At 42.7% G+C, this 144,179-nt stretch overlaps 2 protein-coding genes across 3 annotated transcripts; both read right to left on the minus strand.

Annotated features, from left to right (window-relative positions):
• Window positions 1-5,485: 5,485 nt before the first annotated feature.
• On the minus strand, window positions 5,486-110,295 carry Ttc17 (tetratricopeptide repeat domain 17). The gene is made up of 25 exons (XM_051144204.1): window positions 110,110-110,295; window positions 91,482-91,571; window positions 83,189-83,358; window positions 82,462-82,573; window positions 82,122-82,253; window positions 80,508-80,617; window positions 79,753-79,897; window positions 79,189-79,328; window positions 76,639-76,799; window positions 74,248-74,360; window positions 71,767-71,913; window positions 69,641-69,756; window positions 69,320-69,485; window positions 67,659-67,736; window positions 67,310-67,534; window positions 64,588-64,774; window positions 50,636-50,806; window positions 39,405-39,664; window positions 37,057-37,210; window positions 33,286-33,406; window positions 31,208-31,367; window positions 29,927-30,010; window positions 8,843-8,962; window positions 7,409-7,552; window positions 5,486-6,033 (listed from the first exon to the last, which is right to left on the minus strand). The coding sequence occupies exons 1-25, from the start codon at window positions 110,266-110,268 to the stop codon at window positions 5,902-5,904; spliced, it is 3,597 nt and encodes a 1,198-aa protein (XP_051000161.1). The 5' UTR covers window positions 110,269-110,295; the 3' UTR covers window positions 5,486-5,901.
• A 6,679-nt stretch (window positions 110,296-116,974) lies between these two features.
• Window positions 116,975-139,502, minus strand: Api5 (apoptosis inhibitor 5). Of its 2 annotated transcripts, none has more exons than XM_051144209.1 (14): window positions 139,287-139,502; window positions 132,653-132,814; window positions 131,087-131,180; window positions 130,579-130,644; window positions 129,974-130,125; window positions 128,468-128,674; window positions 127,879-127,983; window positions 126,586-126,675; window positions 125,445-125,629; window positions 124,561-124,654; window positions 124,086-124,142; window positions 122,284-122,360; window positions 121,699-121,835; window positions 116,975-117,130 (listed from the first exon to the last, which is right to left on the minus strand). In XM_051144209.1, exons 1-14 carry the CDS (start codon window positions 139,353-139,355, stop codon window positions 117,108-117,110), a joined length of 1,518 nt encoding a protein of 505 aa, XP_051000166.1. In that variant the 5' UTR covers window positions 139,356-139,502; the 3' UTR covers window positions 116,975-117,107. The 2 variants fall into 2 exon arrangements, with proteins under 2 accessions (XP_051000166.1, XP_051000165.1); XM_051144208.1 differs by having other exon boundaries at window positions 116,975-117,135.
• Between the last annotated feature and the right edge of the window lie 4,677 nt (window positions 139,503-144,179).

Consider the following 144,179-nt stretch of genomic DNA (forward strand, 5'->3'; position numbering starts at 1 on the left):
AAGCTCACTATATAGCTGAGGCTGGCCTTGATTCCTACATGCTGGGATTACAGGAATGTACCACCTTACCTGGTTTGTGCTGTACTGAAAACAGAGTGCTATGCTTCATGCATGTTAGATAAGCAGTTTACCTGCTGACCTACATCTAGGACCTGACTCCTCTCCTTAAAACACACACACACACACACACACACACACCTGCCCCCTCCCCCCCAAAAACACCCCAAAACAACTCTTCTCAAACTCTGAAGTTACTCCCATGTCTGGCATGCATAAGACTTTGAGGTGGGCTTAGGCTGTTCCAGGAGAAGACTAAGAACTCATGCAAGCCCTTTATGATGCAAGGTGGACGTAAAATTAAACTGACACCTAATGTCCTATCATTCTACACACAGCTCAGTGTAGCCCTCAGCCTCATCAGAGAAGCTTCTGCTTGTATTAGATGATGTTCAATACGGAGACACAGAACTGGCAAAGATACAGAGTAAGAGACTAAAGAATGGACACAGATCCTGCACCTCCCACCCCAAGACTCAGAGATTGTTGTGGAAGAGTGGGAAGAAAGAGTGTAAGAGCCAGAGGCTATGGGTGACAACAAGGAGACAGTGTCTTCTGGTCACCACTGGGCAGCTGCACATAGGGACTCACAGTGGTCATGGCAGCAGTCAGAAGACCTGTACAAGGCCAAGCCAGATGAAATCCCAGCATGGAGAGGGGTGGTAGGCATGATATCCCACCCTTATCTGTGGACCCATTTGTTAGCTGCTGGGGAGGAAGAGTCATTTCTCAAATGTCCTCCATGTATGAAAACTCCCAAAGAAGAAACGATGATGATGATGACGACGACGATGATGGTGGTGGTGGTGATGCTGGGCTAGAAGGACACAGAGATGGCTCAGTGGTTAAGAGTATTTGCTGCTCTTGCAGAGACCCATATGGGGGTCTCACATCTGTAATTCCAGTTCTAGAGGATATGATATCTTCTGCCTCCATGGGCACCAAGCACAGATATGGTTCCCAGACATACATGCAGGTAAACCCAACCTCACCCCAACAGAGATAGGATGAACTATCAGTCCAGTGGTCTCCAAAGCTGAACCCCATGAGGGGGCACGTTTTGAGAGAAAGATACCCATCTCAGTGATCTCACTCAAAGGTGTTATGGCAAAGGGCTGCTTTTGGCCACTGGTTACTTGTGCTGATGTGCTTTGGTAGTGCCTCCCCTGGGGCTTGGGGTAGGGTCTTTATCCTTGGACATGTGGCAGGCATATTTGGCTGGTGAGTAGACATGAAAGGTGGGCACACTACTCTCATCACAGCCTCCCCATGTTCCCTTAGCCAGAAGAAGCAGAATCTGCTCCATTTCTCAGTCAGAGCTTTCTGGAATTCCTAAGTTTTTTCTCAGGCTAGAGAGAGGAGCAGCGGTCATTTCCCAATGAGTTGAGAGAGGCTGGCATCAGGGGCTCCGCCCTGGCCTTTTAAGTGGGCATCTGCCAGCATGGCTCTGCTGGTGTTGGATGGTGTGCTTTTGGAGATAGGGTGAAGGTGTGCTAGCCTGTGGGACTTTGATATAGATATCATGTCTTACATGGCATCCACTGTAAGTCCTTGCAATGTGTCCAGTACAGAGAAGAGAATTGGAGGTGCAATTTAATGAATTTATGTGCAAATGTCAACAGGCAGACGTGGCAAGCTGGACAGCACTGTCCTCTCCTTTCGAACTGATTCCTCCTGTGCAGCCAGCAGCTGTGAACACTTCAGTGCCTAAGCCTGCCTAAGGCCCCCTGACTGTGAACACCACTGTGCCTAAATGTACAGTCGCCAAGGACTGAGAGCTTGGCTCTCAGATCCCCAGCACTGTGCCCAGCTGGCCCTGCAGGATTTGGAGAATGAGTAGAGACGCATTAATCCCTTAGCCTACTCCACTGGCTTGCTCCATGGAAGGCACTGTGTGTACCTGGCTGTAGTGGGGATGGCTGCTGAGACAAACTCTAGACTCAAGATTCCAAGGTCTCGGAGAGAATTTAGCTAACAAGACCAGCTCTTCTCAAGCCATTTTTATGAGACTAGCATGTACTAAGTGTCTCACTGGAACTTAATTTCAACAGGGTTTTGGGTTGATGATACATAATTTCACAGGTCACCTTGACAAGGGCTGTCTTAGTTTTGTTTCCTGCTCCTGTGATAAACACTCTACCAAACAAAGTAGCTTAAAGGGGAATTTCTTTTGTTCACAATTCCAAGTTACAGGATATCATTATGGGGAAGACAAGGCGGCAGGGATGTCAAGCATCTCAGCACATCACATCCACAGACAAGAGCAGAGAGCAATGCATGCATGCTAGGGCATGTCTCACTCTCTCTTTATTTATGCAGCCCAGAGCCCAGACCATGAAACGGTGCTGCCCATGTTTATGGTGGGTCATCTTACCTAAATAAATCAAATTAAGAAAATCCCTCACAGTTGTGCCAGCTGGTCAACCTAATGTAGACAATTCTTCATTGAGACTGTCTTCTCAGGAGATTTTTAGATTGTGTCCAGTTGACAGTTAAAACTAACCATCATAAGAACCAAGGCTGTTCAGATTCGTGACATACATTTTCTGTGTGTTTCTGAGCATGTTGCATATGAATCAAATAACAATAAAACAGTGGCCTCTCCAATGAAGTGTGCCCCACCTAATCTGTAGATGGCCTAAGCAGACAGACAGTAAAGGAAGGTAGAATCTTCTTTGTCCCACTGAGCTGAAATGGCAGTCTATCTGCCCTCATTGCTCCTTATTCTTGGCTTTCAGGCTTGCACTTGAGTCACCCTATTGGGACTCTATGGCACATAGCTCTTTCCAGCTTGCAGAGAATAGATTATGGGACTTGTAAATGCCCACAATAACATGTACTAATTCCTTATCCTAAATTATATATATGCCCTAGAAGGATCACAGACAAAGAAAAAGGTGAGGTGAGCCAAGTAATTACTTAGATGAGTATTTCAGGCAAAGGAAACAGTGAATGTAGGTGCCTGAGGCAGAGGCATGAGTGGGAGTTTTATTACTGTCAGGAGGTTAGTGTGTCTGGGGAGGAGTAAGAGGGAGAGTAATGGGTCAAGGGAAGCAAGCCAGTTTGGATATGTTTTTTTCTTTTCTTTTTTTGGGTTTTCTATCTTATAAAATATATATTCAACAAAAAGTACTCATGTCTAATGGACAAGAAACAGACCAATTTGAAACGTAAGGATGCTGAAACTATTCAAGTGGCTAAAAGATCTTGTCCCCCTAAATGGACGCAGTACAGAGAACTAGCTGCGAATAAATGACATGAAATGAAAATCAGGTTAAAATGGTAGACTTGATACAGCTGAAGAGAGAGTCAGTAAGTTGGAAAACAGAATGGAAGACATTCATCAAGTTGAAAACTGTAAACCCTTCCTCAGGAGTTTCTACTGAGGCTTTTTTGGAGAATGTCCCACCTCCCAAGTTAGAGTCACTGTGTTAAACAGACATGCTTCTGAATCAGGATTAGCAGGAAGGCAAAGGTTATTTATTTTTAGAACTCAGGAAAAGCCTAATAGCAGAATGAAGGCCTGTGCTAATAAGAACTGACACTTACTGATAGCTTAATGTGTGGCTATCTTTATTTCAAGGGCTTACCTGGGTCAAGAGCTGTGCATAGTCAGAAGTGTCCAGCAGCCTCTGTTGCTCTGGTTGACTCAGCCTCCCCTATCCTTTCTAGCAGTTTTTCCCTGTCTCTCTTCTCCTTGGTGTCATCATAGTTTTCTGCAGCATTTATTGTTTGGTCTGTTCGAGACAAGTTCAATAGTTTTGAACAACTAGTTTGTTTTGGCCATGTCTGGCACCTGGAAGGAGAAAAGAGGATGTGCTCATTTCAGTGCAGTGTGACAGTGTCATCACATGATGGCATGGCATCCAGTGTAGAGCAGAATTCACTGGGCACAAAGGAGAAGATGGTGAGGAGCTGGAAACCTGGGTAGTGAAAAAAAAAAAATGGCTAGCCTCAAAGGAGGATGTATGAGACTATCACCATAGTGCAACCATAGAGACAGAGAGAAGGCCAGTAGTGGCCAAGGGTTAAAGGCAGAAATGGTTTGGCTACAAAGAGCATCAATGGGAGTCTTTTGTGGGTGGTATAAAATTTAATGTTACTAATTTGTGGTGTGAGGGATAAAACCCGGGGTCTCATACATGTGAGGCAAGCACTCTGCCACTGAACCATAATTCCCTACCCCCCACCGCCAAGCTCACAATGGAAGTTTTATATTTTGACTGCTATGCTGGCTACAGGACTCCACACCCCATGGAAACTCATAGAGTTAGTTATAAATCAGGCCAAATTTATTGTAATCTTCAAAAGCAACAAGCAGTTCTTGAAAGGTCCTGGAGAACTGTCAAACTGTAGTGAGGTGGAGAGACAGGACCTCACTTAGACACATACCGGAGGTTCTTTCTGAGCGGAGCCTTACTATATCCAGTTACACATGAGCTTGCTGGTCTCCAAATACCTCTGATCAAATATGTAACTCGCTGGACTCTGCCTGCAGTGAGCAGTTCTAGGGGTGGCCTGAAGATGATCTGGAAAACTCTAGAATGCTGCCTCTATGGGTGGGGCCCCATAGAGTCCCCTTGCCTGGTCTTGCGGGATGCTTCCTGGGTGGATGCGAGGCTCAGTGCTCATCTGAGGAGATGGGAAGCCATGGCTCTGGCTTTGATGATGGTTTCTCCAGGAAGCCAGTCACACAGTGAGCTCTGTTGCTGCTGAGGCTTTCTGGTCAAATGTTTCAACCTCTAAGTTCGTCCATTAGTGGCAGATGGTGTCATTCCTCACCTTGCTGCTGTGTGATGACCCAGAAATTAGGCAACCAGAGGCAGAGTCACCAGAGAGTCCAAATTAGCCCATATCTGAAGAAAAACTACACCACCGAGCGATTTTGCTCATAAACAATTTTTATTTTTGTTCTCAGGATGTGCCCTTAAGTATTCCAAAATGTTGGAGTTTCTGATTCTCCAGGGCCCAAAGGTAAGTGCACTGAGTGGGACCCCCAGCCCTGGCTCCTGGCTTTCCTCCGAGGAGCTGGGGTGCCAGCCTCAGAGGGAGGGCTGACAGTCACGCTTAGTCCAAGACGGGGAACACAGCGAACAAAGAATTAGTAACACAGACTCGGTCTGTAGAGGGCTTCAAATACACATATTCTATATATATAAACCTGTTATATAGGATTTCAACGTATTGGTTTCCTTGTGATCTGCAATTAAAATACAAATGACAAAGATGTTGCACACAGCTGACTCCCCTGCTCGGCCCCCCTCCCACCCCAACATAAATAACTTACACAGGTCAGGTGACCCTAAGAGTTGCTGCTGTAAATATTTTGTTTGTAAAACTGTTTCCCCTTCCTCCCCTGCAAACTACCTCTGGGAGCTTGTAACATAGCAGCATGGAATGGACGAGACTGGGGCAGGAAGGAGAGCTGGTGGGGGACACGGAGGATCCAGGCTTCTCACTGACTGGCCCCAGGTGGCATTGCGATTCCAGGGACAACAGAGGCTACACAGGAAGCAGAGAATGGGCAGTGTGGCCCTGGCCTCCCCAGGGAAGAGGTCAGACCACAGAGGAGCCTTGAAGGCATGGAGGTTTTGAAGACAGAGTGGAGCTCTGAGTTTTTCCCGGCTCAGTATTTACAGTGTCTGGGAAACTGTGTTTCTAAAGATGCCTCTTCTGAGGGTGGCTGGGGAGGAGGAACATAAAAACCAGGTAGACCCAGCCCCGCACAGCCAAGTCCTGCTATGTCTTACTTGGCAATTCACACACATCATTCACGTGGGTACCGATATGATGGGGTTCTGCTCTGACTGTGGCTGGGAGAGCTGAGGGAAGGCAAGGGGTGGTCTAGGGGGAACGCCGGCCCTTCTTCAGCATTAGGTGGCACTGGATAGTCTGGATTCGGTTCTTGGCAGGCACGAACTCTGGTTGCAGTTTCAGCGTTGACTCGTACCAAACCAGGGCCTTCTCAAATTCTTCCTGTGCGGGGATGAAAACAGTCTTCAGTTTTAAGAAACAGAGGAGGGCTGGGCGTAGGGATGTATGCTTTTAGTCCCAGCACTCGCAAGGCAGATCTACAAAACTAGTCCAGGACAGCCAAGCTAAACAGAAAAACCCTGTCTTGAAAAAGAAAAAGAAAAAGAAAAAAAAAAAAAAAAAAAAAAAAAAGAAAGAAAGAAAGAAAGAAAGAAACAGAGGAGGCTACACATTCAGCAATGCCAGCCTGGCCAGAGCCCACACCTCAAAAGTCAGAGATGACACACATACAGCTTACAGCCCAGGGCTGCTCATTCTATTACCTGTTAGGAGAGCAGCTTGGGACCTGTACACCGTACACCACCCCCGCCCCAATGGCAGCAGATGGCCTGGTTCACATGTTATATATGGTTATGAAGGTTTGACAGGGACCTCTGGGGTTTCAAATTCTGGAATCAATGCAGAGCTCAGTGGTAAGCCAAAACCATTTGCTTATCAAGGGCTAGGACTCTGGGTTCAATCCCCAATACCACTCACATGAGAGTGCAAGTGCACACGCACACACACATTTACATACATGCAATCAGACTGTATTTCTGACTAGAAGGGAAGCTGGAGGGTGAGGTTATTGTTCTCCCTCATGAACAGTAGCTATGAAGCCGCTGAACTTCATCACCCAGTGTCTGCTGGGAGGCTAGTCTGCTCCTGCGCACGAACGAGGAAGAGCAGCTTTGTCCTGAGGGGCTGAGTCTAGAGGCAAAGATAGACACCTGAGCCAGGTCTGGTGTTTTAGACCAGTGTGTTAACACACTCTGCTAAACCCCTCATGGCGAAGAACTGTGGAGTTGTGGATGCTGGGATGACACCATGTGCTACTGGAGGAAGTGCAACCTGCGAGGCCGAAGAGATAGATGTGCAATTAGCAGCACTGCTTCTCTTCCAAAGGACCTGGGTTCATTTCTTAGCACCGACTTGGTAGACCACAACTATCTATAACTCTGGTTCCCCGGTATCTGAAGCTCTTTCATCTTCAACTGCACTAGGCAACCATATGATGCACATACATACACACAGACCAAATAGTCAATACACATAAAATAATCTTACATTAAAGTTGCAAAAAACCTCAAACCCAAATAACAACAACAATACCACCACCACTACCCGCCCCCCGCTCACATCCCCCCAACAAAACCAATCTCTCAAACCCCCATGGGTAAACATTATGTTGGTGTAGCCACTAATTTTGGAGATAAAACTTCTGGGAAACTGGAGGACAGTGGCATATTTAAAAAACAAAAGCAAAACCAAAACAAAACAACGTTGAAGTCAAGATGTGCCTCTATCAGAACTGAGTCTGCTCGCTCCCCAGTCTCACCATTGCCACATAGACGTTGCCCAGAGTGAAATGGTTCACAGCAAAGTGTGGCGCGATCTCCACGGCCATGGTGGCCACTATGACGGCATCGTTCCAGAGTTTGGCATTATGTAGGATGTTGGCCAGGCTGATGAGGGGCACATCCTGGAGGAAGAGGAAGGGAGAGGCGAACTGAGCTGCATTCCTAATTCTGACAGACATGAATCATAGCTCCTGGGAGATGGCAGTCCTACACAGAAGCACACAGGGCCAGGCTGCTGTTTGCTAGTGGTCTCTTGAGTAGTGAGCAAAAACCAGAAGAAAAACCAACAAAACCCCTTCCATTGGAAAAGCCTTGCGATGGAAAGCGCACGCGTGCATTTGTGTGTGTGTGTGTGTGTGTGTGTGTGTGTGTGTGTGTGTGTGTGTGTGTGTGCAACTGGATTCAACCTAAGGCTTCATATGTGTTAGACAAAGTCTCTTTTACTGAGCTACCGCCCTGGCTTCTGAGCAAAGACTGGAGTGTCACCTGCAGCAGCTGGAAGATCTGTGCTCACAGGTCAGGTCTAGCCAGCCACCTGTTTCTGGTGACTAGAGGGACCCTTCCCCTACCTGTTGTGACAGTCTTCACGTCACATTCAAGAGCAGCAGGTGTGCAGATGCTCTGCGGCCTACACAGCTGAAATGCCTTCTTGTGTGCCTGGCCTGCTCTCTCAGCGTGATGCACAGGTCAGACTGAACATCTGGCAATGTTAACTCCCACAGATCTTTCCCCTTTAAACATGATATCTGAGACCGGCTGTCATACACTGTGCTGGGTTCTATGGGAGACACGGACAAACAATAAGAAGGGACCCACTTCCGTCCTACTCGGCAACCACAGAGGGCATGTTCTTAGATGAGAATAGTGTTCAATATCTTGCCCAAGCTCAGAACACCAGTACGAAGCAGAACTGTGCTTAGACCCCAGAGCTGCCCTTGGTGAAGTGGCTCCTGCCACCAGCCTGCGCACTTCCACAAGCAGATACAGCTGGTTCTGAACAATGTACAGCGCCCAGATTAATGCAGAACTCAGTATCTATTATAATACACTGGTCACTCTCAGCCACCGTAACATGGAACGATCCAAGGTTAGCAGGCTGTGGGTGGAGGAGGAAGACCAGGAATTTACTGATATATACAAAGGGGTAGGAAATGAAGCACGTGGGTAGGAGCTTCCCAACCCCACAGGGGAGGAGCTAACTCTAGAAAGACTGCCAAGCAGGTGGCCTGCTTGGATGAGGAGTGGCTCTCAGTACAGTAGGAGAGGTGTGAGGTGGGGACAGTCACAGGCCACCACCTCTCCCTCCCTGTCCTCGGTGTGCCACTTGCACACTGGCTGAGCATGAGGAAGCCTAACCAGAACAGCATCAGCCCCTGGGCAACGGAAGACCGCGCGGAAGCTCACCCACTTACCTTCATCTGGTGGGGAGCATAGTGGAGGGCCTGGCGCAGGCAGTCAATGGCCTTTTTCCCCTGCCCTTTCACTCTCCAGTAGAGGGCTGCCATGCTGGAAAGGACCCATGATGTCTGATTCTGCAAATCAATGACAGGCTAAGGCTGGTGTCTCCTCAACCACACACCCAATCATTACCACCATTAAGAGGCGCTGCACACACTTGTTCTCGAGGATCCTTACAACAATTCACAAGCCGGGTTCCACTAACATGCGGCTTTTCTATAGACGAGGATGCTTCAGTTCAGACAGGCTGTGTGCCTCATCCAAGGCCACTGAAGAAGTACACAGCAGAATGGCACTCATGCCCTTGCTTTGCTTTATTTAACTTTTTTGAACCAAGTAAACACACTTAAAAGAGAAAACTCTGTGCTTCAGAATGTTATACTTCAGTTTGAAGAAGTAGCAGAACACTTTGCTAATGTTCTACTACTGTCTTTATTTCTTGGACAATTCACACATTGGTCAATATAAATCTGAAAAATGCATCGTTGGATCTACTCTTTCAATAGTTTTTTTCTTATAATATTGTTATGCTCATAAAATTAAGTTTGTAATTCAAAATTTATATATAATACATTATATACATCTCCAAGGTTCTAGTTTTGTTTTCAAGGTTACTTAAAAAAAAAAAAAGATTTATTAAGCTGGGCATGGTGGCGCACTTGGGAGGCAGAGGCAGGCTGATCGCTGTGAATTCAAGGCCAGCCTGATCTGCAAAGTGAGTCCAGGACAGTCAAGGCTACACAGAGAAACCCTGTCTCGAAAAACCAAGAAAAAAAAAAAAAAAGAAAAAAAAGAAAAGAAAAAGATTTATTCATGTATTTTATGTGTATGAGTGCTTGGTCTTCATACACACCTGAAGGAAGCAGATCCTCTTGTAGATGGTGATGAGCCACCACATGGGTGCTGGGAATTGAACTCAGGACCTCTGAAAGAGCAGTCAAGTTGTTTTCACCACTAAGCCATCTCTCTAACCCTTCAAGTTTACTGTTGACCTAAGGAAGTAACTAGAAAATTGTTCCTTTTTCTCTTCACTCCAAAGTCTGTTTGCTGGGATTGAAGTATTTACTAAAACTTGGGTAGAATTCCCCTACCTAACTGGTGTTATATTTCTTGGTCAAAATATATTCTTTAACCTACTGCTCAATTTATTTGGGTGTATTAAGATGTTTTCATGTCTAGATAGATGTTTTAAGTTGATAATGACAAGATGTGATGGAGATTGATTTACATTCAGAATTTTAGGTGCACCAAGATAGGAAAGACGTTTTCATCAAGGCTGTCAAATACAAATAGCCAAAACACTAAGATTGTAACATTTATATAATTCTTGATTGTGTCACTGTTCTTCTTGCTATATGTTGTTTATTGTATGTATGTGTAATAATATAAATGCATATGTAAAAAATAAAAAAAAATAAGAAAAAGAACCCTCCCACTCCCCCCCAAAAAGAGAAGAAAAAAGACTTTTCAGATTTTCTTTTCTTTTCTTTTTTAAATATTTTATTTAACTTTAATTTATGTGCATTGGTGTCAGGGTGTCAGATCTTGGAGTTAAAAACAGTTGTGAGCTGCCATGTGGGTGCTAGGAATTGAACCTGGGTCCTTTGGAAGAGCAGGCAGTGCTCTTAACCACTGAGCCATCTCTCCAGCCTGACTTTTCAGATTTTCTTTTCCCTTTTTGTTCTTGAGTTAGATTAAGTAAATATTTTAAAGGAATTTATTTAAGTAATGTGCTTTCAAATTTATTCATATAAAGTTGTAAGTACACTTTTATTTATTTTACCTGTGTGCCTGTGTGTGTGTGTGCACGTGCGCACGCACAGTGGAAATGTGGCACAAATGTTTATGTAAGTATATGCATACATACTTGTGCACTGAGGCCAGAGGCCTTATTTTCAACCTTATTCTCTTGAGATGAATTCTCTCACAGAATCTGAAGTGAGGCTAGCAGGTAAGAAGCCTCAGTAATCCTGTCTCTGTCCCCATAGCACGTGGCTTGTAGACTGCAAGGCTACATCTGGCTTTTTATGTAGGTGCTGGGGATTTGAACCGGCGTCCTCACGCCTATGCCATAAACTCTTAGCCATTGAGCCTCCTCCCCAGCCCCAGTAGAATCATTAAAAAATAAACTTTTTAACCAACGTAGCTACAGTTTTATTTTCTCTTTCTACCTGGTATTAGTTATTTGTAATTTTTAAAAATTAATTTTGTTATGCATTTTTCTAATTGTTTAAAAAACTCAAGTTCTACAGTGCTGATTGTACTACTTTCTTTGTTTTCAATTTCATTGATTTCTGCACCTAATAACAGAATGTACGCAACAGATATAAACAAATTCACAATTATAGCTGGATGTTTAATATCCCTCTCAGTAATTCATGAAAATGGGCAAAAATTAGCAAACATAGAGAAAACATAAACAATGCTATCAATCAATGTATGTTAACATTTCTATATTATTCTATAAACAGCAGATGCTGTTTCTTTTTAGTGTGTGAAATATTTACCAAGGTTACCTTCTAGACCATAAAACAATCTAAGTAAGTTTAAAATGTTTGTTTTAAACAACAGAATAAACAACATATGCATAGAAGCTGGAAAATACCCAACTCTTTGGAAACTCTAAATGAGTCCTGAGTCAAAGACAAAACCAAAGGAAGCTGTAAATCACTTTAAACAGTTACATGAAAGTGTGATAAGTGGAATTTGCCATACATTTATAGAGAATATTTAGCTTTGGAAAAAAAAAGGACCAAACCCACACTACAAACTTCTGGTTTAATTTTAATTAAGTAGGAGAACTCATAAAAAACAGATGGTTGTGGTGCTTTGAAAGGAAAATAGCCCCCACAGGCCCAAAGAGAGTGGCACCATTAAGAGCTGTGGCCTTGCTGAGGGAAGTGTGTCACTGTGGCGCTTGGTTTGGAGGTCTCCTATGCTCAAGCTGAGCCACTGTGGGACACAGGCTCCTGCTGCCGCCCAAGGATCCAGCTGCAGAACTCTCAGCTCCTTCTCCAGCACCCTGTCTGCCTGAATGCTGCCATGTTTCCTGCCATGACAATAAAGGACTAAACCTCCAAACTGTAAGCCTGCCCCAATTAAATGTTTTTCTCATAAGAGCTGCTGTGGTCATGGTGTCTCTTTATAGTAATAAAACCCAAACTGAGACAAAGGCCATGGAAGCAGGGGGCTGAAGAGATTGCTCAGCAGTTAAAGGTTCTGGTTGCACAATGATGAGGACTGGAGTTTGGATCCCAGCACCTTTCCACATCTGTAACTTTAGCTCTGAGGCAGGTGGACATAGGAGGGTCAGGTGGACACAGGAGGGACAGGTGGACACAGGAGGGTCAGGTGGACACAGGGAGGCTATGTGGAGACAAGAGGGTCAGTTGGTGGACACAGGAGGGTCTGGTGGAGACATGGGTGTCAGGTGGAGACAGGAGGGCCAATGGAGCTTGTTCAGCTTCAGACTAGGCAAGAAAATGTGAGTGTCAGGCTCAGGGAGGGACCGAAGAGTATACCTGATGCCCTCTTTGGACTCTGTATGCATGCACAGAATTGTGCGCCTGTGCATATATGTGAAAACATATCCACACAAGTATTAATAAAGGATTAAAGGTGGGTAGACATCACTCCAGATCCTAGATATTTAAAAGGTGGTAAATCAATCAATCCACCCATTTATATGAAAATGATGAACACTTTCACAGACACAACTGCCAAAGACCACCAAAGAAGAGATCACTTGAATAGCCCCATGTCTATTAAAAACACTGAATTATAGTTTACTTCCTCTTAGAAAGAAAACTCCTGTCTTGCATGAACTGTAACAAACATCCAAGGAAGAAGTATTATCCAATTCTAGGAGAACTGTCAGGCATAGTGGCACTCGCCTTTACTTCCAGCACTCAGGAGGCAGAGGCAGGCGGATCGGATTGCTGTGAGTTTAAGGCCAGCCTGGTCTACAAAGTGAGTCCAGAGTACACAGCCAAGACTACATGAGAAACCCTATCTTGAAAAAACAAAAAAACCAAAACAAGAACAACAACCTTCTAGAACTGTATCAGAAAACTAAAGTGGGAGGACTACTACTCAACCCAATATACATGGTCATAACTATGCCGACTCCAAACACATAATAAAAGAAGTGCTGTGAGCCAAACGGAATCAAACTAGACTCCCTTCTCTCCCTCCTCCTCCTGGCTAAGATGGTGTCTTCCTATATATCTCAAGCTGGCTTCAAGCTCAGCCTCCAGAGTGTCCAGCCTTTCCTTCTTTAAACTGTTTGCCTCAGGTATTTTATCACAATGCCAAACAGTCTAACTCAACAGGACTTCAATTTTATCATTTCTTTGAAAATCTACAACCAGTACTCGTAGGCTACGCTCGCATTTGTAACTTTATCATCTTACTTCTTGGCAGACCTTTTGTCTTGGGATAATGCACTGGTGGTTATTACACAGAAGCTCCTCTCGGGGCAGAACTCATGGATGTGAACTTTTCTTAGCTTTTTATCTTTAAATGTCTTTATCCTTCCCTCACAGAAGGTCATACAATTCTAGGGGGTCTGTGTCCTTTCAAAATTGTCATCTGGCTCTGACGGTGCTATCAAACAGGCTGTCATTTCAGTCGCCATCTCTCTGTAGGTGATCTGTCCTTTCCCCATCTCCATGATGTCAGAAATCCTTTAATTTTTCTTCACCGATTTATCTTAAGCGCTAAAAAGTGGCACACGGTAACTAAGCCCTCCACAAATATCTGCTGAATGAGTAAATGAATGAATGGCTTCTTTGATATTTATTAAGCTGTTCTGTCTCAAGTCCAAAGCCTAAATCTCTAATCTGCACTGTGGTCCTACCGCTATAAGTCAGCAAATCGCCTTTCTCTGTTGTGAGCAGGCTTCCTGTTATGTTCCGCAAGCACCTGCCCTAGGGGACTGGTGGGGCAAGGGATGCCATTTGTTCTTCCTGTTCGAGTGTAATGCCACCCAGACTCATTCCGGCAACAGCACACAAAGCACTCAGCTGCCCCAGAACCAGCCTCACTGCACCTCATCAGCAGCCAGGCTGTTAGAAATAGGGGTTCAGCCCTGCAGAATGCCTCCTAAGGATCTGTAAGCTAGAGAGGCCTCAGGGTTTGTCTTCTCCCACCCCTAGGCTGGAAGGATGCCCTACTGCTGTTACCCACGGTTTACCTCAGTGTTCTGCCCCCCCTCCCCCTTTATCCTTCTCCAACAATGTAATCTGTTTTCTAAATTAAGTCTGCTCTTCTGAAACACCTAGTGTCTTCTCTGTCTTCCTGACAGTACCCTGGCTGAACAAACGCTTTTAAGGTTATCTTTGCCATTGTTGTTAGGCAGCTTTATTATACTGTGTCCAGGTGTGGATCTCTTTGTACTTATCTCGTTTGGGACACTTTACATTTCCTGTCTACTGACGGCCTTATCTCTTCGCCTCTTTATTTAATGCTCTTGCTTTTAAGTCCAGTGTTTTACCTGGCGGTGCAGTGTCAACAGTGTGATGGTGAGGAGCTAGCGGAGTGGATAGAGAAGGTGGTCAGAGCATCACCAGGCAGGCCTGCGGCTCGTCAAGAGGGCCAGCAGGTGTTCCAGTACCCAGGAACTCTCTGGGTAGAGAATCCACATAATTTCTTACACGAAGCTTCTAAGTTACTAATTAGGTTCATTGAACCCACTCACCATTGTGTGACTAAAATTCTCTCTCAATAATTACATTTTTAGCTTAAGATGTTCCACTGACAGCTGGTGCACACATGTGACGCCAGCACTGGAGAAGTGAAGGCAGGAGTTCTGGAATCTGCAGTCATATTTGGCTACACAATGAGTTTAAGGCCAGCCTGGGTTACACTAACCCTCTTTAAAAGTACACCTTCCCCCCAAAAGCCCCTTTCTGTCAATTAGGTTTTATTCAGTCCTTTCTGATTTCATTAGAATTTTCATTGTTCCTATTAAACTGTTTTTTTTGTTACTTTATCATGTTTAAATTTGCTTAAAATATATTATAATGGATGTTTAGAAAATACAAACATGGGTCAGCTAGATGGCTCAGCAGGTAAAGGTGCTTGTTGCCAAGTTTGACCACTTGAGTTTGGCTCCTGGAATCCACATGATAAAAGAAGAAAATCAACCAGCAAGTTGCCAACTGATCCCTGCACATGCACACAGATGAATGTAATAGGTAATTAAAATAGTTTAAAGTGTACACACAATAAGAAAGCAGCGCAATATCCGCATGTGTGCATCACTGGCATCTGTACTAGCCCACTCACTGTAGCTCATCTGCACCCCCCATTATATTAAACGGAAGCAAATGGCAGACTTTATAGAATCTCACCAATAAAAATTTCAGGGTATTGCTGAGGTAAAAACTCATATTAAAGCCCATGATAAATAGATCATGTAAAAGATATTGCAACTTATTCTTTAATACCATCAATTATTCAGTTGGTATATTTCCCCCAATTAGATTATGAAAGTTCTGCTTTGCTTCTACAGTGTGAATAATGATTTAAGTGAGGTCCAAACATTGCAATTGGCTGACACAGCGCTTATGCCTCATTTGATCTCTGGAGTCTGTCTAGTTTTTTCCTCTCCCATTATTTCTATGAAGAAGTGGGGCTCTGTAACAGGTAGCCATCCCTGCACTCATGCACGCTGCTCAATGATTCCATCTAACACACGTCCCTTTCCCAACACTGTCTGCCATTAGCTACTAGGGACCAGATGGGGCTCTAATTTGACTTCTTGGGGAAGAGTAGGGAAGGACTATTTTCATCACTATTGTGATGTGAACTGTCAACACTCCACACACTCTGTCCCTATCTGTCTGTGTGACCAGACACTCCCATTGACCCATGAGCATGCCAACACCCATAACACATTAGGGCTATCGTTCCTAGTGTTTTACTTGGCACAACTTATATAGTTTCCACATCAATTATTTGTTTATATCAAAGTACAGCTAATTTAGAGGGAAAGTACATGCGTGCAATTTTCCTAATTACTTACATTTTCATAAATAGGCTGTTCTCATGCACCCTATACAAAAATTATCATAGCAACTTTATTAGTTTAAATACCTCTGATAAGTTCCTTTCATTGTATTTACTAACCTGTGTTTAGCCAATGGGAGCTTATTTAAGTTGTCTCTGAGTTCCTGTGACCTGACCTAATTGTTGTCTTTGGGTGATTCCTTGTTAAACTTGGTGGGAGCTGCTTCTTGGGGCTGGAGTGGTCAGCAGCATGTACTGCACTTGCAGAGGACCCAGGTTCTGTTCCCAGCACCCATGGGGCAGCCCCCAGCCCCCAGAAATTCCAGCTTCACGGGGTCCTTTGTTCTCTGTGGCCTCTATGGATACCTGTATGCACATGGTACACACAGATTCACTCAGGAATCCACACATACACATAAATAAATAAATCCCTTTATTTTAGTTCATTTTATTTTTGTTTTTCAAGACAGGGTGCCTTGACTGTCCTAGACTCACTAAGTAGACCAGGCTGGCCTCGAACTCACAGTGATCTGCCTGCCTCTGCCTCCCAAATGCTGGAATTAAAGGCCTGTGCCACCACACCTGGCAAATCTTTTTAAAAACATGATCTCTACAAGGAATCATGGTTCTTTTCAGTGTAACTCGGAGCTCAGACACCACAGTTGAGACACTGAAGTGTGTCTCAGCTGTCTCAGCAGATGAAGTCAGGAATGTTTATTTTAAAATGATATAATGTATCAAACACCCTTAATTATAGTTCTGGTTCAGGAGGATAGGTGTTCACTCAGCAGCAAGGTTCAAACAAAACCTATGTTATTACCAAATGCAAGACCAGAAGAAGTAGAGGAAAACTTCTTCATAGAGTGAGAACTCAAAAGCACAGGTGACAAGGGGAAACCAGGTGACTGAGACTATGCCAAACCAAACAAAGGAGACAATCCACACTGTGAAAGAGACACACATCACCAGGTTGGGCCGTTGGCTGATCCAGACAGCATAGACTCATCCGTATGACTTTGCACCTGGGAAATGGGACACATGGAGAGAGAACTCTGTACCAGCTCACAAAGTCAAACAGGACCATGTGACAACCAAGCACATGCTGCAGTGTGAAGGCAGCAGCTTGGTGCAAATCTGGCGGCATAGAGGGGCCTCTGCAGACACATCTGAGCATCATGTATGGAACGCTCAGCTGAGTCTGGAGGATCTGATGATGCTTATTGATCTGAATTCAAAGAAGAGTCTAATTAATGTCATCTGCTGACAGTTGGTGATAATTAATGGCAATGCAAACTCAATAATTCCCCAAGGAGATAATTACAGATGGGCACTTGAAGAATACTAAAGGGTAATGACTATTTTAAAAGTTGAAGGCAAGAGAACACAGTGATCTTTGTTATGCTGCTCGTGGTCAACAGGAAGGAAGCACATGGCTGCTCTCACAGCCCTGTGCTAAGGCACTGGTTTCCCAGTGTGGTCCTCAAATCAGCAGTATCACCCAGGGTCACCGGAGAACACAGCGGCAATACAAACCCCAAGCTTGACCCCAGGCATGTTGGATATAGGAGAGGGCCACATGGGCCATCACTATGTCTTAACAAGATTATGAGTCTGGTGTATACTGAAGCATACCGAGTACTATAGAAAGCCTCTCACTCACAGCAAAGGACTTCAGCCTGTGGACCTACCATGGGAACAGTTCTGGATTAACTTGTGGGTCTTCTGATAAAGGGTGTTTAGAGTTAACGGAGCTTATGGTGGAAATGACCCTGATTGGTGTCTGAATTGGGTAACAGTAACAAAACATGAATATAGTTCACGAAGACCCGCAGCCTCCACATGACTCTAGGTCCACAAGACTGTTATTGAAGGATGGGAAGCTTAAATGGAACTTGAGCGACCTAAGGTACAATGGATCACGTGATTTGTTCCTTAGGCAGAGGAGAATCGGCTGTGCAGCTCACTCGGAAGCACACAAGCACTGCTGTGTGGTAGCTCACTAATTTACTGTCCCACGCCCATCTGAATGAGGCCATGTGTGAATGAGAAATGTCCAACTGGACCAACTGCCTAAACTTGTCAATATAACTGCCTCTTGCCTATGCACTCCTGTACCATGGGCTTTAACTTCAGAGGGGGTTGTCTATTCATTTGTCTAGACTTATTTCTATTTATACCCAGCACTGATTTTTGTCACGTGCTCTTTGTAGTTTCTTGCATTTCTGAGCCTCCATCTACGATCATTTTCCTTTGGCCTGAAAAGACCCTGCTAGAAATTTTTCATTTAAATCTGTTGGTAACATACATCTTTCTGTCTTTGGTAGCCTAGACATCTTTTTGTGGTTTATTTAGATTTTTTTTTTTTTTAAAGAATTAAGGCATAATTCACTAAGAGAGAAATACTGAGATCCTAAGTGTAACATTACTCAAAACCTAACAATGCAGACAGTCTCTTCACACTGGTTCTGTCCACGCCTTTCCCAGGAGGCAGCATGACTTCTATCAGCACAGGTATTACAAACCTAGTTCTAGTTTGTGTCTAGAATCCCATAGATAGAGCTGATCACACATTATGAACTCTCTGTCAATGTGTGGGTGTTGAGAGTTAGTTCATGTGGTGGTAAATGTGTACAAGTGTGCATAGAGACGAGATGCTACCTGGGTGTCATTTCTCAGGTACCTGCCTTGTCTAAGGGCCAAGACTGTTTCTCTCTGATATGGAGCTAATGAGACAGGCTATTGGATTGGCCTGTGAGCCCAATGGATCCTGTCTTTGCCACCCTAGTAATGGGATTATGAGTATGTGTTAAGTTACCATGCCTGGCCTTTGAAATACGGGTTCTGGGGATCGAACTCTTTCTCCTTTCCTGGTGTCTTCACAGTGTGATGGGTGATTGTGGTTGTCAACTTGGCTGGCTCTGGAATCAACTAAATGCAAGCTTCTATCCACTCCTGGGAAGAACTTTCTTGATTAGATTATTTGAAGTAGGAAGAGCCATGGCAAACAAGGGCAGCACCTTCTGGAAGCACCTACATAGAGGGACACGGTAGGAGAGAACTTTGCTTTTTGCCTGTTAGTCGTCAGTCTTGCTGGCAAGTTCATCTATCCTACTGCTGCAGAATTTCTTCACTGACATTAGAACTGTCTTCTGGGTTCTAATGTAGGGTAAAGACTACCAACTCTCCAGAAACTCTGCAGGCCTTAGTGCCAGATGGGAACTTCTGAGACATCCAGGCTAGTGACCTGAGAAACGCTCAGCTTCGCTAATGAGCATAGTTGGAGTACCTCGGCCATAGCCTATAAGCAATCTAATAGATAGATTCCCATTTAATCCCGCCCCATACACACACACACACACACACACACACACACACACACACACACACACACAATTTATCAGTTCTGTTCCTAATACATAGGGCAAACAGTTTATCAAATGAGCTTTCTCCCCACTCTCAACTTCTTTTATTAGCATATTTTTGAATTTTGTGGATGTTGGATCTTTTGGGCTAAACAATATCCAGTTATGAGTATACCAGTGCTTACCCATTCTTCTGATGCAATCCCCACTGTTCCAATTTCACTGGCAAGTATGAATAAAGCTGCTGTGCACATTTTAAAATGAGTACTTATGTGGACATATGTTTTCATATCACTTTGATAAATGTGTGGCAGTAATATTACTGGGTCATGTGATTTAAACTAGAGTAAGCTGCCACCACTTACGTAGCAATCGTTCTGCTTTATTTCCCACTGGCAGTTGTCTGCATCCTCTCCAACAATTGTCATTAGTCTTATTCCTTTCAGACCTACAGTTGTAAATGTGATTTCTTTGGGTGTGGTTTGCATTTCCAAGTGTTCTTTCTAATTGCTGGGTTCAAGTCCAGTGCCAGATACATGAGCGTGAACATCTGCCTCCACTCTGTGGCTTGCCTCTTTTCTATAGCCTCTGTTGAAGAGTCTGCATTTTAGTGAAGTCTAGTTTTCCATTTCTGTTTATGCAGTTCATGCTTTTTGTGTTCTCAACATCTTCATTCTAAGGACCTGAGATCTCCACTGTTATCCCAGCACCTGTAGTGCTTCTGCATATATATATATCTCCCACAGGAACAGTAAGATTTTATTTTTTACTTTTTAAAGACTTATTTATTTATTTATTTATTTATTTATTTATACAATGCTCTGTCTGCATGCACACCTGCAGGCCAGAAGAGGGCATCAAATTACATTATAGATGGTTGTGAGCCACCATGTGGTTGCTGGGAATTGAACTCAGGATGTCTGGAAGAGCAGTCAGTGCTCTTAACCTCTGAGTCATCTCTCCAGCCCCCAACAGTAAGATTTTATGTTCATTTCAACAGCATGCAAGGGTTACAATTCTTTTTTTAAGAATATATTTTATTAATTTATTCATATTACATCTAAATTGTTATTCTATCCCTTGTATCCTCCCATTCCTCCCTCCCTCCCGCTTTCCCCCTACTCCCCTCCCCTATGACTGTGACTGAGGGGGACTTCCTTCCCCTGTATATGCTACAGGGTATCAAGTCTCTTCTTGGTAGCCTGCTATCCTTCCTCTGAGTGCCACCAGGCCTCCCCATCAAGGGGACGTGGTTTAATATGGGGCACCAGAGTTCGTGTGAAAGTCAGTCCCCACTCTCCACTCAACTGTGGAGAATGTCCTGTCCATTGGCTAGATCTGAGTAGGGGTTCAAAGTTTACTGCACGTATTGTCCTTGGCTGGTGCCATAGTTTGAGCAGGACCCCTGGGCCCAGATCTACCTGTCATAGTGTTCTTTTTGTAGGTTTCTAGGACCCTCTGGATCCTTCTATTTTCCCATTCTCCCATGCTTCTTTTACCTAGAGTCCCAATAGGATGTCCTCCCCTCTGTCCCACTTTCCTGCTAAGTGAAGACTTCCATGGGATGTGCCCCTTGGGCTAATGTCCAGATATAAGTGAGTATATACCATTTGACCCTTTCTGTTTCTGGGTTAACTCATTATGATCATTTCTAGTTCAATCCATTTGTCCACAAATTTCAGGAATTCCTTGTTTTTAATAGCTGAGTAGTATTCCACAGTGTAAATGTACCACAGTTTCTTTATCCATTCTTCTACTGAGGGACACTTAGGCTGTTTCCAGGTTCTGGCTATTATGAATAAGGCTGCTATGAACATGGTTGAGCAAATTTTCTTGTTGTGTGCTGGAGCATCTTCTGGGTATATTCCAAGGAGTGGAATAGCTGGGTCTTATGGAAGCCTTATTCCCAGTTTTCTGAGATATTGCCAGATAGATTTCCAAAGTGGCTGTACTAGTTTACATTCCCACCAGCAATGAAGGAGTGTTCCTCTTTCTCCATATCCTCGCCAGCATGTGGTGTCACTTGAATTTTTGATCTTAGCTATTCTGATGGGTATAGGATGGAATCTCAGAGTTGTTTTAATTTGTATTTCCCTGATGACTAAGGAGGTTGAGAATTCTCTGTTTAGTTCTGAGCCCCATTTCTCAATTGGGTTATTTGGTTTGGTGGTGTTTAAGTTCTTGAGTTCTTTATGTATTTTGGATATTAGACCTTTGTCAGATGTAGGGTTGGTGAAGATCTTTTCCCAGTCTGTAGGCTGTCGCTTTGTTCTGTTGATAGTGTTTCCTGCCTTACAGAAGCTTCTCAGCCTCATGAGGTCCCATTTATTAATTGTTGACCTTAAGGCCTGGGCTGTTGGTGTTCTGTTCAGGAAGTTGTCTCCTGTGCCAATGTGTTCCAGGCTCTTCCCCACTTTTTCTTCTAACCAATTTAGGGTCTCTGGTTTTATGTTGAGGTCTTTGATCCACTTGGACTTGAGTTTTGTGCAAGGTGACAAATATGGGTAGAATTGCATTTTTTTTTTTTTTTTTATACACAGAGACATCCAGTGAGACCAACACCATTTGGTGAAGATGCTATCCTTTTTCCACAAAATTTGAAAATCTAAGGGAAATGAACGATTTTCTTGATCAATTCCACTTGCCAAAATTGAGTGAAGAACAGATAAATAAGGGTTATAATTCTTCATCCTTACCAAAGCCTCTTTGTTTTATGCAACTGTGCTAAAGGCCACTTTGGTTAGAGTTTGTGGAACTCTTTCTTCACAGCTCCGGCCAGTGTGTGCCATCATTGGAGGGATGGCTGTTTAAACCCTGTGGACATTTTCAGGTTGAATTTTCAGTTTTTATTACTGGATGGTAGCATTTTTTGATGTGCTTTGGACATTAACTTAGCAGAGAGATGATCTGCCAGTCCTGCTGCCCATTTCCCAGCATGCCTCCTGTGCTGGAGACATGTGGAGATCCTTCGTCATGATGGAGTCAATCTTTCTTTTTATTGTTTTGACTCCTGTGCTCCTGGTGTCACAGCCAAGAACCCAGGGATCCCATGGACTCTTGCTAGACTCATGCAGCGTTTTAGCCTTTTAGTCATTCTGAGCTCAGCTGTATTTGTGGTGGAGAGTCGAGCTTCGGTTTCTCCCAGCTGGCTATATCATCTCCTTAACACCATTTGTCACAGAGAACATTCTCAGTGTTAGTCAAACATCACTTGCCCATCTATGTCAGGACTTATTTCTGGGCATCCCATTCATTTCTCTGATTTTAAGACCATGTATTAAGTCCCTAATTTCAGTTCTTATCATTCTCAGCCACCAAAAGTTCATTAATTTTTTTTCTCACAAATATCAATTCTCTAGAGAATTTTCCCCTCAATCTTGTTTCTACTTTCCTTCTGTCTTCTTGAAATATTGGTATTTTTTAAAGTCCTTGTCTTAACTCCAGAGCCTAGATCACCTGCAAGTCTACGTCTATGGTCTCTTCTCTCTTGGGTTTCAACTCCAACCGGTGGACATTTAGAATCATTTAGTGGAGGCTTTGATGTTTTTATCTTCTTTCTTCAAATGCCAAATTTTATTATAAAATGTAATATTCATATTCATTGAAAATATCACTAGATGCCAGGATTTTTTTTGCCTGCCTGCCCTCCTTCTTTCCTTCCTTCCTTCTCTCTCTCTTTTTTCCATGTGTGTGTATGCATGTACATGCTGTAACAGTCATACAGAGGTCAAAGGATAGTTTGAAGGACTTGGCTCCCTCCTCTACCATATGGGTCCCAGATGTCAAACTCAAGTCATCAGGTTTGGTGGCAGGTGCTGACCTTCGGTTATCTTCTTACAGAGAGCATCTGTCCTCTCCTCACATGGCAGAGCAACAATTTCATTTTGAGAGCTAAGTTTTGGCTGCTATACTTTGGTGCAAAGTCTCCTCCCTGACTGAGCCCGACTTAAAGGCTCACATCTCCAGACCTTCCAAAGGGAATCATGGGATATCTATTAGGAGCCCTTGTCTTCAATGGTGGATTGAGAACTCGAATACTTGCCTCCATAGTAGGGCAAGATTGTGCCAAATGTTTCCATGGCCTTTGTCTCAGCTTCCTGTCTTTGTGCTTTGTTACCAAGTTTGCCATTGTACTGTGCAGATTAGTGGGCTCAGCAACCTGCTCTTCTCACTGAGACCACCAGTTTATCTCTCTAGCCCAAGGGCTCTGAGTCTCTTGGTTTATTATCACCCCCTGTCCCACACAGCCCGTTAAAATTAAACACTTTATAGTTCTTGTTCTCTTTTTGTCTTATGATTCGATCTGAACATTTTCATCATTTCCTGTGCTCCTTCATGAAGCTTCACTTAGCTGACGGTAAGAGATGTTGACATTTCTTCCTTTCAGGAGCTTCTGGGTTGCACTTGCCCATGCACCTTGTTTGTAGTCTTTATGCGAATGCTAGTTTTTAATACTTAGGTTACTCGTGAAGCTCTTCCCATACTGCATGTGGGAAGTGTTTACCACATTCAGGCCACAGAGGAACCCCACATTCTATCTGTGGTTACATGAGACCCTTCTTTATATTAGTTTAAGTCTCCAATTCACTTAGTATTTATCTTGGCACAAGCTTAAGGAATGGATTTAATCTTACCTGTTTCCTCTCCAGCACAGAACATGTATTTTTCTGTGCTGGGGAGCTGCTACACACAATTAGCTTTCTGTCCTTTCTCATTGGTTTGTGTGTTCATGCTCCACTATTAAACAGTTTTAATTAAGGACTTCACATATGTTTAATATGTGGTTAAGCTCTCCTCTTCTCTAGCTGGTCTTTTTCACGGTCTGCCTGTAATTCTCCATTGTTCACTCTTGTGGATAAACTTACAATTAGCTTGTCTGGTGCTGGAGAAAACACAGCACTTTTACTATTATTGCTAAAATTCACAAGTTAATTTAGGAAGAACTAATGTTCCTACACTGTGGGGACTTTATACTCAGGAAAACACATGGCTGCATTTTCCATTTGTTATATCTCTCAGCATTGTTTTATATTTTTCCTCAGTTTTAGAGATTTTTCTTAAGTTTACAATTTTTCTTTTTCTTTCTTTCCTTCTTTCTTTCTTTTTGTTTTTGTTTTTGTTTTTTGAGACAGAGTTTCTCTGTGTAGCCTTGGCTGTCCTAGACTTGCTTTGTAGACCATGCTGGCCTCGAACTCACAGAGATCCACCTGCCTCTGCCTCCCAAGTGCTGGGATTAAAGGCGTGCACCACCATGCCTGGCCTTACACTTTCTTTATATCTATATGAAAAATTCACTTTGAATTTTTCAGCTTTACTTATTTTCTAGCCTAATTTATTTGGTCAGATAAACTGAAATGATTTCAAGTTTTGGAATGGTGTTAAAACATTTTAAAAAAGCTAATCAGATATATGACCCTCTTTCCTCCCTTCCTTCCTTCCTTCCTTCCTTCTTCCTTTCCTCCTGACTCTGCCTCCCTGAGTGTTGAGATTAAAGGTGTGTGCCACTGAGCAGCCACTTTTCCTCTTTCTTAGGCATTTGTAAAGAATATGACCCTGTCACTTTCAGACATGATGTTCTGTACATGTCACCTGGGTCACATGTATAACTGTTCATGTTTCCTGCCCATTTTACAGCTATTACACGATGTATATTAAAACCAACCTACATTGGAAACATGTCTACCTTTTCTTTCAGGAAGTCCATGTTTACACTGTTTGCATTTCAGGGCAGTGTTATGGAATACATATAATTAATAGGGTTCATCCACATTATATTGGTTAATTAGCTTCCTATGGCTGTGCCACACTGACTCAAACTTGGTTACTTAATGAAGTAAAAGTTTGTTATTTCTGCAGTCTGGAGACAAGCGACCCAGATCAGCATAACTGTACATACCAATGCTCTGCAGGGCTGAACTTCCTGCATAGAACTGAGAGGAGAGTCATTTCTCACCCCCTTTGGCCTTTGGTAGTGACCAGCATTCTTTATCATGTCCCTGCGGTCATAGTACCATGGGCTCTTGTACCCGAGTTACATCTCCTTTCTCCTCCCTCCTTGAAGACTACCTGTGAGTGCACACAGTGCCTTCCATAGAAACAAGCACAGCCTTTCCATCTCTCAATTCTGAAAATCGTAATTGCGAAATTCTCCCTTTAATCTAAGGTAACTTTCATAGACTCCAGGGATTCAGATAAGGACACCTTTTGGGGTCACTACCTAGCTTACCACAGACCCCTTTATCCTTATGAAATACCACGTTAGCTCTGCTAATGCTTTTTATCTCAATGCTTTCTTGAGATAAAAATGCAGTGATATGCAACTCTTTTTTGTCACTGTTTCCTTGATGTCATTTTTCATCTGTACTTTCAACTTTTTCATATTCAGATATTTAAAGTGTTCCTTCTAAGCAGCAAGTGGCTGGATTTAAAAAGCCAATGCTATGTGGCTTAGATTTTTGCCTTGGCACCAGTCTCCTGATGCATCTGTGTCTGTGTTACTAGTTTGATGTTTCTATGTTTGATGTTTCCTGACTTCCTTCAATTTAATCAAATACTTCATGCTATTGCATTTTCCTCCTACTAAACTGCATCTTGGAATTATTTTGGTAGTTAGCTGATGGCTCAAAACATACATGTAAATTATCACTCTTCCAATCTGACTGACACCAGTTAAACCTTTAAACTCCACATCCTGCTCTTGCCTCCCTATGTCACGTCTACACTTCTACCGCACACTTCAGATGGTCCCAAGAGCGAGGTGCTGAGGTGCCGAGGGGCTGCAACTGACCATTCCTTTGAGCAGCCAGTGAGCATTTACGGTTCACTTTTTGGTGTTCATTTCTCACATATGCATCCTTCTACCTGAGATCATTTTCCTACAGATCTTCCTTTACATTTTATTTCAGTTTATATCTACTAGTGGAAAATTCTCTCAGCTTTTGATCAACTGAACACAGCTACATTTCTCCTCGGCTTCTGAAGGATACTCTGGCTGGCTCAGAATTAGGGGTCTGCTGTTTTCTTTATGCCGCACTGTAAGATGGATTTCCCTAAGGCACTGCTGGTCTCACTCCCACTTCCCTCAGGCGGAAGCGGAGGACTAGGTGGGCAGCATGTTCTCCGGCCAGAGCCTTGAGTCACGCACTCTGCTAAGGTAGAGACAGCTGCAGCTGGAGCTTGGCCAGCTCTTGCTCTCACAGCCTTCCAGGAGGCATCAAATACATGCACGAAGTAGTCTTGGCTGTCAGCAGTGTGAGTGACTTCAGGTGAATGCAGCAGCAGCAGGACAGAACTGCGAACAGATGGACAGCTGCTCCCTGTACTAAGTCTGGAGTGCTGTACCACCAACCACCAACCTGACAAAGAAACTGGTGCTTTTCCTATGTCCTTAAACTTGTGGTTTTCAATGGGTTTGGTATTTGTATTATTAAGTCTTTCCATTTAAAATCTTATATTTAAAATCTTCTGTAGCATAACCTGTGGGTGTGCTTTTAAAATAAAAAAGTGTGTAGTTATTTTTCCTGTATAATATGTGCACCATGTGTATACTTGGAGCCCACAGAGGCCAGAAGAAGGCACTAGAGTCCCTACAACTGGAAATGGTTATGAGCGGCCATGTAGGTGTAGGAAATCAAACCCAGGGCTGTGGAAGTGCAGCCCGTGCTCTTAACCACTGAGTCATCTCTCTAGCCCCTAGTTATGTGTTTGACCACTCTGAAAGTTCTTTTAATAGGTGAGGTTGCATTTGTGTCATAGCCCATCTCCATTATGGCTATGACTAAGCAGCTTGCCCCAGTCCCTGAATGCATCTCTAAGTACCCGTGTGTATGTATTTGTTTCCTGTACGCCTGCTTTGCTTGACCCTTCACAATCTATCTTTTGGTAATTAGGAAAGCTCATATTGAACCTATATTGTAATGCCTTAATCCCAGTGACAATGTGCGATTTTACCTCATATTTGGGTTACATTCTTTTGATTCTTATTTTTCCTCACATTCTTCCCAACCTCTGTATCAGGATATGATCTTAAATTCCCATCCAGCACCTAGTAATCAATCAGTACACGGCTCTGATCTTTTATATATGCTCCCACTCAGTCAGTCTACCATTAGCTGCCGCAGCACACCTGTATTTCAGAGGATAGGTCCTTACATATGGCAGTGGCTTCTGGAGAGCATTTTAGCTGTGCAGTGGTCCCTTCTACCAATGCCGTTCTGGTCAACTAGGTTGTGCAGCATACCATAGGTAGCCTTTCAGAAGGGGCATATGGGAGCAAATTCATCACCACTTGCCTGTGGTTAACTCAGTAGCTCAAGGCTCACCATTTTTTTCCTTGAGTATCCTAAATATATTAATTACTCCATTGACTATTGGAATTGTGTCTTTGTTAAAAACCTAGTAATGTTAGTCTATTCAGGAACATTCAAATAAAAAAAAAAAACACTTTCAGAGACAGGTGAGATGGCTCAGCAGGTAGAGGCACTTGTGGACAGGACTGAAGATTTAAGTTTGACCACAGAACACACAAAGGGGTAGGATAAAAGCTGTCTTTGACATTCACATAAGTCTGGTGTGTATATGTGCATGTGTGCGCACATACACACACAGAGAGAGAACTTAAATATGTAAATTTACAGTAACTTTTCCTTCATTCTCTGTTTGTTTTCCTGGGTGGGGGGTGGGGGGCGGCTCTGGTTTGTGTTTTTTCAGACAAGTCTCACTGTCTAGTCCATGCTGGCCTTGAACTTACTCTGTAGCCCAAGATGCTCCCCAATCTGTGAGTGTCCACCCACAGCTCTGCCTCCTGTTGATGGAAAAGATGATCCTTTTTGTGTTCTGTTTTGGTATCTATCCAGTGTGCTTGCTTGTGCTGCTACTTCTTTTGTCTTCATCTAGAAACAATTTCTTTCATTTGTCATTCTTTTGAATATGCCATTGTTTCTCTTTTAAATCCCTCTTCTGCCGGCATCTTACTCGCTAGCTCTTCCAAGCCTAGCTAAGTGGATCTTGCAGACTTGCTGGTTCAGAGCGGGAGTGGATGCTTCCCATTGTCCTCCAGACCCAGCATACTCTAAGTGCCAGCCCTGCTTTTATTGAGCTCACACTCACAGTTGTGGTTGTCTGTGTTTGTAGCCGGATACAGAGGTCTGCATCACGTAAGACCAACAGTACCCAGGAAGCACTTCACCCAGTGAAGGATGCAGTTGTTCTGATGTGGGGAGATCTTCCTGGAGACTAAACTGCTGTGTCAGGAGAGAAGTGTCAAGGACTACCTCTTGCTTTATTAAATAGAGCAATTTGCTTGGATAAGCATCGCTGCTAACTCTTTTGGATTAGTTTCTTTGTCACGCAAGATGCCCTTTTAGTCAGACATTATTTTACAAAAATAAAAGAACTTGACAAGTCTTATTTAGTTTTAGCTTGGGTTACATTTTTTTCCTATTATGCTTTCTTCCATTCTTTTTTATTATCTCTTCCGTTTTCTCCTTTCCATCCATACCTTTCTTCCTGTGTTCATCTGAACTCTCCTGCTGCTACTTGCAATCTGCCACCTCTCCTATGACTACCTCTCCTGTTTGCTAGCATTCAGCATGAGAAGCCTTGCATTTTTTTAGTTTTGCTCTGCGATCTTGATTCATAAAGTCAGTTGTTTCATGTTACTTTTAAAGTTGACGTCTGGACTAACTTGTGGTTTTGGCCCCTACAGGACCTTTCTGCTATGTGCTCTCTAGCGAGGCTTGCTGTTCCTCTGTAAGGTGGTCCTGGATCTGGAGCACCACTGCATTACCCAGGATCTTCCTTTCCAGTAGTGGACTCTATGGACACATTCAGAAACTGCTATCCTAGCCTATCTTCTGTCTCCACTTCCAGATAAGCCTTCTATGTCGATCTTAGGCACTTTTGGCAAACCTTACTTCTTACTGTTTATTTATTTGGATCTGTAGATCACATCTGTGCCCTACTTTCATTACAAATGGACAATTCCTGTGTGTAACACCCAAAGGCAGACAGCTGTTATCGCATCTTGCCGTATTTACACTGAAGCAAATTGCTTTTCTTTTCTTTCTTTTTTTTTTTTTGCGAGTTGCTTTTCTTAATCACTGTTATAAATAACCTCTTCAACATCAGACAGTACTAGATTGATCCTTAGCTACAGAGTAATCAAATTAAAAATGTAACCTTCTTAACTTTCCTTCTTTCTAAAACATCCCACAGAGGCAGGAAAGTCACCTTAGATGTTTCAGGTACCTTCTCTGAGCTGTAGGAGCTGCAGTGTTGTACGTATGCGTCAGGACTAGAGTAGAAAAGCTACTTCACAAGGTATTTCCTGCCCACCCTATTCTATTCTTCCATGCCACACACTGCGTCACTTCCTATACATAGGTTCCAGGTTCCCAGCAGCGCCACCTCTCAATACCCAGACAGAGGAAAGATGGTGTCACTGACTGGGCACGCCGCATCCCAGAAGGCAAAGGAGTGGAAAGAGTGACAAGTGGCAATAGAGGAGTCATGAGAGTGACCGAGATACCCTGAGTGGGGTCACTTCACCTTGGGCCTCTGGTCATGCTAGTCACAGGCAGACATGCTGAGAGCCACATGGGGACCAATAGTCTAGGAAGAAGCTAGAGGGTGGGCAATACTTTCTAGTCACTTTGGGGAACTTACTTTTTCCAAAACTTTGGCGATTCGGGTGCCGATCTGTTCAAGTGACTGTTGTGGATACTGGTCCTTGCCAAGATTCTGCAGTACCTGGAACAGAAGGAGACAGGCTGAAAATGAGACCGGATTTGGATGCTGCCATTGCTGCTGAGCTGGAGGGTGGAGCATGATGACAAAGAGCTTTTCTGGGATACTGCTGAGCAGCCAGTCTGTGGAGGATACACTTAAGGTGACTCTGACAGCCCATGGTCCTCTCCCACTCGGTAAAAGTTACAGACAAAGAAAACACAGGCATCACGGTAACACTAAGAAATAAGGGCAGCAGAAGTACTCAGAGTTCTGTTACCTGCACAGGCATTGTTAATGCCCTTACATATATTTTTCAGATATTTGCTGTGTGTATGTGTGTGTGCACACGCACATGTGTGTGCATTCTGTAACCCATATTTTCATACAATATATTCTTAACTTTTCTTCATGCCAGTACATATATCTGTCTTAGTTATGACTTCTGTTGCTGTGATAAAATACCATGAGCACAGCAACTTGCAGGTCACACTCCATCACAATAGGAAGCCAGAGCAGGAACTCAAGCAGGGCAGGAACCTGGAGGCAGGAACTGAGGCACAGGTCTCAGAGGAGGGCTGCTTACTGCTTACGTGCTCCTAATGGCTTGCTCAGCCTGCTTTCTTATAGCACCTAGGACTGCCAGCCTAGTGGTGGCACTGCCCACAGTAAGCAAGAAAATGTACCATAGGCCAATCTGGTGGGGCCATTTCTCAACTGAGGTTTCCTCTTCTAAAATGTCTCTAGCCTGTGTCAAGTTGACATAAAACTAGCCAGTGTGACATCTCTACCACATCCTTCCTAATTATGCCACGGTATATTACCAGCTATCTTATTTAACTTATCCTTTAACATGGGCATCTGTGACATGTTTTCAAATTCTCTCCTGAGGTACAGTCTTCACTAGGTATATGCTGCATTAGTCCTCCAGCCTTTCTTAAGAATGTCATCAGGAAAATAACTGCCCCAAAGGTCTCTCTCCCGAGCCTCTCTGTGGAAGGCAGAAGCTGGCTCACTCTGAAGGGAGTGCTGGTTACCATCATAAGAAGTACAAGCTCTGTCCTTGGGCCTGCATTGAATTGGGCTTGGATGAAAGCTACAGAGGTCAGGGCCAACTAAAGGAAAATAAAGGAAAGAGTCCTGGCCACTCACTCTTGCTTTCTGCTGTCAGCTACACCCCAGCTATGAGGCTAACCTCACTGAACAAGGCTGAAAACTCACCTCTGTTAGCTGGCTTTCACCCGTGTAGTGCAGGCTGGCTCTGTTGGACACTCCATGTAGGTGGTCCAGGGTGTGCATGCTCGTAGGGAGATTACCATTGCACAGCGGTTCCATTGCTGGCTGCTGTATGGGTGTGGCAAAGTCTATGTGTTCTGTGATGCTGGAAAAGGGAGATGACCACATCAGCCATGGAAATCCAAGTAAGGAGAGACAGCTCTAACAATCAGCGCATCTAACTTCCATACGGTGTTTCCTCACCTGGGAGGGTTTGAAATGAGTGGTTTTCTTCTAGGATTTCTGCTTTCAGGGAACAGATAACAGCAAGACAAACAACTGGTTTCTACAGTCTACTGTTCCCTTATAAACAGAAGCATACTTGTTGCTCAAAGAAAGTCCTCTAAAAGTTAGACAGTAAATTTTATGGAGACCCAACTGGACATTCATTGTACTGGGTGTTAAATACAAGTACATTACTTCATGACCTCAGGAAGTTTTTTTTTTAAAGATTTTGACAATTTAAAATTATGTATATATTGTGTGTCTCTCTGTGGGTATGTGCACGTGTGGCCCAGAGGCCACAGATGTCCTTGGTGCTGGAGTTACAGGTGGTTGTGAGCCATCGATATGGGTTTTCATCTTGCCTGCTTGGCCATCTCTACAGCCTGAGAGGCCACGTCTCACAGGACAGCCACACAAATAATCATATGAATGACATACTGTAATTTGGCACTACCAAGTTTTACTTAAAATTTTTAAATTTATATTTGTGTAACATTTATTGCTCCATTGATTATTTATCCCAAATTTCATATCAGATACCAAGGCTATCATAAATAAGTAAACACATGTGGTCCTACTTATGTTGCTCATGTCTTGGAAGGAGTGGGATTACAGATGTGATAAGTTATAAAACATGAAATAATGAAAATGTGTTCATGAGGGAATACATCTCTTCTGTACCATAAGGAAGGTGGTTATGACAGCTTTCCTGAGACAGGAGAGCTCAAAGGCCTGAGGGTGGAAATTGTGACTGAGGGTGGGGCAGAGCAAGAAGGCCTGACTTCCATGCAAGCTTTCATAGTAGGGAGCAAATAGACAAAGCAGAGGCAAAGCATGAACAGTGCAGGAGGCCCCGTTAGGAGGCTACGCATGTGCCTGGGTGGCAGCAGAGGCTCTGGAGCATTGGTGTGGACGCAGAAAAGCAGAGAGCTTTGCAATGCTCTCGGGGAGTAAAGCAGTCAGGATTGGTAACAGATGAGGTTTGAGAGATATGGAAAAGAATCATAAAGGATAATATCCAGGTTTCTAGCCTGAACACAGAGGAACATATTTCCTAGAGAGATGGCTCATGAGTTAGGAGCACACACTTAACTTGTAGCTTCAGCTCCCAGTACCCATATCAGGTGGCTCACAACTGCCTGCAACTCCAGCTCCAATGGACTCTATGTCCTTGTCTGGACTCCATGGATACCAGCATTCACACACACATCATTAAGAAATAAGTTATGTGTCTTCTTGAGCTTGTGGGTATATGTGAGTCTGGGGCTTTGAGGATAGTCTGGTCTGGAGACAGAAACATGGGAGGGGTCACTGCATTCTAGGAGCAGTCACTCCCACTACACATGGTTGTGAAAGACAAGGTTAGCAGGTTGGGGGAAGTGCCGACATTCCCAAGGCAGGAAGTTAGCAAATGTCCCCTTGTTTATTGTATCTTCACAAGCGTTCAGTAAATCCAGATGTTTCCCTACCTCCCCCGAAAATGTGTAATGTCTATGTAATGACCTCTGTAGTTCCAAAGAAAAGGACCTGGTCCTGAACACAAACTATGCCACACATGACTTCTGATAGCTGGCAAGATGCAGGTGAAAGCATCTAGAATGGGGGCTCGTTTACCACTCTTTGCATGGACTGAGTCCATCTAGGCTGTGGGTAGCAATGGTCATGCTTTATTGATCACAGTGCTGGAAAGATGATGCTTCTGACCACTCATGGCACAAGACATTGCTGGAGTTGGCTGGGGCCCCTGTGGTTCACCGGTAAGGAAACTCCATGAGGAAGGTCATGCCAAAGAGACTTACTCAATGTTTTTCGAAGAAACTGCCAACCAGGTGCTTACAATGGCAGTTAGCTCTACCCAGCGGAGTTTGAGGCACTCATCTGGACTGGGCCACCCCAGACGCTGGTAGTCACGTTTTTTTCCTGGAAGGAAAGTATGGGATGAATGGGCACAGTACAAAAGAATGGAAGCCAAGCCGCTGCCTTCCTTAGTGAGGACATCACCCAAACTGGGGTGTTTGGTGGTGTCCGTTTTTCTTCTTGTCTTTAGAATGTGTGCCATGGAAAAATAGATTCAATCAAAATCTTATCATTTGTGGCAATGAGAATAAATATCCTCTCTGAATAAGGTCTTATTCTCAAAGGTGATGAAATAAAAATGCAAGCCCGTGCTCTGTTTCAAGCTGGTCAACTGAAATAAGGATGAAGACACTCTTAGATAGTAAGACTCTTAGACAGCTCAGTTTACCCTTCTGGGTTTTGATTTTATGCGGCTAACTCGGAGTTAGTGGGAAGCAGGCATCCAGCCCTGGCACTGTGACATCCTGGGGTAGACAATGCTTTGTTGTAGACACTGTAGTGCACTCCAGGACATTTTAGCAGCACCTAAGCCTCAACCCATCAGATTTCGGCAGCACAACTTCCTCAAGAAATGTTGCCATACACTGCCAAATATTCCATGGGTGCAAGCTGCCCCTGACAGAGTCACTGCTGCCGTGACAGGATGGGATCTGTGACAATGTAAGGTCACGTGTATGAGTATTTCCCATGTTTCAGAAGCTGTGCTCCGTGTTTGCTCAGAGGAGGAAGCAGGTGATGAGTGCCTCGCCCAAAGTTCTCTGACCAGAGGGGCAGAGGGGGAACACAGAGATAGGCTATGTGACGCTAACATGTATTCTCACTGCCTGTGCTAGCAAAGGCACCTCCTGTTCAGTCTGAGCCCTTTACTTCAGACCAAGTCCCCAAGAAAGAGAAAGAGCAAAGCCAAGTCTTATCTGATGGGCTTCTGATGGGTTTGCACAGGAAGGAGAACCTTAATTTTGTGTGGCACTTTTTATACCCTCGGAATTTACCAGCAATAGAAAAACATTTGAGGTACAGGCAGGGATTTAGATGCAGATTTTAATAAAGCAAAAAAGAACAGTTTGGAAGAATTTCCAATTAACTTTAAATAAAGCATACATTTCACAATAAAGCTCACTTTCTCTTTATATTTTAAAAATTCACGTGAAAAATATTAAACACCTATTATAAAGGGTCTGAGGACTGTGTAACGCACTGGGGCACACATAGGAAGAGGCAGCCTGCTCTGCAGCTCGCAGGCTAGTAGGAAGGGACACAAAAGGAGCCTGTTACAACATGACAGCACAAAGGAGGGAGCAACTAATTCTGTCTGAAGGTTACAAGGGAGAAATGGCACTTGAGTTTCAAGTTTAAGGGTGAGTGATATTAGCACCGCAGAGATGGGTAAGGGCATTCCAGGCAGAGGGAACAGCATGTGCAAAGGCATGGTAAAAACAAGAACATGGCTGCTCCACAGGTGGTGTTGGAGGGTGGGGAGGGGCTGGCTTATAAAGGGTCCTGAATGCCACACTAGGAAGTCTGCACTTTATCCTGTAGGCAGTGGGAAACTTCGAGCCCACATCTCTCCATCTTGGTCACAAGGACATCATAAGAGGATGTTAAATGCCTTGCTGAAATCCAGTTGCATTATGTCTATGGCTTCCCTAGCCTCCCAGTCTAGAAGCCCTAGCCAAAAAAGGAAATGTTATGATTAGTACTCAGTAGATCTATTATGGCTCTCAAAGGTCTCCAATTCTCCCCATAGGTTCACAGACATCTTCTCAATAACTTGCTTTAGAACTTGGACATGATTTGCCAGAAGTTTATTAGTGGACAGTGGACAAAATTCATACTTATTTAACTGGGCTACTAACCCTCTGGAGTACTTTCGCACCGTCTGCATGCTGAGAGCACTCACCTTCAGGACAGTAATCGACTTCATGATATCATTTGCAAGTATTTTCAGTGTCCAACTCAGGCCTGCCAAGCAGAAACCACTTGGAACTGCTTAAATGGGGCTTTGGGGGTAGCTCAGAGGCAGAGGACTTGTCTAGTGCCAGCAAGGCCCCACTTTAATACCCCAGCATCACAGGCAAGCAAGCAAACAAAGGCACACCCGCCTAGATGCTCTCACAGAATCTCAGCCATGTAGGCTTTAGTTGTCCCTTTGTAAGAAGCTTTTGGTTTCTTTAATGCAACACGAGATTATCAGAAAATACCTGTATAATAGAAAGGCCACAAAGGAGACACAAATGACCTCCACTTTTCTTAGTACCCAGAGAGAGCATCTGTACTGCTGTGCCTCCCTCTCCACATGTCTCATGTGCTGCTTGCTAGGCCAAGTGCAGCTGATTCAAGAGGCCATCAACTCCATGGGATAGAGTACATCAGACAATTGACAACAGAAAAAATGCTGCCAGCTATTACATACATCAGCTGTGACATGTAGCTCATGTATCAGAGATATTGAAATGTGAGAAAAATAGAGTTGATAAGACACAGTGTGTTTCCTATCAGGATGGAAACAGCCTTATGCCATTCATAAGCTGTCTTCATTCACTTGCTGTGGTGTGTGTTTCTTTGTTGTACAGCATATGCCACAGACATGCTGAAGCTTAGTCAGGAAAGTGCAGTATTGAGGCTGCTTATTGGTTGTTACTTTGATAAGGAACTCAGTGTAATGGCATCTTTGTGCACATATCTCTGTTGTCTACAAGGCAACTCTCCTAGAGTGCATTAATAGAAGAAGAATTATTGGTATGGCATAAATTCCTCTGACTCATCTTGTCAAACTAATCTCAAGGTTGCTCTGTTGATTTTTGCTGTGCACTACACAGAGACAATTTGGTAGGCAAAAACCTTAACTGTTTATGTTTGCTCTTCCATAGCTGCTACTGACTGGACATATTGTTACACTGGTAGAGCTATGTGTATGTTTTTTTTTTTAATCTTACTATTGCATTTTGCATTTTTTATGTTCTTTAAATGACAGTGATACCTTCTGTGGAAAATATATGATACAAATATATAAAAATATTCTGTAAAATCACACTGTTGAATTATCTCTTGTAGTTCTCTGCCTAGGAACGTCCTTCACCATAAAATGCTGTAGATACTATGGACACCTTCTTCCTCAATGACTTCCTACAGTGACAGCTACTCCCACATTTGACATGTGGCCATCTTCTTCATAGACAGACAGACTTAGCAGAAGAAGGTGCTTGCCTCCTGTAACTTAAAAAGGTCTTTAACAGCACAGCCAGTCCAAGTTTTTACCTCCGTGATGGTGAGACCTGTCCTAGGACATGCAGGACTTCTTATGGTCCACCCTGGGTTTAAACAAGCTGATTGACTCTATCCCACTATTGCCCTCTGCTTAGTCAGTACTTTTATCCAGTTAAGGAAGACAGATTCTAATAAATTGAATTTTCAGTCCAAGATAGTACAAATACTCCTTTAAAAATGGATATGACATTTTAAAAAGAATTCTATCAGGTGGGGTTGCGGTGGGGTGGGGGAGGGGGAGAGTCACTTGGATGCATGACGGGTGGTAGCCTTTAACCCAAATAGCTAATGGTTAAAAATCAAAGTCTAAAAAACTTCTTATACTAATACTGATATGGTCCTTTCATCTTCTCATCTGAACTGCTCTAAGTCATAAAACACATCCCTTCTGAGAAACAAGACAGGGACCTGAAAGAAAAAATGAGACCTGAGACAGTGTCACTCACCCTGGGGCCCAGGAGACGCCACCTTTGGGCCAGTGATCTCTAAGTTTGCTTGGTAACGTTGTCCATTTTCTGCTTGATTTGACTCTACTTTTTTCACGGGAGGCTTTTTATGATCCCCTTTTGGTTTCTTTACACGTTTGACCTGGAATGTGATCTGGGAATCAAAAACATGTTAGAAACAAATGAGACCAGTGAGGGAATCTATCACTCATTCTGATGGCTGTGGTTGAAGGATAACGTAGACTAGCAGAACTTGATGATCAGATCTGTTTCTGGAGATACCATACACTTTGGTCAGAGGACATGGAAAAATCAAGTTGATACCAGGGCATAGGTTATTAGAGAAAAATTCATTGACAGTTTTATCTAGCTGTGCCTAACAGCAACTGCATGGCAAGATATGCTCCTGGGTATAATGCTGGCAGATGCTATGGGATAACCAATTGCTATGTGATTGGGTTTAAGGTCTGCTCCATAGCAGGGAATGGATACCTGGTACTGTAAATCAGAGCAAGGATCTATGTTTCCAGGGATTGGGTAGGGTGAATCTATTACTATTTTTCTGCTAAGTAGACATAGTATCAAAATGCCTTGGAAAGTTTTTTCTCTATAGCCATTGATTTGTGCCATTCTCAGACCTCATCAGAGAAGTTTCTTTGTGTAGTGAATGGTGGTTAACTTGGAAACTCAGAACTTGCCAAGATACAGCGTGTTCATCCACAAATGAACATCTCTATCACACCCTTTCCTCACGAGGCTCAGGGACAATAGAGAAAGAGAGGCAGAGGGCTATTAGGGCCAGAGATCAGGGAGGGCTGGAGTAAATCAATGCCCTCTGGACAGGGCAGGCCTACTGCACTTAGAAACGCAGGGCAGCTGTGGCTACCTCCATGAAGATCAATCCAGTCAACTTTCCAGCTTGGATCACAGAAGCCCCCACCCCTAGCTGAGGAACTGAAAGTGATGACTCTGCGGGGAGGAAGAGTCAGTTTCTGTTAAGGGTATATGCAGTATATGATCACCGCATAGTCATATTGCACATACACATTGAAACATCCACTGGAGATATAAATCATATATATTTACATATATTTGCCTATAAATATGTGTAATTATTATGGATCAAATAAAAATCTGTGTGTGAGATATGAGTATAGGACTGTGTCCATTTGTGTTTGTGTGTGGGTAGTACAGGCATGGCTCATGTAGAGGTCAGAGGACAACCTCTGGTATTGTTATTCGCCATCTTGTTTGAGACAAGGTCTCTTCACCATTGTGTAGCCCAGGGCAGCATGCCTGAGAACTTCTGAAGACACTCCTGTCTTTGCTTTCTTCTCCCTGTGGGAATGCTGGGACTGGACATTTGTGCTACTGTGGCTGCTTAGCACATGAGATGAGGGGAAGGGCTCAGGAGTGCATTAGTACAGTGGAGTGTTTTCTTACACTGAGATTTTCCTCCTAGTCTCTAATTAAAAATATTCATATAGTTTGAAAAGGAAAAATATATTCCAAAATCTAGTCGTTTTTTTCCCTTAAAGCTATTATTATTTATTATGACTGTTATTAATTATTATTACTATTTTGAACAATGTTGCTATATTGCCCAGGCTAGTTCTGAACTCTTGAGCTTATGTCATCCTCCTGCTTCAGTGCTGAGACTAGAGGTGCATAGTGCATCTGGCTAAGTTTAGTATTAAAAGATCTAGATGAAAAATTGGTAGAGAAATGAACAAAATACCTTAGTCTTGATGAGTACACAGAAGGTACTGAAAAGAAGCCTGCCTCATCATGCCAAATCTGAGACTTGGAGGGTGGTTTATACACATTCCATTTTCTCTCACTTTCCAGAAGGGTCAGTAATGATTACATAACATGAAATGTCTCCTAGAAAATTCCAGTGTGAACAATTTAGCACTGGAATGTGTCCTGGAACGTGGAGTAAGGCAAAGCCACATACTCAAAAACTTTACACTTGTACACTAGGACTGTGAAAAACCTGGCTACAATTTCATGAGGACTGAGCTGGTAGCTCTATGTATGTGTCTGTGTATAGGTGGATGCATGTGTGTGTCTGTATTGTATTCAAGTATATTTTTATGTTCACACTGGTATACATGGGTGTGGAGGCCAGTCCTTAGGAGCTGTCATCTTGTTTTTCTGAGACAGGGCCATCCCTTACCTTGGGGCTCCTGGTAAGGCTAGGCTGGCTGGCCAGCAAGCCACAGGACTTCTTTTGTCTTTGCTTCCCCTGTGCTGGCATTACAAGCATATGCCACTAAGCTTGGGCTTTGGGGTTCTTGCGCTTGGCTGACTGGGCCTTCCTCAGTCCTGAGCCGGCAAACTCTTACCCATTCTGTTGCTTCATCATCTTCACTTCTGCAGTCTCCATAACAAGAGCTCTTGGCTACTCCATCCTGGGGGCCTTTCTTTAGTACCCGTATTCCCTGCAGGTCCAGACGCCGCCCCTTCATTTCCAGTGCTCCCCCAAAGCCTTCCAGAGGCCAGGCCTGCTGAAACTCATCCACCAAAGCCAGTATCTCTTCAGACATCTTTGTTTCGTCTGACTTCTCCACCTCGTCAGAACCATTGCTCTCCTCGACCACAGTGCCTGCAATTCAAGGGGTTGTGTGGTCAAGTTTCATAACGTTCTCTCAAGTACCATGTGGCTCAAACCTTGTTTTTAGAGACATTTTGGTTCTGCTTAGAGGCACAGCTATGGTGCCCACTTTCATTGAATACCACCCAGCATCTTCAAACCTCAAAACAGAACACCATCTTTGCCATTTAGCCTTTGCCAAAAGCTGGCCAGAAAGTACTGGAAGGAGCCAGAAGGCAGGCAGCCATGGATGGTGTCACCAGTGAGAGGACAGCTGTGGCACACATTATTTGTTTTGAAAGATCACCTGCTCAACATACAAAACACAGATGGCAAAGATGTGTTTATTCTGCTATTTGTTGACGATGTAGATCCTGTAAACTTTATTCAGTTACCATGAAACAGTTACATATCCAGTCCACAGAGCTTGCTTCGCTGTCTGAACTGAACAACGTGTTAGTAGAAAAGGCTCCAGTGAAAGCTTCTGTTTTCAGTAATGGCTATTATAAAAATAGCCATATCATAGTTTAATGTCTTTAAAATTGTTATGAAGGTATTGTTTATACTGCTCAAGTATTTAGGGGCTCCCACAGTCTCTCTTAGTGGAATATGCTAGCAAAAATTTTCTCAAGAATTGAAATGTTTGTCTTATGAAGCTTACAACCTTCAAGTTCTACCCTGTGCTTAGAAGGCTCAGAAATGAATATTCTGAGTTTCTTAAAATAATGTTTTCCTTTGCTAAATTGTTTATTACACAGTCTTTGCTATTTATTTTGAATTAATTGCTGTGCCTGTCTCATCCCTTTTAGAAGTGGATAGGGTATAAAAACAAAGAGTGAAATGCCTCCTTTTATAACAAGCACCCACTGCTTACCCTGAGAGCACTGGCTTGCCTGCCAATGCCAGTTCATTAGTCCTTCAGTTGGCAATTCCAGCTTGTTCAGAGATTAGAAAACATGGTGTTAACAAGGCTAGTGTCAGGACTCTCACATACATATGACCTGCTCTTTAGCCATAGAAAATCTTGGCATTAGTCTCTAGGGTGTGTGTGTGTGTGTGTGTGTGTGTGTGTGTGTGTGTGTGTGTGTGTGTGTTTGTGTGCGTGTGTGTGTAGTGGCTAGACTGGGAAGCATGGCTGATGACCACAGCAGAAAGCAACTCTGTACAAGGTCAGTGGTGTTACCCTCTGCTTTGCTGGCACCTCTGCCGTCTGTCCCAGTTTCTATTGTGGAGCATGGATAGCCTGAGGTCAAGCAGTGATTCTTCCTTGGGAAAGCTGGAAGGTGCTATTTATGACCACGTTACTTCAAACCATACTGATATTATTTCAAGTAAGTTTCTCTTACATTTCCGAAGCCATCTGCTGCTTTCTACCGCTCTTTGTGATTACTGCCAGTACTCCGAGAGAGGGATCTAGGTTTGCCAAAACCTGTTCATGCTTCAGGATACTGAAACAGAAGTGGCTGGTTGTTGTGTACATCATGTGGCCAGTGATATACCTGTAGGCTCACAAAGATCTAATTTCAAGGCTCTATCTTGCTATGATATTTCTTATCTCCACCACTGGGCCCAGCTCACAGCAGACCCCGATAGCTGTGGAAGACAGTAATGGGAGCTCAGAGCAATCTATGGATGATGTTCTTGAGGATCTGCTATTCTTGTCTTCTTCTGTCCTGCAGGCAACTGAAGACTTGTTTTGTTTTGTTTTGTTTTTTAAGACAGGGTTTCTCTGTGTAGCCTTGGCTGTCCTGAAACTTACTTTATAGAGCAGGCTGACCTCAAACTCAAGAGATCCACCTGCCTCTGCCTCCCGAGTGCTGAGATTAAAGATGTGTTCCATCATCACCCGGTGGAACTGAAGACTTTTACCTTCTGAGGTGGTCACGTAACAAAAGTGCAGAGCTTACCCAGCTGAATGGCAACCAACATAAAACTAGGCTTCACATCAGCCTGGAAAACAGCTGGAGAGAGCTGCCACTGGGAACCCCCAAAGCAATGTAAATGGAAGCACTGCCTGGCATCTGACTCAGCTGTCTTTACTGGTTCCTTATCTGATTCTCAGCATCTTTTCCTTTCTCCTCCTATGTCTGTGACACTCAAAGGATCCATTCATCCAATTCTGAGATAGGAAAGGAAAGAGTCTTTGAAAAGTTTCATCCAGCAAGACAGGTGGCTTTTGGCAAAGGGAGAATGCAGACTCCTCTCAGTGTCGAGTCAGACTGCATGTGGAGGCAGTGCTGGTTAGCCAGTAGGCAAGAACGCAGAGGTATTTTTTGAATAACAATTGATGTGGGAGGACCCAGCTAATTCAGTGTGGTTGGTGGCAGCCCTGAGAGGGCGCCTGAGCAAGCAGCACTTCTCTGTGGCCTCTGCTTCAGTTCCTGCCTCCAGGTTCCTGCCTTGACTTCCCTGCAGGATGGAAACGTAATGTGAAATAAGTCCGTTCTCTGCTAGTTGCTTTTGGTCTTGGTGTTTATTACAGCAATGAAAACCCCACCTACAACACAGGCTGTTCCTAGAATGCTTTCTTTCTTTCAGTGATGGCTATTATGTGAAAACATCCTTGTAGTTTACCTGCAAAAATGTCTATGAACACATTTTTTAAGGTCATTGCTTCTCCCTATTCCGGTCATGTGGCTATGGACACATTTAGCATTAAACAACTATATAATTTAAACTTCTCAGAGAGAGAGTGTGGGGCATGCATTTGATAATGGAAGCCAGTATTCAAGTGAAGAAAGGCCTTGGAATTGCTTCAGGCATCCAGTGAGCCATTCCAAAGGGTGAGCCACGGTGGCAGCAGTTCTTAGGGAAAAACCCCAGACACACAGTTTATATTATTCCTCGGGTGGGATGGTTGACACATGGGCTGTATGCTGTGGTCAAGGGAAGCTGGTGTTTATTTATTTAGCTTTTCCCATCTCTGTGTCTATCTCTGCCGTAAGCAATTTTGATGGCAGCAAAAAGCAAATGAAGGATTTTGATCCTGACAGATTAAATATAACTAATCAACAGTAAACTTCAAAACACAAAGCTATATACATTTGAGACAATTGAAAATTTTTATAAGAAAAGTGACCTGAATGCAATCACACAATGCTTCCCAAAGAAAGGTAGGGTTCTGTAGGAGGATTTAGACAAAGCAGCAGCCTGGGGGGACTTTCTAAAAAGAACATGTGTGCTGGCTCCTGTACTCGTGGACCAAAGTAGATATGCACGCAGGATCGAGGAAGACATGTGTGAAAGTACTACTAATTGCAAGTTAATTAGAACCAAGCTCATAGATAGGCAGTGAGCCAGCGTGATTTGGAGGTGACTTTAAGACTCGCTGGTGGAGTCTGGAGGAGGGGTTCTTACACAACCAGCCTCTTGTGCCTTAAGCAGAGTGACAGGGAAGTATGTGAGAAGAGGAGGAGGAGGAGGATAGCCCAGGTCTAGGAATGGTGAGCCGGCTGGTGAAGGCGTGGGAGGCGAGGGACGAGAAAGGGCAGAACACGGAACTAGAAAGGACAAAGGAAGCTGGGTGTGGGGATGCAAAGAGAACTTTGGAGGAATTAATAGGATACGTTTAACTATGACTTCAAGGTTTTAAAGTCTCATGAAAATTAGTAGGCTTCTGTACGAGGTGGCTGTCAGTTCCCAATCTGAGGATTAGAACAGAACACTGTTTGCAGACAGTGGAGTGAGGGGAAGGCGAGGGAGAGTTAGGATGTAACACATTTACCAGATAACTTGTTGCAGCATTTGCTGCTGGCGCATAGCAGTGTGCTGAGGGCTGGAGTATCACAGCCCATGGACCTTAAAGAGCAGGTGAGAATGAAGGGAGAACTTCTCTGCAGATACTGCCGAGCACTGTCCTGTACAGATGCCCTCTATAGCTGGCAATACAACCTTCCGTGTGGGGACAGGTCTGGATTGTGGAGGAATCTCAGATTTTGAATAACACTCCAGCAAGCAGCAGGAGTAGACTCTGGGCTTGGAGCCCATGGGGCAGATGGTGTGATATACACTGAAACAGAGGCTGACACCCACGCCTCCAGTTTTCCTTCATCTTCTTTAGCAGGCACTATTTTCACTTGGGAAATGAAGGATAAATATTGTGACGCGGAAGAAAACTTAAGTACCCACAGTGGGGGTCACATGGGTTCACATTGAGTTTCAGCCATGTTATATATTCTGTCAAGAATGACAGAGTGGAGGTGCTGAGAATGTAAATTATCACATGTGGCCCAAAGTTCAATGAGAGAAGCTCAGCGCAATTTCTTAATGTTCTACAAACACATGGAAATTCAAGTTTAAGCCTGGGGCCTTAGTTTAAGTAGTTCCAAAGGGGACTGTGCTAATAGATGGAGACTTGGTGAAAGTCCCCAAAGCACATGTAATGAGGGACGGAGGAACTGAGGGTGACACAGTGGTGAGAATGGCAGCTGATAGACTCACTGCTCAAAAACAATCAGCTGAACAAATACTTTGCTAGGAAGACAACCAATTGCAGTGGGACAATTCTAAGGATGGAGATGAGAGTAGAAGCCACAGGATGTTGAAGGAAATGAGTACAGTGAGCTGACTTCGAAGAGCAGAGTAGGCAGGGGTAGCCATCTCCCAGCTAGGAGGGCATGACAATGATCGAAAACAAGACCATGGGCCTCATAAGGGGATCTTGTATTGAATCCGTGAAAGATGAAATGGCTCATCCAGGGAGAGATGGAGATCCAGATGCCCAAGGCAGCCACAGACTTGCAAGGGGCACCAGCTACTGAAAGAGAACAGAGCATGAGAGTGGGACTAAAGGCAGTGACTGCATTTGGTAAGATTCAGCAGTTACAGCTCGGGAAGAGGGGCTCCGAGAGAGCTTTAAGAAGCAGAAGACAGAAAGATGTATAGTAGATTCACAAAACATACATGGACAGTAAAGAGCCTAAAGGCAGTGAGTATTTAAATGACTTCAGACACTTCCTTTATGGTCTGGTCAGAGCAGTACTCGCCAGTGGAGCACCAAAACCAAACTGGTCTGTCTGAAGAGAGGATCATGCCACGCCATCCAGAGTGGCCTTGAGCTTGTTCTACAGCCTAACGTGACTTCAAACTCATGATTCTTTCTGTGTTAGCTTTTCAAGCCCTGGGATTACAAGTGAGCACCGCAAAGACCAGCTGAGTATATTTACTTTAAAAAAATTTTTTACTTAATTTTTTATTTCATATGTGTTGGTGTGAGGATATCAGATCCTCTGGAACTGGATTTATAGGCACTTGTGAACTGCCATGTGTGGGTGCTAGGATTGAGGCTGGGTCCTCTGGGAGAGCAGCCAGTACTCTTAACTGTGGGGCTATCTCTCTAGTCCTGTATATTTATTAATAATAATGATAACACATACATGACACAGACAAACTTGGTTCCAAATTAGGATGTAACCCAATGTAGGGCCCCAAGTAATACTGTCTGGTACCCTAGTGTCCTCCTCAAATGTCAGTGATCTGACTATGCAAGTCAGGTTGCAAAGCTGCAATCTGCTGGGGACTAACACACACACACACACACACACACACACACACACACACACACACACGCATACACTGGCATAAAACATCAGGACGATAGATAATCAGAGAGCAAGGCCTAGACTAAAGCACTCGCACTAAGGTAGGTAGGGAGAAATATGGTGTGTTTAGCAGAAAATAAAAACAACAACATGAGACCAGTGGTGCTCTTTCTCCTTCTATGGCAGTCAGTACAACAGGAGCAACAACTCAGAGGACAGTCCAGGAAAGCAAATGGGAATCTCCCTCAGGTGACACTGCTACCAATACTAGGGCTCCTTCAACTCACAGGTGTGTCAGGCTCAAGTTCTAACACCCGGCAGGTGGTGGAGTGAGGTCATGACATCAGTGTCTATGACTACAATGTCTTCCTTCTCCAGTGATGGCTGCCAGCAAGGGACGGTGGACCAGGGAAACAAGCACTAAGCCGTAATCTGAAAATGTAACAATGGTGTAGTTTTCACTCTCTTGCCAAAGTGAAATCTTAAAAAAAAAAAAGATACACGACTAAAGCATTTTCTTTTGTCTACAGAGAAGGATATGTTGGTATGTAAGTAGCCGAATGTACTTTTTTGACCAAGACTGACCTGTATTTGGAGATAATTTTTGTACTTCTTTTAGTAAAATATTCTACTCATTAAAATTATCTTATCAACTAAAAATAATGTTGTCACCCATCAAACCTCTATTTCTGAAGCTCACTAATAATGAGACCCCACGCATCAGGAGGCTGAATATGAATTTTAGATTTGCCACCCACTGACAATCTGAGGGAGCTACTGAACTTTTCCCTGAGCCTTAATTGGATCATCTATAAGGTGGGTTTAATAATATATATTTAATTAATCAGTACATTATGCATAATACTATGTAAATTATAAAATACCACCAAAAGGTAGGAATTACCATCACAGTAAATGGTCATCGGAGAGGACTTAACTATTTGTGTTTCTTAAATTTTTTTTCCCCAAAACAGACTTATCAAAATGTCTTTAATGTCTATAACTGGCTGTGTCTAAGAAGGCACACTCTTTATGGTAAAAAGCAGGACTTGTTATAACTGACAATCATGAGAGAGGCAGCCTCCTGGAGTGAACACGTGAACTGAACTTGTCCTCTTGTGGACATGTCATTGGTTCATAGATGATAAGCAAAAGAACTGATTATTGACACATGGCCAAGAAAAGTGAGTGCTGCAAGCGCTCACACCTCGCTCTGTGAGTAGAGTCAGCAGAGGAAAAAGGAATGTGCCTGAAGAGGTCTGCATCATGCTGACAGGGCCCAAGAAATGCCCTGTCCTAGTCAGGGTTACTATGGCTCATCCTAAGTATGGGGGCTCACTAGGACCACATCGGAACATGAAATTGAAGATATAGAAATGTTAGGTGAGCACTGTCTCGGGCAATGATGTGCTATACAAAAGGAAGATGGGCTAAAATTGTGGCTGGGTTTTATTTTGAATTGAGAGAGAAAAGTAATGACTAACATGGTAGTCATAAACATTTCGGCTACTACGGAATTGTAACTAGAATAGGGACTATGTCTATAAATAGGTCAAATACCCCTCAGCATGACTCAGTGTCGTTTCTGATGACTTGCAGTCCAAGCAACCGTGGGACATTCATGGAACTGTGTGGGTGTGCTGGTGCCAACAAAGACACGAGACTGCTGGGTACCATAGGAGAGTCATCGTAAATGAGCAAACTGACTGTCCAGCTTAAGAATAGATTCTTTTGAGTTGGTAAAGGTTTATTTTTCTTACAGTAGTATTTTCCTTAAATTCTGGTACTTTCTAATAGAGCTGGTCATTTGTTTTTTTTTTTTTTTTTTAAATCTCTAAGGGTGCAGGTCCTAGTGGGCAGAAACGACACCATCATTTACAGCAGTGGTGCTCTCCCCCAGGACTGACCTGCTTCTCCTACCCATGAGCTGTTAAATATTTAACAACAGGAGAAGAGATTTGTACTAGGATTTAAACATTTTATTTATTTATTTGGTACATGTGCACACATATGGACATGCGTTTCGAAGTGAAATGGTAACTTGTGGGGGTCAGTAGTCTCCTTGCATCATGTAGGTTCTGGGGATCAAACTAGACCATCAGCTTTGGCAGCAGCCATCCTACCAACCCTACTTGGCAAATATTTTAATTCAATCCACAAAATGCAAATACCGTCCTTAGTCAATAAATAGAAGATTTGATAGGGCTTGGTATTCAAAATGTTTATAATCTGTGTGTTGAAGAGAAGGCCTGTTGGTTGAGAGTGCTTGTGCAAGCAGGGAGTCTCAGTTCAGTTCCTAGTACCTATACCAAGTAGATCACAGCCACCTGTTACTCCAGCTCTGGAGGATCTATCAGCTTCTTCTGCATTTATGTGTCCCCCCCCCCACCCCCCGCCACACACACAGATAATTAAACATAATAAAAATAAACTATGCCTGGGATTGTGGGGCATGTATTTAATTCCAGCACTTGGGAAGCAGAGAGCGGAGTCTGTATAAGCTCAAGTCCAGCTGATCTACATAGAGAGAGGGAGAGTTCAAGGAATATAAGGACCACACAGTAAGATCTATCTCAGGAAAAACAACAACAACAACAACAACAACAACAACAACAACAACGGGCTGGAGAGTTATATCAAATGTTAAGAACACTTGATGCTTTTCCAGAGGACCTAGGTTACGTTCCCAGCACCCACGTGGCCCACAATCATATGTAATTCAAGTTTCAGGGAATCCAAAGTCTTCTTCTGGCCTCCAGGGCACCAGGCAAGCATGTGATACTCATACATACACACAGGCAAAACACTTACATACATGAAACAATAAGTAAAAAAAAAAAAAAATTAGCAGCTAGGGAGATGGTTTAGCAGCTAAGAACACTGACTGCTCTTCTAGAAGATCTGGGTTTGTTCTCCAGCACCCACATGGCAGCTCACAAGCCTCTGTAACTCCAGTCCTGGGGATTCTAATGCCTTCTTCTGGCTTCTACAGGCACCACATGTATATGGTGCACAAACACACATGCAGGATGCAGGCACAACATGTATCTCTCTCTCTCTCTCTCTCTCTCTCTCTCTCTCTCACACACACACACACACACACACACACACACACAAATAAGTAAATCTTATATTTTTGGTTGTGAGCCTAGCCTTTAATGGATGAGCCATCTCTCCAGCCCAAGAATAAGTAAATCTTAAAACAACCCAAAAGCTTTTGGTAAAAGCTCATAATCTGATGGGAGCCAAGGCACACAAACTATTTACAATAAATGTAATGTGTTCTATAAAATGGAGGAACAAGATAACAGATGGAGTTCCTTATGTTTGGAAACCTTTGTGAATGCTTCTCAGAGAAGGTAACATTGGAAATGTACAGGCTCTATCTCCCTCCCTCCCACCCTCCCTCTGTAGACAGCATCATCTCTCCAGGCTGGCCTTCAACTCCCTATGTAGCTGATATGTGAAGCTCCATGCCCAGGGTATGCAGTGCTTGGGAACAAAGCCAGGACTCTGTGTATTTTAGGCCACCACTACCAACTGAGCTGCATGCCCAGCCCAGGATTTGTCCATTTACAGCAAAGCTTTTGCAGAGGTCTTTATCAGTCAGTGTGAAAGCTATGGAGTCTCAAAAGCCTGGCCTGAGAGGGGAATGGGATATTGTACTTCCTGCCAAATGATACAGTTGCCAAGAGGATGGGGGCCAAAGTGTCTCACAACACACATTAATTTAGATTCTCATGATACATAATAGAGAGCTACTGAGAAATTTGTTAGGAAACTTACCTGATCAGAACTGCATTTCAGAAACAACTCTTTGGACACATCAAAAATCAGTAACAATGGCTGCTTCTGCTTTGAAACTTCTGCTTTAATTCTGTGAATTATCTTGCTCTCTTTCTGTCTGTTTCCTGTACACGCAAAGGCATGTGCACACAATGCTCCCTCATATAATTCTATATATATGCTCACACAGAGATAGTTGTATACACAAGATCAAAGGCTATGGTTAGGAAAGCAGATTAAGAGGAAAGGCAGAGTGAAGATAGCCTGAGTCAGTAGCAGAGAGAGAGTAGAGGAAGAAATGAGAGCTTTAACAGGTCTTAAGAAACTGAGGTACAAGGGGCAGGTCCCATGAAAGTCTGTACCTACCAGGAAAGTGGGATAGAGGTGAGGACATCCTATTGAGACTCTAGGTGAGAAAAATATAGGGGATAGGGAAGTAGGTGGATCCAGAGGGTCCTAGAAACCTACAAGAGGAACATTATGATGGGGGGATCTGAGCCCAGGGGTTCTGCTTGATCAATGGCACCAACCAAGGACAAAACGTGCAATCATCATCAAACCCCTACCCAGATCTAACCAAGGGACAGAACATTCTCCACAGTTAAGTGGAGACTGGGGACTGACTTTCACAGGATCTCTGGTGCCCCATATTTGGCCATGTCCCTTTGTTGGGGAGGCCCAATGGCACTCGGAGGAAGGATAACGGACTACCAAGAAGAGACTTGATATCTTAGCACCATATTCAGGGGGAGGAGGTCCCCCTCAGTCACAGTCATAGGGAAGGGGGATTGGGGTGAAAGTGGGAGGGAGGGAGGAATGGGAGGATGCATGGGATGGGATGGAAAATGAGATGTAATATGAATTATTTTATTTTTCAATAAAAATGTGTTAAACAAAACAAAACAAAACAAAACAAAAACAAGAAGAAACTGAGGAAATAAACTGGGACTTGGGTGAATGGAGCTGCAGTCACAGAACAGGATATGGGAAATAGACCAAAGTCAAGTCAAGTTCGACAGTAGACTCATTAGAATAAAGCACCTGTAAATCAAGATAAGGAGCCTACAAGATCAGACTGGAGCTGTGGGGAAGCCTTAGCTCAAGCATAGCCTGGGAATCACTAGGGAGGCATTGCAAGGGCAGGACAGAAGAGCAAGGGCAGGACACAGCATAGAGTCAAGGATCAAAACTGAGCTATATGCCCAGCCCAGGATTTGCCCATTTAAAGCAAAATATTTGCAGAGGTCACTATCAGTCTGTGTGAAAGATAAGGAGCCTTACAAGCCTGGCCTGAGAGAGGCCAGTGAAAGTGAGGAAAGTGAAAGCAGGCCAGGGTCAAGAGCAAAGATTCTAGAAGCTATAAAGACTTTCCTTTCGCTAGTGACTCACTCCATGGAGTGAGAACATTGAGAAGGAAGACTGTACACGCACGAGCGTGGTCTGCTCTAGCATAAGAGGATTAAAGTGGATAAAAAGTATGAAGAGCCCTCTCCCACTACAATGTCCCCTGCCTCACTGTTTGATGGTCACCTTCCTGACTCTATATGAGTGGCTGTTACAAGAAGCAAACAAACTCCTGAGAAGAGGGAAGAGCATACGCCTGGTGTTTGGGAATTGATTTTCCCACAGAAGCACAGCTCACGTCAAATCAACTTACTTTCAAGTCTAAGGGCATCGGAGTCCCTCCCTGAGTTCTCAACAGAATGCCCAGGGTCCTCCTCTGCTCCTCGTTCAGAGGGCTCTTCTTCAGCAGCATCCAGTGACTGTGGGTTGTCAAAATATTTCTGTTTGTCATGGCTGTTGTCCAGGGTTTTCTCATGACAATGACCTCAATGACAAGAGACACAGATACACACATTAGAAACATCTCTCAAGTTGCCTCATAATGTAAGGTCCCAAAACCTCAAGAGCAAAAGGTGATAATGCAAAAATCAGTACATAGGAGTATACACGTGACTCGAGATTTTGCACTGAAATTCAAGTTTTGGCTGCTATGCTATTGTAAGAATTAAAGATTTTGGTGAAAAGCTGGCAGGTGACAAAGATCAAGCTTCAAGATCTTGTTTTATCCATCCTTGTAAAATTCTTCCTCAAAGCTAAGAATAATATAAAAAGTGAGAGATGTAGAGCCTGCATATATCTGAGAATAATGAATTATAGAGAAATATACTATTCTTTCATGTAGCTCAAAATGAGACACACTGAAAGGTGAGGGATCATTTGAAGAGTTATAGGTGCTAAACACCTAAGGATTAGAGGAGAGTGGCAGCAATCCCACAGCAAGCCCACAATGTGATTGGGTACCTGCTTTTCTTTTAGATAACTCGTTCTGGCTCTGTGGGTAAAGTTCTAAGAACAAAATGACAAATCCTGAATGAGATTCTGGCATTGCTAGCTACCTGCTTGACTCACACAGTGGGAATGATTTCACTACGGTTGTGCTGTTGAGCTAAAGGACTTGTTCCTATCAGCAATGTCTGTTAACAGGAAAAACTCCCTGACGGTTTTCTGTGCCACAGTATGTATGTCTGATGTGGAATAACCAGCCTATGATACCTCTTCATTGCCACTGTTTATTCCAGATGCTCTTGTTATTGAATGGGTGTCTTTTATCATCCCTTCTGTACATGGTCACTGAAGATGTAGTCACTGGAAGGCCACAGATTCTTATTAGAAACAACCATTTGGTTAAGAATATGTAAATTTACATAAGAAAATGTAAATCTGGAGAGATGGCTCAGAGGTTAAGAGCACTGACTGCTCTTCCAGATGTCCTGAGTTCAATTCCCAGCAACCACAGGGTGTCTCATAACCATCTATAGTGTGATCTAATGCCATCTTCTGTCATACAGGCAGTGAACTGTATACATAATTTTAAAAAAGAATATGTAAATCATATGGCATTATGGCCAAAGCCAAGGATTCAGTTTCAAGAGTTTCACCTTTCAAGCAACTTACAAGCAGCTTGGGAAGACAGCAAATAGAAGACAAACAATGCTGAGGCGGCATGGTGTGCCAAGTCAGTCCTTCCAAGACAACACTTTGAGGAGCCATAGCTTCAATTTTGAAGCAATCCAACAAGCCTACAGAAAGAGGGAACTGCAAGGAAACATGCCAGTATTTATGGAACACTTGGTATTTTTTTATCCTTCCAATTAGCCCTTATAAAAACTGTTCAGTGTCTTCGTTTTAGACCCAGGGAGACTGATTCTTAGTGAAAATAATAATAGTTCAAACTAAGCTAAGTGGCAAATCTGGAATTTGGACCAGACCTATCATCCTCTACTTAGAAGTCCTTCTAACAGAGAAGATGTAAGGCAGTTTGTAGGCAAAGAAAAAAGTATGCTGGAGTCAAAGGAACAGGAATTCTCCTTGTGCGTAGGAGGTCACTGAAGCACAACCTGGCAGACAAAGTGTGTGTGTTTGTGTGTGTGTGTGTGTGTGTGTGTGTGTGTGTGTGTGTCCATGGAAGGCCAATAGGAAGGGAGCATGAACAGTGGAAACCGCAGACTTTCTCTTCACTCCACTCTTGAAGGACAGAGGATACCAATTTGTATCTGCCTGTTTTCACCATCTGGTGTGAACAGTTATGTACAGAGTCCTAAGCATAGCAATACTGAAATGAAATGCAATATGCACCAGTCTCCACACCCGACTGATTCATACTTCCCAGAGACTATTCTTGATTTGGATATAAGTAAGCATGGCTATTAAAAGCAGAAAGGAAATATTGATGATAAGAATATGACTAAACACATTTTATATCTTGACTCAGGCTGTATAAACCGTAATATTATCAAAGCAAAGGCTGATTCAGTTTTCTAAAGCTATCACATCACCTTGCTTCTCTTCTCCTTCCCTTCCTACTGTAAAACATATTTCATCATTTAAAGTATCTGCAATGAAGAATATCTCAGTAGCACCTGTAAGGTCTGATCTTCAAAAGACCTCAAAGCTAAAATTGGTCTTCCTGAATAGCCTCAAACCTAGACACTTCTGGGAAGCAACATCTGTGAAGATGAAGAATGTCTTGCCGTCTAAATCACAGGCCCAGGCCGGTATCTCTCAGAGGGCAGCAGAAGAGGAGCAGGAAGAACAGGAAGTTATTTTGTATAAGGCATTTCTTAGCAGCACAGAAGCATCAGAACAGCCCAGTGAAAAGCAAATGCTTTAAGTATTAAGAATGGCCGGGGATGGCGAGATGGCCTGTGGTTAGGAGCACCTACTCACCTTGCAGAGGACCTGAGTTCATGTCGGGTGGCTCACAACCACCTGTAACTCCAACTTCAGGGGGATCTAAGGCCTCTAGTTTCCTTAGGTACCAGCTTTTACTTAGGCACTCTGCTTTTAATACCCACACACAGACACAACGCACACATAGTTAAAAACTAAATCTTAAAAAAGATGAACTATTAATGCTACCTTTCTTATGTCAGTAGTTAAGAGACAGAAAGGACTTGAGTTAACTGTGATTTGTCTAAGTAGCTGGGCTACTGGCAAGTTAAGTTGGTTAACTTTAAAACCACATTTCCAGTCATCTGGGGGTGATCTGGGGAGTGTTAATGAAACACTTTAGAAAGACTAAAATCTGTGTTCTCTAGACTACAGTACACTTCTGTTCCAACTCAGAGGAAAACTGACAAACCTTGAAAAACACTACTTAATTGTCTGGTAGATTATGTTCTTATTAAAGATAAGAAAGTATTGGATGCAGCACCACAAAGAAACACCCCAAAAAGATGGGCACGCTGAAGCAGGACGATGCTGAATTTGAGGCCAACATGAATTACACAGTGAGACAGATAGACAGACATACATACAGAGGAAGTAATAACAGCGTCTTCTGTACACAGCATTTACTTTGTGCTAAGGTAAAAATGAAAACACTCTATGGCTTAGACCGACCTTGAAATGTATGCTGTAATTCATGAAAAGAAACCTCATGATTTAGCTGAGATGCTTTAGCTAACAAGGTCCCAGGTGAAAGACAGCATTCTTCTATGCATAGTGCTTTGGGATTGCTTACAAAGCATTTCCATCTAATTCAATTCTCACTCCATTTTCTTAGAAGTTGCAGACTGTAAAGCAGTCCCAGCTAGGCAGGAAACTCCAAGGAAGGCACTTCTAGTTCCAGAACTGTGGTGGGAGCTTCTGCAATGCAACACCTTTCCTCCGTACGGTGTGCCTGCTGCACACTGGGGTTATACAGTGACATAGCTTAGGAGGGTGCTGTGGAAAAGAGAACTAGTAAATGCTTGTTGTCAAAGTGTAAGCCATTTGAGGGAAAAAGGCGCAACTGATTTTGTGGGTAATATTTCAAAGTAAATTAAGTTCTCAAGCGGTCCTGTCATTTCTAAAGTTAGGCAAACCTCTTTTCTTCTCATTAATTCTGTTCACCAAGTTCCTAGAAGACTACTTTCCATTTCCTAACAGGAGCTACCCTGTACATGCTAAGGTACATTGGAGGCAGTGTGGTATTCACACACATAAGCCTGCACCAGGACGGTGAGGCATAAACATCAAGAATGAGGCCAGCCAGACTATGGAGCAAGACTCTGGAACTGTCAGCCAAGTGACTACAGCTGATTTCATGGAGAAGATGGCTCAGTTCTCGTGGCATGATCATGGTCAGGAACACAGTGTGGAAATAGATTTCCTGGGTGCAAATTCTGTCTTTAGAAGTGCTGGTATTAAAGAGGAGGGGGTTAGTCAGACGTGGAGGGGCACACCTGTAATCCTAGCATGCAGGGAGGCAGAGGCAGGAGGATCTCTGTGTGTTCGAGGCCAGCCTGTTCTACAAAGTGAGTCCAGGACAGCCAAGGCTACACAGAGAAACCCTGAAGAACAAGCAAACAAGCAAGCAAGCAAACAAACAAACAAAAACCAGGGGGTTACTTTCAGTATCTTTTTGCATCAGTGCCCTCATCTGTAAACTGAGCTTAAAAATAGCATGGCTTTACCTGTTTGTTGTGAATTGAATGTAAAGAGAGACCATAGCGAGTATAGGATAAGCTGTTGCTATTAAGTATTTTCCCTTGAGGAGGCCTGGTGGCACTCAGAGGAAGGACAGCAGGGTACCAAGAAGTGACTTGATACTCTATGAGCATTTAAAGGGGGAGGAAGTCCCCCTCAGGCACAGTCATAGGGGAGGGGAGTAGGGGGAAAGTGGGAAGGAGGGAAGAATGGGAGGATACAAGGGATGGGATAACAATTGAGATGTAATATGAATAAATTAATAAAATATTTTTTAAAAAGGCAAGCATACCTGCCACAGCCTACTGAAATAAATAATTTGTCCATTTGTCAAATGTTTAAAAAAAAAAAGTATTGTCTCCTTGAAAAGTCACAAAGGAACAAGAAGCACTCCTGGAATGATTGGTCTTTAAAACAAGGTCTTTTAGCTTTGGCCATTGCAGAATCTTAGTATAACCCACTGACTACTAGAAGTCACTGAGGTACAGGCCTAACTTGTGTGTGTGTATATATGTGTGTGTGTGTGTGTGTGTGTGTGTGTGTATGTATAGGTGCTGAATGAAGAGCTCTTACCAGACTTTGAGGAAAACCAGCAAACAATTCAGCTAAAACTGCTCCGTATTTCTGAGCCTCATGGCATGTGTTACCAGTTAGCCTCACAATAGCCCTATAGTCTCCGAGGGACACTGTAAGAGTGAGAGCATCACTTTGCAACACAAACCCTAAGGATGGACACCACATGAAGGAAGCTCAGCCTACACTTAGCTCAGTGCATGCCAGCACCACCCTCAAGATTACTGATAACCATCAGAGCTTCACACAAATCCTAACACCTGTTCCCCTCCCAAACAAGAGCACTGCTTTCAAGTGTATAGTGAATTCTCAAGACACAATAGTTGAACTGATTTGTAATGGGAGCTAGAATTTGAAGGAAAAGTTGACCATGGAAAAGTGGACTTTGTCAATGATGGAATATTTCTAGGGTCTTGCTCTAACAGCGTAGGTTACACTGGACAGCTAATCTCCTTTCTTCAGGCTGTGAGATAAGTTACCTTATAGAAAGTATCCTGCGAGGTTCAGTTAAACATAAGCTACCTGAGGGGAAAATGCAGGTCCATTATCCTTTAACAGAGAGGAGTTACTTTCAATAGTTTTTGGGTCTTTTCCTCTTACCTTTCTACTCAAAATTATACACTTTTACAACTAAGTTTTGTTTTATAAATAGGTAACACAGAAACATCTCATGAATGTTTTAAAAACAAGTTATATCATTGTCTCATATTTATTCCCTTTGTAAACAATCTTTTAGAAGTAACATAATAAATCACTTCCTGAACAAAAATACAGCTTTCAGTTTTTTCATCATTCTTGTCAAGAAGTATTAACTACGGTGGCCTCCAGGCTATAGTACTAGAGTTAATGGGCAGGCTGCCAGAGAAAGGAAGACTCTTTACTGGCAACAGATGCCTTTGTGTCAGGAGAGGTGACAAGTGACAGCCCTGTGGATACCCTCACTTTCTAGAAATCCATGCCAGAAAAATCAAAGTTTGCCTTTGTCGAAGCCTTAGCACACACACTTTGACAAGTCAACAATCTATTTTTGTTAAGTTTCTTTATTTGGAATGAAGAGATAAGCTACTGCCCTTCTGTGCAGAGACTCAGGAAACAACACTAATGAGACCAGGTAAGAACTCAGGACACCTTGAATTGGGGAGAGCATGGAGTGCTTGCTAAGGACTGGTGAAGATGCCGCCTTTGCCCTATGCTGTCTTCTGTGTGAGGGAAACAAAGAAACGATTTTATCAGCAGGAATGCTTCCTTAGAGCTCTTATTCAGCACTTACTGCCCAATGAAATTCTTTGCAGGAACTTTAAAGTAATGGTTATATACTGACTGGCCTTAAAAGTGCACCGTCAGAGAGAAAGAAGCTATCTTTGACACTTGAAATTGGAAATCACGAGTGTACTCTGGGATTCCCTCCTGGTGAGGTGATTGAGTCAGAACAGAGTAGAAAAGAAAGAAAAAAAGAACTGTCAGAACAGAGTAGAAAAGAAAGAAAGAATTGAAGCACCTTATTCCCTCTCTCAATCTCTCTCTCTCTCTCTCTCTCTGTGTGCACGCGCATGCAAGTGCAAGTGTGTGCGTGTCTCTCTGTGTGTATATCTATCATATTACACATTCTGGAGTTGAATTCTATCCCAAGGTGAGGGGGACTGTTTGTCCATTTGGGGTTGAATTGATCTCTATTGTAGAGCAGAAAACAAAGAACTGGCTGTAGGTTTGGCCTCTTGTTCCTGTCACATGGCCTTTCTTTAAAGACCAAGCAAGGAGGTAAAGTTAGTGTCAATAGAGACAGAATCACAACATAGCTGTTAGAAACTACTTCAGTGATAAAATTCAAGCTCTGCCTTCAGAACTGTGAATGGCCAGATCATATCTCTAGTTAATAGCAGTCACTCATTAGAATCTTAGGAAAGTTCACTATGAGAAGATCTTCCATCCAGAAACTATATGGGAAAAGCTAACCACTACCCATAGCCATTATTATTTTTAATTTAATTTAAATATGGCATACTTTAAGTTGGGGAATTTTTCTTCAAGCTAGGATATTATTCAGCTGAATTCCTCAGAATTCCAGATTTATTCATAGATACTAATACTGAATCTGAATCAAGAGAAATTTGTTTGCAATGTATATTAAAAGCAATGGGAGCAGATTGAGAGAATATCAGCTCATCATGGGCAAGACTATTCTTTTTTTTTTTTTTTTTCTATTTTCCTCCCAAAGCAGGAGCCGCAGACTTTAAAAGCTCTACATGGACTGATACATGTTCCTATTTGTGGTTTCTATACAGCACTCTGGGTAAATAGGGATCTTACCTATTACTTTACCTTAATTACTTCTTACCATTGTTTTACACGGGCATTCTGACTATTCAGACCCAAGTATCATCAGCTACTACATCACTTAAGTAAGTATCCTAGACACAGGAGGAAGAGAGGACGTGATGGCCACGAAGGGAAAAGGCTTGGCTCCTGCTCTCAAGAAGCTTGGAGAATCATGCCATGCCACAATGACTGGTTACAATAGCACTTGTAATTAGCGGACCAGGAGCCAGATACAGTTGTGCACACTTTTAATCTCAACACTTGGGAAAGACAAGCAGGCAGATCTCTGTGAGCTCAAAGCCCAGACTGGTCTACAAAGCAATGGATGCTGGCCTGGAACAGCCAGTCAGGCTACACAGTGAGACCTTGTCTCAGAAAACTGCAATACCAAACCAAACCAAACAAAATAGGGGATCATATAAATCACAGGGCCTTCAAAGCTGGAGGAGTTGGTTTGTGGGGTGAGGATGTAAGATTGTGGAGTTATTGAAAACATGAGCAAATACACAAATCTCGGAATGTGGAGTGGACATGTGCATGTGCACACACACGCTAAAGAAAGCAGACCATACAATGTATTATATGACAGAATTTGGTTCTGTTTCTAAGCTTTATAAAAAGCAGGCATGAGAGTGTATAAGCTGACGTGACTGCTCCATGGTAGGATTAAGGGGGAGGTTTTTAATTGTAGCTATAAGTGAAAGAACAGCCAGAGGCATCTGGAAGAGTCCAGAGCAGAGATAAAAAGAAAATAGCCTGAAGAGGTGAGCAGACTGGGCCTAGCCGTGGGAGAAGCAGAAGGAGAGAGAGAGAGAGAGAGAGAGAGAGAGAGAGAGAGAGAGAGAGAGAGAGAGAGAGAGAGAGAGAGAGAGAGAGGGAGAGAGAGTGTTGGGGGGTGGGAGGGTGGGGGATAAAGACAAAAGAGAGACCAAGGGAGAATGTAGCTGAAACAGCAGGGTTATAAGGAGGATGAGAAGCTGGGAGCAGAGATGTTTCTGAGTGGGAGGAAGTTCATGTTAGATGGGAGAGGTGAGAAGAGCTAAGAAGAGACAGGCTGCCAGCATGGACTCTGAAATATGTAACAGGTAATTGTGATACCGAGGGAACCAAGAGGCCAGCATGCTAATACACTTCAGACAGCCCCTTGCCCTGCCTCTGATAAGTGAAATGGCTCCTATTGATAGAGGGGAAGCAGATTCACAAGCTCCTGAGGAAGGCTGCCTTTTGTCTAACCACCAGAATTTTGGAAAATGGAGTTTCCTTTGTACCTGATGGAAAGTTCATAAGTGGTCAGTGACCTTAAATTCAGGACAGCTCTGATTGGCTCAATCTTGCAATGAGTTGGCTTCATTCAATTCTTAATGCACAGACAGCAGAACGGCTCAGTTTCCCTAGCTGCTTACAGCTCTGTCTTGTCTCCTGCTTCATGTTATAGGTCACCAGCTGACACTGAGGAAAGGAAAATACACGCTATCCGTTTCCCACATTTGAATGGAAGGAAGCACAGAGATATGAGCAGGGGAAGGGTCCTGCCACCAGAAGTATCTGCTGGGAGCAGTAGGCTTGCCCTTTCTCCTAGTGTGAGGATATGACGCAAGGCCAAGACTGGTAGTACCTCAAATGCTAACTGTGCTTTACTTTCTTGAGTTCAGTAAATAGTATTGAATTTCTTGGGTTTAGTAAATTGTAAGGACAGCATCTTCGAGCAAGAACCTGAGACTCAGTAATTCTATAACTGCTCAGGCTTGGGTCTAGTGATTCCACATAGGACACAGACGTAAGCACCAGGAATTCTCATTGCTGTGCATAGTGAGTATATTTAAACCAAAGTTTAATAGAATTAAGTTTTAATTGCATTTTGTGTGTGTGTTTGTGTGTGTGTTTGTGTGTGTGTGTGTATGTGTGTTTGCATAGAGCACATGTGAAGGTCAGGACAACTTTGGAGATTCTATTGTTTTTTTTCTTCCACCATATAGGTCCTGGTAATCAAACTCAGGTCATCAGGTTTGACAGCATGTGTCTTTACCACTAGGTCACCTCTCTGTCAAGTAAGGTTTATAAATCCATTCAAGTCTCCTATAATAAAATAGAGCACAGCTTTGTAGATTTCAGCCACAAAGTTCTCCACCTCCTTTACTGCAGATCTCATTTTCAGGGGCATGATGCAGATTTTGTATTTGGACATGAGGATAGATAGCCTTTGGATTGGGCATGTCTACCTACTTGGGTACCAACAGCCAATGAGCATCTTTACTCAGTTTGCAGCATCTTATCTCCACTCTGTTAACTGCTGTCCTAATCAGGGTGCACTGGGGCTAAGTATCAGCACTTACGGACAAAAAGAGACAAACATCCAAACCACACAGACAGGGTCACCCCATAGGACATATTCCTTTGTCATCTGTATTTGAAAATCTCACCTAACAGATTCAATGGTTTATTCCCATTAGACCATGGAAATCAGTAGACATAAGCCAATGATCAAGGCTGGGTTTAAATACATGGCACTCAATTTTAAAAATGCCTCCAAACTGGGATTCATTTAAGTTTCTCTTTAATATTCCAAGAGCATCACCAGCTGGGTGGTGGTGGCACAGGCTTTTAATCTCAGAACTCAGGAGGCAGAGGCAGGTGGATCTCTGTGAGTTTGAGGCCAACCTGGTCTACAGACTTCCAGGACAGCCAAGGCTTCACAGAGAAACCCTGTCTCAAACACACACACCCCCACCCACCCACCCACACACCCACCACCACCACCACCACCACCACCACCACCACCACCACCACCACCACCACCAAAACCAACCGACCAACCAACAAACAAAAAATCTAAAACCCAAAAGCATCAGGTCACTTTAAAAAATGTCAGAGCTCTCTACCAGTGAAGGATAGGAGCTGTGTGTGTATGTGTGGTGTATGTATTCTGTCAGCAATCTTCCTGAAAGGGGAAGGTGTGTGTAAATGTCACTCTGTTAGAGCCAAGCTTTATGTCCTGGTTAGATTTTTTTTTTTCCTTTTTGTCAGTGTTGTCACAAGCTTAAGTTATCTGGAATGGGGTAAGCCCTACTGAGGACACACCTCCATCAGATTGCCTTTGGGCAAGTCTGTACGACATTTTTGTGCTTAACGTTGCTGTGGGCGGAAAGAGGAAGCCAGTAAGCAAAACGCCTTGGTGGGCTCTGCTTCAGCTCATGCCTCCGGGTCCTTGCCTTGAGTTCCTGCCCTGACTTCCCTCTGTCAGGAACCGTGATCAGGACACGTGAGAGGAAAAAGCATGTTCCTTCCCAGGTTGCTTTTAGTTATGTTTCTTATCTCACCAATAGAAAGCAAGCTACCAAACACACCATCACACACGCTTGGTTGTCTCCAGAAATACCCAGGGAGAATGAAAACTGAAGATTTTAAATGAGTCAAACCCAGGGAAGTTGCCTAAGTTAACAAAGGAGTCACAGACGTAGAAGGCAGGAGCATCAGGGGCAGGGGCACTTGCTCAGAGTTTCAGGAGCCAGAGGATGCAGACCTGTGCACCCTCCTGCTCATCTTGCTTCTTGCGGTAGCTCTGTACAATCACTTGGTCCTTTATTCCCGATGCAGAGTGGAGCCCAACTACAAACACAACTTTCTAACTAATGATGGCTTTCATATTACATATGGTGCAGAAAGAGGGGCTGTGATAGAAACCTCATATACATAAGGTGCAGAAGGAGGGGCTGTGATGGAGACCCCATTTAGTAGTCTCTAACCATATGTCGCTATGGAGACAGGGACAGCACCCCCAATGGGGACCGCTGCTTGGTGGGAACCAATACAGGTTACACTGCTGCTGAGCTTTCCTTTTCAAACTCTGTTCCTTGGAACTGCAGTACTTTCTTTGCTATCATGATACTTTGATTTTCTCACTCTCAGTGCATCTGCTTTTTAAATATTAGCATTTTGGGGACTCCGTCCTTGTCATTTTCTTTACCACCCTGCACTCTTTTCTTTGAGAGAACCCGAGACACTAAATAAACATGGCCTCCAGTAAGCATGTTATTCCAGCATGATACCAATGCCCGGGCCATTTCTCCTTAGAGCTTCCTTTTTGATGAGTGACATGGACATCTATGTACTTAGCAAAGTCAGAAAACTCTCTAGTCAATTCACACATGCTGAAGTTTTCAGCCCTTCTTCCCTCACAGAATCTCTACCACTCTTGGCTCCTTTTCACCCTGCTTTGGCAGTAGTTCACTCTTGCTGAGATTCCCCCCGCCCCCTTAGTTATTTTGCTGAAAAACAACCAACAGTTCTAGCACTCAGTCCTTGGCACACTTGGGTGCTCACTTGTATACTGTCCCTGCTCCCATCTAGAGACAACTCCTGCCTCTGTGTCTTGGGTCCCTTAACCTTCCTGCTCTCCTTCCTACTCCTTCCACTCCTTCTAGAGAACTTTATATTTTGAAATACAGTGAGCTCTTTTCTGCACCTTTCATTTCTTCCCCTTTGTTAGATTATTCTTAGGCAAATGTGCTGCAACATATTCTATTTTTATAAACATTAAAAAAAAAAAAAAAACAAAACTCAAACATCCTCAATCTCTCGGTCTCTTCCAACTACACCCCACTTTTCTACACTCCGGTAAAGCTTGCCATTTCTATTTCCTCATCTCCTTCGAACCCCATTTCATACAAGGTTTTAAAAGATTACCAACAACCTCCAGTGCAGGACGTATTCTGCCTTCACCTAAGTCAGTATCTCAGGAGGTACCTACTGGGTGAACCAATGATCCTCTTGTTTGCTCTTTTAAACACTTCTGACTTGTGGATAAACACTTGTTTGCACTTTTTCCTATCTTACTGTCTACTTTTTTTTTTTTTTTACTACAGTTCTCCTGTCTCTTTCCAGCCTCTAAACGTAGGCTAAAATGCCCTATTAATTAATTGTTGATCCATTCTCCATTCTATATTAGTTCCTCAGACATTTCCAGCCAAGCTCATGATGCAAAAACAAACACACACACACGCAAACAACAACCATGTGCATACACGGCTCACAATCATAGTTTTTATTTGGCCTGTCCTTCACCGAGCAGGATGATATTCATGTAGCCAACTGTCACATCTCTACTTGACAGTTCCAGAGGCAGCACAAGTGTAGTCTGTATAAAACCACGGCTTTCCTCCTCAGTCTGCTCATTCCTAAACCTCTGTCGTCCTTTAGGCTGCACCGGCTGTTCAGGAGCTGACTTCCTTGCTCTCTCTATGGCATTCTCCACAATCTGTTTTTAGGAAAGTTCTGTTTTATCCTAAACATGGTCACCTCTCACCTTCTTTTCTCCCATGTGTCTGACTGAAGCCAATATTATGGCTTGTGTGCGTGTGTGTGTTTGTGTATATGTGAGTGTGCATGCATGTGTCTGCATGTGAGTGTGTGTGTGTTTGTGTGTGTGTGCCCTCGTGCTTGTCATGTATGTACAAGTGGAAAATAGAAGTCAACAATGGGAGACGTCCTCTAATCCCTCCATCTTATGTTTTGAGAAAGGGTCTCTCACTGAACACATAGCATACTGATTACTAGGTTGGCTAGTCAGTGAACCCTAGGATCCAGCTATCTATGGTCCAACTACCCTTCCCCCACCACCAAAGCCCCACTAGTACCAGGGTTCAAGATATGTACCACCTCACCTGGCTTTTATATGGGTGCTAGGACTCGAAACTCAGGGCCTTGCTTATGCAGCAAGCAGTTACTGTCTGAGCCATCTCCCAGCCTGCTTCATGGATACTTTGAAAGTATCACCCTAACTGGTCTTCTTGCCTCTACTCTCACCCCACCATAGTCTATTCTTAGCCGAAGAATCCTGTTAAAATGTAAATTCAATCATTTTATCCTGTTCAAAACCTTCCAACTAGCTTTCTTTTGGAAGAAAGCCCAAATTATTAAAACAATCTGCCACAAAATAAACATGAAGCTCTTACCCTTCCGTTTCTACTACAATCATATCTGCTGGCATATTGTCTATTGCTTCCCAAGCCTTTGACTAGTCTCTCTGTATGGAGCCCTCTAATGTTGTATATGGGGATGGCCCAGAGTCTATAGCCGCCTCTAATACTGAAGGAACAAGAATGCCCTCTTCATAAGCATCACACTATAATGAGTATAGTCAGTGGTGTGGAAACTGTTGCATTAGTTAGGTGCTGAAGATCCACATGCATGGAAACTGTGTGAAATCGATCATCTTTCCCTTACAGCGAGGGTTACTAGAGTTCATGTGACTTTCAGAAAGGTTTCATACTAGTTCTCCTGAGGCAGAGACATTGAAGAGAAACGGCGCCTGTGACGCACCACCAGTTAACGATTGTAATGGTACAGTAAGCTGAAGCAGCACTTGGGAAGGCAAGGAGCTGTTTTCAGGGCTAAGTATGTAGATACGTATAACTGTGCTCAGGACACATACTGACTTCATGGATTTCCTTTACCATGAAGGCAGTCATGGTTAAACAGAAACTTAGGGGAGAGAAAATCCACGATCTCTGTGGGAAATGCAATACTACTGCATACTTCAGTCATGAATTCTCAACTACGGTTCTGGAAATTAATTAAGCATTAACTAAGGCATCTCCAGGAATTAATGGATGAACTTATTTGCTACACAGCTAGATTTAGCTTCCTAAAACCCTGGAGGATGTTCTTAAAACCGTCTTTGTGTTCTTTCAATGATGACAGCAACACTGGTTGAGCTCCTACTGTTTCTGGCATTCAGCAGGCGCTTACCACTACACACGGAAGAGGTGGTGTTGTACAGAAGAGGGTAAAACTGCATGCAGCGGATCAGCTTCAGGCTGCTCTCACACTCGGGGCACTCAGTCGTTAGCTGCAAGGCCCGTCTGAAGGCTTCAAGTGCCCCGCTGACATTCTTCAGAGCAAGGTAAGCATTTCCCAGGCTCAAAAAGGTCAGGGGCTGCAGAGCAGAGGAGAAGACATCAGGGGAATGCAAATGAACTGCTGTCTTTTGAGAAGCAGAAAACCTTTTCATTATATTTCTTTGAGCTCCTTAGGTTGTTTGGTAAAGGTCACTGCTAACTTGTTCATTTTATTCATAACAGCCAGTTCTACACTGTACAATATATGGAAGTATACCTTTTTATAAATATTAAAAAAAAAAAAACACCAAAAGTTGTAACTACTTTTAAGTTTTGAACTCAATGAATTATTACATATGAATATATCCTTGAAAGTGCTACTCAACTCAATATATAAAACAATTAGAAAGTTTCCAGTATCCCAGAGGTTCCCAACTCTATCCACAAAGCAAGCACTATGGATACATTGTAGCTTCTACCCCCCACACTAACTCTGCCCTTGCAATGTTCATATGATGAACATGTACATATGTAAAGTGCATTTTTAAGAGCTCCTTTACTTAATCTAGAATTAGTTCATGTTTCTAAACTGGGATGTTTAATGCACGCCTGTGATCCCAGTACTTGACAGGCAGAGGACCATCATGAGCTGTGAGGCCAGTTTCACCTATCATAGTGAGATCATTTTAGAAAACCAAATATTTTTATTAAAAGACTAAGAAATGTTAAAACAATGAAGTTGCATTAGAAATAGTTTTATGTCTGTTAGTTCAGAGGTAATACAGCATTGCTAAGAGCACGGGCTCCATGGTCAGTGGCCCTGAGTTCAAATCAAAGCTGGTTAGTTCTGATGCCTTTAAGTCCCTATGTGTATTTAACTCATTTATCAAGAGGAAAGTCTATCTCCTAAGGCTATTCTGCTGATAAAATCAACTGTTATATGTTAAATGCTTGGATGGTTGTTAGAGCTAGTTAAAAAAAAATTCTAGTGAAGGAAAGAAAGCGAAGTGTACAATTAAGGTGAAGATATAAGTACAATGAAAATTTGTAGCTCTTGCTTATGTACTGGCCCAAACTTTTTGATGGACTGTTTGGCTGGGGAAGGTACCACAACTATCAAAATATTTACTATTTCATTGACTTATTAATTTCAGTGCTATGATAATTACCTGGAACACAGAAAAGGCTCTGGTAGGAACCATTATTGACAATAATTTTTAAGACTGTTAGCCACCTAAAGAGTAAGTCCTGGCATGAGACTCCACAGACGATACAACCATTTAAATATAATTTAAAATAATGGCTTTAAAACTATATAGTAACAGTTTTTTTAAATGTAGTTCAGCTTTAAGGATCACTATGAAATACTTGCATAGAATTCCTGGTCAGTATTTGCAAATGCTAACAGCTGGGGAGGGAATGTTGGTTAAGGTATATTTTCCATATACTCATCCTGATTCACTGACAGTGCTTCACAAACTAAATGTAGCTATACATCTAAGTGCATAGAAAGACAACTGTCTCTGAGAGCTCGATTTTTCCTTCTTCAGAGAACTGTCACCTAGCTGCCTTAGCTGGTGGCAGCAGCAAGTGAGCATCAGAGGCATCACGGACCACAGCAGCACTGGGCATTCCTAAGGCATGCCTATGCCACACATCTCGGTACAAGGATACCATCTGTTCTCACTGTACCATGTCTGCTGCAGAGCAAGCGCTGGCGAGTATCTGATGGACTGACTAGCAACCTGACTTGCTAGAAAGTATAGAGCTTACAACATTATGCTTAAAATTCACTTGCAAACATGTGAACTCTTAATGGGCAACATGTAATATATTTCAAATTTTAGTTTCACACTACTTCTAAAGGATTCTCTGCAGATAAAAGATATAATCATTAAGGTGTTAGGTGAGGACAACTTAAGTGGCTGTCTATTACAACTGTAGTTCATCAAATTTAATGTGGTACCTTAAAAAAAAAGAATTAAGAGTAACAAAGCAGTCATGCTGGGCACGGTCACCCATATGTGTCACCTTGGCACTGAACCTAGGGTGTTGTTCATACTACCACTGAGCCACATTCCCAGTCTTCTGCTTATTATTTCTGACCAAGACAACTGTTTCTAAATGTGCATCAGAAGATGTAACTATATCTATAAATTACATATTGCATCTGTAAATAGCATAGTACTGAGCAAGGAACATTCAATAATGCGTGGGATAGAATAAGAGCCACGTGTTGCAGACTGACATAGAAAGTGACAGCATATTTTCATAGCTATACAAGTTTTATTTACATGTATATTTAAAAAAAGATAAATAAGCATTATAAATTTCACTCATTCAAGTTTGAAAAGAGCTAGCACAGTGGTACATACATATAATCTTGGGTCAGAAGCCTGAGGCAGGAGAATTATGAACTGAGATGAGCTCTGGCTAAAGAGCCTGATTCTGTCTTAAAATAAATAAATTATATTTTGATAATTTATTTATTTTCTTGGAATATATAAACTCTACTCTGAAAAGCAAACCTGACATTCTTTTATCCCTCCTAGGCTAAAACAAGGCACGCACTACAACCAAGCTATTCTCACCGCAACACACAGCTGTAAGAAAGCGAGTAAGGAGTGCCTCACCTCGGAGCTGTTGACGGCCAGGGCTTGCAGGAGCAGCTTAGTGGCATCCAGATGAAGGCCATAATGAATCAAAAGGTTGGCCAGGTTGACAAGAGGAATGTCCTGGTACTGAAGCGGAGCTAAGTTCAACGCCCTCTGAAGGCAGGCGATAGCGAAAGTGCTGTTTCCTACCGCTCTCCAGTACAGTCCTGCTTCGTTCAGAATGAGCCAGACAGGAGCATTTGGCTGAGAATATCAAAGCAGTTCCCTTAGATGAAAGTAGAGTACTGGCTCTAAATAGAATCTTTAATAAATACATCAAAAACTTTGTAAGTATTTAGGTTTTAGAGGCCTCAAACAAATGACTTACCTTGTTAATAGCATGAAATAGGAAAGACCCGATTTCTTCCTCTGGGACAGTATAGTTTTTAATACGGGAAAGTAAAATCTGAAAATATCAAAAAGAAGACTGGCTTAATTGAAAATAACAGAGAAGACACCTAGAAGAATCTCTCTGATGGCAGTCCTTACACGGGTGCCACAGAGTTCTTGTGTGTGTGTGTGTGTGTGTGTGTTTTGTTTGTGGGCATTCCTGTGTATACATGTGTATGTGTGACATGTGGACACCAGAGGTGTCCTCTCCTCTGCCACTGTCTACTTTTTGAGATACAGTCTGTCATTGAACTTGGAACTTACTGACTGGCTAGACTAGCTGGCTAGTAAACGCCAGGAGTCTTCCTGCCTCTACCTAGCCTTAGCAATTGAGAGATTATAAACCATGCCCAGCTTTTACACAGGCGCAGGGATCTGACCTCGGCTCCCCATGCTTGTGTGGCAAACATTTAACCCACTTCGGCATTTCCATATCCCCAAGATCAATCACTCATGTGGGATCATACGTGCGACATGAGTATATTAACACACTAACAAGTATCCACTGGCTCACATACATGCTCTAGTTTCCTTCAACTATAAAAATTAAAAGATACACACACATTCTCCCTCCCTTTCCTCTCTCTGTCTCTGTATATCTGTCTTCCTGTCTCTCTTTGCAGTAATATACTCTCTCCCACTAAAGGTAACCTATGTGTGTAGAATCTAATGAAAAAGCATCCAGATTCAACAAGATACATACTGGATGTAGTAAAACGCTGCACTCTTCCCAAGCGGGAGAGCACGCGCCCCCAATTCAGCTACTGTATCTTCTGTAGTGCTTATGTAATTGTGAGCAACTCTAAAGAAAGGTCATGCCTTAACCATCTTTGTGTCCTCAGAACCCACAACAGTACCTGGTAAACGGTCATTTTCCTGCTTTAGTGGATGTGAACTAAATCTAAGTAGTCACTATACACAGTTTAAAATAATAACAACAACAAAAGACAAATTAGTTGGCATGGTCTGTTTTCTTATAAAAAGATGATGATTATTTTGTTTGTAGTTTTATAGTAGTTACATTTGTTAAAATATGGTAGTCTACATATTATCTCTGGAATAGACAACCAGTCATATGTAGTAATAGAGTACTTGTAGCATACACAACTAATAGGTACAAAGGCAACAGTGTTAACAGAATTTACTCATAATTTTGCTGAAGGGCTATCATATTAATAGATTCCTAAGGACCCCACATAGGGCCAGAGCAAGGCTGACAAGGCCAGAGCAGAACTTTCAAGCTCTTAATTATATAAACCTGTGGAAGCTCAGAGGGCTCAAAGCTAAACTGGACTAGTCAGGATGACCTCCATTATAGAGAGGCCCGTGTGTCTCATCTTCAGAAGAATTCTCTGGGCTCGAGGGACTTGCAGTGCTCAGCTGGACTCCATACACTGCAGCCCCAAGGAGCATCTCTGGAGGCTCTGTTGATAAGAAGCACGGCTGACCCCTCAGTCATCTCATCAATTCTTAATGCTATGTTAGTTTCTTAGACGGGAAACTAGCTAAGGCCCTTCCTTTAAGTTTCTGTTCCAGCTAAGAGGCTTCTGAAGTCACCCAGAATGGACGGCAATGAACAGCAGCCTGAGGGAGCCTTACTTTGCGTGCATGGTCATCGGGTATTTTGGCTTTCAGATCCATGCGGACCTCTAATTCTTTGACTAAGTAGGACAGAGTGTGGCTTTTTCTGAAGTCAGTTATGGAACAGTCAGGGGTTTGGGCCTCCTCTTCTGAAGAATAATCATCACTGGTCAGTTCGTGGATCCTGGCACAAGAAAAAGGAACAAGATTCATATTTTCAAAGTTTGGGTGAGTTCAAGACAAAGACTTAACCTTTCAAGTCCAAGGCTGGTGCTCTCAAAGAACCGCCAGAAGACAATCATGCAGAGTCAGGTGGTTGCCAAATCCATCAGCACTTGCCTGAGTCCTTTGTTCTCCGGAGGCAGAAAATACGTTGGCAATTCCCCACCAAGAGGAACTCTGGGATAGCTGTCTGTACAATCTGCTCTTTTAGGCCAAAGAATATGTTGTTTGTCCTATGAAAGAAACAAATCTTCTCATAGATTACTTTAATTTTTTGGGTTTGTTTTGGCAGACAGGGTCTCTCTGTGTAGCCTTGACTGTCCTGGACTTGCTTTGTAGACCTGGCTGGCCTTGAACTCACAGCGATCCACCTGCCTCTGTCTTTTGAGTGCTGGGATTAAAGGCATGCGCCACCACCGCCCAGCTCTCATAGCTTACTTTAAACTCAACATTTCAACATGCTAAATGAACTGTTAAAAGAATTTAGGCATATTCGGGGTTGGAGTGATGGTTCAGAGGTTAAGAGCACTGAGTGCTCTTCTAGAGGACCCAGGTTCCATTATAAGCACCCACATGGCAGCTCATAACTATTTCTATCTCCAGTTCTAGGGGATCTGATGCCCTCTTCTGTCTTACATAGGCACTTCATGCATGTAATATACATATATACATGCAGGAAAAACATTCATATACATAAAAATAAGAAAAATAAATCTAAAAATATTTTTAAAGTATTCGTGGTAGTTTGAATAAGTATGGCCCCTTAGGCTCATAAATTTGAATGCTTAGTCATCAGTGAGTGGTGCTATTTGAAAGGATTAGAAGGATTAGGATTTATGGCCTTGTTGGAAGAAGTATGTCACTAGAGGTGGGCTGTGAGATTTCAAAAGTCCACACAAAACCCAGTGTCTTCCTCTCTGCCTGAGGGTCAGGATGTACTTTTCCAGCACCCTGCCTGCAGCCATGCTCCCTCCTGTGATGATAATGGACTAACCATCTGAAAACGTAAGCAAACCCCAGTTAAGTGCTTTCTTTTATAAGAGTTGCCTTGGTCATGGTGTCAACAGAACAGCAACTAAGACAGTACACAAGATGACTGAACAGAAAAGTAATATTTTCAGATAAGTGTGGGTGCTTTGCCTAATCTTACAATATTTCTTCTACCAATTCTTAGTCTAATTTACTGCTTTGATCCATCACAGGCTGGCTAGGTACAGGACAGGTCTACGTTAGCTGAGCCAAGGAAACACAAGGACAGACTAGTGGCATGACGAGTAGCAGGTCGCAGTCTCATGTGAACAAAAGGACTGCTGCCCCAGTTATGTGCTTGGCACCGTAAGAGAGAAGGAAATAAGTCACTGGTAATGTCACTGGCTACTTGGGATCATCTGAGCCTCAAGTTTAGGCTATCTATCTTTGGACTTTGTATAATAAGGGATACATCCTTTGTTTGGCAGCACAATTTGTGACCTGTACCTGAAAATAATATTGACAAAACAAACAAATCCCAACCATTTGGCATTTGGATAAATGCCAAAAATTAATAATCCATTTAGTAAGGCAGCTCCAACACTCAGGCAATCCTCTTGTCTGAGCTTCCGGCCAATTCCTTTAGCAATGTGTAAAATGTTCACTTTCCTTCATATGACTAACTGCACTAAAGACCTGCTAATACCTTGAAGCTACCAAACTATGAGGATTTTGCATTATATAATAATTAGCTCTAATGGCTGAATTAATTGTTTGAATAAACATCCAATTAACTTCTGAAAATTTAATGTTAAATAAAAAGTAGACATTTTTGTTCTCATGTCCTGGCTAGCATACAACCTAGCTAATATACAACTTTTTTGTGGTAGCCTAGAAATGCATTTACCAATGTGGCCACTGTATGCACCGTCCATTAGCATAAAGCTTCAACAGGGCAAGAAGCTTATCTACTACATCCTAGTATCAGCCTAGCATTCAGTACTAGTGAAGAAGACACAAGCTACTAATTACCCCGCATGCAAAGCTGGAATCAGGGCTTTCATCTGCCCTAGTTGATTGTGAGGAACCCAGGAAAGAGTTTCCTGACGCCATAATTCCCTAACAGAATGCCTTCCACTTAATAGTAATTTCACTTAATGCGCACCGCACTAGCTGAATATTGTTGGGCCACATGAAACACTGCAGTGGAGGCCACTGCTTTGTTAGACCATGTCTGCCGGAGAAAACTGCTTCACCATTCTCTACACACTTACCCTGTATGCATCAGAGTCACGGCCCCAGACCCAGAGAACAGAATGGGCTACAGGAGAAGACTTGATAGAGTCACTGACATCACTCTGATTCGTAGGGACATCGAAGTTCACAGACATCATACTGGAGGTTGATGAATCATCACCAAACTAGAAAATGAGAACTTTAATCAAATTGTGAGTAGAAATGGAGTTATGAGGAATTCTTTACTTAAATCAAACTCGTAGTGAACATTCATCAATAATCTAATAGAAATTCAGAAAGCAGGTCAGCAATGAGCAATGGGAAATTGACTTCTTAGAACTATGCCCCAACGGTTATTTTCTCAGGTAGTTAACAACTCTTGCTCAGCTTTGCCACAGAGGGTGAAAAGAAACATGGATTGTTTTCCTGTCCTTTTATTTTCTTTTATAGTTTTCCAACTTTAGATTCAGTGATTAACCAAGTAGGCAATTTATTCCTCCTCCTGCCAAAACCAAAATGGTTATTATTCTATAAAATTAGTACTCTGGTTAGAATTAAAGAAGCTGAAGAACATATTCTTAGAGGCTGGAGAGAGCTCAGTGGTTAAGAGCACTCACTGCCCTTGCAGAGGAGCTGGCTAGGTTCCCAGCACCTACATAGCAGCTCACAACCTCTGGAATGTCAGGTTCAGAGAATCTCATACACTCTGCAGGCACCAGGCACACACATGATACACATTATGTACATGCAGGCAAAACACTCATACACATGAAAAATAACAATAACAATTTTAAAGTATTCTTAAGAATTTTATGTGGCTATCATTTAGAAATTATATACTACTGCCAATTCCAAATTTAATCTTTAGCAGTAAAGAGAACTAGAAAAATAAAGCATCACACACACACACCCCTTCCTTAAAACAAGATAAAACATACACTTATCAGATACCATAGTTCTACTGGTTTCTATGGCCAATGAGAAAAGGAGCACAGAAGGGATGGATAGGAAAGACTTGAGAGAAAGGAACAAGCAAGCTAACTGTGCACCTCTAGGCTTTATGAATAGAAACACACTCTTCTGCTACACAGAAGCAAGATAACTGAAACCAGCAGGACATCAGAAGCCACACTAGACTTCAGTCGTATTTCTTTCTTTCTTTCTTTCTTTTTTTCAAGACAAGGTTTCTCTGTGTGGCCTTGGCTATCCTAGACTCGCTTTGTAGACCAGGCTGGCCTCGAACTCACAGCAATCCACCTGCCTCTGCCTCCCAAATGCTGGGATTAAAGGCGTGTGCCACCACGCCCAGCCCTTTAGTCATATTTCTAAACCTTTGTAGAGTGCTTGAGCTTACGACGGAGCTACATTCTCAGTGGTAGGACTCTTTATTCACTGTCTTGAAAGCCAAACATGGAGGAATGCTAGCAGCTGGTCCATGGACATCACAGGAGTGTCTGCTCCATATTGCTGCTGCCCTTCCTGAAAGGCCAATATATCCTTGTTTCTTACTGTTACTAGTAATGTTGTCTGGGGTTTGTCCAGGTAAAGGGCTCAAACTAGCTTATGGTTTGCTCCCCTAGAAATGCTTTCCCAAGTCATATTTTAACAGTTTGTCTCTAGAAAATAATCTAGGACAGTGCACAGTGGTTCCTATGAAGGATAGGGTAAATGTTGGGTTTGTTTTTTATATCTTTTTTATGATTGCTGATCTGGTTGTGCATGCTCCCTGTATCACTCACTGAGCTACAGTTTCATACCACTCAGTATAATTGTATTTATATATTATTTCTTCCAAAATAGCCTGGAATGGCTGCATGTGATGGTATGCATGAGTATGTGTGTGTTCTGTATGTATGCATACAGAGACAGGTAAGAGAAAGCACATGCCTAGCAATGGTGCTTATTTAGTACTTTTTTTTTTTTTTTTTTTTGAGGCAGTGTAATTTTGTTGGCATTTCTGGTGGGGCAATATAATGAGACTTTAGGAAAGAGATCGTTCTCTCTTCCACATTTAAATAATACTTTAGAACAGCAGTTCTCAACCTGTGGGTCATAGCCCCTCTGGGGTCACATATCACATATCTACATTATGATCCATAACAGTCGCAAAGCTACAGTAATGAGGTAACAACAGAATATTTTTATGGTTGGGGTCAGCACAACATGAGGAACTGTATTAAAGGGTCGCAGCATTAGGAGGGTTGAGGACCACTGCCTCAGAAGGATAAATTAAAGCTGAGTGAAACACCAGTCACAGCTTAATTCTAGATCCCATAGCAAAGACAGAAGAATCAAAAGCACATGAATGTAGACACAGTGCTAGTACTTTGGAAAATGAAATGTTATCCATGCAACTGATAATTTACAACACAATCTGCATTCATACATATAATAATAAACAATAAAAATCTTAAAAGCTTTAAGTGGTAGTCACACATTTTAGCAATTGAATTTACAAAAGTCAAAGGAATAAAACATATTATTTATACACAAGTGATAGTAAAGACCAAGAAAAGGACCTGAACATAGTCCACATTTTCAAAGATATCTCCTCGATGGTAGCGCACAGGTTGGTCCCACTGGCAGTGTAAACTATGCTGCTGGTTCACCAGGCGGCATATCTGATGGTTTCCTGGGGCAAGAACAAGTTACACAAAATGATGAGTCAGGTCACACAGGGACGGCATGCTTTTTCTTTGTGTAAGTTATTCAGTTTTAATCTTGTGCCTCTTTCTTAGGAGTATTCAAGCTATCTACACAGATAAACACTTATTAATGGATAATTAAATGAAATAATTAAAGAAGTCTGGCCTGGGACTGGAGAGATGGTTAAGCAGTTAGGAGCACACACTGTTCTCCCGGGTGGCCTGGGCTTGGGTCTCAGCACTCACGTCAGGTGGCTCGCAGGCACTAGAACTCCAGTACCAGTAGATCTGAAGCCTCTGGCTGATGAGGACACCTGTAGTCATATGCTGCACATACTCTCCCCACCCCCATTCACCTGGCTATAAATAAACCTTTAAAGTTCCAGTTTCTCCCTATAAAAAGCGAGAAGAGATGAACTACACAAGTTACTCATTCCAGCAACTATGTCCTGTCTGTCTTGATAACACGGTTTGAAGAGACTCCGCCATCTGGCTCTGCAGGGAGAATCTGCTCTCTATAGTTCCTAATCTTGTTTCAGATGCCTACATAAGAGCTCAGGTCCCATTTACTACAGATAGATCACGAAATAATCCTTTTTCAAAATGGCAAAGATATACCACTAGAGGGCCTGTAAAATGGACGACAAATGGTCACAGCAAAGGTCCAATGCTCAATAGTCCTCCGTGAACACACTCATCAGAGAGGAGGGAAGCATTCTCTGACTTTATTCTGTTGCTGGGTTGTCATATCTGTTCCCTAGGAATTTAATAACAAATAAAATTGTCTGAATTTAATCAAATCATCTATGTCTTGCCAACCTAAGTTCCTCTAGATTAATGGTTCTATTTTTTAGGAAACAGACGTCAAGAAACGTTAATAAAAGCTATGCATTACCCTCTCCAAAAAAAAAACCAGCAACCATCCAACAACCAACAGTGCACATGAGCAATTCTATGTACAACCATGGAAATGGGTTTGGAATTCCCTTGCAACTTATCTATTGTCCTAGGCTAAAATTTACCACCTGAGGAGAATATTTCCTACTAATTCTAGTCGAAATTCCTAATTCCTATTTCTAAATTTTCTTCTTCTTCTTCTTCTTCTTCTTCTTCTTCTTCTTCTTCTTCTTCTTCTTCTTCTTCTTCTTCTTCTTCTTCTTATGAAAGCAAGGGGGAAAACATTTGCTTTGGCAGAATATTCATGTATGTTTTCTGGCATTTCTCTCTCTGCTTAGAGCAGCAGTTCTCAAACTGTGGGTCATGACCCCTTTAGTGGTTGAATGACCTTTTCCCAGGGCCACTTATCATATATTTATATTATAATTAATAAGAGTAGCACAGTTACAGTTACAAGGTAGCAATCAAAATAATCTTATGGTTGGGGGTCAGCACAGCATGAGGGACTGGATTAAAGGGTTAGGAAGGTTGGGAACCACCTGCTTTAGAGAAGGTCTTGCTGCCTGCTGTGCAGTGTTTGCTATGAGGGCAGAGGCTCAGGCCTCAGTTCACACATCCGTCACAATTCGCACTGTTTCAAGATCCCTCGGAAAATGGCATGCACATTAAAGCTGAAGAATACAAGAACCCTAAGAACTTGCAGATTGGTTTTTATGTCAAAATGGGAGTAAAAGTTGGTGAAAGCAGATCTCAGGCCTCCTAGAACACCAGTTGCGATGAGTCTGGATTTTGAGATTTAGGGACTTTCTGGGGCTGGAAAGATGCTCAGTGGTTAAAAGCACATGCTGCTCTTGCAGAAGATGACCCAGGTCTGGTTCCCAGCACTCACACTTAGTGGCTCTCAACTGCCTATAACTCTGGCTCCAGGAGGTGTCATGCCCATTTCTGGCCTCTGCAGGCACTTGAAAGCACATGGTATAGAAACAAACCGGCACACACATAAGCTAAAACTAAAATAAACATATAAGCAAAAAGATATAAGAAAGTCAGGCTGAGAGATGGCTCAGTAGGTCTTTACCTGAGTTTGCTGCCAAGCCTGATGACCCAAGTTCAACACCTGGATCCCACATGGTGGAAGGAGAGAACTGACTCCCCTGGTTTATCCTCTGATCTCCACTCATGCACTGAGGCACACTCGCCTGTATACACATGCGCGTGCACGCACACACGCACACGCGCACACACACACACACACAGAAATTTTAAAAAGATCTAGAAAAGTCATAAATACAACTTCATACGGCTTTAAGGCCACACAGAGTCTGCCAGCCGAGCACGCGAAGGGGGACGGCCTCTCTGCACACTCACCCAGCTGTGCCTCTTTCGCCATCTGAGTCTCGTGGATGATGTTCCGCAGGATCTGCTCCTCCTGCATGAGCTTGTGCTTCTCGAGGAGCTCCTGCTGCCTCAGGTAGTGGTCGTGCTGCTTCTGGTACTCCTTCAGCTCGCTCAGGGTCCTCTGCAGGGACCTGGGTTTAGTATCAGAAAAACACGGACCTTGAACAGTGATGAATTTTAAAACCTTGCTTAAAGATGTTAACTTTAGGGTTACCAGCCGTAATTGTTAGAAGTAAAAACGACACCACAAGTTCAAGAATAACAATGCTGTTCTTTAAGTTAATATTTGAGAAACATTAAATTTTAAATTCTTACTTGAGAGAAAGCAAAGTCCTTTTCCTAAACCCAACATCTCAAAATCAAATGGTTGGTATTGTCAGATGCCATAAAATGGAATCACCTGTCTTGTCTTCCCAGCGTCTAACTGAGCCCACAGCTGAGGGCGAGGCAGAGCAGAGGCAGCTGCAGTGAGTCTGCTGTGGGGTGTTTCCCAACTGAACCGGACTATCTGTAAAATGTGCTCTCTTATCTTTCCTTTCTCTACAGAAAATAGCACTGCCACCCACTCAGCTGCCTAAGCCGAAAATGCTATGTCCTCAAATATTTACATGTCATTATGGTAAAGAGACAGAGGTGGACGGGGGACAATGGATGCATGCATTAAAATCTCACATAGTATTCCATAAATATGCACATTTTTATATCTCTATAAATCACCTAAAATTAACTGAGGGTTGAAAATATGTCAGAAAACTTGCCTAGCAGGTACAAGTCCTAGGTTTGATTCCTTGCATGATAGACAGATGAATACATGCATATAAATAATTAAAAACTGAATGTGTGCTGGCTAGTTATATGTCAACTTGACACCAGGTAGAGTTATCTAAGAGGAAGTACAAGTGAGAAAATGCTCCATACGATTGGGTAGCACGCCGCCATGGCCTCTGCTTCAGTTCTAACTTCCATGTTCCTGCTCTAACTTTCCTCAATTTTAGACTGTAAGCTCTAAGATGCAATAAACCCTTTCCTGCCCGAGATGCTTTTGGTCATGGTGTTTTAATCACGGCAATGTATGTATATTCCACTGCCACTCACTTTCATCCTTTCACTTTCATTCTGTCTAAAGACAGAACAGGACTTAGGGCCATTATCCTGGTTTCATATTCTAGTTCCTTAAGACAGAGACATGCTGTTCTTCACCATCTGAGTTCAATGAGCCAGCTGCCTGATTACATTGAAACCCTGAAACTTTATTATACATTGTATTGTGACATGGAGAATTTAGACCAAGACTGAGGGCGTGAGTTCGAGTACTAAGCGAGCAGTGCTAGAAGACACTCAGCCAGGGCGCAGTCTGAGCAAGGGGAACAGAAGCTGGTTATGAGGAAGCAAGCTACCATCCCTTCTGTCTCACCACATGATGCTTTAAGGGGATTAGGACATGATCAAACACATGTTTAAATACCTCTAAGACTCTCTTCAATTCTTTAGTAAAGGTTAATTTTGAGGAATACTTTTTTTTTTCTTCTGAATCGTATTGAGTTTCTTAGCTGGCCTTATTATCTATGGAAGCAAACATACTTTGCTAAGATTCTTGATAGAATCAAGCACAAAAGAGTCCCACTGCTGTCCAATATACACCCAATGAAAATGGGCCAAGAGCAATGTCTGACCCAAAGGCTTGAAGAAAGATCAAATGCTGTAAGACAAGTGATTGTGCTGATACACTGTACTGTTAAAATAAAACTGTAAGAAGCAAAATTCCTGCATAGCCAGAGCCTCCCCAAGAACATCACTGTGTCATGATAGTAATAAAAGATCAAAAGTTGGGGGTAGTGCCTCCCACCTGTGATCCCAGCACTTGGGAGGCTACGGCAGGAGGATTGCTGAGAGCACACAGCTACATAGTGGGTGGCTACACAGTACGTGGTGGCTTGAGTAAGAATGGAGCCCACGGGCTCATATATTGGAATACTTTGAAGGTCCTGCACCTGTTTTGAGGATAAGGCGGTGCAGCCTTGCTGGAGGAAGTGTGTCATTGTGGCTTCAAGAGCCCACCCCAGGCTCGGTCTCTCTCTCTCTCTGACTGCTACTTGCGGGTCAGCTTGTGCTCAAGTGCCATGCCTGCTTGTCATGCTGTAAGCAAGCCCTAATGAAACTCTCTCTTTCGTAAGTTGCTGTGGCCATGGTGTCTCTTCACAACAGTAGAAAAGTAGCGAAGACACTGGGCTATAGAAGGAAACCATGTCTCTCAAAACACATGAACAAACAGATTGTAAAGATCTAAACTGAGAGCTTTATTACAGATGTTCTCTAGTTACTGGCACTGATGATGTTGGACGGTCGGCTGCGCTGTCACCGAACCGTGCTACGCCACTTGGATTTGATGAACAGGGATGGACCTGCCGTATGAAGAAGCTTCCGCAACTGTTTTGACCATGTTAGGGTGACGCCACTTGACACGGTTCGAACCCGAGTCTGTGGTGCTGGTGCTTCAGAGACATTTCTGCTTCCGGTTACCTATGCTGGGCCTCTAGCTTCTGCTCCAGTTTCTGCTGACACAGGACAGCATGCTTCCTCTTAATAGCTTGCTCAAACCCAGGTTTGGCCTGCAAAGCGTGGTCGTAACAGAGCACCGAGTGGTTATATTCGCCGAGCATCTGGGGAGACAAAACAAACACACACATACATACACACAAGGGAGGAAGCGTTAACCATGCTGGCTGCATCTGTGCAAGGCCTCATGATTATGAAGTCACATCCACCATATTGTGGAGAGAAAACTGTTAGATCAATTCCCATAATGGCAGGCTACTCCAGCTGGGAAGGCCTTCTACCTTTAAGAGGGTTATTCTGTAGTTTAGAATTTTACTTTATGTATTTGTATTTGTTTTATTCCAAAAAAAAAAAAAAAAAAAAAAAAAGCATTATGACACAGTATTGAGCTGTTTTTTCCCCTTCCCACCAATTACTTAATTTTCATTGTTCAGACAAAAACGAAAAGAGAAAAACAAGATAAAATAAACAAAGCTCACCCCCATCTAGCAACTGTTCTAGCACAACAAACAAAAAAGTAGTATTTACTGCATATATGTTCCCCAGTGTGTAATAGCTGGTGAAGAAGTCACTGTCATCCAGAGCTGCATGGACCACGACAGCAGCATCAGCCGAGAAATGAGCTCTGTGTAGAACATTGGCCAAATTGACCAGAGCAATGTCTTTATTGTGCCTAGAAGAGAGAAATGCAGCTGGAGGTCGGAGCGCACATGCCGTGACCCTGTACCACTCCTCTTTCACGTCTCATTTTTACGTTACTGATGCTACGTCTTCAACTGCATATCTCTAAGTGTTGCCACAAAGTAAGACCTGGCTTGGACCTTTAGCACTCACATAAAAGCCTGTTGTGGCAGTGTCACTGTAAGCATAGGAGGATCCTAGGAGCCAAACAACCAATCAACTAATCTAGCAAAAATGTCCAACTTCAAGCTCAGTGAGAGATTCTGTCTTAACAATAAGGTGGAGAGCAACAGAAGAAGACATCTGATGACGCCCTCTGGCCTCTACATATGCAATGTGTGGGTACAATCCCTATGTGCATGCCCGTGCGTATACACCACACCCACTCACACAGACAAAGAAAGGTAGTTTGAACTCATGCTAATCCTTCCAGTTTCTGTGCTAGCACTAATATCTCATGTGAATCACAGCATTTCTACCTTACGTATTTTTCCCCTTAATGAATGGTGTTATTACACAGCTTTCACTTTGGACTTGCTGACATCTGTGATCGTTGTTTGTGACGTGGGTATTCAGGAGGTCCTGAAAAAGAAGAATCTCACCTAGAAGAGAAGTGAAGCGCTCGCATGGCACATTCGACTACCTGATATGGCTCATTTTTTATTCTCCAGTAAAACGAAGCCAGGTTATACAGTACCCAGGAAGAAGAGTTCTAGAGAGGAAAAAAACAACAGTCAAATACAGTCAAAGACTTTTGTTTTGACCGAGGATGTTCAAAATGAGCACAATTAAAATCCTGGCTCTTCTGAAACTCGAGACGAAGAAGGGAAGGTGAGCTATAGTGATAAGAACACAGGAAGTAGCAAAACACACTACACTTGTCCAAAGAGCCTTGTAGAACCATGGTGGAAGACTGAGGCAGGAGGATTGCCATGACTCTGAGGTTGATTGGGCCTACACGGTAAGTTCCAGGTCAGACTGGACCTCACAGTGAGAACTTACCCACACAAATACACACAACGTCCTGTCATCACCAGCGTTGTGAGTATCCTAGCCCAATTTTCCTGATTCCTCAACTTCTGTGAATGCAAACACACCTTTGGAAAGACATGCTGGAGAGGGTAACTTCACTATAAAAATAACTAAATAACACACTTGAAAATAAACCTATTTTCTTTTGTTCAAAAATTCCTCTTTTGATATACAGATATCTGAGTAAGATAAACTTAAGTGTTGTAATAATATATTTTATCTAATACCACTATAATTACTACTGCTTAGAAGCAGGACCGTATTTTCTCCTTGAGACAAGGTCTCATGTAGCCCCAGCTGGCCTCACACTTGCTATGTAGTCAAGGATGGCTGTAAACTTCTGATGCTCCTGCCTGTTTCCAGAATATGGACTTACAACAGGCACCGGCCACCACACCTGGTTTATGCAATGTTGAAGCTGGAAGCTAGGGCCTCTTTAGGGCTAGGTAAGCACTGCATCAGCTGAGCTCCACCCTCAGCCTAGTGCTCCTTAGGGCAGGGAAGGAAAGAGCAACAAGTACCTTCTCAGTTCCCACACTTGCCTGAGCAACACAGCTACACTCTAGGCTCATGCTATGTGATTCCTTTTTTTTTTTTTTTTTTTTCCTTTCTTCCTTTCTTTTTTCTTCCTTTAGTTTCTGGAGCTAGGGTCTCTCTGTGTTGCCCATGCTGGCCTTGAACTGGTGGGTTTAGGAGTCTCCCAACTCAGCCTTAGGAATAGCTGAGACTATAGGCACACACTACCAGGTAGAAGTTCTTGTGAGAAAACTACAGATTATAGTGGTAACTGTCTGGGGAAGAACAGTGGTAATGAGCATCGTGCACAGATGCATCCATGGTCAACTTTCTTATAAACTGAACTGATGTAATCCAGCCAGCTTGCTGGCTCTCTCTCTCTGGCTCTTCCTCTTTCTTTCTTTCTTTCTTTCTTTCTTTCTTTCTTTCTTTCTTTCTTTCTTTCTTTTTCTTTCAAGAATTAGTTTAAATAAATTTTTCCAGTATCTCTTCTTGGTAAAGTAAACAACTACTCATGTCTCTGTTTCCTTCTGAACACTATACTTTTTACCAGTGTAATAATAACTCTGGATCTTCCTTTAGGGGAACAAGCAAATCAAGTGTCCTGATTGGAACACATCCTTGGGCACACAGAGCCTCCTAGCTCAGTCAGCTCCTGGGTGACTCACCTTCTGTAGGCCTTCATGAATGAGGTGACCTATGTCGTCGATACTTCTTCCTAAGCGCTTAGATAAATATGTGAAGATTGGATCTTCTTTAGGTAAGAGAGGGGCAGATAGATTAACTCTCTCTTGTACACCCTAAAGGAGAAGACAATTTGAAGAACAGTTAAAAAAAATATGTCGTAAGAAACTCAGTATCCTTTAGCACTTATTTCTAAGTATTTTTAAGATATAAGAAGCAAAGGTAAAATTATAAAGTAGCTTGTGAGAAGGAAAATACTTTTTATAAGTATGAGACCAAATAAAAGAAAAAAAAAATCCGTCCCCCATACAGTTCTCTACTTACCCGTAAGTGCTGGAAAGCATGTATACTATATGGAAGCTCTAAAATTTCAGTGCAGTCAGGCTGCTCTGGGTCTGGAGGGACGGGAGACTCTGTGTCTATGAAGTCCTCAGGCCTAAAATCAAGCAGCAGCCAGTGAATGCAAGAAGTGAAAACAGTGCTTTGAGAAACATCTATTTTTCTCACCTCCTCCCTGCATCTGGACCTTATAAGCACCATTACTTAGCCAACATTTATTTGTACCTTTCCACACAGCTGCCATGAAAAGTCAAATGTTCAAGGAGATCAAATTAAAGGAGACAAGAGTCGGAAAACAGGAGTAGCTAAGATGGTGGTCTTTTAAAGTCTGGTAAATAATGGCTATGTCCTTTCTAGAACTGTCAAAGCACGCCAAAGGGCACCGAAAGCCCGTTTTGTGCTTCTAGCTGCTGATCTTAAAGACCTTTTTGTAGTATGGTAGACAAAACTGTTTTAAACTGTGTTCATAAGTTCTGAGAAATATTTCCACATGTTTACTGGGCACTTGTGTTTTGTTTTTGAGGTAAACAGCTTAGTGTTATATCATGGTATAAAATACATCTAACCGGTTTGCAAGCTTTCTCCATACACTGTGCATTTTGAACTTTGAAATTTCAATAAACTCATCCATGATGAAACCTTATCTCTTATCCAGGAACTTCTTTCTTACTGATTCAGGACAATTTTAGTCTTGGAAAGAAAACTGCTTTACCTGATGTCCTTGCTCTCCAAAGTTATGTACGTGCCATCGTACAGGTCCAGGTCTCCCAAGGGCACCTTGGCCTTGATGCAGTCAGGATCCTCCTTATTGTGTCTCTGCTCCAGTCCTGTGTCTCTGTCCTCGTTCTCTTCTATGTGAATTTTTTGAGCAACTAATTGTTTCTGTTAAAATAAAAACACAGCCGGGTGTGGTGGCGCACTCCTTAATCCTAGCACCACAGAGGCAAAGGCAGGTGGATCACTGTGAGTTTGAGGCCAGCCTGGTCTACACAGCCAGTCTAGGACCGCCAAGGCTACACAGAGAAACCCTGTCTCAAAATAAAAACAAAAACAAACAAACAAGAAAAGCAAAGGGCAATGGGGAGCCGTGAGAAGGCTCAGCAGGTAAAGGCACCTGCCGCCAGGCCTGCACATCTGACCAATCCCAGAACTCACATGGTAGAGCAGGAAGACTTCCTACAAATTGCCTTTTAACTTTCATGCCTTTATGCATGTGCCTGTGCTCATACACACGTGCACACAGACACAGTCAAACACAAACGTAAGTTAGAAGAAAAAATGGACTAACAATACTTCAGCCGGATGCCAACGGAGCCGCAGGAGAATGTAAGGAGCGCTGGCCTAGTCATGGGCAGGCACAGATTCTGAACGCCCTTAATTACCCCAGTGGACACACACCACCCTCTCTGAACAGTATCCAGATGTACAATCCACCTGTTCTGTTTCTCTCTTAAAGTATTATTTTGATAACGTGTGAATTGATGTAAAATAAAAAAACTCAGCTTTTTATATAAATGGCCTTATGTTGATGTACTGCTGTACACCGTGTTAAACTTAACACTATATTTTCAGATTTGTCTGTATCCATCATTATAGCTCTATATTTTCCATGTGAGTGTATGTATTAAACCATATTAATTTTTTTGTTAATGCTAGGTTGCTTCTCTACACTTTTTTCCTTAAAAACAAACAAAACAGTAGGGGCTGCCAAGGTGGCTCAGTACTTAAGAGCACTTGCTTCTCCTCCAGAGTACCTGAGTTCAGTTCCTAGCATTCACATTAGTTGGCTCACAACAGCCGATAAGGGATCTGATGCCCTCTTCTGGTGCCCATGCACGCCTTACTCACATGCCATCTGACACACAAACACAAACAACAGGTAATTGAGCCAAACACTTGTATCTGGGCAGGCCAGCATCTATCAGCCTTCATCAGAGAAACTTCTTCCTCCCATGGATGGCGAGTAACAGAACCACAATTGGTCAGGTGCAGACAACAGGAGACTATGGAGTGCTTGGCCCTATTTGGGACAGCTGTATCCCACTCTCCTCCAAGGCTCTTATCACAGAGGAGGGGCTGAAAGACTGTAAGAGCCTGAGCCAGAGAACACTGTGAAAGAGTGTGCTCCAGATGGGCCAGGCTCCTGCACACCTAACCTCACAGGAGCTGGGACGCACTCACAAGGCCAAGCCAGTGAAGATCCCAGCAAGGTTTGAGGAGGGGCTCCTGAAGTTCCACCCCTAGCAGAGGAGTGAATGGTGCGGGGGACTCAGTTTACTTTCCCCTAATCGCCTTGCCCAATGTGTGGTACAAGAATTCTAGCAGGCAAATAACTAGGTGCGTGAAGGTCAGAGGCCAGCATGTGGGAAGCCAGTTGTCTCCCTTCATCTTGTCAGTTCCCGGGACTGAACTCAAGTCATGAGGCTTAGCAGGACCTTTATCCTCTGAGCCATCTAACCAGCCCTGTATCTGACTTAGACTCTGTCAAATCTGCTCCCCAAGACTATAAAAGTTCTACCAGCAGACCACGACAGAGTCCATACCCTTACTCTAACTTTTTATTTGATGTGCTCTGATGGGCATGACATATCATCTGGTTTTAACTCTCACAGGAGGTCCTGTGCCTGTGACTGGCTGCATCACACTCCCTGTGTCCTGCCCCTAATAAGATAATTTTACACCATTGTTCTGTGGACTCAGACCCACACAACAGGATATGAGAAGTCCTGTAGTGCCCTGGTAGGTATCAGTATGTTTTACTTTAGCTACTGAGAAAGCTACTATACAGGCAGTGGCTTCTCTGTCAGCCTGGTACTAGGCTTATAGATCGGAGACATGGTAAAAATCCCAGAGAGTCAAGACCCAAACTGTAGGTTTAGCTATCAAGTTTTTTTGTTCCAGCCAGGTGAGATGACGTGGACCTGTAATCCCAACACCTGGGAGGTAAAACCAAGAGGATCAGAAACTCAAGGCCAGCTTCAGCCACACAGCAAGTTCAAGGTCAGCCTGGGCTTCATGAGATCCTGTCTCAAAAAGCACAAGGGGCTGGAGAGATATTTCAGTAATTACAAGTGCATAACTGCTCTCCCAGAGGACCTGGGTTCAGCTGCCAGCACTTCCATCAGGTGCTCCCAAGCAGCTGTACCTCCAGCTCCTGGGGATCTGATGTCCTCTTCTGGTCTCAGGGGCACCTGCCCTCATATGCATACCTCCCCACAAAAAGACACATGTATACACACAATTAAAAATAAGATTAAAACTCTCTCGAAAAGGAGATTTTCTTATTAAAAAGAGCATATTCCATATCCTATGATGTGTTTCCAATGTTTCCTCCCAACTCCACTCTTTTTCTAATGTTTATAACAAACTTTGCCATGTAATTTTCTCTGGTCAATGGAATGTAAACAAAGGTGATTTTTCAGAACGTTTTTACTTAAAAATTTTAGTTTGATGATGATGATGGTGGTGGTGATGGTGGTGGTGGTGATGTGTATCTGTGTCTCCACTGGCTTACATGTGGAGGTCAAAGAATAACTTTCAGAGTTGGTCTCTCCTTCCACAGTGGATTCCAGGGGTCCATTTCTAGTGTCAGGCTTGCATGGCAAGCACTTTTACCCTCTGGGCCATCTTGCCAACCAGTCAGTCAAACTTTCAACAGCCTTGTTCTTATTGCTTGGCTGGTCTTCCTTGAGCGTCCAACTTTCCTTCATGAGAATGGCACTGAGAATTTTTAACTTTTAAAGATTTGCGTTTCTCTCTCTCTCTCTCTCTCTCTCTCTCTCTCTCTCTCTCTCTCTCTCTCTCTCTCTGTGTGTGTGTGTGTGTGTGTGTATGTGTGTAGTGTGGAGGCCAGAGGTCATGTACCCCATGCATACAGGGCACTGGATCCCCTAGAGCTACATTTATAGATAATTGTGTGCCCCACTCTGGGTCCTAGGAATTGAACCCTGGTCTTTTGGAATAGCAGTCAGTGCTCTTAACTGCTGAGCAATCTCTTGCCCAACCCCACCCCCATTTTAATTTTTTATCAGTAAATGGTTTTTTTTGTTTCTGAAAGAAAGTAACTTAGAAACCTAAAACTACCATTGCCACATATTTAAAATAGTAATCTCTTAATATTAAATACCTAGCCCATGTTCAAGTACACAATTGCTTCTTTCTTCCCTCTTTTTGAAATCAGTTTTAAATCCTTGCTTGCATCAGAAACCAACTATCCAGGTCAGCCCAGCTCCCGGCACGGACAGGCCTGAGCTGTCCTCAACCTTGGTGAGGGAAGCTGCTTCCTGTAGGGGGCAGCACTGAATGGAGCTTTGTGTGTGATGCTGAGAACAAGAGACTGCTCAGCCCTAAACAAACCATCAGTATAAATGCTCAGTGCACCAAGAACTAGACACACCGTGGAGAGGAGGCAGGAAGAATGTATGAGCAGAGGATGGGCAGAGGATGGGGACGGAGCGGTGAGATAGCGTCTTCTGGATATGATGTGAGGTCACCATCAGGATCTCACAGGAGCTGTGGTACCTACACACGCACAAGGTAGCCAGATTCTCAGCACAGACAGGGCACATATGGGCTCAAGGTCCTATCTTGTGCTAAGGAGCGGTGGTAGTGAGTGTTGCTGGGGGAAGAAGAGTGACTCTTTACTGAGGATATGGTCCCTGTGGGTTTCCCACACTCATGAGCCTATTACATTGGCAGCATTAACTGAACTTAGTAGTTTTTAAAAACAAACAACATAAAGCTGGGAGGAAGAAATGTTGAGGGGATATGAGAGGAGTTATAGAGTGGGAAATGGGGGGGCAGACATCATATTTCATTGTATAACTTTTAAAACAAATTATACAAAAATTTCAAAAATAAAGTCTTAAAAAAGAATACAATGAAATCTACAACCGGCTGTCCAGTAGTGACCACATCATTCCCCCGCCCCCTTCCCCATATGATTTGTTTAAGGAACCAGGCTGTTTGCGCTACAGAATCTGCCAGTCTTTTGGACCATTTTGACCGAAGGTTCCCCTAGTTCCTTAGCGTCGTCCTCTGTATTTCTATGAATACTGGCATGGGGATTTGGGGTAAGAACCTGTCAATGTCACAGACTTCTTCACAGTCCAATGAAACCTCCAGTCTTGTCTCCGAGGAGTATTTTAAATAGGTAAAAGAAACAATGACAAAGGAAACTAGTGGTAGGAAAAAATGATTGATGTTGGGCTCTAATTAGATTTTTGGTAAGACTACTTCAGCATGGAGCCATTCCTACATTTTTAATATATGTGATGAAAATATTTCCAATGGGATTTCCTTTTTTTCCCCTCCTGAACATTATAAAATAGTCTAAACTGTTTTAGCTCTGTCATACTGCAACTATGTATTATTAAATTTTGCATATAGTTTAATCTGTTAGGATGCCATAAATGAATAAATTTAGCAACTTTTTCAAGGCTTTAAAATCACCATTATATATTCTATGTACTTCTACTCATTTTTTTCCCCTTTTTATGAAGTACATTCTTTATGTTTTCATGCAAGTGAAGGTCTGTGGATAGGAAACTTTCTGCTTATGTGCCAGAAAGCATCTTTACTCTGACTTTATTCTCAAATGAGCTCAAATCTCAGCTCACGGCAACTTCATCTTTGTTATTACTTAGGTCACTCCACAGCAGTCTCCCATGACACGTACTCTGAAGTGGCTTCCAGAGTCCACCCAGCTCCCAAGGCTGACCTAGCTCTTCCTTAGCACTGTGGAGTTTCGACTCCGTGTTCTGCCCGACCCTGCCACGATGCCGAGCTGACGGTGCGGCTGCTGAACTGCTGGACGATTTGTTATCATTTGTGTTCATTGGGCTTTACTTTGCCTTTTTGCTAATTTTCTTCTCAGGCTTTCTGTAAAGCAAGCTGGTCCCCCACCACCACCTCCATTCTGAGGCAGTAAGCCTGCACCCGCTCCTCCACGTCACCCAGAGCATGGCCAGCGCTCTAACATAGCCTGCTCACGGCTATATCCCCCACTAGCGCTTCTGTTTCTTTGTCCTTTCAGAGGCATGCTTCCACTGCTTTTAAGCTCGGCCGCTCTTTTTTATATCTGTATTTGTATCTCACCTATCTGTCCTGTCTATGTGAAGAAAGCATAAATTCCTACACTAAACTTACTTCAAAATTGGTGGATCCAGTACATTTCACTTACTGGATGAATTAATTGCATATTATTAAACTGGATTCTTCTATTGATGCCACTAAAAAAGTAACAGCAGTAAGTGGACGTAATGTGTCTATGCATCCAAAAGCAAACGCTAACTTCTGAACAACTGCCATTTATTTGAACATTATGTTTAAATAAAAACAGGTTATGCTTTAAAGCATGAATCCCTACAAAGAAGTCTATTGTTGTATTCCTGATATTAGTGGGGAAAACCCCAACATTTCCAGGATTATAACCATCAGTGTTAGGGTTGGAGACTGTTTTAAAGTGTTATTGACCCTGAGTTCTATGCTCTAAAGCCACTACTTCAGTAGGGCTAGTTCACAGGTGCTGAACGCCTTTCCCCTTTACTTCCCACAAGTTAAACATCCGTAGACACATATATGCTAATAGAGGTACTGGTCTGGATTTATGCCGGTGAAATTCAGGGCTTAGTGTAGCCCGAAATGAATTATTGACTTAGTTTAACAGGACGCTGATTTTCAAGATGTAAGCTGTTAGGAGTACAGTGCGTGCCCAGCATGCTCTGGGTTCAGTGTTCACAAAACGGTACTAGTGCGGGGTTTTGTTTTCGTTTTTCTTTTTCTTTTTGTTGTTCTTGTTGTCGGTTTTTGTCAAGTTGACACAAACTAGAATCACCTGGGAAGTGGAAATTTTAACTGAGAAAATGCCTGCTTCCCTCAGACTGGCCCATAGGCAGGTCTGTGGAGGCACTTTCTTCATTAAAATGACTGATGTGGGAAAGACCAGCCCACTGTGAGCGGGTGCCAGGTGACCTTGAGCCAATAAGCAGTGTTCCTCCAAGGTCTCCGCTCCAGTTCCGGCCTCCAGGTTCCTTCTCTGACTTCCCTTCATGATGGATTGTGCTGGGGACACATAAGTCAAATAAACCCTTTCTTCCCCTGGTTTGGAGGGGGGTGGTCATGGTTTTTAATAGAAAGCAAACTAAGAGAGAAAAATAACAAAAATTCCCCAAACAAAACCCAAGAACAAGCTGGAGGCATCTGCCTCTAGTCCTGCCACGTCTGCCTTGAGCACCTGAGCAGGTCCTGTCTCTAGGTCTGTTTCCTCTAAACTGAGGTGGTCCTTAGAAGTCCATCCTGGTCAGGGCTGGAGAGATGGCTCAGTGGTTAAGAGCCCTGTCTGCTCTTCCAAAGGTCCTGAATTCAATTCCTAGCAACCACATGGTGCCTCACAACCACCTATACTGAGACCTGGTGCCCTCTTCTGGTGTACAAGCTCACAATGCAGGCAGAACACTGAATAAATAATAAATAAATAAATCTTAAAACAAAACCAAAAAGCCCCACAGAAGTCCATCCTGGTCAAAGGCACACTACATTCACAATTTTTGCTTATTCCCAGTATTTTCTAACTCTCATTTGGCTTTTGATTTTTCCTATAGCTTATTTTCTTTAAATTTTTAGATATAATTTATATTTTAACTTTAAGTAGACAGTTTATGTGGGGGGCAGGGAGGAGTCTAGTCTTTCCAATCACTTCATGTTACTGAACAACTGAGCTCATGGATATAAATGATGAAAACCAGTGCCTAGCAATGCTGTTTGATTTGTTCATTAAACTAAAGCCATATTTTGTTTTTCCCCATGTAAGTTTCTAGCTTTCATAGCACAAACTGGCTCAGACTTTTTGACTTCACCATGAGAAAAAACAATAGTGAAACCCTAATTTTTACTCCTTCAGAATGAATGAAAATTATAATTTTTTGGTTTAATGAACCCCCCCCCACCCTCGTTTTGGAGACAGAACCTCACTGTGTACACTGGACTGGCCTGGACCTCAAGGGCTGGGATGATGGGTGTGGGTGCTACTTGCCCAGCTCCTTTCTTCTGTTTCTTTTTCCTTTTGAGACAAGGTCTCTCTGTGTAGTTAGTCCTGGGACTCTTTGTACAGACCAGGCTAGCCTTGAAGTCACAGAGACCTCTCTGCCCCTGGAGCACTGTGATTAAAGATGTGAGTAACCACGTCCAGTGCTTTTCTTTCTTTTCAAATTTTACCCAAGCACTTGTCAGAGCATACCAGAGGGCATGTCCTCTTCATACTGGAGGTAGGGGATGGGGGAGGGCAATGACATAGAACCTATTCTAGGGTTAAGTGAGTGGAGATTAGGTTGATACCTACACCAGGGCACTCTGTTTCTCTATTACTCAAATCACCTTGATGGAGAGGATGGATGTAGACAGGGGTAGTGAGGAGGCAGGGCTGAGAGTAGTCAGTATTATTAAATACATGAGTAAAACTGCTTAGGAACAAATTTAATAACACACACACACACACACACACACACACACACACAGTGAGGAGGCAGGGCTGAGAGTAGTCAGTATTATTAAATACATGAGTAAAACTGCTTAGGAACAAATTTAATAACACACACACACACACACACACACACCCCTATCTCATTTTGACAAAATTTGTCAAAGCGATTATTTTGAAAGACCCTGCCTCAAAGCAAGATCTAAAATCATATTCCTGGCCTGGAGAGATGGCTGAGAAGTTCAGAGTACCTTCTGCTCTTCAGAGGTCCTGAGTTCAATACCCAGCAAGCACATGGTGGCTCACAACCATCTATAATGTGATCTGATGCCCTCTTCTGGCCTGTAGGTGTGCATGCAGGCAGGGCACTGTATACATGATAAATAAATAAATCTTTAAAAAAAGAAATCATATTGCTCCAAAAGTCACAGGAATTGGGCTTAACAATTCACTCTAGCTGTTCTTTGAACACAGTCAGCTCCTGGGAGGCAGAAGTTTCAGCTGCACATCACATATTCAGTTGTCTCACCTCTAACTCTTTGAGGTAGTTAACTGTTGTTTCTTGTCTCATTAATATGACTAAGTCATGTGGATGCTTCAAGTTCATTGGTGAGTCCACCTACAAGAAAGCAATAAATAAGTAAATCAAACTCCCATTTCATTCATCTCAATTTGACTAATAACGCTCCATCTACTGAGTTCAGTTGCTGTCTCATCACCATTTCAGCTTGTGTTAGTCTGCAGGGGCATTTCCAAAGTGACCTCATGTAGGTAGGGCTGGGGGGCTGCTTGGTGAGCGGGGGCTCAGCATGTACAGAGTCCAAAGGGTAAATTCGGCAAGAGAAGTACTTGGCAACAAACAATAAAATCGTTTCCTTTAAGTAGTTTTCATACCTATAAGAGCAAGAAAACAGATTGCTTGGTTTTGATAGCATGCTTCATATCTGAAGAGACTTGGAAGTGAGAGAAAAGAAAATATTAAACATATTTTTGCAAGGCCATTTGGAGAAGTCGTAAGTCAAAGATGATGTAAGATCAGCTGTAGAGTTATTACTTAGAGCGCATGTTCTCTCACAGATCAGGTGACTGTGCTTTTGCAGATACAGGAAGATGAACCCCACTCACTGGCAGCAGCTTGGAGATTTGCTCTCACTTTCAAAGGGTTTTTTCAACATGTACCACATACTCATCAGCAGTACACAGTCCTTTACTTAACGAGACAAGCTCTAGGGAACTACAGCATCGTTAAACAAGGAGACAAACCTATGTACAGGGATACTACTCACCACAACACTCGCATCTGAAGAGATAGCAGACACCTAATTCCATCAATAAAGCAACAGTGGACTAGAACAAGGGAGAAAATGTAAAAGCTGCAGCCAGAGGCATGAGTATAAAAGACTTCACATCGAAAGCCAAGAACACCTGCTTAGTTGCATCCTGTCCAGTCCTCAAACAGCAGCTATTCAATGGAGTTTCCAGAAAACCAAGAACCCAGAGGGGCAGGAAGTGAAGGATCAGTCCTTCGGTCTTGAACATCCAAGCCTGTTATTTGGTATTTGAAGAACTTGCAGGAAGAGTAAGACAGATGGAGACAACGTTCTGAGCTAGTGAACAATCTTACTTTTAGATTAAGAAATGCTCCCATAGCCAGTTTCCTCACATCCCACTGTAAGAGAAGTGTGTTGTGCTTCCTTGAAGCTTCTGGTTTAGCAAAGATGTAGCAGCTAGCAGAGGCATTGGGATAAGATTATTAGCTGACAAGAAGGGTAGCTACTGACAGCTGGGTTTCTCTTTTTGAGGTGACAGCAAATGGCATGGCTCTTTGCCAGAGAGAGGCTTAGCAAGGGAAGAGTTATGACCTGACCTGTATCTTTACTGCAGTAATTTCAAGGCATTAAATTCTAAAATGTTATGGTAATTATCTCGGCAAATGCCAGCATAGATTCCTTTCCTTCTGAGTACCTCTCCTCAAAATACTACACGAAAATCCTGCAAATACCAGAGCATCCACTCTGCCCATACGTGCTTACTAAGTCTCTACAGGCCTGGCCCACTGACTCAACACTTGGATTTTTTTTTAAATGTATGTGAGTGCTCTATCTGTATGTACACCTGTTTGTCAGAAGAAGGCATCAGATTCCAGTATAGATGGTTGTGAGCCACCATGTGGTTGCTGGGAATTGAACTCAGGACCTCTAGAAGAACAGACAGTGCTCTATCCGTTAAGCCATCTCTCCAGCCCCCAGCACTTGGAATTTTTATACTCCTATGTTCTCTCTGTAAAATGTGTAAAGGAATGATACACTGTCATAATCTTTACCATTTAAAGACACTCATGAGCAAAAGCGAGAGGTATTAGAGAGAGGTAGTTTAATCCCAGCACTCAAGATGATGAAGCAGGATTATCAATTTGAGACAAGTCTGTGGGCTATATATTGAGATCCTGTCTCAAAAAATAAAATAAAATAAAACCACCAACCAAACAAACAAACAGAAGAGAATATACAGCACACTAAGATCTCAAAGTTCACTTTGGCTTTTCATCAAGTGACAAATGCCACCTATTTCCACTTCCTGACCGCACAATAAATGCTTATAGGCCCTGAATTTGAATCACAAAGGAAAGGCAGAATTATTTTCACTTGCTCTAGTTGAGAAAAGAAATACAAACTATATTTAGAGCAATTATACTGCAGGGAAAAAGTGAGCAGGCATGTGAAATGTGACTGTGTGGACTCAATCCTGTGATCTGGGAGGATACACTCTCTACGCCTCTAGGTGACACTTCATTGTTCTGCAACAACCTACTTCACTAAAGATGACAGAATGTGCCAGACAATTCCACTGCAGTTTCCTTAGAGCACATGCATCCAATGATATAAAACAGCAGTAAGTATTTTACTCCTATCAAGTGGACTTTTATAGATTTTACTTGTTGCTTTCTCCAATTAATCAAGACCTTGTTTTTCTTTTTCTGCTTTACTTTTATTTTCTGTGTATTGGTGTTTCGCCTGCATGTATGTTTGTGTCAGGGTGCTGTGCCCTGGAACTGGAATTATAAATGCCTGTGAGCCACCATGTGAGTGCTGGCAAATGAACCTGAGTCCTTTGGAAGAGCAGCCAGAGCTCTTAACTGCTGAGCCATCTTTCCAGCCCCAAACTGAGACACTGTTAATAGCCACATCTCCTATCAGAGCCCTAAGATTTAGTAAATCCACACAGCAAGCGATGGAAACGGCTCCATTGCCAAGTTAGATAAGGTGAACATTTTAAACAAAATGACCAATATAAGGGTACACACATGTGATGTTTTAGAAAGGCAAACTTTAGTCAATCGTCAGTGGTCTTTTACAGCAGGAAATGACACATTTCTGTAGTGATATTAGTTCAAGCCTCATACGCAACTTATTCATACACAGTATTGTTCTAACCCTTGTAATGGTATTCATTTTAACATATGAAAGTAGCATCGCAACCCACTCTTCTCCTGGCAGCAGTGTGAAAATTGATGAATAAAATCTTATGATAAACTCATTAAAAATATTCCTCTTAAGAACATGACATACAGTAGGTTTTTATTCAAAATTTTAAGTTAAGACACTATCATGGGAAGGGCTGGAAAGATGGCTCAGCAGTTACGAGCACTAGCAGCTCTTCCAGAAGACCCAGGTTCAATTCCCAGCAGCTCACAACTGTCTCTAACTCCAGATCCAGAGGATCTGACACCTTCACACAGACATACATGCAAGCAAGAAACAACAAGAACAAAAACCAAAAAAGCAAAAAGACACTATCACAGAAAGTATAATACCCTGAAACCTTCTAAGACTAGCATTTTACCTCTATATAAAACTGAAACAACACTACTTAGTCTACTTCTAGATTTTGCTGGTTGGTACCCATAATTTCCTTCTTTATCACAACTACATCCCTGGCTTCCCCTTCCTCACAGGGGAGCCCTGGCCAGTGTACGCTTTTCTATTAGTCACTGTGGTTATTTCTGAGATAGGATTTCCTAAGTGAGGTCAGCTGGTACTACAGAGACTCTCATCAGAACTATCTGAGCTACTAGGGACCAGCCAGCTTGCATTTAAGGAGGCCTGAGAATGGGGCTGAAGAAGCACAAAAACCTACCCTATTTATGCCCTGGGACAAATTATACTGGTACTTGTGGTTTGCCCAACATGCCAATGGAATGTTTATAATTCAGAAAGTGTGCATGTTATTCCTGATGCGTCCCTAATATTACTAATTATTAATCGAGTGTGTAAGCATGTACACATGTGCCCATAAGTGGAGGTCAGAGAATCTTTCTTTCCATGTGTAGGTCCCAGGGATTTTACTCAAGTCTGGCCATTTCACTGGTCCAACTTTGCCTATCTTTAAAGACCCTCTGCCATGGCATCTTTGTGGTTCTTTTAAGAGTCCTGTGCTGCCTATTTGTTTTTGTGTTTGCTTTTTAACTTGACCCAAGAGAGCATCATCAGAGAGACGGGAACCCCAATTGATAAAATGCTTTCATAAGATGGGGCTTTGGCAAGCCTGTATGTAGGTGGTGCCACGCCTGGACAGGTGTTCCTGGACATTATCACAAGGTGGGCTGAGTAGTCCAGGAGGAGCAAGCCTGTAAGCAGCATTCCTCCATGGCCTCTTCTTCAGCTTCTGCCTTGACATCTCTCAGTTATGGACTGCTCCCTCAAAGTGTCAGATGAAACAACCCCTTTCCTCTCTAAGTTGCTTTGACAGCAAGAGAAACCCCAGCTAAGACAAGTCTCTTGTGCCTTTGCACATGCTGCTTCTCTCCTTGGCACCTACTTCTGATGCTTTTGACAGGGACTAGACGACTGAACCAATGACATTTCTTTTATGAAGCCAACCATCTATCCTCTTCTTGTCTCCCATAAGAGCCTGCATACACCCTACTGTATAGTCAAGTGTTACATGAATACACACTCCTGTACAGTCAAAGCGTTACATGTATACACACTCCTGTACAGACAAGTGTTACATGTATACATACTGCTGTATTATCAAGCACTGTATGTATACACACTCCTGTATAGTCAAGCATTACCTGTATACACACTCCTGTACAGTCAAGTGCTACATGTATACACACTCTGCATAGTCAAGCGTTACATGTATACACATTCCTGTCTCACCAAGCATTGCATGTACATTACATGTCCGATGACTAGTTGAATTAAATTATCTTCCTTTACTGAGCTACTTCCCTATCTATCAGCTGAAAGGACCCAATTAGATGACTTCTAGGTTCTTCTAACTTTTTAACTCTACCTCTATCACATTTTTACCAGCCTGACTTATATCCCTGAAAAAAAAAATCTACTATTCAAATCAATGAGATTGCCATATTTTCAACTGGCCCATATAATCTTTACTTGCTTGGAGCAAGGGTGCTTTCCAGAGTTGCAGTTAAAAGTTTCTTCTGGCACTAAAGAGATGGCTCCATCAGTAAAGTGTTCGCTATGCACGCCTGAGGACCTGCATTCAAGCTCCAGAACCTAAACAACACAAAGCAAGCTGGGAGTGGTGATGCGTGCTTGGAATCCAGTGCCAGGGAGGTAGACAGGTGGCTCCTGGGGCTTCTAAGCAGAAAACAGCAGGGCTAGGAAAAGGTCCTGTCCTAAAAAGATAGGAAGGTTTATGGAAACAAAGGAACAACACTGGAGGATGACCTCTGGCTTGTATACCTCCCACACATGCTCAAGAGCGCTCATGCACACACACGTGTGTCTCCCCGCTCCATCCTACTTTCTGTTAAACTTTCCATTTACTCCAATTAAGCAGTGGCTATTTCTAAGTAGTTCAGTTGTTCAATATATCATACAAAGCTCTCTGCCCTTACAGATCTTATTTAAAAAAAAATTTTTTTTAGGTACATTAGTACTTTGCCTGTATGAATGCCTGTGCACCACATGTATGCCTGGCTCCCCAGGGGGCCGGAGGAGAGCATAGGATTCCTTGAAACTGGAGTTATGGATGGCTGTGAGCTGCCATGTGGGTGCTGGGAATAGAACCTAGGTCCTCTGCAGAACCATGCAGTGCTTTTAACTGCTGAGCCATCTCCAGATGCATGGGACTTAATTCTAACAAAGCTCAAGCTTTTTTTTCTTCTGATTATAATTAAGTGTGGTACTTCAAATACAAACAATATAGACAGAATCAAGAAAAAGAATAAAAATGATTTGAACTCTCATCTTCAGAGATACCTACTGTTAGATATATGTTATGATAACTTCTATCCTCCCAAAATGGGAACATGAGCTTCTAGAGATGACTCAGTAAGTAAAGATACTTCCTGCCAATTCTGATGAACTGAGTTCCATCACTGGCCACCTATGTGGTGGGCTGAGAAAACCTGCTCCCAAAAGTTTCCTCTGATCCCCACATGCATGCCATGGCATGTGCATAATCCATGCAAGATACTCCCCAACACAGTCCGTCAGTCAATCAATCAATCAATCAATGTAGCAATTTTTAAAAATGAGAATAATATCTAGTGTATTCTAACCTTTGTCTGCCCACTCCTCTGCCCACTTTATTGGATGTCTCCCCCAGTAAATACAGATGGATCATTAATCTTACTTATGTGTATATGCAGGTATATGTGTTTGTGTTCATGAGCCTGTGAAGACCAGAGGTCAACTTCAGGTGTCACTCTTCATGTAATAGCTACCTTGTTTTTTGAGATTCTCTTACTGGAATTTGGGACTTCCCAATTAGTCTAGCCTGGTGAGGCAACCAGTCCCAGGGATCCTCTAGCTTTCCACAGTGCTGAGATTACATGCATGACTTTTTATGTGGTGCTGGGGACTGAATTTGGGTCCTCATACTTGCAAAGCAAGCACTTTTCTGGCCAAGCTATCACCTCATAATGTCTTCCCCCTCCCTCCTTCTCCCCGTGTGTGTGTGTGTGTGTGTGTGTTCACATACTTACAAAGGTACAAGTTCCATGCCAGGTGCCCTACTCAACTGCTCTCCACCTGAAGGTTTGAGACAACCTCTCACTGAACCCTGAGCTCACCCATTCATCCAGATGGGCTGGCCAGCAAGATTCCTCATCTGCTTTCCCATGTGCTGATGTGCTCACACTTTCTCTGTGGTTATAGAGTGTGGAACTCAGCTCTCTGTGACTGCACAGAAAGCACTCTACAATGCCATCTCTAATTTATTTTTGACACAAGGTCTCATATAGCCCAGGATGGTCTCTGTTAAGCTGAGAATAACCTTGAAATTCTGATCCCCCTCCAAAGGGCAAGGATTACAGGGGTAGCACCACACAGTTTATGCCGTGTTGGAGATGCACCTACCAACAGAGCTGTAGCCTCAGATTGACCTCAATTTTAGTGTTTAACAGGTTGACACTGTTTAACTAGACTAACTTTGAACTCCCTACTTCGGCCTCCCAAGTAGTGGGATTACTGATGTGTGCCACCACACTTAGCTAATAGTTAATAAAGCCTCACTTACTAAAATTTAGGTTATTCATTATTTTACTAAAAAAATAAATAAACCTGTGATAAGCGTCCTTCCACGCAGACCCTCTGGACAGCTGTCCTGATGTATGCTTTCCTTTGAAGAGCGTGTCTAAGTCACAGGAAATGCACTTTATGCTTTCGGTTGATTTTCTCCAAAACAGTTGATTCAACTTAAATTCCTACCAACAATGAGTTTCTATAAGACTTTAGGAACACGAGAATAACTAGAAATACATTTTAATCTCTTTGTGAGATTCTATATTGGCCTTTTCTTTTACACTTAAAAATATTTCTCCTGCCTCACTCTAAATTTGATAGTTTATATACAGTATTTTTAAAGAATGATTCTACGTAGTGGGACTCTAGGTTATGACTTTGTGTTTCCTGTCTTTCCAACAATGAGTGCATATTGCTTAAGTTTATAAAGAAAACTTCTACCTCTAAGTACATTATCTTTACTTAAACATCAAACATGAGAGTACTGCGAAACGATTTTGTTTTATTTAACTTTAAATAAACTGTAATGGCAAGTAAAATCTCAGTTCTGAAGAACAGTCTGACAGCTTTCTCTTAGGTATTCATGAAGACAGTTCTTGTCACAGATGTGGGTCCAGGGAGAAGACCTCAAAAATGCTCAGCTACTGTCTTTTCTGGACCATACCTTTCTCTTCAGATCTTATCTGAAGTATAATTTATTGCTATTGTCAAGGAACTGACCAAGGAACCTTTGCATGATTAAGGACAGGGACTAACAGATTAGGCTGGCTGGCCGGCTTCAGGCTTTCTCTGGTCTCCACCCTCCCAACACTGGGACTGCAAGCATAGGCGCCATGCCTGGCTTTTTATATGGGTGTTGGGGATCACACTAGGGTTCTCAGGCTTGTGCAGCAAGCATTTATGGATGGAGCCATCTTCCTCACCTTTGAGTGCACACTTTGTTAAGACAACTGTTTTGCTGTAGTTTTTGTTGTTAGGAGACTTGTATAATATTTAAATGGGAAAGTTAAATCTGCTCTCAGTTTGAACAATTATCAAGCACCAAATTAAACACACACACACACACACACACACACACACACACACACACATGAATCCTGACTATCACATGAATTTTATGGCCACCATCCTTCCCTGATGTTTACCCTTAACTAGATTTTATTTTCGTGTTATTGCAATTTCTAGAAACCATGGTTGTAAAACTGCCTAATCTGGCATAATTCAGACATGTGCAGTGTACTGTACAGTTATTATCTAGATTTGAATGCTCACAACATTGTAGCCAATTTGTAAGAACATTCATGTTAAACAATGTCTTTCTGGTTGAAAAGCAAGATAATTAACATTTCCAACATAAGCAACAAATACATAACTCTTAAACTATTCTTTAGGATTCATGCCACAGGGAAAATATATAAACAACACTTTCAGCTAGACTAATTATAACTTTACAAGGGAAGAAAATGAAATGTTGGATGAGATGACAAGAGTCATGGATTATTTCTCTGTATTTGTCAAGAATCTTGTAAATATATATATATATGTGTGTGTTTTAAGACATGGTTTCTCTATGCATCCTTGGCTGTCCTAGATCTTGCTCTGTAGACCAGGCTGAACTCGAACTTACAGAGATCCACCTGTCTGCCTATACCTCCCAAGTGCTGGGATTAAAGACATGCGCCATCACCAACCGGCCTGTTGTTGTTGTTGTTATTATTATTATTATTTTCTTTTTTGAGACAGGCTGGCCTCAAACTCCTATGTAGCTAAAATTGAACAAGAACCTCTGATTTCCTGCCTCTTCCTCCCAATTACTGTTTATATTAAAGATAGCTGTTTTATATGTAGTCAGATGTGACTTTAATTCAAGTAGTAAATAAGTACTGAGCACAGCAGCAGGCGGAATAAAGGCCCAACAAGATTTCCATGCTCTAATCCCTAATCTTGTGGATACATTATGCTATATGGCAAATGAGAATTAAGATGTCAAACAGATGAATGGTTCTAATCAGACTGTTTTAATTAAGACAGAGAACACACCTTGGATATCAGGTGGGTACAGTGTAATTATACAGAACAGGAAGCACACACGTACACACACACACACACACACACACACACACACACACACACACACTCACACACACTTGGGGGGAGGCAGAAAGACAGACAGAGAGAGAGAAAAGAAGGTCAGGGGGCTGCACTGCTGCTGATTTTGAAGATGCAATGAAAGTGAACCAAGGAATCCTGGCAGCCACCAGTCAGTAGAAAAGGTGGCCCTTGCCCAGAGCCTCCAAGAAGGTGCACAGCCTGCTGTCCTCTGGACTATGCTTATAAGTTTCAGGTTGGACTTGTAGCCTCATTAACTGGAGGGTAATAAATTTGGGTTGTTTTAAACCATTAAGTTTGTAGTCCTTTTTTTTTTTTTTTTTTTTTTAACAGCAGCAATATAAAACAATAAAAACACTCACTAAGCCAGATATAATACCAGGTAAAATTCCCATTGAGATAACTAGATTACTCAACTCCTACAGGAGGCCCTATAAACAGTGCAAGTACAGTACAGTACAATACGGCAGCTGTACTGTTACTGAGGTGATGGGAAACTCAATGGCCTGGGGATGACTTTGCTAGTTGAGGCTGGAAATCCCTGCCCTAAAAGAGGCAACTGGATGTAGTTCAACCCCATTCCTAACCCACTGCTCAGGGGATGGAATCAGTCCAGCTGACTTCTTTTACTGCCATCCCAGCAAGTATGAAAAACACATTAATGATAAAGGTTTAATTTTCTAGGAAGACATGAAATGAAAATGAAACTGAAGACTGCTTTTTTGCTTGCCACTCCTACTGATGGCCACAGTGCTGTCTAACTAAGGCCAATGCAAGGTCTTTTGCTAAGTCAGATTATGGGCAAAGGTTTCACACATCCCAATTTTCAAATACTGACACAATCCTTTGGTGTGGTAATTTGTCAATACCTAAGAAAGTTAAGCATAATGCATTATTTAAACCAGTTAACTCCATTTCTAAGAATTCATCTTATGAATACTCATAGGCAAATGCAAAGAAATATATATGATCACACTCACTTGCAACAGCATTATTTGACAGTAAAAATCCTGGAAAATCTAAACACCTGCCAAGAGCACCAAATAAACATACTATAGAATATTCATACAGCTGATTATTATCAGTCTTAACCAAAGAGGAAGCTTTTTTATTTCTATTGTTGACAGATGCCTTGGTTTTAAACTAGCAAGTTAGTCATCAGACAAAATGTTCCCAGTTGTATGCTTAAAAGAGAAATTCATAAAAGTGTTTGCAAATACACAGGAACTTTGAGGAAGAAAACTCACTATGATGTGGCCAGGCGGCCTTTGTTCAGAGACAAAGAGCTCCTAGAGAGGAATTAACTTGTCCAAGCTTTTTATTTGTCACAGAGAGAATCAATGCTGCTTTCAAGTAAACACGTTGTCCATGCTCTAGACCACTAAAATGATGGTGGCCTTTGAGTATACTGACACAGGTAATATTACAGGTAAAAATAATGTATGCGCGCACACACTTTTTTTCACTTGTGCAGTATTGCTTGAGTTTATACCACGTGACAGGCACTGTTTTCAGTTCTGGGGCTACTTCATTGAAGGACACAAGGCTAGCACCTTCTCCTGTTGACAGGAACTATAAATGCTGTAATATAGTGCTAGCATAGCAAGCACTGTGAAGACTAAAGCAGAGGAAGAGTACAGTGTTGGAAAAGACGATGTTTTAGATGTGTAGAAGAGGGCGTCATGTGAACAGACCTGAAAGAAGAGGCGGGCTGAGCTATGAAAGGATCTGTAGAGGAAGGCCCAACGGTGCAAACTTGCTAGGTATGAATGGCCCCAAAGCTGTGAAGGTGGACATACAACATACCTACGGAGAGTGGGCTCTGAGGCTGGAGATTGGCCAGGTCTTGGGTCTCCCAGGCCTTGTATGCTATAGCACGACCTAGATTTCCATCTTCATGTATGAAGGGGAACCACTGAAGGCGCTCTCATGTTCTCTGCTTTCCTCCTATCTTAGAGTAAGTGATGTGGCCACTTGTGTTTAAAAACAAAACAAAATATTTCCAATAATTCCTGGGAGAACAGACCATCTGGGGGCACAAGTGACACGAGAAGACCAGTTAAGAACTGGCAGGATTGAGGCGGCACCAGTGGGGACTAGAAGAGACCTGGAGAGACAAGGCTCATTCTGGAAGTAAAGGTGATGGGAAAGTAAAGGTTATTTTAGGCTTGGTATGGAACAGAGAATAAAAAGAGTCAAGAAAAACACCAGGATTTGTGGGCTCAACAATTTGGTGAATGGAAGACGTTTGGGACAGGGTTAGTTTTAAGACATGTGATGCCACTCTGAGTGGAGGTGCCCAGGAGTCATGGAGCTCAGATGAGGTCTAGAAGGCCTCAACAAGTCAAGTTTTATAGCAGAAGGCCTTATGAGATCATCAGGCCGAGATGCAAGGCAGCACAGCAGCCAGTAAGAGTCATCAAGGAACGAGGGGTGCAGCAGAGATGGAGAAGTCCTGGCCTGAGGCTCAGAAGACAAACAGAAGAAAGTAAAGAGCTCAGTGAGGGAGGAAGTCCCCACTAGGTAGGAGGTTAAGCTGAGGTTACTGAGAACTGGAGTCTAGCAATGAGGGTTGCCCTAGGTGTCACGCTGAGAGCTGTCAGGGTGAAGGGCTTTGGGAGGACAGAGGAAAGGAGAATCTGTACACACATGACCCTTTTGAGTTCTCGGCTGTAGAGGCCCACAGGAGCTTCTGTTGTTGCAGCTTTTGGCATCAGAGAGTATAACTGAGACACAGGCACTGCTCTCCACATTCAGGAGTGCAAAACTGTGCTAATTTTTGACTTGGCCTGCTGGCAAGCCCTCATAGTCCTCACTGCCATCATGCCTTCTGTTTACTTCCAGCAGGGTGGCCTCCAAACTACAACAGCTGCTGGGCCCAGAGCTGACTGAAAGCCCCGCTCAGCAGTGTGGCTGTCAGCTCTGTCTTTGCTGCTTGGCTCTGTCATTCTTCTCTTTTACTTTTCTTGTTCATCATTTTTCTCATCACTTCTCTACATATTTACATGTCTGGGCAATGAAGCCGATCCTCTGTGTATGACATCAGTGACAGAGACGATGATGTCCTCCTGCAGAACATAATCTGATCAACAGCAGACAGGCAAGAGTGGTCCCTGAGATGACAGCCCCTTTATTTGTCCCACACCCCTTCTGTGAGGCTAAGGGCTGACTGATTGATGGGTTATGCGAACCTTTTAAAAATTTCCACAAGTCCAAGGCTTCCTCCCAGCCACTTCCAGATGATAAACTAGTGAACCCCAGCTTCGTAAAGGAAGTGTAAACGTCTAAGAGGCAGAACCGCTTATCACACTCAATAGCATCAGCCAGTCAACAGTTAATGATATACATTGTTGCCTGGGTGATGCGCCAGTTGTAGAGGAGGATGTATCCAGGCCCTCTTTGTAGCAAGGCAGTGGGCCAGAGGGCACTAAGGTAAGTAAGTGGTCAGAGCAGGAGTAAGTAAATGCTTTCAGAAAGCAATATGACATGTTATGAAACACAAAGAAAGAAAATAGCACAAAAGTTGTGAAGTCTGAATTTGTCAGATGAGAAAACTTGTACAAAAGACAGAAGCAAGGGAGAGCACAGCATACCTACGGATGCTTACAACACCCTACAGAGCAAAGTGTGTGTGTGTGTGTGTGTGTGTGTGTGTGTGTGTGTGTGTGTATGTGAGAGAGAGAGAGAGAGAGAGAGAGAGAGACAGAGACAGAGAGAGAGACAGAGAGTCAGAGAGAGACAGAGATGGGGGGGGGTGGAGAGGCGCTTTGGAGTGTGGGTTAGGTACTCAGATAAAGGCTAGAGATAAGGAAGGGTTAAGTTAGAAGTTATGGAAGAATTTGAACTGGATCCTGGATCCACCATAACCAGGTGATCTCCTTTCTTAAAAGCATTGGAATTGAGCTATGTACTGGGCATGTGCAACCCCTCTTGGGTTTGGAAAAATCACCTACCACCATACCAAAACCAAGTCGCCTATTCACTTCTAACCTCTTGAAGAGCAGTGTCACAGGACTTTGGCCTTTGTCAATTCCATGTGCTATATCTCTTCTTTGGGCCAGAGTTGCTGAAAGTTACCTAGCAAGTGTGCTTTCATGAATCAGCACCCTCAGGGACCTCACTGTGAGCAATGGACAGCATCTGTACTCCCCAGACATCTGCCTGACTGGAGGCAAATGATCATACAACCACCAAATAAACTCATGATTATCTGAGCCCCCTCACCTCCCACTTCCACCTAATCTACATTTACTATTAAGTACTTGGCTGAAATAATCTAAATTGGAAGAAAATGAATTGGATGAGCCTTCATTATTCCCATATTTGCTCTTGTTTCCTTCTATTCCTCCACTTACTGGTGTGATGAGAAGATTTTCATGCACTTTAAAATATACAGCACAAAATGCATGCTCCTGTAGATTAACATGCTTATAATTACTATCATTGCTAAATACTCCTAATGTATGACTAGAGGGTACTAAGATGTATCATGTATGCTTTAAGGGACAATACTCTTTTCCCCTAATTGAAAGCTTGATGGTTCTAACCTTAGAGGAAAAGGAAACAGTGGTCAAGAAAATAAATGCTACAATGTTATGAGATAGTGGGTAACAACAGTGATTTTTACTGAAAGCTGAGAGTTCCATTTCTGAGGTGAGACTATCCAGAGGCATTGTACCTGGAGCTAGAAGCACAAGTTCTTGGTTGAACAAGCTCACACACTAACAGCTGGACCAACTCAAGAGTTCATCTGATATTGAGATGATACATACAGGTTACACACCTGGAACTTCAAGATTACTAAGTTCAAAGTCATCCTACATGGTGGGTCTGAAGCTAGCTTGAGCTACAGGAGAATCTTTCTCAAACAAACATCCAGAAATGAAAACAACTAAAGAAATAGAATGCTAGAGGATGCTAAGGGTTGCAGGCTAGTCCCCAAATTTATTTAATCTCCAACTGCAAGTGAATTAGCAGGCACTTTGGGAAAAAAAAAGAAAGAAAGAAAAAACTTGGGCCTGATGAGCATTTCTATAGTCTCAACACTTAAGAGTTGGTGAAAGAATGATCAAGGAGTTCAAGGCCAGCCTCTGTCACATAGTAACTTTGAGGGAAGCCTAGGCTACATGAAATCTTGTCTTAACAAACAAACAAACAAATGAGAAAAAGGAAGGATGGGAGGAAGGGAGGGAAAAGAAAAACTGCTGTATTATCAGTGAAGCAAAGAACATGGAAACTGAACAACAGAAGTATTTAACTACACTTAAAGAAATAAGGGCTATGAATTTGAAAGAGAGCAAAGGGTTATACGGGAAGGATTGGAGAAAGAAAGAAAAAAATGATGTAATTATATTTAAATTTAAAAATAAAAATATTTTAAAACATTGTCTAGAAGTTTATTTACAAAGAAAACCAGCAGCAGCTCCAGCTATAATTATGAAGAAGCTGCCTATAGAACATAGGCTCTAACTGAAGTGTGTGTGTGTGTGCACGCGTGCATGCGTGTGCATCTGTACTCCTGTGTGTGTAGCCCAGGATGGTCATAACCTTGCTATATAGTCAAGTATAACCAACTACTGACCCTCCTGCCTCCACATCCCAAGTGCTGGGATTAGAGATATGCACCACTGAACCAAACTATGCAGCCCCATTTCAACACCTAAGGATGATGTCAGGGTTTTTTTTTTTTTTTTTTTTTTTTGGCCTAATTACATGGTAGAGCCTCATGCTAATTGGTTAATAAAACACACTCATCTAGTTCACAGACCAACTCCAAGTTAAAGACTCTTGCTTAAATAAAAGTAGATAAAAGTTATCATTAGTTTTGCCATTTTTGACTCAATCTAGAACCACTGGGAAGGGAGTCCCAATAACAGGTTATCTAGCCAGTGGCCATGCCTTGGGGAATTGCTCTGATTTTGTTAACTGAGATGGGAAGACCCACTGCTCACTTGAGCAGCACTACTTCCTGTGTTTGTGGCCTGGACTGTATAAAGTGGAGAAAGTGAGCTGGCCACTGGCACACATTGCTCTCTACACGTGTGACGTGAGTTGCCGCTGCTACCTTGACCTCTCCCCATTTTCCTAGAATAGACTGTATGTAACTTGGAATAGTGAGCTAAATAAACATTTTCTCCCTTAAGGTGTGTTTGTATTTTACCACAGCAGCAGGAAAGAAAATCAAGACAGATGGTCTTTCTGGTTTCCAGGAATGGGGCCAATGAATGATAAAGAGGCATCCCAGAACCCAAACCTAAGGAAAAAGCTCACAATGGTAGACAGCCTTCTCCCTTAACCCTTTTCTGTCTGTGGTGGGGAAAAAAAAACCACCCATAGCAAATGGAACATTCTCTTCACACCCCAGTGCCAGGATTCCTTAGACTACATTCTTGGGATTCAGTGGTAGGAGGTATGCTTCTTAGCCGAAACACTGATTTTCCATGGCCTTCTCTGGACACCCTCTGTTGGCAGCAGCAAGCCCAGCTTTCACTAAGAAGAAGCTGCTTGCAGGGATGTAGATCTGCCTGAGTGAAGCTCCCTTCACCCCACCTGAGGACAGATGGTTTCTGTGCCTGCATAGAACTGGTAGGTTTCTATCGTTAGGTCTGTAAGATATAAAAATCCAATGAATGTGCATTTCTCCTGGTAAAGACTCCATGCTGTCCTTAAGACTAACTACAATAATGGAAATGCCCCTATTTAAATATACACTTGGCAAATTCTGATTTCTTTCTCTGAGAGACAGCATTTGGCCTGGCACTTGCTACATAAGTAAGCTAGGCTGGCTTCAGACTCAGAGATTCACCTGCCTTTGTCTCCCCAGTGAGTGCTGGGATTAAGCTTGTGTGCCAACACAGTTGGCTTCAGTTCTGATTTTTAAAATTCATATAAACATCTCCACATCCGCTGGGGAAAAATAATTTATTATGATGTGGGAAAATAATGACATAAAACTTAAAAAAAAAAGTTTAAATATCTGAATTCAAATAATCAAAAAGACATTTACCATTCTAATGTTCTAAGATTGTCTCTGCCAGTTTGCCCATATCTCCTTTGTGAAGTTAGGTTATTTTAAAATTGCTCTCCACCGAGTAACAGAACCAAGAATCGAGAAGCAGGGATTAGATATGTCACTTAGGATACTATATATTAATTGAATCTTATGTTTCTGAATTTACAAACAGAACTACAGTAGCCCTAAATTGATGTACAAGTATATTACCTAAAGGTGACCACTGACCGCAATCTAAACTATGCTTATTATATTTTGCCTGAATTCAGTTTATTGCCAAGAAAGGACACAGAAGTTATGTGGTTACTAGAGTCCAACCCAAATGCTGCTCACCATCTCCAATTCCTATTTTATTTATTTGTACTTATTTCCTCTTAGATTAAATCCCCTACCCTCCAGTTGTTACGTTGCTGTCTACAACTTTATTTATTTTGTTTTCTTCTTAGAGACAGGGTTTCTCTGTGTAGCCTTGGCTGTCTAGCCTTGATTTATAGACCAGGCTGGCCTTGAACTCACAGAGATCTGCCTGCCTCTGCCTCCCCAAGTGCTGGGAATTACTGGTGTGCACCACAGCACCCAGCTTGCAATTCTTTCTCTCTCTCTCTCTCTCTCTCTCTCTCTCTCTCTCTCTCTCTCTCTCTCTCTCTCCCCACCCCATTCCTTTCCTTTCCTTCTCACTTTGAGACAGGTTTCTTATACAGTAAAATTCATGGCTGCCAGAACTCAATGCTGCACCTGTTAATATGCAGTGAAGAATTGGAAAAGTCAATGAGAAGGGCCATTAAAAATGGACACAAATAAAAAAGACTTGCTCTTATCTTTATGTCTAGTTACTCACTGAAGGGATGGCTTGGCGGAGGTTCAGAATATTTGGCCCTTCTCTGAGGGAAGTTACTAATGTCCCTATACTCCCCTCTAAGACAGAGATCCAAAGTGCAAAAGGAGGCATTTGTTAAAGAAGAAAACCAAATCCGATCTGACTCTCCTGTGGCAATATTCAGCATATAAATAATCTATCTCCATTAATTAGCCTTCACTTTTCAGATGGATTACTTTTTCAGCTGAGTGGCGGAACACCAAAATGGGAAGGAGAAGTCAATGTCACAGAGTATAAATAGCTGCGGCCAGAAACAATATAGCAAAAGAGCCAATAGGAGAAGGGCTCCCCAAATTGCAGCATAAGTGACTTAATTCCATGTCTCCCTTCATAAGGGACTCAGGGAAAACCACCAACGCCAAACAAACGATGAAAACAATGAGGATGGATACACGATTTCTAATCTTATGTCAAAAAGACAGCCTGACTGTATTTTCTTGGGTTTCTGACAGCATTTTTAAGCCTCAGCGTGAATTTAATAAAAATTAAGCTCAAATTTAATAACCATGAAAAAGAAACCTTTTAAAACGGTAGTCAGATATAAATATACCCGACGAAACAGTATAATGGAAAGGCAGGAGTTGACTCTTTAAAATTATATTTGTTTAGATTTGCCACACAGTTACATGTCTCACCTTAAACAAAAATAAACCTTATAATGCGTTTCTACAGCTAAGCCAAAGGATCAATACTCTCTCATGGCGTTGGTTAAAACATTAGAGTCAGTATGCTTAAATTGCATGTGGTACACACTTCTCTTTTTAAAATGTCTGCTGGAAAATTTCTGATTTTTGTCAAGGGCCAGAAGTCATTAAGTTTACAAGATTCTGTGGTAGAGCACGCGCACACGCGCGCGCGCACGTACTCTGTAAGCATCAGCAGTATAAACGCAAATGCAGGCATCAAAAAGTTATATAAGAAAAGCAGTCTCTCCTCTGAGAAATCAGTTCAAGCAAACAGAAATCTAGTAAACTGCATATGCTGAGTGTCGGGCTGGGTCACAGGAACTAGGTAAAAAGCAATGTAAAATACACCGGGAAATGAGGGCACTTAAGAACTGAATGATGCAGGCAACGCCACCAGAGGCATCCTCTGGCATTCCTTGGAAAGGAGCAAGATTGGATTGTCTTTAACGAGCCCCTAATGACCTGGTTAACGGCACAGCCTAAAACCACCACATCCTGAAACAAATCCCACCAAGTGGGAAAGGAGACTGGAGGAATCACATTTAGAGATCCATTCACTAAAGCTACCCTGGTTGTCATCTGCCTGGGACTCGCGCATTCCCCGGCACTGCCACCTGCTTTCCACTTCCTCAGGGAGAGGTGGTGGCACGCGGGTCCCCGCCCAGAGGCTCCAAAGGTAGAACTAATGATGGATGTGCAATTCCTATCCCCGAGCTCAAGTCTCGATTCCCCAGGGTTCCGGGACGGCGCGCGGCCCCATCATGGAAAGCTGAGAAGTTCCCCACGCAGGAGCCAGGGCAAGGAGACCCGAGGGGAGGCTACGGTGACAGATCGGAGCGCAGGAAGCTTTGGCTCGCCGGCCAGGACCTTGGGAAGGCAAGCTGGGGGCGGGGCTGCGAGGAGCCACACCGGGGCCCGGCTCGGGGATCCCCTCACGGGGCACGGCTATAGGGGGGCTTCCTGGCCGCTACCTGCTGTTGGATCTTCCCGTCCTCCGTGACGACCCAGTGCGTAGTGGCCAAGGCCCCTCGAGTCATCATGCTCAGCATAGCGGAAAGGATGAGAAGCCAACCTGGGCCGGAGCGAAGGAGCCGCTCGAACCGGCCGCGGACCCCTATTACCGCCGCCATCTTGCCCCCCCGGCCGGGCAGCTCACACCGGAAGCGGAAGCTACTCCTTGCCGTCCGCCATCTTGGGGAGGTCGCCTCTGGAGCAGTAGGAGGAGCCCGCGTAGTGCTGCGGAGTCACTACCAGTCACTTCATCCTCGGTTGCGGCAGCGGATCCTGCTCAGAGCTGGAAACTGCTTTTTTAGTTATCATTTTTCCTATAGGATATATGATCTCCAAGCGTGGAAACCAGAGGGGAGATAATAATAGACTAGGTGGAGTTTAAGTAGAAGTGAGAAGACTGGGTGGTGGTGGTGGTGGTCTTTTTTAAAAGTAAGTATTCTTGTTTCTGGTAGTGCAATAAAAGGTATGCTTTCGTACTAAGAGAGGCGTTTTTTATAAATCTCGTAATGGAGTGTCAAGCGGTACACTCCTACTGTAAGGCGTGTCACATATGAAATAAAAAAATAGCTCTACTTAACATACCAAATACAAAATAGCAGTTCAAGTCTGCATATTTGATCGGTGTAGATGCTTTGTTTTCTTCCTAAATTTGGAAAGTGATGTGTACTTGCAGATCAATTACATCTGGTGTAGCCAGATTTCTGGGCCTTAACAGCAGTACCTGTCTAGTGGACTTGGGTGGGCAGCTCCAGTCTTAGCTTAAGACCTAGGTGTAGAGCCCAGGTATTGGCATCTCCTAGGACTGCATTAAAGCAAGTTTTCGGCACTTGTGTCTCTCCTCCACCCCCACCCCCACCCCAGCCCTGCTGAATCTGTCTCAGGTGATTGATTTGCATATTAAAGTTAGAGGCTCACTGTCAATTTGGTAAGCTGCTAACTAGCTTAGGTTCCAGTCTTAGAGATATCTGTGGCTGCTCACTCGTATGGCAGAACATTTTGTATTGAAATTTCTTATGCTTTTTTTTTCTGTTTGGAAAAGGACGAGAATAGTGCCCTGCCACCTCCCTTCACAGGTGTGTTGCAGGAAAACAAATGTCTGCCTCATACTATAGGGGCAGAAACCATGGCATTGTTTTTTAATTCTTCTGAGAGCAGTTGAGTTTTTATTTTGAAATGTAGTCCTGGTATGCAGCCCAAGTTGCCTGGAATTTATTACTCTGCCCAGGCAGGCCTTGAACTCCTTTGTCAGCCTCCTGACGCTGGTATTACAGGCATGAACCATCAGGCCCGGCTCCCAGGGCACTATTCTTAAAGTACTGATGTAATGAACATTCATTGTATTAAAAAGGTGTAGCTTGGGGCTGAAGAGATGGCTCAGGGCTAAACAGCACTTCCTGCTCTTCCCGGGAACCAATGCTGGACTCAACACCACCTGTAACTCCTGCTCTAGGGGACCCTCTTGTATACATGTGGCATACAATCTCATACACACATACACCATGCATATATATCTACTTTTTGCGTGGTAGCAGAGACTGGGAATGGAAATACGAGTGTGGAGAAGTAAGCCATGATGTTGACAAGTTCAAATATAGACAAATAATGTGTAGTAGGAGTGCACATGTAGAGGAGAGAGCTACAGGCAAGTGACAAAAGGCTTGGCACAAAGGCCATGCATGGTTCAGGCAAAGTATGGTAGAGGTGATGCTGGTGTCAAGTTGTAAGGGACTCCTATGCGTCAGATTGAGTTTAAATTAGTGCAACTGAGTTTTAAAGTAGTGACAAATGATGGAATCCTTTTTTTCTCGGTATCTTATTTGTAGGTGTAGTCGTCTACTGTATATTAAATTATGAAAGTAGCTATGTATCTCTAGCCCACAATTTAACAACTGTTTAACACACCTACCTGGCTCTAGAACCCCAGAATGAATGGTTGAATCCCTAGTATTTCAGCTATCAGCAATTTCTTTGGCATTAACCACTGGAAAGGAGGTAGAACCAGCATCTACAAACTCAACGGACCATCCACTTGTTTTTCCTAGATAACCCCTATCCGTTGAGAGAAAGGTTTTGTCTGGAACCTCGAGTTTTCCATGGTTTTCTGTTGTACAACTAATCGTGACAAACCTAGCAGCTTTAACCATTATTTCAATTTCTATGAAACACAAGTCTTGTTTGGCCTGGTCGGGTTTTCTAGTCTCAAACAATTGGCATCTTGCTGGATGCTGACTGGCCATTAATGCAAAACACCTACTTGTTCCTAACTAGGTAGCCCCCTCAACGTGGCAGTTACTTTTAAGGCCCCCAAGAGAGTGTCTGCATTGCCTGAAATTCTGACTTATGTTATCTATCTCTAGGCTATATTTAAAGTATTTCTATGATGAGATTATCCGAGTGAATAATCTACTCCCTTTTGATTAACCTCAAATTAACTTGTGACCATAATGACATTTGCAAAAATTCCTTTGGCCAAATAACAGACTCTCAGGAGTGACATAGCTACATGTGCCTTCCATAGTCTGGTAGATCCTTTTACATCTCAGTCTTATTAAAATATAAATAAAAATAAAAGTTGTCTATGTTCAGTGTATGAGGATGTCTGTGTATGAACACCATTCCGTCTTTATGTATCTCCAAAACAGAGAAGAGTGTTTGCTTATCCTGTTCTAGTCTTTGTATCCCTTTTCTTTCATTTAAGGTACAATTCAAATCCTAGTGTATGAAGATGTCAAGTTTCTGCCACTTCTGAATGTAGCACTAATGACATAGCACACTACTCTGTGATACTATTTTCTACATTTTGAGCATAAAACTCGAGTCATTCTCCAAAGGTTCTCAAGGCCTAGTATAGTGAGACACAATACACAGTCAAACTAGGAAAAAGAAATAGAATACAGGTAGGCAGCAAACATAGATCAGCCAATCAAATGTTTCCTCCAAGGTCAGGAGGGCTGGCCAGGGCAGACGGGAACATCCCACGTCGTACCACATCTGGAAGATACCCAAAGCACTCACTCTTGGTTTTGTACTCTGGGTATAACTGGTATCACTGAGCAGAAACATGTAGAACATGCTACTCTACAAACAAGGACATAATGCAGGTTTTTCAAGGAGGTTCAGGTTTCTGCTCTGACCTTAGGTCAGTGCATTATTTACTTGTTCGGAAGCACAATCAGGATTAGGAAAAGCTGGGAATACCAAGGCCATGTAGGGGGCCTGTCCAAAAATTCTTAACGTGAGGAATGCCTTATGTTAATATTCTATGATCTTCCTGAGCGGTCATATTTAGTTTTTAGCTAGGTTTTTCAATTCCTCTCAAAAGTAGCTTTCCCATTTTAAGTGAGTATAACAATTACAAATCTCAACCTAAATATGCTATTTTTTCTCTTCACTGTAATAAATTGCATGAGAAAAGCACTTTAAAGGGAGGACATATTCTATTTTTTTTTTCCCCAAGTGCAGGGGTTTCAGCTCACTGCTGGATGGTGGTGAGGCAGAGGATGTGACAGAAGGCTGAGAAGCAAATGAAGATACAAAGAGGCTAGCAAGAAGACAGACCTGTTATTTTTCCATCTTCCAAGTTCATTCAGTAGACTAAGCCATGTATTAGGCCAGTGCCCTCAAGATTCAATCACTTCCCCAAAGCCCTCCTCTGAATACTGTATTGGAGACCAAGCCCTCAACCCATGAGCCTTTGAGGGTCTTCTCATATTTAAACCATGACCCCACCCCCACAAAAAGCTTCTGAGTTTCTATGTCCAGATAGTCATGTCATTTTTAAAATTCTTGTTCTAGCCAGGCAATCATGGCACATGTCTTTAATCCCAGCACTCGATAAGACAGCAGCAGGCAGATCTCTGAGTTCAAGGCTAGCCTGGTCTAGAGTCCAGGAAAGCTAATGCTACAGAGAAACCTTGTCTTGAAAAACAAAAACAAAACAAAAATCCTGTTCTAAGCACTGATTTTGCCCCTCTCCTTCATACTACACGCACTTGGGAGAATTGCACTTGTCAATTCTTAGTGTAATATATAGCAACTTGACCTTCCAATATAAACTTATTTAAAAGATGTTATCTTTTAAAATTGTATCAATGTATCTCTGCATGTGGGTATGTGCACATGGACATAGGTGCCTGCTGTGGAGGCATAGGTGTTGCGTCTCCTGGAGCTAGAGTTACAGGTGTAAATGCCTATTGTGAATGTTGAGAATTAAATTGGAGTTCTCTGCAAGAGCAGTACTGTACTTTGCAATCTCATAGTTGGGACATATTTCAGGATGATTTAGTAAGAATTTGATGTAGGTTTTTATTACATTTAGTGTGAGTGTTGTGGGTGTGTGGGTCACAGGACAACTTTCATGAACTGGTTCTCTCTTTCCATCATGTGGATGCAGGGGATTGAATTTACGTTGTTAGGCTTGGCAGCATGCTCCATTATCTGCTGAGCCATCTTGGTGGCTCCAGTTTTTATTTCCAATAGATAATTTAAGCTCAGATTTGCCCCAAATTTGCAATCCTTCTGCCTCAGGCTCCTGCTTGCTGGGATTACAGGTGTGTGTCACTGAACCTAAGCTGGTATTTTCTTCCATCTTCTTAAACCTTGGGAGAGGGTCTATGTAGCCCACACAAGAACCAGTGATCCTACCACCTCAGTTCTCTAATGGGATTATAGGCATGGGAAGCCACACTTCACCTTTGGCATTCAGCTCTGATGCTGTTTGGACAAACAAACAAACGAACATACAAACCCTGAATCTTTTCTAGATTATATTATAAAATTATAATCTAACAGATGGTTTGCAGTGACCTTGACGACAGAGCACTTTTTTTCATCTTTGTATTTAAGATCTAACACAGTTTGCCATGAGAAGCAATTAATAAATGCTAATAATATCCAAGAATCCTGAGTTATAATTATAACACATTAAGACACAAAACAAAATTACAAAAGGAAATTTATTTCAAAAACATAAGGGAACATTTACATTTAAACAAGGGGATAAACAGGTGTCTTGCAGAAGAAAAACAGATTCATGGCATGAAGATTTCCATTCAAATATCTGGAGCAAAAAGAACACTAAGTTATGCACTATTGCCTAGGCAAGGTCAGGGAAGCAAAGGGATGAGGGACCAAATGCAGTAAGCTCTGCATTAGACATGAGGTCGTTACTTCTGCTGAGTTTACAAATACACTCAGACAAAAGACAGGAAAAATTACATTGTGTTCAAATTCATATTGCTATAGTCCAATTCACTTTTGCACTTGAAATGGCTTTAGGCCATGGCTGATCTATCTCTGAGGTCCATAGTAGATGGTCACAGTTTTCAGCTGGCAATCCCATGTTCTGATGTCTGTTCAGATCCCAAGGAAGCCTAGGTTCAGCTCAGTCTTGTGGAATGTTCAGAGATTATTGCCAGCACTCCATAGTAAAGCTGACCAACTTCTTGTGCTCACTTGTATCATTCTAGACTTTTAGAAATACTTTCGCCATAAGAATGTGCAGTGATTCTCACAAAGGGGTTTGCTTTTTTTCCCAGTGTAGAAATGATGCTAATGAAGACACCTGTGTAGGAATCAAAACCTCAAAAAACCAAAAACAACAACAAAAAAACTACAGAAATGCCATCTGAATATCCTATTTGAATAGCAGACTTGGGAGAAGGAAGATTAACTGTTGAACAAAAAAACATGTGAAACATTCAAATGAAGAACAAAGGGTCTGGGGTACTAAAAACGCCCGACATCAGACACTCCACAAACCTCCCATCTGTTGTTTTACTCTAAAGACTATTGGCTAATGTACACAATAATCTCATTAGTAACCTGAGAAGTTAAATTTTGAAAGTGGCAAAAGCAAACTGAGTGAGTAACTCTTATGGTACTATGTCATCAAGTCACTTTCCTGGGTAGCCCTGGTTATTAAGTCTCCAAATCCTAAATTACACTATCACATCCTGTGGGAATTTGTATGTACACCAGATGTGTCTGTATTACACCAATAAGGGTCTTTAAATTTGTCTCTAAAAGAAAGCCTTTGTTTTCAGTTTCAAACAATAATGGTCTTGTAAGTAAACTGACTCAAATTCGTCCCAACTGGAGTAAAAAACCTAGATACCAAGTCAGAATGGATTTAGCCTCAAAGGGATAATCACTGTGTCAGACGATCCATTCCTAGAATTTAAAATATTGATTTGTTGTACACTCAAGTTCTGTATCATGCATATATACACACAACATATGCTTATGTCTGTACGTGTATTATGCACATGTACTCCTATTCAAATAATAAGACCCTGTGTTCAAAAGCTGTCTCCCCAAATATGGAGAAGAGCGAAGGAAGCAATGCAAAGCAACTTACTTCTTTCTAAAACCTAACATCACTTGTACACTGTAAGAAGCTGGTGTTTAATTTCTATGAGTCTTGGAAGGAATGCTACAACACCGCCTAGCAGCTTTGTTAAAAATCGATGAAGCAAAAGGTTACTCTGTGTATTGGGCAAAAAAACTGCAACAGAATGGGGAGAAAAGTAAGTAACCTTTCAAAAGCGATGATCTTTAACAGATCACAAGCTAGACTGAATTTCTCCATTAGACCCAGTTCTCAATAACAACAAATTACCAAGATGTGTAAAAGCAAGATTCACAAGATGAAGTCTGTATAATGAGGATACTGTGAAAATAAGTCAAGGCTGCAGACAAAGCATCCAAAAATAGTGTTGTGGTTTTACCTTAGACACAACCATGGTCTTTTACAAAAGTAGATCATACATACAAAGGTAGAAAGAACATTACGTTTTCAGCTGAAGGCAGCAGTCCTTTTAAAGGGACATCCCCGGCAATCCAATGAGTAGTAGATTTAAGTAGATTAAGCTCATGACAATGCTGAAGAATGTGATGTTGCACTCAGTAGAGTCTTCCTCGACTACGATTTCCTCGTGTTCCCCAACCTCGGCCACCTCTACTTCCCCTTAAGGCTCCTCTCTGCTCTACGAAAAAGCGAACAATGGTTTAGGTCTTGCTCAGGACTTCATGGTTCAGCAAACAGAAGAATACAGCTTGTAGTTCTGAAAATAGCAGGCTTTAGAAAAGCTGAAGTGGTATTCTGCCACTGTCTTCAAACTCACTCTGTCCATCAAACCAGGGCAATAGTTACAAAGGGAAACAGCAAATTACCAGTTTGATTAACTGTTTCTCATTAGCAAAGTTGTTTCAAAGTGACAATGTTAGGACAATCATACTTGTTAGTTTTAATTTTGATGCCTGTCACTATCAAAGAATAAAACTATAACAAGGTCTATATTTACTAAAGAATTAACACTGCAACAAAACCAGCTCTGGTCTCACATAGAGAGAAGTATCTGAAACTATCAACTATCATCTGAAACTATCAACTGTGGACAATGAGACTGCCCTTTCATATGTGACACACAGGCAATGTTCTTTTGTCGAGACCTCACCATCTACAGAACTGGTACTCAGCTTTTTCATTCTTTCATGGCCCGCATGAGCTCCCTAGAGCTGTCACAAAGCTGTGGTTACTCACACACGTACTGACTGAGCACAGTACATATTTTGGTGCACATGAGGCACACAGGAAAAGACGACCAAGAGGAATTAGTTCAGAGGACTTTCCAGTGAAGAATACTGACATCAGCGAGGCTGGGCCGTTTATCATGGGCAAATAAAATCAAACCTCTTGGGTGAACTTCAGACTTCCTCACTGCAGCAATAAAGGCTGGTATTAACATTTCTGATCCATAATCTTGGTGTATTGAAAAAATGCCTTTAGTTCAATTTTGCAGTCCATTTTAAAACTTTTTTGCCATTATTGTTTACGAGGGGATTTTCTGATGAATCTCTTTTTTTCACAAGAAGGAAGAAGAATTCAATTCTGAGACAGAAACTAATTAGACTTCTCCCGTTTAGTCAATAATTTCTTTCTCTAAATACAACCGAGTCTGACTCAGTCATTCATGGGTTGGTATGCAAATCACTTTAACGAGATTATCATATTTAGTGCCCTAGACAACATATCCAGGGTTGACAATGTTAGGATAGATATACTTAGTTTAACATGCTTATTAATACAGAATCAGCAACAAAAAGATACAGGCCTTTAAGTTAGTGATATATGCACAGTATCTTAAATTGTGCATAAGGATCAGCTTTGAGAAAACCACCAGTTGTTGCTAACAGTTAATATGTCAGTGAGAGTTGCAGTGACTGTGGGTGCCGTAACCTTTAGCAGGCCTCCCTCCTGTATTTCTTGTTTATATTTAAGGTCATGACATGATTTATTCTTCCTCCTTGCTCCTTTCCTTCCTCTCAGGCGTAAGAGACAAGGATTTACATATTCCTGAGCTATACACTCAATCCACGAAAATAATTTTAAGGGTCAACACACTTAGGAAACTAATGCATAGAAATATTAGCTTTGTACCAACAGACTATCAAAAACTAACCTTTACATTTTTCCTGAATTATTTTCTGAGTATGAAAGGTGCACTAAACATATTTTCTAGCTTCTCCAAGGAATCCAAACAATAAAATTTGTTTTAATTCAAAGAATGGAGCTGCCTTCAGTTGTTTAGCTACCTATGAGGTTTTTTTTGTTTTGTTTTGTTTTCGTTTTTTTTTGGCTTTTTGGCTTTTTTTGAGAGGGCTTCTCTGTGTAGCCTTGGCTGTCTTGGACTCACTTTGTAGACCAGGCTGGGATCGAACTCACAGCGATCCACCTGCCTCTCTACCTATGAGTTTTAAAACACATTGTTAAAGCCTGTTATCTCATGTTTATCGTTTTCTTTTGACCTTCATTCAATGTAACTATAGCTAGCACACAGGATTCCACTCAATGTAACTATGGCTAACACACAGGATTCCACCCAATGTAACTATGGCTAGCACACAGGATTCCACTCAATGTAACTATGGCTAGCACACAGGATTCCACCCAAGTCTCTTCTGTCGGGCTTCATCCTAAAGGATAATTCAGCATTTTAATGGCCAAAGTTTCAAGTTACTTTAGCTTTTACATTTTTATTAATTTGTGTGTGTGTGTATGTGTGTGTGTGTGTGTGTTTTCTGAGGATCAAAGCCAGGATATGGCTTTGCATGTGGAGGCAAATGCTGTAAGCTCCATTCTACTAAGAGTTCAGTTGTGCCTCAAGAGTGGATTCACATCCCAGAAAAGGCAGTTGTCTACAGATAATGTGACCGAACATGTTCCAGGCAAGTGAGCTCACCAACGGGAACCACACACCGCACCTGGACAAGAAAAACTATCTTTTGACAGTGATCAGAAACATCATAAAGCTGGACAGAAAAGATGTTTCAATTGAATGGAAGACATGAAGTCAAGAAAATATTTTAAATTGTCATTATGAGAACATAATAACGCAGCCATGCTTAACAGGCCAGTGTACAACAATGTGAGAATTGTTCTTACTTCCTATATCACAGGGGCTTTGCCTGCTTTGCATAGCACTTTGCCTTTTAATCACAAAGATTACCAAGTAGCTTATACTGTGACCCCAAGTTAAGTAAAACTGCCTACTTTTTTTTTTTAAACAATTTTAAAAATTAATTTTATCTTATTGGAGGTAGAATCTCTTTATTATGTAGCTCTGGTTGTCCTTGAACTTGCTATGTAGACCAGGCTGGCCTTGAACTTAGAGATCTGCCTGCCCCTGCCTCCCAAGTGCTGGGATTAAAGATATGCATCACCATACCTGTTTTTCTCCCAACTTCATTATTTTTTAATAAAGACACTTCTACTATTTATTTCTGACTCCATTTTGTTTTACTTTTTGCAGCTTTATAAATTAAAATATAGGCACATCCTAGTTTACTGGCATAAAAACTAAAGCGTTACAGTTTTTGCATTTGTTCTCCACCTTCTATCAGGCAGATAGTGAGTTCTACGAGACAAGCTCTTCGTGGCAGTTCAGTAGCCACCTAACCACCCAAGTGAAGAGACATACACGTCTTCATGTGCTATGCAAAGGCTCATGGTTACTTTCATTCCTGATATATCCTCACAGCATCTAACTGATGCAATAAAACATTGAAGACCCTTCTCAAGTTACAAAATCTCTCAAAAACATCCTTCCCTGAAACTCATAAGAACTCTGCTACCCCTATTTTTCAGGTAAGAAGCAAAGAAGCACATGTACATTTATATGCAGTTAGATCAGTACAATGATTCAATGTATTCCCTACAGAAGTCTGTAAGAGTTCATGTACATAGGAAGGGTCAGCTGTCAGTCTAAAAGCGGCTTTCTCCCACCAGTGGGATCAATGGGAATTTGACCACTGTCAAAGGTCAGAGGAATTTACTTAATGTTACAATTATCTCACCTTAGAAACAGAAATCTAGAGTATAATGTAAAATATGGCTCAAAATGTACTTAGAAAGCAGAATTTTAGAATCAACTGCAATTAGCAATCAAGATCAACCACATTCATGTTTGATTGCTATTGTTATCATTGAAAAAGGCCTCAAGTAGCCTAGGCTAACCTCGAACCTGCTATACAGACAAGGATGGTCATGAATTCCTCCAGATCCTCCTGCCTCTGCCTTTCCAGAATTATGGTTGCCAGTATAAGATTTCCTAAGCAAGAGAGGGGTTGGGTGGGCTACTTTTGCTATTCTTACCTCTCTGGATACAGGGTCTTGTTACTCAGCCCAGGCTTGCCTTGAGCTTGTGATCCTCCTGCCTCACTCTCCTGAGGTATGTGCTATTATACCCCGCAGTGACCATTCTTTTTAAAAGGATTCATGTGTGAAAAAGCCAGTAAGAGACAGACTTCACTGCTGATTCTAGAGCCATCAGAGAGAACGGACAGGCGGGAAGGAAGTTCTCCTAGCTAAGGGGGAGTTGAAGCAGTAACAGAAAGACTGCATTTGGGCAAAGGAAACCGGTATAACAATATCTTCCCAGGTACACAATGATCAACCATCTGACTCCATTTCTCTGACTTCTCTCTTTCAACTAGCCACAGATAACCTATTTTCAGCTATAAGATGACAAGTCGGAGAAACCCTCTATACCACATCTGCCAGAGCCACATCTTTTCTGTCATGGAATGTGTACACAATAGATCACAACAACTTCCTGTTTCTGCTGGCTCCTCTTAATAGAGCAGGCACATTTTCTGTTTTTTAAGTGCTTAGGTATTGCATGTTTCATTCAACGAGCCCACAAGAATGGTAGAGAAATGGGATAATTATTTTCCACATGGCCCTCTTTTCCAGCTTAACTCAGAAAAGTCACCTAATAAAACTATGATACTATATGTAATTCACAATTAAAAGCATGTACTACTTTCTACTTAATCTCTCTCTCTCTCTCTCTCTCTCTCTTTTTTTGAGACAGAGTCTTTCTGTGTTAGCCTTGGCTGTCCTGGACTCGCTTTGTAGATCAAGCTGGCCTCGAACTCACAGTGATCTGTCTGCCTCTGCCTCCGGGGCGCTGGGATTAAAGGCGTGCACCACCACGCCCAGCTCTACCTATTCTCTTAACTGCTTGTACCCAAACGAAGACGCTCACCATAATTAAAGTTGCCCAAATTGCTGCTGTACTTCCCACTAGGAGGATTATAAATCTGTCTAGCATCCCTTTTTGGTCCTCCTGGTGATTTCTTGGGTGGTGAACCTGAACTTGTGTCTTCACTGGTTCTCTTTTGCCTGCAACAGTGGGGAAAGCAACAGTTAAAAAGCACTGTATTATGCCAAACGCTACAACACAGCCCGTGAGCTGCAAAAGAAGATAGTCATATCAGAGAATAGGTAACGTTCCATACCATCACATTAACTGTTGGGTTATACAGTTACACAGGAATTTCCAAAGGGCATTTATAAAGCTTTATATTACTTGAAATGTGTGGTTTCAAAGACATATGCAGCCCTCAGTGTACAAAGCTGCCAACGAAGTCTATAATGTGACAGGAATGCAAACATGCCTAACTCCAGGGTTGTATACCACCACCCTATTTTGTAAAGCCAGGAAAGACTTGATACTTTAAATCCTCTTTCTAGCAACCATATTGTAATAGTTTCTTGAGAATCATTTAACTAACAACATACTCTCTTGTAAAAATAAAATTCTTGAATATCTTTAAAATCCATTTCTTACCCAATCTCAACTTTCTGTACAGGTTTCCAGGACAATGTTACGGTGCTCTTATAAGAAGGAGGAATGTGGAAGAGATCCTGCAGACAAAAACCAGAATCAGCCAAGATTCTAATGGATGTGTTGACATCAGGGAGTAATGGATGAAGAAAGAGGCAGGAAGACACATCCTAGATTGGTTTATGCAAGGCACTGAGTTCAATCCTTAACACTGAAAATGTGTTAGGAGAAAAAGCTTTCAATCTTGGGCTGGCAGCTAAACAGAGACCCAAAGAAAGGTACATAAGAAACTGGGAGCAATTTTGCTGTAAAGGACACTGATTACCTCCACTAACATAATTTTGCGTGTGATTCACACTTCAGCTACTTTTCCCCCTCAAAATAGGCCCACATTTTAGGATGTGCCATCAGTATTTACCAACTTCAATGAAAAGGGCCAACCAAGAAAACTGTTCTCTTGCAGAAAGGCATCACTAAAGCGCTTTAATTGAAGGAAATATGTATTGCTTGGCGTGCTTGTGCATGTGTCACGTGTGAGGGTCAGAAGCCGATCTAAGTGTCTTCGTGAGTACCTTTTCACTTTAGTTTTTGAGACAGGGTCTTTTATCAAGCCTGGGCCTTAGAGAATCTATTAGACTGGTTGGCCAGTGAGTTCCAGGGATCCCCTGTCTCTGCTCCCCAGTGTGGTATTATGGTAGTACCACTGTCTAGCTTTTTACATGGGTGCTGATCTAGCTCAGGTAATAGATGGTAGCAGATATATATATTCTAAAGCTTTCATTTGTAGTTTTTTGAGGCAGGTGTTTTCACTTTGTTGACTAGGCCTGTCTTGAACTTATGGCAATTCTCCTGCCTCTACCTCTTGAGTGGTGGAATTAAAAAGCGTACCATACATCCATTGGCTTCTGCTCTGAATGTATTTTCGATCCTTATCTTGGCAACATGACACTCATCCTACAAGTCTAATGCAAGGTTTCCTTCTTTTAGATAAAAAGCACTTTTTCCATAGCATTTCTACTATATTAGCTGAAGGCACACATATCTTCACTGTCAGGCTTTATGCTCTGGGTGTTATAAACACACTAGTACATATTTAGGAGAAAAAGAACAGGAAAGTAATTATAACTTAAGGGCAAGGTACCATTAGCCGGCAGTACACAAAACTCTGAGTGTATTACATAGATGTTTACAAAAAAATGATGCCACAGGAAAACATTTCATGTGTCACATAGCACCTGCCTCTTATTACAACAAACAAAACAGGGTTTTACTGACTATTCAAAAAGACCCGATAACATTAAGATCACCAGAACTGGGGGCTCCAGAGATGGATCACTAGTTAAAAGTGCTGGCTGATCTTCCAGAGGACCTGGGCCTGAGTTCAATTCCCAGCACTCACATGGCAGCTTACAACTGTAACTTCAGTTCTAGGGGATTTAACATTCTCACACAGACTCACATGCAGGTAAAACAGCAATGCACATAAAGAAAAAACAAAAAAGAAAAAGAAAAAAGTCAAGAGTGTCACCCCGAATGAACACCCACCAAACCACCAGAACTTTCAACTACTGCAATTTCTAAGTCACTTCTATCTGCTGACTGCTTTGTACGGCTCTCTCAGCCTTTTCAACCTTTTAAATTCAGACTAGCTCCAGAAGTTTCACTTAGTACTACAAAGAACTATAAAGCTTCAAAGGAACAAATGTTAGGAAGAAAATGAACTCCCTTTCCCCCACTTTGCAGACATATGGGGAACCGCTTGCATGACTCTAGCTGGCTGGGAAGTTAGGAAACAAAAGACTCACCTTGATTAAAACATTGATATTGTTTGTTATTTTCAATGCAACAACCTTTATCTTGTTCTGTAAAAAGAACACAAAATTAAAATTCTGTAATTTCTGTGTGCACATACCATTCTGCATGCAAGCAAATTCACATCTCTAGGTATAAAATTTCTAGGTAGAGGTTTAAATCTAGAAAAAAATTTTTTTTTTAAATTTCTCTACTCTAAGTAAACCAATCACGCTTCTTTCACAGGCTAGACCAAGAAGAAGAAAAGGGATGACTTGCAATTTACTGAAAAAACAAAACAAAACAAAAACAACACAGGGCATACAGTCATATAAGAATCGTCTTAAAGGAAATAAACTATAGGAAATTGTAATGAAAACTGGTGAAGCCTGTTTTATTACGAGTATCAGGGAGAACCAAATCCCAGCAAAGACCAACAGAATCAGTCACAGGACTGACAACTTCTGTGTCATAAGTCAGCATTCTTACCTCCTCTGTTTTTAAAGCCTCGCCTGTTTTACCCTGGAGAGCCAAGCGAAGTTGTCTGATATAAACCTGAAGGCCTCGTGCAAAGTACTGCAACCTAGATGACAAAAGATTTAATCAGTAATTCATCACTTCAATTTTGTTCTTGAATGATCTCCTGTAGCAAAGCAATACACAACACAGAAAATGGCTACAAGAACAACAGCAAAAACAGAGAACTTTCTTATGTTGTTAGCTGCTGATAAGTATTTCATCAAACACTTGCTGCTGAGATGAATTCTTGTTATGTTGTCCAGGCCAGCCTCTACTGTGTCCCAGTGATTTTCCTACCTCAGCTTCCTAAGTGGCTAACACTACAGAGTCTGTAGGACATTCTGCCCAACTGATGAAATAGTAAACAGTTCCCAGTTGGAAAGTAGAGGGTAGTAGCAGGTGACAGTGTGGCACTGCACAATGTAGGACACGGATCTGTTCATGAAAGGACTCTACACAAAGCACCCCTATGAAAATGAACCACTAACTTGTCTAGCACTGCTCCTCCACCAACCCTGCTGAATATTATCAACAACTATGGCTACTCAATACCTACTAGGTGCTGGGCATTGTACAAGCTTATTCATAACCCTACTGTCGTTCCAATTTAACAGATGAGAAAAACCTGAGGAGTTAAGCGGTTGGGAACATAGGGAAGTGAGAAGAACTAGAGTTCATCTGTTTTAAAGTTCGTGTCACATCTGTGAAACATGTGTCACAAACATGTGTCTTCTGGACTCTCATCCTATATAAGGAAGAGTAGGGAGAACCAGATCTTATAAAAGAGAATAAAAACCCAAAGGCTTGAAGATTTTTCATCTTTGCCGAGGACTAGCCACTCTGTCATACATTACCTAATTTTGAAATCTTTGAGCTTTTCTGCATTGAGTTTGGCTGTTAAGAAATCTGGAAGTTTCCGGCCTAGCTGGTGAAAACTGTACAGTAAGCACTCCACGTAACTGAACTGCAGCTTGGGCTCCTCGTTGCCGGCGGCATTCTCTCCATTTTCTGCTTCTTCTGGAGGGAGAGGCATGTACTCCTAAAGAGGAGACACCAGATGTTTGCCATTTGCTCTAAACAACGCATACAGAGATACCCATGTAATCCTAAAGCATGGTTTTAAGGCACAGAACACTAAAAATAGAGTAGAAACTGAGCTAGTCTTCAGCAGTGGACCCATGCTCTAGCACATCAGCCATTTACTGAACTATTTACAGCTGCTACCACTAATATCAAAAGTAGAACTAGCTAACATTAGGAACTAGGCCAAACTGAACCAAAGTTCAGATTTAATGACACCAAAGCTACAATCTTAATGAATTAAAAATATGTTTTCTAAAGTCCGTCCTGCTTCAAGTCCTTACTCTGACACGGAAAGCGGCAAAGGCACTCAGTGTCAGCCTAACAACAGCCCAGTAGGTGCTGCAGATGTGGAAGCAGCCGGTGCTGAATGACTCCCTATATGCCAAGGGCCTGAGGCTTATCTCAGGCCATTTATGTAACTTCGCATATCAAACAGGAGAGTCACTCAGTGATGCTGATAATGATTTTTATCAGATGGCCTATTTTCCCCACAATTACGACTTAAATGACAGACTATTTCCGGCTTGCTAAAGCTACTTGGCCTTACGCAGCTACCTAGTTGGTGGCCTGGAACAAATGGCTTTGCAATGCCAACTTCAGTTCTTAGACTATTGAGCACAATCAGAAGAGTTAGTGACACTTCCTTTTTCATAGATATGCTATGTCCATGACTTGGGAGTAAAGGGATGAGTCTCTAAATTATGGGCGATTGTTATGCAAAGCGCCACTGGCTTAGAAATGCCAAGATCCAAAGGACTTCCTTACAAAGGGGGAAGCAAGAGGCCTGAGCAGTCACTAAAATTAGTATTCAAGGCAACTTTCAAGCTAGCTCTCACCATCCAGAAGTTAATAATAAATTAGTCTTCAAGGCTATACACTGGCCACACCACAAGGAAAGAAGAAAATTCTTACCAATAACTTATCAAATAGTTTTCTTAAATTTGTTTCTAATTTTTCCATGTCACCACAAAATGAACTCATCTCTGCCAATAATTTTAATACCTAAAACACAGAAATTTACCATTAGAATTATTTTTAAATGAACAAGAGCTATGAATGTAGAGTAATTCTATATACCTTTAAAAGATTGTGCTTATTTTCAATTATGCTTTTAAGAATCATGTTAGAACTAGAATGATTCCCTAGAGATGAAACCTTACAATTAAACATTAAAGAATGCGAAAGCCTTAATACAGTCATAGGGTGCATATCTGAGCGAATCCAGGTACCTATCTGTAAGAAGGAAGGAAAAGGATACATAGGACCCTTTCTACTATAGGCTATACTACATTGAAAAAATAATAAATACATTAACCCACCAAGCACCACTCAGAACCTGCAACAGCAACCAGCCACTCAAATTTAAGGTGCGCTTCTGAAAATATTAGTAACTGCCAGTATCTGGGCTGCCTGTCCATCCTGCTTCAGCCAATCTCAGCCTGACCAGCTTAGCCTGGGACATCTGATGTAAAATTACTGTGCAATCTATACCCATATTCCCTGTTCAGAGGTAGCTGAAGGAAATCCCAGGTTTCAGTAAATTCACGACCATGAAGGCTGCTCAAAGCCTGGTCTGTGCCACGTGGTATGTACAGGATTGAGTCAAGTCAAACGCTGGAGGAGAAATACTGTAAACATGACTGATACCGTGAGCCTGCTACAGCTGAGATCCAAAGCAGGAGGGAACTCCCTCCACCGGAGGGGTAAAGGTAAAGGAGTATGTGGTGTTAAACCAGTTTATCTTTAATGCTTGCAAATTTGTGTGTATGGGTGTGTGCCTGTCAATGTGGAGTCCAGAGGAGGACTTGCAGGGGTCAGTTTTCTCTTTTCACAATGTGGTTTCTGGGAAACAAACTTAGGTCATCAGGTTAGGTGGCAAGCATCTTTACTTCTCGAAACATCTCACTGGCCCAATCTAGTTTAAAATCTGTATGGTAAATTGTTTATGAATTAAGTAGCACCTTATTTAAAAATATGTAGGCTTCAAAGGCATAAACTCCATACAATGACACTTACAGGCAGTGCTGTCCCACTGCAGCAGCTATAATAATCCATACATCACTCCTATGCAATTAGTTCTGGCCTAGGAGATTTCTGGCCAGCCACTTCATTTCCCCCTGGAAATCAGATCTCAGCCAGGCATTTACATTTCTGCTAAGATTCGGGAATAGCTTTTTGGTGCTGAAAGAAGGAGCCCTCTCTTACCTCCAACTGTATGTCCAGACCTTCTACTGGGGTAGTCAGGGTACTGAGATTAGGGAGAACCTGCTCACAGAAGTATGTCACAAACCTTGTAGAATGGACATTTTTCTGTAAAAATAAGCCAAAAAACAAAAGTCATGAAACAATAAAAAATGGCAGGCTGCCATTTAAAAGCATAAACTAAGTATTCCAACATTCTGTGGCCTTCCTTGCAAGGTCACCTGGAACACTGGGACATCGACAGATCTCCAATGTCCTTTTTTACTCTGGAGTTAAATTTAGTGCTGAATTTGTACACTGTACACTTCCCATCAAGGACAGATCCTTTGTTTTCAAACTACAGCACACACATCTTAAAGAACTCACGCAGGAAGCAAAGCTAAAGACAGAATGCAAGCTCTACAATTTTTAAAGTTTCTAAGCAAGCCCTTTAAGAGAATTTCTTGCTTCTTTGGGTTTTACAATGGCACTCTGCTTTCTGTTTACCCCAGTGTGCTAAGAATGCTTTTATGGGAGGCCTGAGTAGTGTTCAAGTGAATATAGACAGATTTAAGAGTGACCCAAGCATCAGCTATGTTAACAAAGAGCTCACAGAGAAGAGAGGCACAGCCTGGCGCGTGCACTGCAGGAGCCTGTCCACACAGTCAGGGTCTGAGGGGCTGAAGGTCTGCTCCAGGTCAGCCTGTTCTGCCACCAGCTCCACTAGCTGCTGTCTTCCACTCACTGTCTGTAAGCTTTTCAACCCAGACAATATCTTCATGAACAGAACAAATTCTTCACCAGTCACATCTTCTAGGACCTAGAAAAAGACAATGCAGAAGAATAGCATTTATCAGCTGAATGGGAGGGAGAGCTCCATATTGAGAGCAGCACTATTTCAGTTACACACTAATGCTCCTATATGCCATAAGGTAAATTTTAACCTCAGAGAAAGGAAAAGCTGTATGCTCTAACAACACCAAAATTATTTTTGAAAAAAATTTGCCTTAAAAAAAAAAAAAAAAAGATAGTGCCAACACATACATCTCTACAGATTAAAATTTCACAAAAAAAAGAGTATGAAAAATTCATAAAATGGCTCTTGTTGGAGGTGAGGAGTGACAGAAATGATTGAGAAATTTTGTGGCAAACTGTTAAGTCAGTAGCTCCCTACAACTAAGTAGTCTTGCTCACGGTATGAAAACTGTCCACAGGGCACCACATTATTATTACAAGGCTTCTGTAGCTGTAGGCCGCCACTGTTCTGCTGTCTAAAGGATATGGTATATGAGAAGACTCCCGCCTTCTCAGCAGGGCAGCTACTTCTTCCAGTGAGTGGCAGAAAAATAGAGAAGAGGCTGAATTTTCTTTAAAAAAAATTTATTCGCCAATGTGCAGCAATTTGAAGGTGGGTGAATTGTTAATTTTGGTACCCCTCGACAATTTTAGCTTTCCTAGATGTTCAGAGCAGACAAATAAGCATGGTGTGATGGTTAATAACCTAGGAGACAAACACCTGGGCTTGCCTGTGAAGGCTTATAGATGAGGCTAGCCTCTGGGCATGTCTGTGAAGGCTTGTATGGAGTAGGTTAATTGATGTGGGTGGCTCCATGGGGCTAGCTAAGTACAAGCACTTATTTCCTTGTTTCCTGACTGTAAATGCAATGTCATCAGCTGCCTCAAGCTCCTGTTACTATGACGGAAAACAGCCTGCAACTGTGGGCCAGAACAAACCTTTGCTTCCTCAAATTGCTTCTGTCTGGTATTCTGCCATAGAACAAGGTAAGAAGCAGCTAACACATGCTTTCATACTCTTGAAAAGATTTTGCAGGCAACAACAAAAATGATTATTTCCATTTATTATTTCATTATGTTATTTCATCTTTAAATGCTCCAGAATACTTTAGCTATCTCAAGATGAGAAAGAAGAGAAAGGAGCAATTAGGAAAACAACACAAACTATATCAACATGATACACTTTAAAATCAGTTTGCATCATTAAGGTGAGTGAAAAGAGCGGTGAATGCAAGGTAAAGAATACTTCTGGATGTGCCACTGATGCGTGAGCCACACCCAGCACTGATGACTATCAATGACTCTCAAGGTGACTGCAACAGACCTTTTTGGACTCCGTGAGAATGAGCTCCTCTACTTCCTTAGTTAGCACTTCATCTGGGAGTGTCTTGAGTTTTGTGGACAAGAATTTAATTGCTCGTTCTCTAACAATGTCTTCGCCTTGAAGAATCTGGCTAAATAAGCCACCTAACGTTCCTGCAAAGCAGAAGAGCAACCACATAGTGAGTGTCAAGTGTGCACATTAACTTCATCGTCATTAACACAAGTGAAGACACCCTGAATACCGGCATCAATGCAGGCTGAAGTCAGTCTGACGTGTGTGCAGACTAACCCAGGAAGGCCGCCTGCTTCCTTTCCAGGGCATCAGCTTGAGCACTGCTGACCCTTTAACCCTCTATAATAAACTCCAGATATTAAAGACTTTCCTTAAAGTTGTAAAAGGAACTTTCCAACGTATTTCAAGGAGAAAGTTGAACTGTTTTTTATTTGTTTGTTTAAAATTATTCCTATTGGAAAGTCATAAACATCTAAATTGGGAGGCCTCTTTTCAGAGTAGGTCATCACTTTGATGAGAGAGACCTTCTGGGTGCAGCCCAACCTCCCTAGTTTCCTATGAATTTGAGCATGATTTAGAAGAACTGGCTTTACCTTTTGCATCCATCTTAAAAATACTCAACAGAGCATTGTTCACCAAGTTGAATTCTGCAGAGTCATCTGGGGAGAAAAACAGCATGACAAATAAAGAATAAATTTAACACACTACCTGCTTCATTCTCAAAGTTAATATTCAACAGTTTTACCAGGGGATATACTGCTCCCTTAAAAGGACAGAGAGCATCACTGGCTGTGCCTGTGAAACCGTATGTTAAGACTGCACAAGTGTTTCACCACAGGAAACAGGTGAAAGGATGATATATTATAAATCTGAAGAGAAGCTCACCATTACGCCTTTATAAATAGAACTAAAAACAAAGTAAGTCTCACAGACTGAGAAGTCGGTGAGTTTCACAATACTGAACGAAAGAAGGAAGCTTGATGGCTATCTGCCATGGGCGGGACCCTCATGCCCACCCACCGCCCAGGAAAAACAAAGCCCCCAACAGCCAGTATTCCACAGAGAATATTTAGATTAAAAGGCAACAAAAGAAGCCCTCACCTGTCTGCAGAAGTTGGGTCAGTATATCTGCTACTCTTGGAAGATTTTCTCCTGTGGCAAATTGAGGAAGCTCTTTAATTGCTTGGCGTCGTATCTGGGCATGATTTCAAACAAACAAAAATAACTAAAATGGCATCATCATAAAAAACAACGACAAACTCAGCTTTTAAGACAACTAAAACAAGGAAGAAACCTTATTAAGGAGCACATGAATTATAAACTGTAAGATGTTTTAATTACTCTGTCTGCGTGTGAATGATGGGCAGGCAGGTGCATGTGAGGCCAGAGGACAACTCTGTGACGCTCGTCGTTCATTCCACCTTTACATGGGTTCTGAGGACTGAAGTCAGGTCGTTAGGCTTAGGTGGAAAGTATCTTTACCTGCTCAGCCACCTCACCAGCCATAAAGATGAGTTTATTATTTAAAGATGTTTATTTTTATTTATGTCTCTGTATGTATCTGTGTGTACACTACCTAGGTGCTGGTGGCCAGAGAAGACAGGATGGATGACAGGAGAGGGCACTGGATGCACTGGACTGAAGTTAGAGGCCACTGGGAGTGTCTGTGGGTGCTGGGACAGCTCTTCTGGAGGAGCAACAAGTGCTCTTAACTGCTGAGCCATCTCGCCAACCACAGAGATGAGATTTGTAACAATTTTAAAAACAAATTTCTCCCTCTGTATTTGAGACATAGTATTGCTACGTTGCCAGGACTGGCAATAAACTTCTTGGCTCAAGTGATCCTCCTCAGAGCCTCCTGAGTAGCTGGGACCATAGATATGTACCACTGGCTCAATTTACCAGTCAAGTTTCACAGGATTAAATATGACAAATGAAGCTGAAAGTGATATTAAATACCGGACAGGAGCAGAGAGATCAGTGATTACAAACACGTTTATATGTGACTTACACGCAACCGCTGGACTTTTAGGAATGTTACTACACTGCTCCTTCAGAACATCATCCACAACAAAGCTTAACCAGGAATTTTAAGACTTGAATTTTAAAAAGATTCCAATTTACAAGCTCTTAAATTAAAAATGATGTGGAGTTTATATTTAGCAAACTTGCTATAGTCACTGATTTCAATCGGAAAGTCAAGAGCTAATAGATGAAAACAAATTTTAGAAGCCTGCACCAGTAACTAGAAATGCCAATGGTTAATTCCTTCCCACGGAAAAAGGTTCTATACTTAATCTGGTAATTAGTTACAAGTATTTCAGTGGCCAAATAGTTTTTTAATGGTACATATTGTATGTCTGTAGGTATAAAAACTGCACTAATTATCTAATTTCATATGAAATACGAACAATCTAAGAAAGATATGAGCTACATTCCATTTTTAGCAGTGGATAAAGAAAAAAATTAAAATTGTGTTATTCCATGCATTTTTCATAAACATAAAGTAATAAAGTTAACATTTTCTCAGTTCTAGCATTCACTTTGTGTCTGAGACAACGTGACCATACTATGATAGCGGATTACGGACTGATGTGATTAGTGCTTTGATCATGTTACTTTTACATAGAAATAGAAAGCTTAGTGAAGTGTCAATCATAAACTTACCGACACATCTTCATCCTCACAGAGGTCTAACTGTGCATTGATAGCAGAATCAGCCAGTTCTGGAAAATGCTTAAAGAATTTTGGAATAAACTGAGCTGCTAATCGCTTCTCCTTGGTGCCGCCTTTCACGCCATCCAGTATCACTTGGTAGGCATCTTTATGCTGGAAGAAGAGGAAAAGAAACGGTACTGCAGGACCAGACGCTAAAGGGAAACTTACCACACAGGCACGGATGCCTCAAATACTTACAAACATTATTTTTAGCACTTAAATTGGACATGAGCTTTTCCCTCTATTTCCCCATTCCCTACTGCCCATTCCATTTTATTTATCTACTGGGAAAGAGAAATATGAGCCTAATTTTAAGTGGAAAAAAGCAAATCAGCTGTTAATGTCCCTACACATTCCTTCACTATACTCTCACCAGGCCTGTGACTGTATCATGCTTTAAAAGCAGAGAAAGATACTGCACAATTCTCAAAACTGTGTTATATTTACTTTTAAAAAAATACCTATGACCGAACATAGTGGTACATGCCTGTAATGCTAGCATTCAGGAGCTTGAGGCAAAACAGTGGCAAGTTTGAAGACAGCTTGAATTACATAGCAAGACTCTGTCTCACCCTGCCTCCCACCCACAAGGACCTGTTTCTAATTAATATCTTGAGGAAAGTGAAAGGAGCACATTTCTGAAATTAAATAATTCTAGGAAAGTTTAATTTCATCTTATATTTTAGAATACAAAAGCAGGAAAAATTTGCATAGACAGACAATTTTGGATTAAGACAAATTCTAATACTGCTTATGAGAATATACCCAAATCTCACTTGTTTCCATCAAATAAAATTTTAAGTTCTTGCAGACAGTGTAAAAGTGTCAACACGTTCTCAGTCCTCCTCACAGGGTTACCTCCACATTTGTCCTTTCATTAAATGGCACTGACCATGTTCATAACAGCAAGAAATAGAGTCAGAAGACGTCTGTATGGACATACAACTTCAATAGAACAAACGGCGTAAACTGTAACCTTGAGATCAGATGTGATCTCTCAAGTAGTCAGCACTCTGCTAGGGGATGTGCTGAATGCTATAGTTACTACACACCAAGAAGACAGAGTAGCTAATAAACACCCACCACCACTTCTGTTCTAACACTTTTTGTGGATAATACTGTGCCAAATGAACAAATAAAGCAAAATGGAATTACGGACATGTGAAACAGGTCATCCTCTAATGAACAAGCCACGTCTGTAAACACGGTTAGCTTCTTCATCAGATGCAGACATGATATCTCTCTTCAGTTTTTACTTGGAAGTGAACTATACAGTTTTCAGTGTAAATGTGAAAAAAAAAAATCAAGGCTGACCTCTATCATTTTACTGCCTGTGGCTTGTCTGAGGTCATCTGCAGACTCATAAAGCCACGTAGAACGGTTCTAGCATCTTTTTTTCCCCCTCTGAGCAATACAAAACTAATTTCCATTAACTCAAACTTTAAAAGATTTTTAAAGTCTCTTGGAGAAACACCCTACCTTGCCTAAATTACAGAGCCCTGCTTAAAGTAACTCTTCCCTATGCTGGGGTGGGGGTGGAGTCAGATAAAGAGGACTCATTAGAGACTGTTACTCCAAGTCTCCTAGGGATGAAGTGACACACTGTCTACATGCCTCACAACCACTGTCTATTTTCCTGCTGAGAAAACAGAAGTGAAGTAGTTTGCCCAGGATTACACAGCAAGTTAAATAGCAGATTCAAGATCCAAACACAGTTCTGTTGGCTCTAAAGCTTGTCAGAACTAAGACCTTTGCCCCACAAAGCAAAATTTAAGGCCTAAGCATATGCTCTACAGGCACCTGAGGCGGATACAGCATCACAGACATAGTGAAACCATTGGGAAGTCAATATGGTTTAACACATTAAATCCAGAAGTCAGCAGTCCATCAAAAAACAAAGCAATGGTTGCTAACAGATGTCATCTGATTACCACTTACATAATAAAGCAAAACCCCAGCAACAATCATGTTATTTGAATGATTGTCTAACTACTGCATTGACAAGACGTCCCTTTATGGTCTCCCTATAGTACAGTGTTACAGCTTGTGTGTGTGCACAAGGATGTTGGGTGTCTTCCTCTACTGCTCTCCATCTTATTTTCTTAACAATGTATTTTTACATAGTTAAGTGTGTGTACATTTATGTATATGTGTACTGTGTGTGTGGAATGACTGCAGAGGTCAGAAGATGGCATGGGATCACCTGGAGCTGGAGTTACATGTGGTTGTGAGCTACCTGGCTGATATGGGGTGCTAGAACCAAATTTGGGTCCTCTGCAAGAGCAATAAGTACTCTTAACTGCAGAGCCAGCCCCCTCTCCACATCATTTCTTGCTGAACTAAGGGCTCACAGACTGCTGGCCAATAAGCTCCAAGTACTACCTGTCTCCACCTCCTCAGCGGCCCAGGCTTAGGGTCAGACATGAGCCACAACGCTGAGCTTTTATGGGCATGGTGGACTTCTGAACTGAGAGCCTCATGCTTGTGTGGCAGGCACTTTACCAATGGAGACATCTCTTCAGCCTTCTACTTGTCACTAATGTAGAAAGTAAAACACAAGTAGTATCTTGGCAATCAGTGACTTAGTGGCAGGTCCAAATAGTGCCTGCAGAACAGCTCTGTCCAGCCCTCCTCCAGTTGAGTTTCAGGCCATCCAGTTACACATCGAAACACTGTCTCAACAACAAAAACATTAACTGTAAGTACTTTGTGTGTGTGGTGCCCATAGAGGCCAGAAGAGCAGACCCTCTGAACTAAAATAACAAGACAATTTGACCGACCATGTGGGTGCTGGGAATTGAACCTGGGTGCTTGCTTGGCAAAAGCAAGAGGTGCTTCTAGCCCTTAAAGCCACCTCACCAGTCCTAACTATGAATGCTTTGATGCATTCCTAAAACAATGTTTTGGTATTTTTCAATAATGAATAAAACACAACTCTAAATTCTTTGAAGGCATTCCTTCAAGAAAAACACAAGGTACAATTCGAACAATTTTCATCAATGTATTCTACTAAGAAAACTGTGTTTATGGGGGGGGGGAGTTAGAACATGTGATGTGGTCAAGTGGAAAGGGGCATACTGTGGGTGCAAAGATTTAAGCAGGGAGTGGGGCACAGAGATAGTGTAGAGGGAGGAGTTGGGTAAAGTTCAACCACAAGCAAGGATGTATAAAAAAGCCTAAGGAAGCCGTGTAATTGGTAAGCTAATTTAAGACTAACAATGTGAACAGAGGTGCCTTCTGGACACTCCCAGAAAGCATAGATTAAGGTGAACTCCTTCCCTATATATTCTTGGACAGGAGGGCCTCTAAGGTTCCCCAAACAAAACAGGTAACTGCCACTATGGTCGGCTGCCCACCAGAACTAGTGGTAAAGACCTTACTGTTGATGATAACACATGTTTTGGTTGCAGGACATAGAAAATCCGGCTGAATATAGGCTGGAAGCTTCCTTCCTGCTGGCCAGCCCTCAAAGAGCCTGAATGTACTCTGCAGGCTGGAGGAGTAAGACTTGTCATCAACAGTTTGAACTCAGCTGTGAACCAGCCAGGCAAGATATGTCCACTGGAGTGACAGTGGTAAGTCTGCCTGGAATTGGGGCTCACGACAGAACAGGGAATTTACAACTAGTACTGTAAACATGGTCAGAAGCCTGTGGCTGGGAAGGTCACAGGGCGGGGGTGGGGAGGAGACACAATACAGCTGTTATTTTGCTACATTTATATGTGTTCATCAAATTGCTGTCTAAGTTAGTGTGGCTGGCTGTCAGCACTGCTCAGAGAAGCTTCTGTCTGCAGTAAAGACTCCTAAGTGGTAAAAGTACTGAGAACAAATGACTGTTGGATGCTCAGCTATAAATGAGAAATATGTTAATCCCCCTTAAGGCTCAGGGAACATCATAGAAGGCAAAGCAGAAAGTTCCAGAGGATGGAGTTTTATGTTGAAGTACTCTGTAGTTCACAGCAGCTGTGATTACCTACCTGCACAAGACTAGGCCCATCAGCATCCTGTCAGAATGGCAAGAAACTGGTGAGGCTCACCCCTCCCTGAGAACCTGTAAACATTTACTGGGCGCTGAAGGGAGGGGAAGATGTTTTTCTTGAATGGTGAAGGCACTGGTAAAGTCCCCATGCTCCTGTAAATAACTCCTCATCTACGCTCTCATGTAATCCATGAAACTCACTGGGTCATGAACAATAACAAATTAAAAGAGGAAGGTAGATGGGCTAGCGGGGCAGAAGGGGTCAGTAGAGAGAGAGCAAGAACAGGGCGTGATCAAACCACAGCATGAACACACATGACAATGTCATAGTTGTGTATATTTTCTATGTACTAAAAAACAAAATAAGCTGCAGCAGTGATGGTCAAAACACAAGCTGTATGTATTAAGTGGTGAGTCATTAGGTAAAGGACAAGATTTTAACAAATATGTTTTTTGAGTAAGTGCCCTGGCTTGGCACACAATAGGCACTGGGTTCCATGCTCAGTAGCACAAAATTACTTCAAATACAACAGAACCCTGAAAGAGACAATGTTTCAGCTTTCTGTTTTTGTTTCTTTTGAGACAGGGTTCCTTTGTGTAGCCTTGGATGTACTGGACTCACTCTGTAGACCAAGTTGGCCTCAAACTCACAGCCATCCACCTGCCTCTGCTTCCCCCAGTGCTGGTATTAAAGGCTCGCACCACCTCACTCAGCTTATTATTCCTTTCTTCTTTGACTCATTAGAGTTGCATTTGATACTACTTGGTTGCTAGTATTTTCATATATTTTTTTTCAGGAATCTGAACTTGGTCCTTGGCTGTAGTTTAATCATACAAAATAAAGCTACTAAAATAATAGTATTTCATGAAATACAAGTCAGCAAATCAAGTCCTCTTCCACCTCAGGATCAGTGTGCTCAGCATTAGGAAGCAAGAGGACAAATCAGCCCACTCACTGGCTGTCCCTTAACAGCTGTCTGACACACACATCCAGGCAGCTTACGAAGGTCAAAAACCTGAGGGTAGTTGGTTCTCTCCTTCCACCAGGTAGGTAATAGGGATTGTACTCCAGCCCAGATAATGAGTTTTTGTTTTGTTTTGTTTTGTAAAGAATATCACTATGTAGGTTCAGTCTGGCCTGGAACTTACACAGCCTGGGCTGGCCTAGAGCTTCTCCTCCTCCAGAGCGCTGGGTTTTGTTTCACTTTGCTAGACAGGGTTTACAGATTTGTCATGTATCCCTGGCTGTCCTAGAACTTGATCTGTAGACCAGGCTGGCCTGGAACTCAGAGATCTGCCTGTATCTGCAGCCAGATCTGCTGGGGTTAAATCTGGAATTCTGGGATTAAGGGTTCAAACATTAGCTGGGCGTGGTGACACACACCTTTAATTCTAGGACTCAGGAGGCAGAGGCAGACAGACCTCTTTGTGAAGTACATACACAGAAAATAACTACAAGCCAAGTCCCTTGGCTCTTGTACTTGGTCAGAATACGACTACTGGTAAGGATTGCTAAGAAGGAACTACACTGAAGCCATTTTGAAGCAAACAAAACAGAAAAATCTTGCTTTGCAACTGGCCTAACAGCCTATCCACACACACCAGTGCAGGCGACCCTACACACTTCTGACAATAAAGTCCCCGCAGACATGGAAGTAGGGAAAGAAAACCACTTGACACTTGAATGGTACATTCACAATATTAGGTTAAGCTATAACACGCTTCCCCACTTCCCCCTAAACTTAGGAAGGCTCTACTTGAATTGTATACATCCTAGGGGACCGGAAGGGACTCCTCCACCGTTTGAGCTCAAGGACGTTTCTCCACCTATGCTGTGGGATGTGCACACAGAGTCATCACTAAAGCGTCTAAGCAGTGAAAACGCGTGGATTTCTGAAACCTCCAGGCCTGACACGGTTCTTTCCCCCGGAGGACACGCACGTGACCTTACCAATTCAAATTCAACACAAGGCATCAAGGCTTGGATGAAGAATTCAACAGCGTTAAGAAAACTGCCCGGGGCAAAGAGAGCGGAGAGCACTTCCTAGAACATCGTATTTGGGGGCTGCATTTCCCCCTCTCCTTTGCCCGTTTCCTGCGACTTTCTTCACAAAATTCTCCCATTGGAAAAAAACACAAAACGTGTGTTCTTTCCTCGCGCATCACTAGTCGCCAGGGAGAGCTCGAAGCCGCCACCGCGCCTCCAACGCCCGCCACAGCTGGGTGCGCGACTGGCGCCCAAACGCGCAGGGAACGAACGCCGCCGCGCGAGTTCCAGCCAAGTCCGGGTAACCCGGCCTCACCCGTGCTCGGCACAAGCCCTGTATCTTATTCTTTCTAGATCATTCGCAACTTCAGCCTCCAGAACCGACAATTTTGATCTCTTAAGGAAAACTTTCCATTTCATCACAGCCCGGGAAAAACGCGGCGCGGCTGGCCGTCGGGTCTCGGGAGACCGCCGGAAGGCCGGGCTGCGGAGCCGCGCGCTCCCGAGCAGGCCGAAGCCGCGTTCCCGCCCCGAGTGCGCGCCCGGCGACGCGGCCCAGTGCGGCGGGAGCCCAGCTCCGAGCGGCGCGGCGGGCCCTGCAGGCCCCGGGGACCTACCTGGCCCACTTGCTCCGTGGCATCGGCGAGGATGCCGTAGTTGCGGTACAGCTCCTCCACGGTTGGCATGCTGAGCGCCAAGTTCCTGGCCCGCTCCCGCCGCCCAACACGTCGTCGGCGCCACCACCGCCTCCACGGAACTTCTGTAAGCCGTCGACCGCGCTATTACGCCGGCAGCTGCCGCCCGGGCCGCCACCAGTCACCGCGCGCAGCCCGGCCCCGCCCCCAACGTCTCGTAGAGACCGGCGCGTTGGGAGCGGCTCGCGGCGACAGCCTAACTCCTGGCCAGAAAATCTATCGCCCCCTACCGCCCGGCGGTGCGAAAAGCCACAAGAAGGAATAAAGAATTAGCTGGGGAGCTTCTGGTCGCCACTGGTGGGAAAATACCAAGGCAATTGCTTATCCACCCCGCAAAGTTCTCACATTTATCAGAAATAGGAAAGATACCAGACGTGTGATTGGGAGCACAAGATATTTGAGAATCTACAAAATCCATTTCTTTCTCATCCAAGAGTGCCACAATAGGGGAAAACATTCAATTGCGATTACAAGGGAGAGGGCGCTGGGGAGATGGTTTAGCCTGTTGGACAAGCATGAGGACCTGAGTTTGATCGCCAGAACCCATTTAAAAAGCCACACGGAGCAGCGTATGGATCTGTAATCTCAGCACCGGAAAGGTGCAGACTGATGGATAACTGGAGCTGACTGGAGAATCAGCCTAGCCGAATCAGAGAATTCCAAATTCATTTAAGAGACTTGATTTAAAAAATAAAAATAAAACAAAAAGGTGATGGGGCCAGAGAGACAGTTCAGAGGGTCAATGGCCTTGCCGTGTAAGTCACAACCTGAGTTCAGTCCCTGAAACCCACAGTGGAAGAAGAGAGCCAAACTCTGAAAAGTTATCCTCTGTATCTGTAGTATACAAGGCTGCTCGCATGTGCGAGGGGAGGGGAGGAGAGAGGAAGGGAGGGGAGGGGAGGGGAGGGGAGGGCAACAACACACAATAACTTCAAATTCAACAGAACCCTGAAAGAGAAAATGTGCTCCTGCCTCATAGTCCGTAGGTGTGCCACCACCCCCGCTTGTATATGGTAAAAAGTCATGGATATTGAGATTCCAAGATTCAAACGTTAGCCGAGTGTGGTGACACGCCTTTAATTCTAGCTCTCAGGAGACAGAAGCCGAGAAATCTCTGTGTTTGGGCTAGCCTTGTCTATAGGGTAAGTTTTAGGACAGCCAGGACTATACAAAGCCCCAAATTCAAAATCCAAACCACATGGGTTACTAGGTCCCATTTTCCAGTGGCACCTCCAGCTTTCTGCTACCGTAACAAGTACCTGAGGTGATCAGCTTACAGTGAGAAAGAGATTTCTGCTCACAGTTTTAGAGCTCAGAGTCCTCTGGGGGAAAACAACACATCAGGCAATGGCACAAGGTAGATTGAAACGGCCCAGTTTATGAATAAAAGCGAGCTTCTCAAGACTCCACCTCCCAACTGTACTTTCCGTTTACTGTCTAATCTGTTCAGGTCCAAAAATCCAAAACAACCAGAGCAGGCACAGGAGTCCAGTAAAGCAAGATCTTTATTTGAATCGGGCAGCAAGAGCTGACCAGCCAGAGACAACAGCACAGACTCCGGAGCTGACTGTGTCTTCAGAGGTTCAACTTAATAAGTATTTAAGCAGATGACAAAAATGTATTGTACTCAGGCCTCTACAAGCAGACCCCAGAGCTGAACTGTGACACCTCTACCTGCATCCCCCCAACCCCCTCCACTCCCCACCACCCTCACCACACCTGAGCCAGAATGTTACAGAGCTTTTAAGCTTCAAAACCACAACCATCTGTCCCAAGTTACCCCACCAATTAGGACTCAGGGACAGGGGACTGACTTCCCTAGGAACATGTCTTTGTGGCACATGTATCGTGTTCTCATTGGTTTGGTTACTCAACTGTGGTGAGCCTCCTTGCTTATCACTCATGTCTCAACCTGCCAGCCAGGGTGTCAGTGACTCAGAGAGGTCTTGGGTACTTAAACTTTATTTGATCCATATTCAAAATGGAAGTTTGCTTCAAAATGGGTTCAGCGTAGTTCCTTCTTAACAATCCTTATCAGTAGTCGTAACCTGACCAAGTACAAGAGCCAAGGCACTTGGCTTGTAGTAACTTTCTGTGTATATACTTCACAAATAGCTCGGTCTTTGAAATTAGTATCTATTGTAGTCTAATGTTTGGATTTTTTCTTTTTTGGTTTTGTTTTGTTTGGGGGCTTAGTGTAGTCCTGACTGTCCTAAAACCCACCCAATAGAACAGGCTAGCCTTGACCACAGAGGTCTGTCTGCCTCTGCCTCCTGAGTGCTAGAATTAAAGACGTGTGTGTCACCACACCCAGCTAATGTTTCAATCTTTAATCCCAGAACTCTGGATTTAACCCCAGCAGCTCTGGCTGCAGATACAGGCAGATCTCTGAGTTCCAGGCCAGTCTGGTCTACAGATCAAGTTCTAGGACAGCCAGGGATACATAACAATTCTGTAAACCCTGTCTTGCAAAGTGAAACAAAACCCAGCAAAATTCTAAGGACTTTGTGTGAATAAATTATCAGCAATCCCATGGTTATGAAAACATTCTTTTTTTTAAAACTTCTTTTAAAAAAATTTATTAATTCATTCATATTACATCTCAATTGTTATCCCATCCCTTGTATCCTCTCATTCCTCCCTCCCTCCCACTTTCACCCTATTCCCCTCCCCTATGACTGTGACTGAGGGGACCTCCTCCCTGTGTATATGATCATTTTGGGTATAAAGTCTCTTCTTGGTAGCCTGCTATCCTTCCCCTGAGTGCCACCGGGTCTTCCCATTAAGGGGAGGTGGTCAAATATGGGGCACCAGAGTTCATGTGAAAGTCAGTCCCCACTCTTCACTCATCTGTAGAGAATGACCTGTCCCTTGGCTAGATCTGGGTAGGGTAGGGGTTCAATGTTTACTGCATGTATTGTCCTTGGCTAGTGCCATAGTTTGTGCAGAACCCCTGGGCCCAGATCTGCCCATCATAATGTTCTTCTTGTAGGTTTCTAGGGCCCTCTGGATCCTTCTATTTCCCCATTCTCCCATACTTCTCTCACCTAGAATCCCAAAAGGATGTCCTCACATCTATCCCACTAGGAAAGCATTCACAGTCTGAACACTTTCTCTACCTCACTATTGACTCAATCAACAAAATGTCCCAGCTCATTGCCACAAATCTATTCTGCACTTATCTTTTTCTCCCTGTCTTTTCTGATGTGTGACAGGCCACCAGCCTTTGGAGCTGAGCAGTGGCTACACCCTCCGAAGTGGCTTGTATTTAGTCCCACTCAAATTTTATTGTGTGTAGTTTCTGGGGTTGAGTCCTGGATCTTGTACATTCTAGGTCAGAAATTTTGCCACTGAACCATCCTTCCCAAGCCCAGGCTCTCAGTTTTACTTTTTATCAATGATCTTTTTAAGAGCCTTGACCTGTTTCCATTCAGTAAGTTAACATATGAACAAAATGCAGACTTCCGGACAGTACAAGGTGATCATAGTCATGATCTCATGGCAGCTGTGGTGCCTGCACTTGATCAACGCAGGCAAAATCCTATGACGGGTGCTGTTCGGACTCTGTTTTCCTGCACAGCATGGCATGAGCAGAAGATCTTGAGGGTGAAAGCAAGGTGGAAATACCGGGAAGCAGAAGATCCTTCTGGAGGCTGTGAGCATGCCAGGAACAGACTCTAGGGAGACAGCTTCAGTGAGATAGCTCATTTAATGGTGGTGGGAGGCGGGGGTGGGGGTGGGCGTGGGGGCAAAGGCTACTTAAACAGTTGTGGTTTGGGGGAATGCTTTCAGGGTGAGTGCATCTCACTGGGTGTGCCCAGGGCACTGAGGATGCCTCATTTGCAGAAGGAAGAATTCCAGGTGCTGCCAGACATGGCCTAATAAGGGAAGAGGAAGATTAACCTGACTACTGGGCTACTGGACCTCCTCTGGGGCGGTGGCAGGGGGTGGTGGTGGTTGTGGGGGGTTGTGGGGAAAGGGGGCTGGGGCGGTGGGGGGGGCAGAGGTGGAGGCACAGGCCTAGGGCAGGGCTATGTGTTCCAGGACACTGGGAGCAATCGTATTCTTGCCAATCTCAGGACAAGATTTCTGGGGTTTGGACAAACCTCTACTCCATTTTTGCTCTGGGCCAGCTTCCTAAGTTGAAGAGATCTCTGGCCCCACAGCTCCCCCTTATTGTTTTTTTTTTGTTCTTTTTCTTTCTTTCCTTTTTTCTTTTCCTTCTTTCTTTTCTTTTCTTTTTTTCTTTTTTTCTGAGACAGAGTTTCTCTGTGTAGCCTTTGCTGTCCTGGACTCACTTTGTAGACCAGGCTGTCCTCAAACTCACAGCATTCTGCCTCCCCGTGCCTCCCGAGTGCTGGGATTAAAGGCGTGTGCCACCACTGCCCGGCTTACCCATTATTGTTTTATAAAGGGAAGGTATCATCATACTTGTCAGCCCCTTGGTTGGGAATGCTTTGGTATTGAATCAGAACGTGTTCGGTGGTGACTTTGGCAATCTTGCTTATTTGCTGTTTTGGAAATTGAATGAAGCCGGGGCAGGAGAAGAAAGGTCCCAATGGCTAGTACAAGGCCAAAGAGGGGAAGAAGCCAAGCTCCCAGAGGCTTTGAGTACCATGGTGTAGAGGTACTTGGGGCATTGGGGGCTCGGAAAGCTCATCAGAGATCCTTAAGTACCTGTATGCTTTGTTCTACTGGCCCAGATACATAGAAACAGCATCCCTCCCCCAGTACAACACACATCCCTTCCTGCTTAGCTGTCAGCAGGTTGAGAGCTCTCCTGTTTTGTAAGGCAACCCCCACAAGGGAGGTTAT

This window comes from Acomys russatus, chromosome 4, assembly GCF_903995435.1.
Source record: "Acomys russatus chromosome 4, mAcoRus1.1, whole genome shotgun sequence".
In the NCBI taxonomy this organism is placed as follows: domain Eukaryota; kingdom Metazoa; phylum Chordata; class Mammalia; order Rodentia; family Muridae; genus Acomys; species Acomys russatus.

Bases quoted from the DNA above. Each gene is read 5' to 3' on its own strand.
- Ttc17 (XM_051144204.1), bottom strand. From the start codon at position 110,268: ATGGCGGCGGTAATAGGGGTCCGCGGCCGGTTCGAGCGGCTCCTTCGC. The intron at 91,572-110,109 runs GTAGCGGCCAGG...GCTTTCTTGTAG, and splicing joins ACGGGAAGATCCAACAGCAG to GTGGACTCACCAATGAACTT. The intron at 8,963-29,926 runs GTAAGTTCCCCA...ATTGATTTGCAG, and splicing joins TCGCCAAAGTTTTGGAAAAA to AATCAGACATCATGGGTCCT.
- Api5 (XM_051144208.1), bottom strand. From the start codon at position 139,355: ATGCCAACCGTGGAGGAGCTGTACCGCAACTACGGCATCCTCGCCGAT. The intron at 128,675-129,973 runs GTCTGTTGCAGT...GTCTTTTTCTAG, and splicing joins TTCTCACGGAGTCCAAAAAG to GTCCTAGAAGATGTGACTGG. The intron at 126,676-127,878 runs GTAAGAGAGGGC...TCTGTGTTTTAG, and splicing joins GTCTGGACATACAGTTGGAG to GTATTAAAATTATTGGCAGA.